At 50.7% G+C, this 121896-nt stretch overlaps 3 protein-coding genes across 5 annotated transcripts; 2 read left to right on the top strand and 1 right to left on the bottom strand.

Moving 5' to 3' along the window:
* Positions 1-4361: 4361 nt before the first annotated feature.
* SPATC1L (spermatogenesis and centriole associated 1 like) lies at positions 4362-18499 on the top strand. 2 transcript variants are annotated; one of them, XM_065943663.1, is made up of 4 exons: positions 4362-4563; positions 8752-9096; positions 17470-17621; positions 18173-18499. In XM_065943663.1, the coding sequence occupies exons 1-4, from the start codon at positions 4362-4364 to the stop codon at positions 18497-18499; spliced, it is 1026 nt and encodes a 341-aa protein (XP_065799735.1). The 2 variants fall into 2 exon arrangements, with proteins under 2 accessions (XP_065799735.1, XP_065799734.1); XM_065943662.1 differs by having other exon boundaries at positions 8746-9096.
* Positions 18500-20822: 2323 nt separating this feature from the next.
* On the top strand, positions 20823-35051 carry FTCD (formimidoyltransferase cyclodeaminase). The gene is made up of 14 exons (XM_065943722.1): positions 20823-20876; positions 21467-21650; positions 22392-22520; positions 23304-23392; positions 23470-23649; positions 24619-24756; positions 24848-24979; positions 30407-30468; positions 30799-30928; positions 31002-31163; positions 32585-32628; positions 32803-32941; positions 33862-33957; positions 34965-35051. Exons 1-14 carry the CDS (start codon positions 20823-20825, stop codon positions 35049-35051), a joined length of 1626 nt encoding a protein of 541 aa, XP_065799794.1.
* Positions 35052-46451: 11400 nt separating this feature from the next.
* COL6A2 (collagen type VI alpha 2 chain) lies at positions 46452-78421 on the bottom strand. 2 transcript variants are annotated; one of them, XM_065942147.1, is made up of 28 exons: positions 78313-78421; positions 64087-64223; positions 63279-63877; positions 63031-63051; positions 62246-62311; positions 60934-60987; positions 60804-60848; positions 60483-60509; positions 60240-60266; positions 60090-60134; positions 59477-59530; positions 59014-59076; positions 58210-58272; positions 57856-57945; positions 57191-57253; positions 56548-56614; positions 56286-56344; positions 55842-55904; positions 55517-55567; positions 55232-55267; positions 54947-55009; positions 54799-54861; positions 54620-54655; positions 54386-54431; positions 54041-54193; positions 53424-53876; positions 53207-53245; positions 46452-47570 (listed from the first exon to the last, which is right to left on the bottom strand). In XM_065942147.1, the coding sequence occupies exons 2-28, from the start codon at positions 64220-64222 to the stop codon at positions 46972-46974; spliced, it is 3081 nt and encodes a 1026-aa protein (XP_065798219.1). In that variant the 5' UTR covers position 64223; positions 78313-78421; the 3' UTR covers positions 46452-46971. The 2 variants fall into 2 exon arrangements, with proteins under 2 accessions (XP_065798219.1, XP_065798220.1); XM_065942148.1 differs by lacking the exon at positions 46452-47570 and adding an exon at positions 48666-49773.
* Between the last annotated feature and the right edge of the window lie 43475 nt (positions 78422-121896).

Genomic DNA, 121896 nt, shown 5'->3' with positions numbered 1-121896 from the left:
CCAGAGAATGAAAAGCACCAGGTGGTGTGTGGTGAGGATAGAAGACCTCCCCACTTTGTCTAAAAGAGTCTTTCTTTAAAATTAACTTTTAAAATAAAAAACAATAATGGTGTTTTTGACATAAGGAGAAGTAAAACATATGACAACAATAATAGGATGTTAAAGGTGGATGGAGGGTCCCACCTGTATATGAAGTGGTTTATTGCTTAAGGGTAGACTGTGGTGAGCAAAAGAAACCTGCTCTCAACCCTATAGTAAGTAGCCACTGAGAAAGAAAGAGGTACAGCTAGTAAACTAAGAAAGTAGGTAAAATGACCCAAAAGAAGATGAGAGAAAAAGAACAGATGGGACAAATAGAAAACAAGATAATAGACTTAAACCCAACTCTTATGTACTGAATTGCGGCCCTCTCTGTTCACATGATAGGCTTCTCAGGTAGCACTAGTGGCAAAGAATCTGCCTGCCAACATGGAAGATAAAAGACTCCAGTTTGATCCCTGGGTCGGGAATATCCCCTGGTGTGGAAAATGGCACACCCCTCCAGTATCCTTGCTTGTAAAATTGCATGGGCACAGAAGCCTGGTGGGTTACAGTGTATGGTTGCAGGAGTCAACACGACTAAGAGACTGAGCCCAGTAGCATTCATATGATGCTGCACCTGGAGATGGGGCCTTTAAGAAGGTAAGGTTAAATATGGTTGTAAGGGTGAGCCCCTGGTTCAGAAGGACTGGTGTCCTTGAGAGAGAGAGACACCAAGAGCACACGCTGAGGAAAGACCACATGAGGACCCAGGTAGGCAGTTGTCTGCAGGCAGTCGCCGTAGGAGGGTCCAGCACTGCTAATACCCTTGTCTTGGACCTCTAGCTTCCAGAACCCTGAGAAAATTAATTTCTGTTGTTTAAGTCACCCAGTCTGTGGTGTTTTGTTATGGAAGCCCCAAAACACTAGTAAGACATACATCACCAATTCAAATAATTGTACTAATGTAAAGGGCTAAGCATTCTGTTAAAAGGCAGGGATCGTCATGTTGGATGAAAAGCATGACACATCTATGTTGTCCATTAGAAATTTCTTTTTTTTTGGTAAGATTTATTTATTTGGCTTCATCGGGTCTTAGTTGTGGCATTCAGGATCTTCGTTGCTGCTGGCAGGCTCAATAGTTGCAGCACATGGGCTCTCTAGTTTGTAGTGTGTGGGCTTAGTTGCTCTGTGGCATGTGAGATCGTAGTTCCCTAACCGGGATTGAACCCATGTCCACTGCATTGCAAGGTGGATTCTTAACCACTGAACCACCAGGGAAGTCTCCATAAGAAATTTTTAGTATAAAGATACAGGATAAAGGTGAAAGTTCAGGAAAAATGTGTAATGAAATCACAAATAAGAAAAAGTGCTATATTAGTATCAGTAGATTTCAGGAAAAGGAACAGTATCAGAAATAGAGACATTTACTAATGATAAAAATGTCAACTCAACAAGAAGGCTTAGCAATCTTATATGCACCTAATAATAGAGCTTCAACATACATAAAGCAAAAACTGGTGGGACTACAGAGACAATTAGACAAATACACGATAAAACTGGAAGATTGCAGTACTTGTCTCAGCAACTGTAGACGAAACCACCAACCTGCTTGAGTAACTGCATTTATATAACATAGCATTCTTTCCAGTGCTAATTCACTAAGATAGGCCATGTACTGGGTCAGGAGACAAGTGTCAAGAAAATCAAAAGGATTGAAACTGTACAGAGTGTACTGTGACTGCTGTGGAGTTAAGTTAGAAATCAGTAATAAAAAGTCTTAGAAAATCCCAAATATATGGAAAGGAAACAATATACTTCTAAATCATCTACAGTCAGGCTTTCCTAGTGGTTCAGTGGTTAAGAATCCACCTTGTAATGCAGGGGACATGGGTTTGTTCCCTGGTCTGGGCAGATCCCATATGCTACTGGGCAGCTAAGCTCGAGTGCCACAACTGAAGCCTGTGCACCCAGAGCCGGCGCTCTAGAGAAGCCACCTCAGCGAGAAGCCCATACACTGCAGTCAAGAGAGTAGCCCCCAACTAGAGAGCTCTTGTGTAGCATCAAAGACCCAGCACAGCCAAAAATAAAGACATAAAAAATAAATCATCTGTAATAAAAAATAAAAGACAAGGGTAATTAGAAAGTATTTTCAAACTGAACAAAAATAAAAACATAACGTCAAAATTTGTGGGTTGTCACTAACGCAGTGTTTTGAGAAATATTTACAGGCTTATGTATTAGTGCTGAAAATTAGGCTTCCACCTTAAGAATCTTAAAACCAAAGTAAGTAGAAGGAAGGGAATACGGGACAGAAGAGTAAATATCCGATGCAAGAAGATCAATGAAACCAAGAGGTGATGCTTTGAGAAAAGTTAACAGGCCTCTAGTCTGACCAAGTTAAGAACCTGTATTGGGACTGCAAATGGTACATCAGTACAGATCCTGCGGAAGTCAGCCTGCGCCCTTCTCCCTGGCTCACGTTGGTCCCACCACTCTGCTTGCTCTACGTGCTCCTGCAAAACCCACTGGCACTGTTGCTGTACTTTTACATTTGGCTTTTCTGCCTCGGCTGTACCTATTTGTGCTCTGAGGTGTGAGGCTTCAGAGAGGGTAGCAAGGAAATATGAACTGTGTGATGCCTGTATTCCACCATGTAGTTGTGGAATACACTGTCCACAAATGATGTGGACAGATTCCTCAGACGCCACAACTGTTGTCTAGATGGGAATGAGAAGAAGTGGAAACATTAAGTGACTTTATTGATAGTTAAAAAATTATATCAGAAACTTTCCCAGAAGAAAAGTCTAGGCTCTCGTGGCTTTGCTGGTGAATTTATCAAACATTTAAGAGAGAAATAGCAATCTCACACAGCATACAGAAAAGAGAGGAGGGAACCCTTTGCAACTCATTGTATAAGATCAATACGACCTTGATAGTAAACAGGACATCACAAAAAGAGGAGATACAGATCAATTTCCCTCATGAATATAGAAAATACTTAAAATATTAGCAAGCTGAATGTGATGTGTTAGAAGGGAACTGCATCATGACCAGGAAACTGGCAGGATGTCCCCAGGTCCATGGCTGAGAGGGTTTTATTGGGGCAGGAAAGAAAATGGCATTTTAAATGTGAGGGGAGGGGCCGGCAGAGTGGAGCTACTCATGCCCCCCTGCCTAATTCTCGAGTCTGATAGGGCACTGCCTCCAGCCTTCCTCAGTGGGCGCCGTCCGTGTTTCCACTGTCCCATCTGCTCTGTCTCAGGATGTGAGAGGGACAGTTGGGATTTAGTATCATTTCTCTGCAAGCCCCACCCGGGGCTCTGTCTTCCTGTGGTGACCTTGCACTAAGTTATTAGTCTGGGGGGAGTTGAAGGTGTCTTCTGCTGGAGGGTCCTCCCACTGCACCCCAGCCCTCCCTGCCAGGGGGAGCTCTAGACGTCAGCAGGAGGGGAGAGAGGACTCGATGTTCCTGTTGGGGCTTATGTCCTCAGGAGGAGCAGGCCTGTCTGCTGCCCGTGGGGCCAGGAAACTACTGACTTGGTGTACTTCCCAGGTAGATAGTTGGGGGCGGGGCTCACAGATGTCACACTGCTTGAGGACTGGAACCTGGGCAGGACTCTGCGTGAGGTTGTCCAGACGGCCCTGTGCCCTGGCCGGGGGTTCTCAGGTCCGATACCGGCCAGTGTCCCAGATGCTCAGTGCTGGCATTCAGTGTGGGGATGCGGACGGGCTGCCAGGACCCTGAGGACCAGGGGAGTGCAGTCAGCAGGTGGCCTCTGACCGTCAGCCCCCGAGAGCCCGCCAGAGCTCCATGGGCTGTGGGGGCCGTTGACAGGCACTCCCAGGCCTGTCTCCCTTGTGCCCACGGCCTCCTCTTCCTCAGGCGTGCATTCTGGGGGTACGTCATCCACATCTGCAGGTCAGACAGCCCCAGCTCCAGGCCGGCCTGCCTGCCTCCAGGACCCTGCAGGTGACCTGCAGTTGAGGGGTAGGGGACAGGGGAAAGGGGGTCCTTGAGTCACTCAATGAAGGCAGAGCTCTCCTCCCCCAGGCCTGTGGATACTCCTGCAGCCCAGATTTCTGGCTGTTCCTGGAACCTGCTGGAACATTCCGGCCTTGGCCTCAGGCCTGTGCTGAAGCCCACCCCATGAGGCGCCCCATCCCCACCTCCTGTCCCCGCCTCTCTGCTCACTGTGGCCGAGACGCTGCCGCTTTAAGGGCGACATCACAAGGCTGCGGAAGGCCGGTGGAACTCCGGGCTCCTGGCGTTTCTGGAGCACCCGCGGGCTCTGATTTTCCATCTCCATGGGGCCGCGGGCCCACACGTGACAGGACTGGCCATGGCTGAGGGCAGCGAGCTGATGAACAGGCTCATGAGCGAGAACGCCGACCTCAAGAAGCAGGTGCGTCTCATGAAGGAGAACCAGATGCTGAAGCGGCTGCTGAGCGAGAGCTGCCAGGAGAGCTGTGGGCGCGGGGGCCGTGACTTCCTCTTCCCCAAGGCGCCTGCCTACCCCGAGGCCTGCTCCCCGGGGAGCACAGGTGAGCCGGCTGGGAGGTGGGTGGGCAGGTGGGTGACCCGCCTGGGCTAGTGGGGCTCTGTCCATGGTGGCCGCCGAGGTGCTGCCACAGAGGCTTAAAGCAGGTCCACTGAGGCCAGCCCAGGGGACGGTGGGGCCAGGCCGTGTGTGACTCTGCTCTCCTGGGGGCTGGCCAGCCGGGCATGCCCAGCCCTCGGCCAGGGCCGCTGTGCCCACATACTGGCCGACAGCTGTGCCCGGAGAGGGAAGGACCCTGCCTAGGAGAGAGACCTGTGGGTCACGGACAGGAAGTAAGCGTGGCGTGGTCACCCAGCTTGCCCCGTGGGAGCCCCTTCAGAGGCCGAGACACTTTCTATGAAGGTAGTTGGCTCTGCTTGAAAGTTTTTGTATGTGAGAAGTGTGACTCAGGGTGTAGTTGGCGCTGTCACCTTGGTCTGAGTGGCTGGGATGTGGACCATGGGCCCTGTGACCAGGTGAGCTCCGTGTTCCTGGAGGTGATGATCACTCACTGCCCAGCAGAGCGGGTGGAGTCTGCACCCCAGCCCTTGCCCTGGCATTGCCCATGCCCACCCCTGGCAATGCCTGTGCCCGCAGACCAGCTGTCTTCTCAGGATAAGTTGTTCACCTGCAGTGAGATGTTTTCCTCTGTTGAAGCTTCTTTCAGAGCTACTGCTGGTTCCCAGTGGGATGCTCGGCTGCTCTGGGACCCGCTCTGGATGTGGTCACCTCCTAAATGTTGGGTGTGGTCATCTCCTGCCCTGAGCAAGCAGACCCTGTGAGAAGCATGTCCTGGCGTGCGACGGTCCCTCATGGCATCTCCACACCTTCAGCCTCAGAGTGGGCCTTGAGGAGGGAGCTCAGACAAGCAGGGTCCTTATGGGGGGGCGGTATGGCAGGTAGAAGGGGGAGCAGCTGGAGGAGCCTGGGGCCCTGTCCTCAGCTCTGCCCGTGGCCAAGACACACAATGTCCCCAGGTGACCATGGGTAGAGGGGGCTCTGTCTCTCGGTGCTGTGTTCCTGACATGACGCCCTGCAGAGGGTCTGTGCCACCTCCTCAGCCTACGAGGAATGCCTGCTAGGCAGTGGCTGCCTGAGGCACTTGTCCCCAAGGCCTTGTCTGCGCTGTGACCACTGCCAACAATCATGTGCTTCGGTCTGCTCTGTGGCTCTTTGTCCTAAGAATTGAGCTTTGCTGAAGCGCAAGCTGGAATCAAGATTGCTGGGAGAAATATCAAAAACCTCAGATATGGAGATGACACCACCCTTATGGCAGAAAGTGAAGAAGAACTAAAGAGCCTCTTGATGAAAGTGAAACAGGAGAGTGAAAAAGTTGACTTAGAACTCAGCATTCAGAAAACTAAGATCATGGCATCTGGTCCCATCACTTCATGGCAAATAGGTGGGGAAACAGTGCAAAAGTGGCAGATTTTATTTTTTGGGGCTCCAAAATCACTGCAGATGGTGATTACAGCCATGAAAATAAAAGACGCTTACTTCTTGGAAGAAACCCATAACCAACCTAGATAGCATATTAAAAAGCAGAGACATTACTTTGCCACCAAAGGTCCATCTAGTCAAAGCTACGAGTTTTTCAGTAATCATGTATGGATGTGAGAGTTGGACTATAAAGAAAGCTGAGTACCAAAGAATTGATGCTTTTCAACTATGGTGTTGAAGAAGACCCTTGAGGGTCCCTTGGACTGCAAGGAGATCCAACCAGTCCATCCTAAAGGAAATCAGTCCTGAATATTCATTGGAAGGACTGATGCTAAAGCTGAAGCTCCAATACTTTGGCCACCTAATGTGAAGAACTGACTCATTTGAAAAGACCCTGATGCTGGGAAAGATTGAAGGCGGGAGAAGAAGGGGATGACAAAGGATGAGACAGTTGGATGGCATCACTGACTCAATGGACATGAGTTTGAGTAAACTCTGGGAGTTGGTGATGGACAGGGAGGCCTGGCGTGCTGCAGTCCATGGGGTCGCAAGGAGCTGGACAGGACTGAGCGACTGAACTGAACCCTCAGGGCACAGAGCTGTCTGTGTGATCGACGGACTGGCCAGGCTGGAAAGTGGGCTTCAGGTGAGGTGCTGGGGAAAAGCCTTCTAGTTCTTATTTTTAAAGAGCAACAACAACAACAAAATTGAAGAAGGGCTCATTTTGTTAAGATTTTATGACCTCACTTCTGTAGTGGCCGAAGCGCCTTCGGTTGCGTCCCCACTGGCCTGTGGGGTCTTGTTCGACTGTATTGTTGAGAGATTCCTGTTTCTGGGCCTGAATTGTTTGCTGTGGCATCTGTTTGGCTGGGGCTTCACTCAGGGTCTCTGGACTCTGTTTTCTCTGATTCCTATGTGAATCTGGGCTGAGGTTTTCTTTCTGTGGGTTGTCTTTTCAGGGATTTGATATCAGAGTTGTGACAATTTATAAGCTTAATAATCAAGCATCGTTTAATTTTTTTCAGTGTTCTAGCCTCATTCATATGATGCAGGGGTTGTGAATTGTTTGGGGACGTGAAAGAACTCATCCACCAACCACCCAGGCCTTCAGCTCTTTGCCCGTAATTCTAGAACTTCTAGGTTTTTCTTTTTTGCTTATTCATCTGTGCAGGTTTTCTACTTCTTATTGAGTCATTGAAAATAGCTTCCCAAATGATCTCTCCTTTATTAAAGTTTTCAATTAATATTCAATTGGATATAATCTTTTATAATTTAAACATTGTCTTCCTGGTCATTCTTATCTGGCTTTTCTCATTTTCAATTTTATTCTTTTGTTTTCTGTTTCTCTAAAGTAGCATTCCATAGTTTCACTATCTTATTGGACTTTTTGTAGAACTGTTTCAAGTTTATTTCTGCTGCCATTTTTATTATTCTCTAACTTTTGCTTTCTTCAAGAGTTCATTCCTATATGAATGTTTAATTTTTTGATGATGTTTTAGAAGTAATTAAAGGATTTAAGTTGCTAATTTCACTTTAGGTACAGTTTTAAATATATTGATGTCAATATACCTAGTGTTCTGATTTTCATTATTTCTCAATAATCATTTTTCCTATTTTTATTTTCTCCTTGATCTGATCATTACTGAAGATAATTTTTTTTTTCTAATATGTATATATTTTTTGGTCTTAGTTGTGGGGTGGACTAAGTTGTTCTGCAGTATGTGGGATCTTAGTTCGCTGACTAGGGATTGAACCCACAACCCTTGCATTGCAAGGTGAGTTCTTAACCACTGAACCACTGGGGAAGTCTTTTAACCACTGAGAATGCTTTTAATTTTGAGGAGATGGGGTTTTCTATTGACTTTGATTCATTTATAGTTTTATTATAATGTGGCTTGAAGGTTTTGACTGAGGGTTAAAAAAATTGTTTTATGTTTAGTACAACTTTATTAAGGCTTGGGAATAACAGAAGGGAATTTCAATTCACTAAATAGAAACTAAAAGTGAAGTGCAAACACTCCTGACCACACAACAATCCCTTTAAAATTAGGTCACAGATATGGCTCTTCCCCAAGCCCATGAGTAGAGTTTTCCTGGCCCCTGCCCATGGCTGGGATGTCCCACCTCCCCTGGGAATATGTGAGTCCTGAGCAAAGGGGACCAGGCTCCTGGGGCTGAGCTAGAGGAGGAACAAGCACCGGGGGCCCTTGCTGCCTCACCGCTGTGACTTCTTGACAGTTCCTGGACCACATGTCTGGCAGGGGACACACACGAGGGATGCTGATCACCGCTCTGCTTTTACAAGGAATACTGGCAACAGTGCCATGTGCATCAGGGCAGGTGGATGAAAAAAATCCATGTGTGTGTGTGCATGTATGTGCAGATGTGTGCCCATGTATGCACGTGTGCCAGGAGATGGTCAAGTGAAACATAGAGCTACCCAATGACACACTCATCATGGATAAATCTCAAAAAAAGAAGTTTCATAATAAAAGGTGCTAGATGATACCATTTATGTAAAATTTAAGACGCACATATAAGTCACTGTCACAGTGTGTGGACACATTGTGTTGGAGGCCACACGCGTGCTGTGCCTCTGGACCTGGAGCTGCTGGTGTCCTGGGATCCATCGCCTCCTCCAGAGGGGAAGTGGGGACAGGTGTCAGAGCTGGGAGCAGGGTCTCTGCAAGACGCGGGTGCTCCAGGAGCCTCCGCCTCACAGCTTCTTCCTCCCTCCCTGCCCCAGTTCCAGACTTTGGAAGGTTCGCCAGCGGCCCTGATGCACCCTCTCAGCTGCAGGGGTCCTCCCTGGAAGACCTGCTGTGCTCACACGCCCCCGTCTCCAGCGAGGATGATGCCTCCCCGGGCTGTGTGACGTCCTCACAGGTGCCCTTCAAGGCTTTCCTCAGCTCCCCGGAACTGCGTGTTGCCCGAGGCTCCGACCGAAAGCTGTCCCCACTTCTGAGCCCCTTGCAGGACCCGCTGGTGGAGAAGACCCTGCTGGAGACCCGGGATGTGGGCCGGCCCAAAAAGGTGTGCTTCTCAGAGAGCAGCCTGCCCTCTGGGGACCGAACCAGGAGGAGCTACTACCTGAATGGTGAGGAGGGTGAGGACCAGGCAGGAGTGGGGCGTTGGCCGCTGGGGAGGGTGGTCAGGGCCCAGCTTCTGCATCCAGCCAGCAGCAGGAGGAGAGTGTGCCCATGCTCCTGGGGTCTGGGGCCCTGTCTGTACACATCTTTTGACCACTTAAATAAGTGAGTAGCTTATCTTCTTATGATTGAGTTGTGTATTCTGAATACCAGACTTTTTTGGTACATGTTTTGCAGATATGATCCATGAAGGGGGAGGGGGTGTCCTTCCCTCCTCCAGTGGACTACATTCTGTCAGAACTTTTCACTATGACCCACCCATCCTGGGTGGCCCTGCAAGGCATGGCTTATAGCTTCATTAAGTTACGCAGGCCTCTTTGCCATGACAAGGCAGCAATTCTGCTTCATTGACTATACTAAAGCCTTTGACTATGTGGATCACAATAAACTGTGGAAAATTCTGGAAAGTAAACTGTGGAGATGGGAATACCAGACCACTTTACCTGTCTCCTGAGAAACCTGTATGCAGGACAAGAAGCAACAGTTAGAACTGGACGTGGAACAACTGACTGGTTCAAAATTGGGAAAGGACTATGTCAAAGCTGTGTATTGTCACCCTGCTTATTTAACTTATATGCAGAGTTCAGTTCAACTCAGTTGCTCAGTCATGTCCAACTCTTTGGGACCCATGGACTGCAGCACGCCAGGCCATTGCCAATTCCTGGAGCTTGCTTAAACTCATGTCAATTGAGTCAGTGATGCCATCCAACTATCTCATCCTCTGTCATCCCCTTCTCCTCCTGCCTTCAATCTTTCCCAGCATCAGGGTCTTTTCAAATGAGTCCGTTCTTCTCATCAAGTGGCCAAGTTCTTTCTCATTAAGTGGGGCTTCAGCTTCAGCGTCAGTTCTTCCAATGAATATTCAGGACTGATTTCCTCTAAGATTGAATGGTTTGATTTCTTTGCAGTCCAAGGGATGCTCAAGAATCTTCTCCAACACCACAGTTCAAAAGCATTAATTTTTCAGTGCTCAGCTTTCTTTATGGTCCAGCTCTCACATCTGTACATGACTATTGGAAAAACCATAGCTTTGACTAGACGGATCTTTGTCAGCAAAGTAATGTCTCTGCTTTTTAATATGCTGTCTCGGTTGGTCATAGCTTTTCTTCCAAGGAGCAAGTGTCTTTTAATTCCATGGCTGCAGTCACCATCTGCAGTGATTTTGGAGCCCAAGAAAACAAAGTCTCTCCATTTGTTTAGAAAACAAATCTCTCCATTGTTTCCACTGTGTCCCATCTATTTGCCGTGAAGTGATGGGACTGAATGCCATGATGTTCGTGTTTTGAATGTTGAATTTTAAGCCAGGTTTTTCACTCTCCTCTTTCACTTTCATCAAGAGGCTCTTCAGTTCCTCTTTGCTTTATGCCATAAAGGTGGTGTCATCTGCATATGTGAGGTTATTGATATTTCTCCCAGCAATCTTGATTCCAGCTTGTGCTTCATCCAGCCCAGCATTTCACATGATGTACTCTGCATATGAGTTAAATAAGCAGGGTGACAATATACAGCCTTAACGTACTCCTTTTCCTATTTGGAACCAGTCCGTTGTTCCATGTCTGGTTCTACATGCAGAGAACATCATATGAAATGCTGGGCAGGATAAATCACAAACTGGAATCAAGATTGCCGGGAGAAATATCTCCAGAAGTTTGCTCAAATTCTTGTCCACTGTGTTGGTGATGCTATCTAACCACCTCATACTGCCCCCTTTTCCTTTTGCCTTCAATCTTTCCCCGCATCAATGTCTTTTCCAATGAGTCAGCTCCGTGCATCAGGTTACCAGAGTTTTGGAGCTTCAGTGTCAACATCAGTCCTTCCAATGAATACTCCGGGTTGATTTCCTTTAGGATTGACTGGTTTTATCTCCTTGCCATCCAAGGGACTCTCAAGAGTCTTCTCCAGCACCACAGTTCAAAAGCATCAATTCTTGGGCTTTCAGCCTTCTTTATGGTCCAACTCTCACATCCATACATGAATACTGGAAAAACCATAACTTTGATGATATGGACCTTTGTTGACAAAGTGACATCTCTGCTTTTTAATGTGCTGTCTAGGTTTGTCATAGCTTTTCTTCCAAGGAGTAAACTTCTTTTTGTTTTTTGGCTGCAGTCAGTGTCTGCAGTGATTTCGGAGCCCAGGAAAAGAAAATCTGTCACTGCTTTCAATTTTTCCCTTCTATTTGCTATGCTCAAAATCCCTCAAGCTAGGCTTCAGCAGTATGTGAACCATGGACTTCTAGAGGTACAAGCTGGATTTAGAAAAGGCAGAGAAACCAGAGATCAAATTGCCAACATCTGTTGGATCATAGAAAAAGCAAGGGAATTCCAGAAAAACATCTACTTCTGCAAAATTATCATCTTTGTTGTGGTGATCTTTGTTCAGTGGTCTTTCATGTTACTATCGTAATTGCTTTGGGACACCAAGGACTACGCCCATGCAAGACAGAAAACTTAATGCGTAAGTGTTGTGGGTGTTCTGACTGTTCCACTGACCAGCCCTCCTCCACCCTTCTCCCTCTGCTGGGGCCTCCCTTGTCTCTGAAGCACAACAGTATTGAAATTAGGTCAGTTAATAACCCTCCAGTGGCCTCTAAGTGTTCAAGTGATAGGAAGAGTTACACATCTCTCACTTTAAATCAAAACGTAGAAATGATTAAGCTCAGTGAGGAAGGCATGTGGAAAGCCAAGGTGAGTTGAAAGCCGGGCCTGTTGTGCCAAACAGTCAAGCTGTGAACGCGAAGGAAAGTTCTTGAAGGAAATGAAAAGTGCTACAGTGAGCACACAAATGATAAGGAAGCACAACAGCTTCATTGCAGATATAAAGAAAGTTTTAGTGGTCTGGGTAGAAGATCAAACCAGCCATTCCATTCCCTTAAGGCAAAGCCTCCTCCAGAGGAAGACCCCAACCCTCTTCAGCTCTGTGAAGGCTGAGAGAGCTACAGAAACTGCATAAGAGAAGTTTGAAGCCAGCAGAGGTTGGTTCATGAGGTTTAAGGAGAGAAGCCATTTTATAACATCAAAATGCAAAGCGAAGTATCAAGGGCTGGTGTAGAAGCTGCAGCAAGTTGTCCAGAAGATCCAGCTCAGATAATTCATGAAGGTGGCTGCACTAAAGGACAGATTTTCAATGTAGAGGAAACAGCTTTCTGTTGGAAGAAGATTCTATCTAGAACTTTATAGCCAGAGAGTAGAAGTAAGGGCCTGGCTTCAAAACTTCAAAGGACAGGCTGATTCTCTTTTTAGGGGCTAATGCAGCTGGTGACTTGAAGTTGAAGCCAGTGCTCATTTATCATCTAAAAGAATTATGCTACATCTACTCTGCGTGTGTTCTGTAAATGGACAACAAAGCCTGGATGACAGCATATCTATTTGCAAAATGGTTCACTGAATATTTTAAGCCCACTATTGAGACCTACTGCTCAGGAAAAAGATACCTTTCAAAATATTCCTGCTCATCAATGATGCACCTAGTCACCCAAGGTCTCTGATGCAGATGGACAAGGAGATTAAAGTTGTTTACATGCTGCTAAGGCACATCCGTTCTGCCCATGTATCAAGGAGCAAATTTGACTTTCAAGTCTTATTACTGAAGAAATATACTTCATAGGGGCTTCCCTGGTGGCTCAGACGGTAAAGAATCTGCCTGCAATGTGGGATACCTGGGTTCCATCCCTGGGTTGGGAAGATGCCCTGGAGGGGGGCATGGCAACCCACTCCAGTATTCTTGCCTGGAGAATTCCATGACAGAGGAGCCTTGCAGGCAACAGTCCATGGGGTCACAAAGAGCGGGACACGACTAAGCCATTGACCACAGCACAGCACGGCACACACTTCATAAGGCCACAGCTGCCATAGATACGGTTCCTCTGGGGGCTCTGAAACTTTCTGGAAAAGATTCACCATTCTAGATGCCACTGAGATCATTCATGATTCACGGGAAGAGGTCAGAATATGGACATTAACAGGAGTCTGGAAGAAGTTGATTCCAGCCCTCATGGATGACTTGAAGGGATTCAAGACTGCACTGGAGGGTGTAGCTGCAGATGTGGCGGGAACAGCATGAGAACTGTCATTAGACGAGGAGCCGGAGATGTGACTGAACTGCTGCACTTGCAGATAAAGCCTTCACACAGGAGGAGTTGCTTCCTATGTGTGAGCTAAGAAAGTGGTTTCTTGAGGTGGAATCTACTCCTGTTGAAGATGCTGAAACGACAACAAAGATTTAGAACAGCACGCAAACTTAGTTGAGAAAGTAGTGGTAAGGTTTGAGAGGGTTAACTTTAATTTTGAAAGAAGTTCTATTGTAGGTAAAATGCTCTGAAATAGCATTTCATGCTACAGAGAAATTATTCCTGAAAAGAAGAGTCAATCAATATGGCAAACATCATTGTTACCTTTTTAAAGAAATTGCCACACGAACCCCAACTTTCATCAACCACTGTCTGACCAGTCAGAATCTGTCAACACTGAGGCAGGACCCTCCACCAGCAAAAAAGTTATGTCTCACTGAAAGCTTAGAGGATGGTTAACATTTTTTAGCAATAAAGTATTTAAAAGTTAAGGCATGTACATTTTTTTAGACATAATGTTATTGCACATTATAGACTACACTGCAGTGTAAACCTAACTTTCATGTGCACTGAGAAACTGAACAATTCACGTGACTTGCTATCTTTTTTTTTTTTTTTTTTTTTTGGTTATCCTTTTTTTTTTTTAAATCACACAACTTGCTCTCATGTGGTATTTGCTTTATTGTGGTGGTCGGGAACTGAGACCAGCAATATGTCCAAGGTATGCCTGTATATCTCTCCATTTTTTTAGTTCTTTAAAAATACCTTTCAGTAATATTTTGTAGCTTCTATGTGCAGATCTTGCACATTTTTGTTGAATTTACCCTTTAGTATTTCATGCTTTTGATGCTATAATGAATAGTACTTTTTATCAATATGCATTTCTGATTATTTCTTTCTAATATATAATACCACAATTGATTTTGCATATTTATCCCATGATGGTCAACTTGACTGGGCCATTAGGTGCCCAGATATTTGGTCAAACATTATTCAGGGTATGTCTATGAGAATGTTTTTAGATGAGTTTAATATTTAAGTCAATAGACTGAATAAAGTAGACGGGCCTCCTGAATGTGGGTAGGCCTCATACAATCAGTTGAAGGCCTGAGTAGGGTAAAAAGGCTGACTCTCTCCCAAGTAAGAGAAAATTCCTCCCGCCTGACTGCCTTTGGATTGCAACTGAAATCTCAGCTCTTCTTGGGTCTCAAGCCTCCAGTCCTTTAAACTGGAGCCACACCATAAGTTCCCTTGTTTCTCAGACCTTGAACTCAGACTGGGACTACATCATCAGCTCTTCTGAGCCTCCAGCTTGGTGACTCATCATTGCAGATCTTGGGATGTGTCAATTTTCATAATTGCGCGAGCCAATTCCTTTTAATAAACACACAGAGACACACAGAGACATAGACATACACATATGGTTCTATCTGTAAAATATATGGTGGTACCATCTTTCATTTCTGATAGTGGTAATTTTTATCTTCCTCTTTTTCTGTAATCTGGCTAGGGATTTATCAATCTTACTGACTTTTTTCTTTGAGGAATAGCTTTTCGGTCAGATCTTCAAGGACCCAGGTTGGACTAGAAATGCTTTCTAGATCCTCTCAGATCTAGAGATTGCTCGTTCCTTCCACCTAATTTATACTTTAGAGGAGGGGAGGCAGGGAGAGGGACCAACTCCTGATGAGATAAATGTATTAATACAGAAGGGGGAGATTGTTTTCTGCTCCTCCGGAGGCCCTGTTTTCCCTAACATGCTTCTGTGCAGTGTATCTGGTTCTCAGTTATAATTCCTGGGTAGCTTCTGCAGTGTTGCCAAGTGATTTTGGAAAGAATACACTGGAAACTAGGGCTTCCCAGGTGGCTCAGCGGTAAAGAACCTGCCTGCCAATGTAAAAGACATGGGTTTGATCCCTGTGTTGGGAAGATTCCCTGGAGAAGGAAATGGCAACCCACTCCAGTATTCTTGCCTGGGAAATCCCATGGACAGAGGAGCCCGGCGGGCTATGGTCTACGGAGTCACAAAGAGTTGGACATGACAGCAACTAAACAACAACACTGAAAACTACAAAACATTGAAAGAAATGAAAGAAGACCTAAATAAATGTAAAAAGTCTTCTGGTCATGGCTTGAAAGACCTAATCTTATCAAGATGGCAAACCTTCCCAAATCAATCTACAAATTCCAATGCAATCCCCATCTGAGTCCCACCTGACTTCTTGGTAGAAATTGACATACTGATCCTAAAATTTGTATGGAGATGCATGGGACTCAGAATAAGCAAAACAGTTTTGTAAAGGAGAATAAAGTTGGAGGACTCACACTTCCCAATTTCAAAATTTACTCTAAAGGTACAGTAATCAGCAGCGTGGTACTGGTGTAAGGACAGGCATACAAGTCCATGAAATAGAATCAAGAGTCAGAGATAAACCCATGCATTCCCAAGTCTGATGTCTGGCAAGTGTCCCAAGACAATTCAATGGAGAGAGAAGAGTCTTTTCAACAAATGGTGCCGGGAAAGTGGATCTCCACATGCAAACAGCTGAAGCTGGACTTCATATCACATAGGAAAATTAACTCAAAATGCATCAAAGATTTTTAAAAGAACTAAAAGAGCTAAAACCATAAAACTGTTAGAAGAAAACATAGACATAAACCTTATGACCTTGGATTTGGCCACAGAGTTTCAACTCTGACAGACCTGGACCGGGCTAAGTTAAACCTCATCTTCTCTACTCAGCACGTGCATTGGCGTGGCCGAGGGAGCAGGAGGACACGGGCCCCCTCGCCTATCCCAGTGCCCACAGAGGAGGAGGAGCTACCCACGCCTGGCCTTGATAAACATGTGTTGACTGCCATCCTGTTCCTGCCCAGAGTGACTAGCCAGGGCTCTGGGATGGGTGGCTATGTGGGCAGTCCCAGGGTGGGGCTGAGGGAGGGAGAGCAGCTGCCCTCGGTCACAGGCAGGGTTGGTCCTGCAGTCCAGTGCACACAGCTGCATAAAGCCCTTGTGGAGGTCTTGGAGCAGCCCAGTGACTCCCCGGGCCGCTGAGCCCTCCAGCAGGGTGGGGAGTCAGACCAACCTCTGGATGTGGTGGGGGTCCTGAGCCCTTGGCAGGCACAGGTATCTGTGGGTAACAGGACCTGGGGGCCAGGTCTCCATGGCAGAGCACCCAGCCCATCTATCCCCTACCTGCCTGTTGGACGGACCCTGTGGGGCTTCACCATCCAACACTCTTGGGAGGGATTTGGATCACTGTCGGGTTAGAAAGTTGCAGGGCTTTAGAAAAAGCTTTAGAAATGGGCCTGTTATTAAGTGTCTCCTGTGGGGAAGAGCAGAGTTCGGGAAGCATGGGAGCCTATGCTGAGTGCCTGCTCTCCCCACAGAGTGCATCCTGGTCACAGAGAGCACTCCAGGCGCCGTGAGGCGGGCCCTTCCTCACTCCAGGGTCCCTCAAAGTCAGGTGCGCCTGGTGGTAACAGTCGTCAGCAAGACCTTCAGAGAGCACAGTAGTTTTGAAGGGTGGGATCGTGGCTGTCGGGTAGAAGACATGCTGACATCAGAGGCTGCCATGGGGAGGGGCAATTTGGAAGCAGTTTTGGAGGGGACAGTGGTTGATGTGCTGGGGTGATATTGGGGAAATAATTAGAATCTCCCGCGAACCCAGCAACTCTCATCTTATTATGAAATAAGCATTAGACCAGCCTGCAATACACACAGGCTGCTGAGACAGAGCGTCTCACTGTTTCACATAGCTATGCAGACTGGACCCATACGTGCTACATATGTGTTCTTGAGCTGGACTCTACCCTCAGGTGGGGACATGCCTAGCCCACTCCGAGTTCACCTGGTCATGGGGCTGAGAGCTCCGAGAGGGGTCACCCCAGACCAGGTGCTGAGCAGACTTGCTGGTGACAAGGAGACCAGAAACCAACCCTGGGCTGTGAAACGTCCATCTCAGGGAACTGAGGCAGGGCCTGGGATCGGGGCTGCCAGGGAGCAGCGGTGAACAGGGAGAAGGGCGCCCCCTCAGGTCACTGGGCCTTGTAGGAAGGCCTTGTTGGGGTCCCCAGGCTTCACCTCAGACCCACAGTGGCAACATCTGGGTCAGCCCTCTCCCTGAGATGGACCCTGGAGCACAGGCAGGAGGAATGTGGGCAGCCCTGGACCCTCTGAACCCCTTGACCCTCCTACCCTCCCAGATACTAGCTGCCTGTCTCACCAGCCCCACCCAACCCTGCCCCCCAGAGATCCAGAGCTTCACTGGCACCGAGAAGGATGGTCGCATTGTCGGGGAGATTGCCTTCCAGCTCGACCGGCGCATCCTGGCCTATGTCTTCCCAGGGGTGACTCGGCTCTATGGCTTCACTGTGTCCAACATCCCTGAGAAGATCAAACAGGTACGCCTCCCTGGCTGGGGGCCTTCCCCTGGCCTGGTCCCGGACTTGCCCTGGGACCTCCTCCCAGCCCAGGGTCCCATCCTTGCCCGGGGCCCCTTGGTGCTCAGCTCCCCGCCCCCGCTTCCCCCAAGGTCCCCTGGCCACCAGTCCGCTGTAGTGTCCACACAGCTGTAGGCCTGGGCAAGGCTGAGTGGTGTCTGAGTGGGGAATCGATGAGCTGCTGCCCCACGAGCCCCTTGGCTCCCTCCCGTCTTTCCTAGTCTGGGACAGCCTCAGGAGTGGCTCGGGGCGGGGAGCACTGTGACCCTCCGCCCGGCTGGCAAGGCACCTTTTCTGGGCTCCGGGAGTGGAGCTCCCTGCTCTCCTGGCGGGCCCTGAGTGCGGGAGGGAAACCGGGAGCTGGCCCCGGGTGGGGGCTTGCCTCTGGGCCTCAGTGTCCCCACCGACACAGCTGTGTTGGGAGGGCGCGGGGATCTCAGCCCGGGCCTCCGCCTGGCCTCCCGTCCTCCTCGCCTCGCCGGCCCGCCGCCCACTCGCGCCTGTGCCCGCAGACCTCCATCAAGTCCCTGGACGGCTCGGTGGACGAGAAGAAGCTGCGGGAGCTCACGCACCGCTACCTGACGCTGACGGCGCGCCTGGAGAGGCTGGGCTACAACCGCGACGTGCACCCCGTGTTCAGCGAGTTCCTCATCAACACCTACGGCATTCTGAAGCAGCGGCCGGACCTGCGTGCCAACCCGCTGCACAGCAGCCCGGCCGCCCTGCGGAAGCTGGTCATCGACGTCGTGCCCCCCAAGTTTCTGGGCGACTCGCTGCTGCTGCTCAACTGCCTGTGCGAGCTCTCCAAGGAGGACAGCCGCCCACTCTTCGCCTGGTGAACCCGCGCCCCGCGCCTCCCTGCAATAAACGCGTGTTGCAACCTCGGGCGCCACGCTCCTCCTAGTCCGCTCCCCGGAGAGCGAGCCAACGGCGCCAGGGCCGGGTGGGCCGCTGCCCGCGCTGTCCCGCCCCCCGGCCGGCGCCCGCCCCGCCGCCCCACCTGCACGGTGAGCCCCAGTCTATTAAAGTCGTCTGTTTGCTGTTCCTCTTTACCGCTGCTCTTTGAGGGCCGGAGGCGCGTCCCCGTGGGGGTCTCCCTGGGGGGCAGGGCCTGGGGCCAGGGTTCAGCCGCGGACAGGGCAGCTGCAACGTGAAGACACAAGCCCTTGTTCAAAGCCAGGGACAGCAAGACAGCAGCGGAGCTTTAAAGCAGGTGCCCGCGTGCAGCCGGGTGGGCGTCCCTGTTAGTGAGGCCAGTCCAGGGCTGGCAGAGGATTCCCGGCAGCTGGAGCCCCTGGAGGAGAGCTGGTGTCCGCGAGTCTCCTCCTGCGGGTTCTGGACTCGCGATCCCTGGTCCGTTTGGCTGCGGGGTGGTCACAGAAACCAGCATCGGGGCACTGACTGGTGAGATCGCTTTCCCTGTGAATAGTGGCGCTTCCCAGGGTCCCCTCCTCAGGAGATATTTTTAGCACCTGCCAGCATTTTTAATGTCTCAAAACTGCTCCCCAGAGCTGGTCTTGGCATCACACTGGGTCCCCTCTGTGCATCTTGCACTTCCAGCTGTGGCCAAGCCCTGGGCCAGACCCATCTCCACAGGACACACAGCCCTCTGCCCCCCAACTTCCACACCACCCCCCATCTCCTGAGGCCTAGAGAGGGCAGGTGGCCCCCGGGGCCCTGCGACCGACCCCTCCCTGGCTCCTCCTCTGCCCTAGGTAGGAGGATGAAGGTGCCAGGATGCCTGTCCCTTGTTCCCCACAGCCTGGAGTGTCCCAGATGCCCTGGCTCCTCAGACCCCTGTCTCAGTCAGCTCGGGCGCTGTAACGAACACCGCCGCCAGGGTGGCTTGAACAATAGACATTTATCATCTCACAATTCTGGAGGCTGAAGTCCAAGATGGGGGTGCCACAGGACTGGTTCCTCCGGGCCTTCCTCCTTGGCATGCAGACAGCTGTCTCCGCCCAGTGTCCTCACGTGTCATCCTCTCCGCGCATCCCTAGTCTCATCTCCTTCTCATAAGGACACCAGTCCTACAGGATTAGGACCCGCCTTAGTGACCGCATTTTAACCTCATCACCTCTGTAAAGACCCTGGCTCCAGGCTGTGCTGGGGTGAGGGCCAGGTGGTGCTGGGGCCTGCATTGGGACCATGTGAGACGGCCGGTCACCCACATGCACCCACAGTCACCCGGGAGCTGCAGCTGCCCGGACGCGCCCACCCCCAGCCTTCAGGGTCTCTGGGCTCCCCCAGCCACCTCTCCCTCTTCCAGTTCTCAGGAGCAGCTGCTAGAGGGGTGGGCTTCCAACAGCCCAGACAGCTGGGGACCTGAAAGACCTGGGTATCTCCTCTCCTGGCCCCATGGTGACTGTGAGAGGGGTGAAGTGGCCTTGGACCCGATCACCCCAAAGTGGGGCACCCAATGCCGGGAGAACCATGGATGGTGCGGGCTGCTCTTGGGAAGGGCTTGCGGGGGTCCATGTGCTGCCAGGGTGACCATGTGATGGGTGGGCCTTTGCAGAAGGGAAACAGCTCCACCCCCAGTTCAAAAATCATGAAGGACTTCAAGATGGCATTGACCTGAGTGGGCCCTCTCAGCTTAGGGCACTGTGCTGCTGACCTGGGGTACGTGGCCCCTTGTGGGGGTCCTCTGGCCTCGGTGGGGTGGGGAGCTGGGCCTCATCTGCCTGCCCCTCCCCACTGCCATGGGCCTGCACTCCCCTCCTGCCAATACCCACCCTCCTGCCAGCCAGCTGTGCTGAGCTCTGCTGAAAGCCAGGCCCCACACACGGTCGCTCTTGTCCCTCTGTGGCCCTGAGGCTCAGCTGTTCCATGAAGAAACATATCCCAGGAGGGTCACCCAGAGGGTCACCAGGGGACCCTGGAGCCTGGGGTGGCCTGAGGCTGCAGCCTGCTGAGGACTTTCCCCCGGGAGTCCAGTACTTCTTTCAGGGGAGCCCACACTCACCTGGGCAGAGGTCTCGGTCCTCCCCTCCACCTCCTCCTCTGCTGGCCACCTCGCAGGGTCCTGGCTCTGCCCCTCCCCCATCTGCCCAGTTAATAAGAAGCCTGGTGCAGGGAGGGCCCTGATGGGGGAATAAAGGCCCCGCCAGCCTCCTTCCCACCTCTGCTGGCGAAAGGAGCGTCTGGGTCAGGGTCTGGACCATGTCCCGGCTGGTGGAATGTGTCCCCAACTTCTCAGAGGGGAACAACCAGGAGGTGAGAGCCTGGGGGCGGCCAGGGCAGTGCAGGGGGCTTCAGGCCAGGAGGGCATGGTTTGGGGTGGAGTCTGGGGACTGTCTTTTCTGGAAAGGGTGAGGAAGGAGCAGCGGGTGGACAACCAGTCAGGGGTCCTGGTCCAGGTCTGGGCAGGTCGTTTGGCCTCTTGGGTGAAGATGGAGCCCTGGAAGGCTGACCCACACAGCTGTTTGAGGGTCCTTGTTTGAGGGTTCACGGCCTCCCCTCCCCCACCTGTCCTTATCCCCAGGTTATCTGCAGGAAACTGAGTCACAGAGCACTGGGCAGGCCTTCCTACTGCCTCAGGGGCCTCTGGGCTGCCTGGGGGCTGGGGCCCCGACCCTCTGTGACCTTGGCCTGTAGTCACTTTCTCGGGGCCCAGGCAGCCCTTCCACCCAGTTCTGCTCCCTGCCTCGGTTTCTCCCCATGGGGCTGCCTGTCGCTGCTCCCAGATGCCCAGCGCCAGCTCCTGGCCCTGCGTCTGGGTGGGGGCAGGACAGACTGGGCCCCGGCAGCTCCCGCGCCCTCCTCCTCACGGGGAGACGGAGGTGCAGGCCCGGCTTCACCCCCAGGTGATTGACGCCATCTCTCGAGCGGTGGCACAGACCCCGGGCTGCGTGCTGCTGGACGTGGACGCTGGCCCCTCCACCAACCGCACCGTCTACACCTTCGTGGGGCGCCCTGAGGACGTGGTGGAGGGGGCCCTCAATGCCGCCCGCGCTGCCCACCGGCTCATCGACATGAGCCGGCACAGAGGTGAGGGCGGGGGAGGGCGGCCCAGCTCTCGTTCAGGACTTGCAGAGGGTGAGGGGCCCACGGGCTCACCGGATGCTCCTTGGACCCCGTTTATGTTTCATTGGCCCAAGAGTGGCTGGCAGCAAGGTGCTCGCGCTCTGCACGGGCCCTGGGTATGGGGGACAGAGCCCTATCTGTCAACAGCCCACAAACCAAACACATTCTTTGGGCGGCAGTGTCAAAGGCCAGTGGACACATGGGGAACTGTTCAAAAGGGCAAGGTCTCTGGCCTCTCACGGCTGGGGGGTTTCACGAGTGATTCCAACTGGTGAAGGACAACCGAGGCTTATCTCAGAGAAGCTGCCTGGGGGAGGGATGATGTGGGACAGCCATCTGGGGGGCCGCCTGGGGGAGGGGACATAGGGCTGCCATCTGGGGGGCTGCCTGGGGGAGGGATGATGTGGGGCTGCCATCTGGGGGGCTGCCTGGGGGAGGGGACGTGGGGCTGCCGTCCGGCCGTGGGCTGCTGGCCCACAGTGGGCTCGGCGTCTGAGAAGGACACCCTGTAGGGCAGTGGGGTGGAGGCACCCCTTCCCTGAGAGCACAGGTGGTTGCTGGGGGGAGGGGTGTACCACCGACGGGCCGTGGCGCTCAGTGTCTGCCTCTCTGGGGCCCCGTGGTCAATCTGCATGTGTGCAGAAGGGGCCGGGGGGGCGGGGCTCGGCACCTAGGCCCCCCTTCCTCAGCCCCATCTCTGTGCAGGGGAGCACCCCCGGATGGGCGCCCTGGATGTGTGCCCCTTCATCCCGATCAGGGGCGTCACCATGGACGAGTGTGTGCACTGTGCCCAGGCATTTGGCCAGCGGCTGGCAGAGGAGCTGGGTGTGCCAGGTGAGTGCCCGGGGCGGGCGGCCCCGCCTCACCTCGGCTCAACAGCGGCAGGCACCCTGTGAGGGTCTCCGCTCTAACATCCTTAGAAATGCAGATTTTAAGGGAAAAAACCCTACCACGCAGGTTTTTGACAGGCAGGAATATGTTCCCCTTCTCCTATGATGAGAACCTGTGAGGACAGGGTCCCAGCCATCAGGGAGCTGGCAGACTCTCAGGCTTGCTTGGCAGTGGGCTTGATTAGCGGCTCTGTGATGGACTTGAGCAAGACGGACAGACAGAAAGCCTTTAACAGCCTCTCTGGGGAATTAAACAAATCAAGGGGTAGCCCAGCGCATGTAACAGGTGGATGCCTGAGATACCAGGCGCGGGTCCAGCCCCTGCCTGTGGGCCGATGCGCCAACTTGGGGATGGGTCTCCTGCCTCGGGCAGGTGTCGGGAGCTGGTGGTGAGCTTTGTTTTCTCTCCTCATTCCGTGTTTTGTTCAGCAAAAATGCACTTTGGAGAGAAACATGAATATCCTTACAGCCCCGCGTGCCTGCTCCCAACACTTGTGGGCAGATGATGCCTTTTTCTGGGGCATCAGAGCCTGAGCAGTTGGAGTGGGGCCTGCCCTGCCCCTGGGTGGGCAGAGGAGGGGTCCTGCCTATACAGAGTGCCCATCAGCGACCACCCACACCCACCCGACGGGGCACAGAGATGGGGGCTGCCAGCAAGACGGAGCTGCAGGAACAGGGTCCTGCAATGCCGGCCACCGGGGGCCTGACTCGCCAGGTCCCTTTGCAGTGTACCTCTACGGAGAGGCAGCGCGGACGACCAGCCGCCAATCCCTGCCAGCTATCCGGGCCGGGGAGTACGAGGCCCTCCCTGAGAAGGTGCCGTGCCCCTCGTCAGGGTGCGGTCTGGGGTGGGCCCTCCTCCCCGCTTCCCTCACCCGCCCGTCTCCCCACAGCTCAAGCAGGCCGAGTGGGCACCCGACTTCGGGCCCAGCTCCTTCGTTCCCAGCTGGGGGGCCACCGCCACAGGGGCGCGGAAGTTCCTCCTCGCATTCAACATCAACCTGCTCAGCACCAAGGAGCAGGCGCACCGCATCGCCCTCAATCTCCGTGAGCAGGGTCGTGGGAAGGACCAGGTGGGCTCCTGGTGCCTGCAGTCCCATGAGGCCTGGCCCGTCCCTGTTGAATCTCGAGGGCCTCCCAGAGAGGGTCAAGGCTGGGCACCATGTGTAGACATGCTGACCACAGGTCCTGCCCACTTTGGTGTCCACACCATGCAGGACTGGCAGGGCCAGGGTTCCAGGGTTTGAGGTTGGGGAGCAGGTCTTTAAGGACATTTACCATGGATGCAGCAGGGCTAGAGCTGTGGTCAACATACTGCAGCATTTCCATGCTAATAGGAAAACAGGCGTTCCTGAGCCCCAGGTATCCCCAGGTACCCAGGTGCCCTGATCCACCAAGTCCGCCACAGGAAGTCCCACCTAGTTTGAGCACCAGCTCTGCAGACACTTTGCGTTGGACATAGGTAGACAAAGATGCACCTGGTGAAGGAGGCCCTGCTCCTCACCTGTCAGCCTCCACCCCCGGAGACCTGGGCCTGGCTTCTATCCCGAACACTCAGCCGCCGGCAAGCACAGCACAGAAGCACAGCAACTCCCCAGTCCTGCTCTGTGCTCTGCTGGGGTCAGAAGTGAGAGGTTCCCCCTGAGGGGGAGTGAGTGCCCCAAGGAGCAAGGGCTGCCAGCTGGCCTCTGGGGCAGGGGTGGGATGGGAGGAAGGAGCCAGCCGCCAGGACAAGGACGTGGGTGGAACGCTGGCCAGGCGGCAGGGCCTGCTCTGAGCCTGGAGTCTGTGTGGGGTGAGCCGCATTTGGGGGCTCTGCTTCCGGTGCTGGGCAGGCCCCTCCCAGGCTCAGATGAGAGACCGGGAGGCCAAGGCGAGGAGACCAGCCGCACTGCACAGTCTTCAGGCCACGGCCTGCCTTGTCCCCATGTCTGGGGCAGAAGGGAGACCCTGGGCCAGCTGAGGGGATGCAGGGGGAGGGGGCTGTCAGTGTGGGGTGCCAGGAGAGGCAGCCCGGGCTGGGTAAACCTTGTCCTCTGCAGCCAGGACGCCTGAGCAAGGTGCAGGGGATCGGCTGGTATCTGGATGAGAAGAACCTGGCTCAGGTGTCCATGAACCTCCTGGACTTTGAGGTCACAGGGCTGCACATGGTCTATGAGGAGACCTGCAGAGAAGCCCAGGTGAGCGGGGCAAGTCCTCCCCATATTCCCAAGCCCAGCTGCCTGGGCACTGATGCCTCAATCCCTGACCTCCGCCCTCCGCCCTCTGCAGGAACTGAGCCTTCCAGTGGTGGGCTCACAACTGGTGGGCCTGGTGCCTCTGAAGGCCCTGCTGGACGCGGCCGCCTTCTATTGCGAGCAGGAGAATCTGTTCCTCCTGGAGGAGGAGCAGCGGCTCAGGCTGGTGGGCAGGGCTGGTGAGGGTGGGGCTGGGGGGTTGGGGGTCCTGAGATAGAGCAGGGCGGCTGCTCCAGGCACCTGCTCCCCAGGCCTGGGTTCCTGTCCATGTGGCCTCCTACTTCTCCTTCTTTGTTTTTTTGTCTGTGCCTGCAAGTTGAGATCACATTTTTCACTTGGACACTGTTGGGGTTTTCTCTGTGACCTAAAATATATTCAGTCTTGTGAAACTTCTGTGAGAGGGGGTGCCTGGGCGCGGTCGGATGGAGGGACTTGCCCCTCCTCTGGTCCTGACTGGTCCAGATTTGGGGGTGTGAGACTAGCCTCTGCGGACTATTCACCACGTGGTTCCCGTGGTCCTGGGTCCCTCGAGCCAGCTCCAGTGGTAGCCGGCTTTTACTATCCTGTTGCTCTGACCTCAGGGTGGTACTGTTTTGAGGGTATTTCTTAAAACGAGCACATGACTGGATTTCTCTGAGAGTTTTTGTCTTTTGGTTGTTGAGTCTTTCCTTTTGTATTTACTAATCTAGCAGATATGCCTGGACTTGCTTTTGTCCTATTTTTAGGCAGAGGGGATGTGGTTTTCTTCCGGTTGTATGGAGGCAATATAATGTGTGTATGCAACTCTCTGTGTCCAACTCTGCGACCCCATGGACTGTAGCCCTCCAGGCTCCTTTGTCTATGGGCTTCTCCAGGCAAGAATACTGGTGCTGTGCTTAGTCGCTTGGTTGTGTTTGACTCTTTGTGACTCCATGGACTATAGCCAGCCAGGCTCCTCTGTCCTTGGGGATTCCCCAGGCAAGAATGCTGGAGTAGGTTGCCATGCCTTTCTCCAGGGGATCGTCCCAACCCAGGGATTGAACCCACATCTCCTGGGTCTTTTGCATTGCAGGTGGATTCTTTACTGCTGAGTCATCGGGGAAGCCCATAACTTAATCTATTTATCTCTATTTTTGATTTATTAAGTTAAAACCTATCTAAATGTATCAATTTGATTTGTCAGTTTTTATCAGTGCAGGCACCACAAAGATATTCGGTTCCAAGCCACTGCAAATAAATCGAATATCCCAATAAAGTCACTCACACGATTTTCTGGTTTCCTGGTGTATATCAAAGTTATGTTCCTACTAGACTATAGTCTGTTAAGTATGCTATATCATTGTGTCTAAAAAAACTGTGCACATACTTAAAAGTACTTTATTGCTTAAAAAAAAAAGCTAACCTTCATCTGAGCTTTCAGAGAGTTGTGATTTTAATGCTGGTGGAGGGTTTGAAATGTTGTGAGAATTACCAAAATGTGACACAGAGGCACAAAGTGAGCAAATGTTGTTGGAAAAAGGGCCCCCATAGACTAGTTTGAAGCAACATTGCTACAAAATTTGTCAAAAACTCACTGTGAAGCTTGAGGTCTGCGCTCTGCAGACTGCTTGCTGTGCATATGAGAAAGTAACTCTCGATGTTTACCCCCATCTTTTCTCCCTTCTCTAGTTCCCCATTTTTTAGAGCTGTGTCATTTTTTTTTTAGGGAGTTGGTTCTTTTAAATATTTTTTCAGCTTTTGAAATTATGGTAAAATACACATGACAGAAAATTTCCCATCTTAGCCATATTTAAGCGTGCTGGTCAGTGGTGTTAAGGACGTTTGTGAAGTTGTACGGCCATCACCGCCGTCCAGGATGGGGTTTCCTGTTTCTCTGAAAGGTACTGTCAGAAAGGCATTGCTCATACTGCCCCCGCCGGTCACTGGTTGGAGCTCCATGTCACGGCACCGTCTTCCCGCCCTGGACTTGGGCTGTGTCCCCGTCAGTGTCTGTAGCTCCTTTCAGCATGTTTTGTAGTTCTCATTGCAGTCTTTCACCTCCTTGGTGAGGTTAATTCCTAAGTATTTAATTTTTTTGTTTTGGATGCTACTGAAAATGGAATTGTTTTAGGTAATTTGTTCTTCAGTGTTCATTCATTGTCAGTGTTCAGAAATGCACTGATCTTTGTGGGTTGACTTTGCGTCCTGCTTCCTTGCTGAATTCACTTGTTAGTTCTCAGTGGTTAACTTTCTAAGTCTGTATAGTATACTTACTCCTTTAGCTCTTAATCAAGGTAAGAATGTCTCTTGACTCTTGGTGAAGAAAGACAAGAAAATTAGTGCACTGTGTGAGCTGTCATTGCTGGTCCAGATTTAAATTGCTTTGTTGTTATTTTTACATTGTCTGAAGTATACCATTTACCTTCTGTAACCATATCCACTTGAATTAAATATACATAGATATTTAAGCTTGGTTCTGGACTTAAGTGAGGTCACTGTGCATCTCTGTCCTTTTCCCTGTCTGTTGTCTAGATTTCACAGTCAAGCAGGTTTTTGAAGAAAGGCTCAAGGGTTTATTCTGTAGGTTCTATTATGTTTGGGAATGTCTTTGTGTGGCTTCATTCTTTCAAAACAGTAGGACAACCAAAGAGCTTCCCTGGTGGCTCAGTGGTAAATAACCCACGTGACAATGCAGGAGGCACAGAGACGCGAGTTTGATCTCCGAGTCAGGAAGATCCCCTGAAAAAGGGAATGGCAACCCACTCCAATATTCTTACCTGGAAAATCCCATAGACAGAGGAGCCTGGTGGTTCCTGGAGGTCCACGGGGTTGCAAAGAGTTAGACACAACTTAGTAACTAAACAACAACAACAATAAAGGAGAACCAAAACCTCCAGTCGCTTGTTTTTCTCCTGAGAATGTTGCAGGCACATCTTTGCCACCTTTGGAATAAATGTCACTGTGTGTATGCGGGGGAAGTCTAAGGCCGTCTGGTAACTTCCACATCCCTGCTGACTGGTTCTTTCTCCCTGATGCTTGAAGAACTGTCTTTATCCTTGAATTTCAGTAACTCTGCCATATATGTCTTGGTGTTGATTATTCTGCATCAGTTTTTCTTTAGATCAGGGTTCTGTGTTATTTACAGATTCATTCTTGTTCAGTTTCAGGAATATTTTCTTTAATATTTTTGATTCAGTGTTTGGTTCTTTCACTTTGCAGACACAGTCACACCATGGTAGCATTTTCTTCTTCCATATATTCTGTTTTTTCTGCACTTTCTCTCCATTTTTCCCCCTCTGTATTTGCTGTGGTTTTCTCAGGCCTCACTTCTTAATCACTTATCTACTTTATAGCTGGGTTTGTTCTCTTTCTGGCCATTACAAAATTCTGTGTCACTTTTTATTTTGATGTAATTCTTGCTCACAGAAGAGGTGCACATATAGTGTCAGGAGCTGCTTTATTCCCTCCAAATTCACCTATTGTATTTTGCACTGTTTTCTGTATCTCTCTTTCTCTACATTCACGCACAATCATATTTGTTTCTGGACCATTTCAGAGTAGACTGAAGACACTGTGCCCTTAATGCCTCATTTATTCAGAGTGTATTTGTCTAGATCAAGGACATTCTGTTACACAACCACAGTGCAATGATCAAAATCAGGAAATTCGGCACAGTACGATCTGCTCTAATCTGCAGACTAAACAAATCATGTCTGTGTCACCCTGTCCTGGCTCCACCCCAGACCGGGAGTGGGTCCACCTGCCTTGTCTTTTGTGGCCTTTAATCTGGACCAGGGGCCCAGTTCTCCCTGTCCTTCCTTGACCGTGATGGGCTGTGAGCAAGGCGCTGCTTGCTGGTTGCTGGTCTGACCTTTCTCAGGGCTGGGTGTACTTGTGCATTCCTGGCAAGAACAGCACAGAAGTGACGGGGTGTCCCCCTCAGGGCGTTACCTGGGTCCCCTTGTTGGATTGGTGTCCCCAACCCAGGATTATCAATGTGGTGTTCCTATTTTTCCTGTTGTTGTTAATAAGCACTCCCTGGGGAGACAGTTGAAGACATCTAAATACTTTGTGCCTCTTGAAATTCAGCCTCAAGAATCTCCTCCCTCCATCCTTTTTCCACTTTCACCTCTCCCACATCTATTTATCATTTATTAACATGTTTGATGCTCTCTATTGCTTCTTTAAACCATAGTATTTTATATTCTTTATCTGAAAGTTCTGAGATCTACAGTTTTTGAAGTTCTGGCTTTCCAAACTATCATGCCTGCCGACACACGTAGTGATGCTTCTTCAGGTGCTTTGGGAGTTCTGACTGCCTGCTGGGTTTCCTCTGTGGTGATTCTTTCTTGGTCATGCCTAGTTTCTCAGCCATGTCCGGCTCTGTGCGACCCCCTGGACTATAGTCCGCCAGGCTTCTCTGTCTGTGGGATTCTCCAGGCAAGAATATTGGAGTGGGTTGCCATTTCCTGCTCCAGGGAATCTTCCTGAATTCTTGGTCACTGGTTTAAACTTGTGTTGCCTCAGGCAGGTACTTGGGCCATGTAGATGAGCCTCTTGTTTGGGCTTTGGAGCCACACAGAAGAGAATTCTGTGTGATCCGTGGCCTTAATCCCTCTCCGATTACAATTCCCAGGAAAGATATTTTCTGGGGCTTCACCATCTGGGGGCTTCACCAAATGTAAGCCTCAGACTGGAAAGGACCTCGATTATTTCCTCTGAAGGGTGGCTCTCCCCAGATTCATCCTTGGAGATGTCGTCTTCCAGGGGTCTCCCGTCTGACCCCTGCTCCTGAGAGGTGGCTCAGGCGTCTCTGAGTGGACCCAGACCCAGGGCAGGGAGAGCTTTCTGGGCACTTCTGGGCACTCCTGGCTGTGGATGGTTTCCTTTACTTCCTGCCAGGCTTGTGGGTGCTAACGTCCATTCTGACAGTTCTGTTCCTCTTTCTGAGGTTCTCTGCAGTGGGCAGGCTGCTCTCGGGTGCCCTCTGCTACGTTCCCGCCTCGTTCCTGCGTCCTCCAGGAGACCTCGGGCCTTCCCTGGCTCTCAATTTGTCCTGTACTTGTCGCTTTCTGTTCTGCATGGAATGTGTCCCCATGTGACTCAGAGGGGCTGGGATTGTGTTGCCAGCATCAGCACCATGATGTGTCCTAAAAGCATCTTTAGGTGAAAGGAATTCCTCTCAGATATGGGGAATTCCTTTCACCGAAAGGACATTTCCAACTTTGTTTTGAAGTTGGGTAAACTTCACTGTCACACATCGAGGGTCATATCTGGACTGCTCATGAAGCTCTGGGCCTTTGAGAACCAGAGCCACTGACTCCCAGGAGCTGGAACCCCGTCCAGGAGGCAGTTGTCTCGGCTCCTTTCCAGCACAGGGGAAGGACGCATGTGGGGAGGACGGGTCACATTGGGCCTGGGTCTCCTTGGGGCAGCACAGTGGGTGGAATCAGGGCCCAGCAGGGTGCCTGCCTTGAAGGGCTTCTGTCTGCAGGGATGCTGGTGGGTGTGGGGGGTGGTGTGTGTGTGGCAGCTGTGTCCCTGCAAGCTCCACACCAGGGCCGGGAGCACCCCCACAGGTGGCAGGGGTGGGACCTGGGCTCGAGGGGACCCCAGTCACCGGGCCCTCTTCCAGGTGGTGAACCGGCTGGGCCTGGACTCTCTGTCCCCCTTCAACCCCAAGGAGCGGATCATCGAGTGAGCAGCCCCTGACCCCCACCCCTGTGCAGAGACCCCCTCGGTCGTCCAGAGCTCTGCTCCATCACTAAGTGTAGGGCTGGGGGCTTGTTGGGGGACCCAGTGAGGCTCCAACGGGTCTCATTTGGTCCTCACATAGCTCCTGACTGGTCACAGCCCCTCTTGGGGTGGCTGCTCTGCAAACAGGGCCCATATCCCCTCCCGTGCGCTGGTGCGAGCCAGAGACCCCCACAGTCCTACCTTCCTAGCTTAGAAGTAATGACCCAGGACCCTCCGACATAGACCCCAGCCCACCCGCACCCTGGCCCCCCTGACCGCCCCTGCCTGCAGGTACCTGGTCCCCCAGGACGGGCCCGAGCAAAGCCTGATGGACCAGCCCCTGCGTGCCTTCATTCGGGCTGTGGGCGCCCGCTCAGCAGCCCCAGGGGGCGGCTCTGTGGCCGCAGCCAGTGCAGCCATGGTGAGTGGGGTGGGCGGCAGGGGTGGGGGCGCCCGACCCGGGGCTGGTCCCTTGATCAGCATGCTCTCCCCAGGGCGCCGCCCTGGCCTCCATGGCCGGCCTGATGACCTATGGGCGGCGCCAGTTCGAGCACCTGGATGTGACCATGCGACGCCTGATCCCACCCTTCCATGCCGCCGTGGCTGAGCTGACTGCGATGGTGGACGCTGATGCCCGGGCCTTCGAGGCCTATCTGGTGCGTGTACAGGCGGGCCACAACCACTGGCCCTACGGAGCAGGACCTGAGGGACAGTGGGATCAGTGGACAGTGATGCGGGGTCTCCAGAGGAGAGAAAGGTGGGCCAGGGTCATGGGGGTGAGGGGGAGACTGCCACTAGTACAGACATCTGGGCCTGCAGCGAGGGGACAGTGGTCTGGCTGCTCTTGGGTTGAGCCCAGCAGGTTTGGTGCAGGTGTGACCCCAGGTTGGAGTCTCTGCAGGGCTGGGGGTCGGGGGAGAGGAGGACACCTGCCCTGAGGGTCAGCCAGGCTCAGCGTCCCCCTGCCCAGCTCCCTGTGTCCTGCTGATGGGCCGACACCCAGACCCGCAGATGCTGGAGGAAGACCCGGTCCTCAGGGAAGAGCTCTGGTCCCGAAAGGGTGGGAACGGAAATCTTTACATGGTAACACAGTCAGTCACAGTGTCAGCAATCAGAGAAGACAGTTCAGCGACAGACAGAAAGGGCCGCAGGAGCTGGGAGGCTAGATCCAGATGTCCCTTGTTCAGGAGGGCCTGGAGGAGGAGTGTCTGTCAGACCTGGGTGGAGGTCAGGGGACTCGCAAGAAGGTCAAGGTGTGAGTTCAAGGTCAAGAAGCCCCAGGTGTGTGTGAGAGCAGTCAGCAGGGGACGCAGGAGAGGAGGGAAGGGGGGTGCTTGGACCTCGCGGGGGAGGAGGGTCTGCTGGGGCAGGCGTGAGCTCCCGGCCGACACCACTGCCCAGAGCCACCTTGGGGCAAGACCTAGTGTGAGGGTGGACAGTGCTCTGGGCACGCCTGGGGTGGAGGTTGTGGGCCAGCCCTGCGGGGAGGTTTGGGCCGAGTCTAGTCTGCACCTGGGCCCCTGGGTGGACAGCTGGCCTCCGTCGCTGGGCCTCAGTGGATGGCTGTGTGACTGACTCGGGGAAGGCTTTCGCCACTGGGTGAGTGTGTTTCCTGCATGAAGGATGCCGCCCGGTGGCCCCTGCCGAGCTTGTGCAGGTGGTGCCTGGAGTGGTCCTCCCGAGGTCCCCTGACAATGCGGCCATCCGACCTGGAGGTCACATGTGTCTCTTGGTGCGTCTCACATGGGCGGGGCTGTGGGAGGAGCAGTTCCATACTTCCTGGAAGGAGGCTTGGGTTGAGTGTCACCCTCGGGGATGGGGGGACACGGCCTGAACCTTTATGCTGGTCTCTGGGGTCGCACAGTTGCCTCCCCTGGAGTGGGCGGGGAAGACTGGTACTGGAGCCCTCACTCCCCTCTGGCCCCCGCCCCAGTCCCTCAGAGGTGGCCCTGATCTGTGATCCACGGAAGCAAACTTGGAGGTGGTGGGTGCTGTGTTAGGCCCCTGCCCTCCCCAGGCTCCCAGTCCCCTTGTCACAGTCCCTCATCCCTCTGTGTTTCTGTGCTTGCTCTGGCAGAAAGCGACAAAACTGCCCAAGAACACACCTGAGGATAAGGACAGGTGAGAGCAGCAAACATCTCTGGTTCTGGTCAGTCCCCCCAGCTGTGCTGCGGCTGAACAACGATTTCCCTGTGGTCCCCAGCCTGGTTCTGTGAGCTCCTTGAGGAGCCATCGGGTAGGGACTGGGGGTGTCTGGGTGCCCTGGGCTCTGATCGCCAATGCCCTTGCTTCCAGACGTGCGGCTGCCCTGCAGGAGGGGCTGAGGCAGGCGGTGGCTGTGCCCTTGGCGCTGGCGGAGACGGTGGCCTCGCTGTGGCCGGCGTTGCGAGAGCTAGCTCTGTGCGTGAACCTGGCCTGCAGGTCAGACCTGCAGGTACGTGGCAGGGCCCTGCTGCAGACGTGCACGCACACCCTGTCTGTCACTTCTGCACAGATGCCGAGGACAAGGGCCATCACACCCAGTGCTGCTTGTCTACAGCCTGATCCGAGGCCCCTAGCCACATGGTCTTTACAGACAGACACCTTTTTCCAGTGTCTGGTCTTCAGGCCCTAAGGACTGTACCTGCCTTTCCTGGGAGGTGGGCAACCTGCGAGTTGTCAAGAAGGTTCTAGAAGCCGCCTGAGCACAGAGGCCATCGTTCCTGCATTCTGGGTCTTCCTGGCCCAGCATGTGCTGCCCATCTCTGTGACCCCTCGGGGCTTGTAAGTTGTTAAAGGCCCCCTGCAGCTAGCTCCGGGCTTCCCAGGTGGCCCAGTGGTAAAGAATCTGCCTGCCAATGCAGGAGCCACAGGTTCCATCCCTGGGTCAGGAAGAGCCCCTGGAGAAGGAAACGGCAACCCACTCCAGTATTCTTCCCTGGGATCATCCCACGGACAGAGGAGCCTGGCGGGCTACAGTCCACGGGGTCACAAAGAGTTGGACACGACTGAATAAGCATGCACCCGGCTGTCTCCAGCCTGGGCTGTGCCTGAGGCAGCACTGGGTCATGGGGTCAGAGTGCTGAGGTCAGCAGGGTGTGGACCGCTGAGTGCTCAGCTGAGGGTGGGCCTCTGAGCACTGGATGGCGCAGGGGCCCTGGGACCCACCTTGGAGAGGGCCAGGCTTCTGTCCAGTGACTCCGGGCTCCCAAGGGCTGTGTGGATGCTTTCCTGCTCAAGTGATCAGTCAGATTGCCGTCTTCACGGTTGAGGCGTGAGGTTCCCAGGCTGTGTTCTGGGCTGAGGAATGGGCAGGGGGAGGCCCCGCTGCTTGCCCCATCACGGCCGGCTGGTTCTGCCTCGTGGCCATTGCAGGTGGCAGCCAAGGCCCTGGAGACAGGTGTGTTTGGCGCATATTTCAATGTGCTCATCAACCTGAAGGATGTCACTGATGATGCGTTCAAGGAGCAGGTGAGTGGGGGCACAGGCCCGGCCTACTGAGGGGCCTGGAGGTTGCCTTGGTTCCTGCATGTGGGGCTCAGGGGCACCTGGCTAACATGTCCTTGAGGGAGGGATGTGTCTGTCTGATGAAACAGTCCTCCACCTGCTACGGGTGGACAAGACCTGTCTTGCGGAACGCAGGCCTCAGGGGACGGCTGGGGCCTTCTTTCAGGGTCTCTGTGGGGGCAGGTGGCCTGGGTACCTACTGGTACCATGTCACGCCCTCCTAGGTGCTCTGGTCAGGGCCTGTTCCCCTGGATGGGCTGGGCTGCAGTACCAGCAACACGTGGTCTCAGAGAGCAGTTGCTGGCCTGTGCGATTGTCCCGCTTCAGCGTTTGTGACAATTTCACTGTCACTCTTTTTGGAGGAGAATTCACAGAACGTGCAACTCACCATGTTAAACTATACAAGTCAGAGGCAGTTGGCACATTTACGGTTGTGAGACCACCACCTCTATCGAGTGCTGGAACATTCTCGCCAGTCCAGAGGAGGGCCTGTAGTGTCGCCCCCATTCCCAGCCCTGACCACCACCCTGTATTTCTGATTTTGTGATGATTGTTAAAAAGCGATTTCCTGAAGGGAAATGGGAGCACTAGGGCCAGCCGGTCCCTACCTGCCTCTCTAGCCAAGCTGAGCTCATCATCAGGGAAGGCCCTGTCCACCCCAGGGGATCCAGATAACACACTAGTCACTCGAGTGCTGCCCCTTTGGGCCTGGAGGACACAGCCCCGCCTTCAGCAGTGGTGGATAAAGTAGGGAGACCAGGAGGGTGGGGACTGGGCCTTGCTGGCCCCAAACATCAGGAAAGACAGAGGGACCCCCCCATCTCCACTGAGAGACCTGTGAGGATCTGGAGTTCCCCAGCTCAGAGGCTCAGGGCCACCCAGAGTGGACAGCCCAGGGAAGGGGCAGGGAGGCTGGGCCCGTGGGGTGGGTGGCAGGTGAGCAGTGATGACAGCACTCTGGTGTCTGTCAGGTCCGCCAGCGCATCTCCGGCCTTCTGCAAGATGCCCAGGCACAGGCAGCGCTGGTGCTGGACCGGCTGGAGGCCCGGCAGGAGTGACAGCCGAGCGTGGATTCGACGGACTCCACTCCCCCTTGCAGCCCCTCCAGACACGTCCTGGCCTGGGGGGCCCAGATGGGGGGATATGGGGGGCAAGGAGAGGGGGCTGTAAGGAGTGGGCATGGCTGGGGTTGGCAGAGCCATCTTCTGTGACCTGGGGGCTCCAGTAAAGTGATGACACATTGGTGCCTGTGGGGTCCATGTGGGGTGCACATGGGATACCAGCGAGGGGCTTGGGGGAGGTCTGAGCTGAGTGGCAGGAATGGAACCTCATAAGGTGCCAAACACGGGGAGACAAGTGGGAGGGCATGGGAGTGGGGCACGAGGTGACACAGGGTCACAGAGTACCTGGGGCCCTGGAGGCCAGAGCCCCCTTAGTAGGACCCTCAGATCTCATGGAGGGATGAGGGCCATGCTGCGTGATGGACAGGGGAATGGCGGGGGATCCACCAAGGTGAGGGGTGGCCGGGCCAGCTCCTCCCAGGGCAGGAGAAGATGAGAGCAGCAAGCGGCCGGGGACGTGAGAGTGATGTGTGGGCCAGGTCCCGTGTTCTGGGGTAAGAGAGCGCAGTGTCAGACCTGGGGTCCCAGAAGGGAGAGTCCCAGGCCCTGGGCGCTGACTTCTCTTGGTGGAAGCTCAGGGGCCCAGGCCCAGTGGTGGGGGTCCCAGGAGGGTCTCTGCAGGGCCTGGGTGGTAAAGGAGGGGTGGGAAGTGGTGGAAAGTGCAACCCTCGCCCCCTCCCCAAATCCCAGGGTTGGGGGCAACAGGACAAGACCCAGACCTGAAAGGTGGTTTCTGCGAGCTGTGTGTTACGCCGGGATTCGTGACCTCCGGAGGAGAGGATTTCCATTCAGGGTCAGAGATGAGGCTTGATGACTTGGAGCTTTTTGTGTAGCAGAGTATTTTTAAAGCATAATAGAGGTAGGGAAAGCTTTCTGACATAGACATCAGAAGGAGACAGGAAAAGAGTGCCCCCTTGCTAGTTTCTAGCAAGGTGTTGTATGTCTGTTAGAAAACTATAAATCAGATAAGAAAGACAACTCAAGGCTGAGGGACTTTCACCAGGCCCCGCTCCCACATTAGATAGGACGGACATGAAGTGTGTCAACCCCCAGCCATAAAACAATTGACAGGAATACTGGTTTGTTTGTTGAGCCATTATCAGCCCAAGGTTTGAAAAAAGAAAACAAGTTAATCTTAGGTGGAACCATTTTGAAGAAAGGCAAATTCTAAAGCAAATACATAGCTTCCTTAACATAGCTTAAGAAAAAATTTCCATAAGAAAAAGACACTGGTTAGCTCCAAGCAGGACATCGGCCACTTATTCTCCCGCCTCTTGCGGACCTCTGGCCTTCCTGCCTGTTACCCTCTCAGACCCACCTGGGCGAACTCTGGTCCATGAGCTGTGAGTTGATGAAGATGATGACGGCTCACTGGAGGGTGGGCCATGGGGTCCTGGGGGTGTTGGGAGCTGGAGTTGGAGGAGGGCAAGAGGTGTGACCTGGGGGCCCTGTGGGGGTACCCAAGGAGGGCAGCATTCACAAGGCTGGAGCTGTGGGTGGTGAAGGTCAGAGCTGTTGTAGGACTGGGCGCTGCCAGGGGTCTGCAGGCTGAGGTCTTTCAAAATAGGCAGTGTGTCAGGTCACCTGGTTCTAAACCCCGGGGCTGCTTAGAGATTCCGCAGAGAAGCCCCGCCCCCTCGTCCCCACCTGCCCCTTCCCATCCTTGTCAGGAAATTGCTGAATCCCCTCTTTGTGCCCATTTAGTGTTCATTTATGCAAACACAAACGCATGTGAATTTATGTTCTTCATTCCTTGACACTACTTAAACAGAGCAGATCAATGCTGATTTTTGTTTCTAGTTAATGTGTTAGCCCTGAGGCCTCTCACATCGGCGTTTAGAGAGACTCCTATGCTCAATTGCTCAGTCACGTCTGACTCTTTGCAACCCCATGGAATATAGCCCACCAGGGAGAATCCCGTCCTCCGTCCATGGGATTCTCCAGGCAAGAAGGCTTGAGTGGGTTAGAGAGACTCCTACGTAATGAATATTTTATTCACTTGTCCTTTCCCTGTATTTCCGTTACCATTTCATTGTGAGATATGAGACACATTCAAAAAGGTGCGTGTCCTGAGTGACCATCTCCCCACAGAATCCTCCTGACCCTGACCCCCACCCCCGTGGCTCGGCTCCATGGTGGCCACAGCCCTGCCCATGATTCCCACGCAGACGTCCAGTTTTCCCTGTGAGCTGATGTTCGGGTCAACGGGGTCATGTATGCCCTCAGCACCTGCTGCTTGTCTCAGCCCCGTTTGTGTCCTGCACCAGCCCACAGGGTGGGGGATCCCTGAGTCCTAGGGCATTGCCCTGTTGAGCCACAGCACCCCAGTTCCCTCGCAGCCCTGTGGCAGTTTGGAGGAGCCCCGGTTCTCACTGCTGACAGCAGTGTGTGTCTTCAGCTCTCTGATGCTGGGATGGGGAAGAGGAGGTGAGCATGGTAACAACCAGGTCAGAAGAGACTCTCACCTGTTGCCTGTCTTGGAACCATTTACCTCCACCTGAGAACAGGGTTCCCTGAGCAGCCACAGCCATGGCCCAAGCATCCCCACCGACCCACAGCCCCAGACATTAGCTGGCCTGAGGTAGCCCCTGGAGTCTTAGGCAGAGATACCGTGGCTGACTGTGGGTGATTCAGGAAGGAAATAAAGGCCAACTGTCCCACCACGAGACATTGTGGCTGGTTGTTATGTAGCAGGAACTGACAGATACACTTCCCAACACACCTCAAACTTCTGTTACATCTGAGGTTGACTGTCTCATCATATTAATGATGGATTTCCTTCTCTGTGGTCTGTTCACATGTGTAGCCTGTTTTTCTGTTGGGCGCTGGTCTGTCCAGTCCTAAATATCCATCAACCTCCAGCTCCTTCCCAGGGGTGGGGTCTCCCCACCTCAGCCGCTCGTACTATAGCAGCCTCTGACTTCCAGGACATTCCCATTAAAAGTAATTTCAAAACATCACCACACCCTGAAACTCTTTCCAGATGGGCTATGCACAAGGGAAAAACAAAAAGTATGTGTGCATTTGTTAGGTAACCATGCAGAATATTGAGAGAAAATGATGTAGAGGGTCTGTCCTCCTGGAGCAAGGCGGAGAACCCAATACTTTATAGGGAAATTAAAAACTTGTTTTGGCAAAAGACATGATAACCAGAGCAAATGTCAGGAACCTATTTGAGTTACTATCGACTAATAGAAAAGCTCCTACAAATCAAACCAGCAAGGGCAGTGTGCGAGCAGGATGCGCTGGGTGTGCTTGTGTGTGTGTGCAAGCGCATATGCGTGTTTGTGTGCAAATGCAAAGAAAGTTCTGGGAAGGTCCCCAAGGGGTGAACTCAGGAGAGAAAGTGAGCTGGGATGCAGTGTGGAGTGTGGGGACAGGAGAGGGGCCAGCGCTCAGCAGTCTCAGAGGCTCACCTGGGGCCTGCCTGTATGGGGCAGCGCAGTGGGTGGGGAGGGGTCCTGCAGGCTGTCTGGGGTGGGACTGGGTTCCTTTCTAGGGACATTCAGAAGAACTGCAAGTGGGTTTTTAAAGCCACTCGGCAACAGCACATCCGAGGGTCCCGTTCTCCCCAAGGCGGCGTGGCCCCTTCACAACTCCTTCATCTGCTCCTGTTTGCTTCTCTGAGGCAGCTATATTGATAGATGCTCACAATCATTACTTTTGCTAGCCCTCCTGGAGATGTGGGCGCTTTCATCTGCTGGTGCACCGGCCTCTGCCCCTAACTCGACCTCCCTCCCTTCCCCCTGCACTGGGTGATGTGCCCCACCCTGTACCCCCAGCCCACTGGTCCTGACTCTCTGCGCCTCCGTGCATCACTCCTCAGCTGTCTTTGCCATTTCCTCCCAGGCTGAGGGGCTGGGAGGTGAGGCGTGTGGGGTCTCTCCAGGTGGTGGGGGGTGTGAGGGTGAGGTCAGCTTAGAAACACAGGGTCTCCCCCTCCTTTCCCACAGCCTTGGCTCAGCTGGCCCCACTGCATGGTGGGCACCCAGCAGGGGCTCAAGCGGCACCTAAGCCTCAAGCCCAAGTGGCTGCCATCGAGCTGTGGGACTGAGGGGACAGCAGTGCGGAGGCTGAGGGGGCTAGTGAGCAGAGGTGGACATGGGGACGTCACGAAGGCCTGCTGTGAGGAAGCATCAGTGAGAGGACTAAGGTGTAGAGGCTGGTGAAGTTATGTTAATGAGGGGATGTTCCTGAGGGGACTTTGGAGAAGAAAGTGGCTGAGGGACATTAGTAAGGGGAACTGAGTGATGAGGTGTGGGGGCCTCTACTGAGGGGATGTTGGGGAGGTGATGTTGGGAAGAGAGGTTAGTGAGAATGTTAGTGTGGGGTGTCCCTGAGGGCACATGGTGAAGTGTGTGAGGGCTGTTAGTGTGGGGATCTGCTGAGGACGCCTTAGTGAGGGATACTGGTGATGGGTGGTTTGTGAGGCATGAATGTGAGAGGGGGTTACTGAGGAGATATTAGTGGGAGGCGTTTTTGTGGGGATGTTAGTGAAAGGATGTTGGCTTGCAGACTTTGGTGAAGCATGTGCCTGAGAGACAATGTGACGAGGTGTTGGTGGGGGGGCTTGGCTGAGGGGACATCAGTGTGTGGATGTGGGTGATGTGATAATGGTAGAGACAGAGCCGGATGTTAGCGTGGGGTCACTGGGGAGGAAATTGTTGAAGGAAAGTCTATGAGAGATGGAACTGGAAGTGTATGCAGTTCAGTTCAGTTCAGTTGCTCAGTTGTGACTGATTCTTTGTGACTGCAGCACGCCAAGCTTCCCTGTCCATCACCAACTCCCAGAGCTTGCTCAAACTCATGTCTATTGAGTTGGTGATGCCATCCAACCATCTCATCCTCTGTCCTCCCCTTCTCCTCCTGCCTTCGGTCTTTGCCAGCATCAGGGTCTTTTCTAATGAGTCAATTCTTGCATCAGGTAGCCAAAGTATTGGAGCTTCAGTTTCAGCATCAGTCCTTCCAATGTATATTCAGGACTAATTTCCTTTAGCATTGACTGGTTTGATCTCCTTGCAGTCCAGGGGACTCTCAAGAGTCTTCTCCAACATCGCAGTTCAAAAACATTAATTCTTTGGTACTCAGATTTCTTTATGGTCCAACTCTCACATTCATATATAACTACTGGAAAAACCATAGCTTTGACTAGATAGACCTTTGTCAGCAAAGTGATGTCTCTGCTTTTTAATATGCTGTCTAGGTTGGTTATAGCTTTTCTTCCAAGGAGCAAGTGTCTTTTAATTTCATGGCTGCAGTCACCATCTGCAGTGGTTTTGGAGCCCAAGAAAAGAAAGTCTCTCACTGTTTCCATTGTTTCCCCATCTATTTGCCATGAAGTTCTGGAATGTGAAGTTAAGTGGGCCTTAGGAAGCATCATTATGAACAAAGCTAGTGGAGGTGATGGATTCCAGTTGAGCTATTTCAAATCCTGAAAGATGATGCTGTGAAAGTGCTGTACTCATTATGCCAGCAAATTTGGAAAACTCAGCAGTGGCCACAGGACTGGAAAAGGTCAGTTTTCATTCCAATCCCAAAGAAAGGCAATGCCAAAGAATGCTCAAACTATCGCACAATTGCACTCATCTCACACACTAGTAAAGTGATGCTTAAAATTCTCCAAGCCAGCCTTTAGCAATATGTGAACCATGAACTTCCAGATGTTCCAACTGGTTTTAGAAAAGACAAAAGAACCAGAGATCAAATTGCCAACATCTGCTGGATCATCAAAAAAGCAAGAGAGTTCCAGAAAAACATATATTTCTGCTTTACTGACTATGCCAAAGCCTTTGACTGTGTGGTTCACAATAAACTGTGGAAAATTCTTCAAGAGTTGGGAATACCAGACCACCCGACCTGCCTCCTGAGAAATCTGTATGCAGGTCAAGAAGCAACAATTAGAACTGGACATGGAACAACAGACTGGTTCCAAACAGGAAAAGGAGTATGTCAAGGCTGTATATTGTCACCCTGCTTATTTAACTTATATACAGAGTACATCATGAGAAACGTTGGGCTGGAGGATGCACAAGCTGGAATCAAGATTGCTGGGAGAAGTATCAATAACCTCAGATATGCAGATGACACTACCTTTATGGTAGAAAGTGAAGAAGAACTAAAGAGCTTCTTGATGAAAGTGAAAGAGGAGAGTGAAAAAATTGGCTTAAAGCTCAACATTCAGAAAACTAAGATCATGGCATCCAGTCCCATCACTTCATGGCAAATAGATGGGGAAACAGTGGAAATAGTTACTGACTTAATTTTTCTGGGCTCCAAAATCACTACAGATGGTGATTGCAGCCATGAAATTAAAAGACACTTACTCCTTGGAGGGAAAGTTATGATGAACCTGGATAGCTTATTAAAAAGCAGAGACATTACTTTGCCAACAAAGGTCTGTCTAGTCAAGGCTATGGTTTTTCTAGTAGTCATACATGGATGTGAGAGTTGGACTGTGAAGAAAGCTTAGTGCCCAAGAATTGATGCTTTTTTTTTTTTTTTTTTTAATTTTTAATTTTTCAGTGGAATTGATGCTTTTGAACTGTGGTGTTGGAGAAGACTCTTGAGAGTCCCTTGGACTGTGAGGAGATCCAACCAGTCCATCCTAAAGGAGATCAGTCCTGGGTGTTCATTGTAAGGATTGATGCTGAAGCTGAAACTCCAATACTTTGGCCACTTGACGCGAAGAGCTGACTCACTGGAAAAGACCCTGATGCTGGGAAAGACTGAGGGCAGGAGGAGAAGGGGAGGACAGAGGATGGGATGGTTGGATGGCATCACCTACTCAATGGACATCGGTTTGGGTGGACTCTGGGAGTTGGTGATGGACACGGAGGCCTAGTGTGCTGCGGTTCATGGGGTCACAAAGAGTCGGACATGACTGAGAGACTGAACTAAACTGAACTAATGGGACCAGATGCCATGATCTTTGTTTTTTGAATGTTGAGTTTCAAGCCAGGTTTTTCACTCTCCTCTTTCACTTTCATCAAGAGGCTCTTCAGTTCCTCTTAGCTTTCTACTATAAGGGTGGTGCCATCTGCTTATCTGAGGTTACTGATATTTTCCCTGGCAATCTTCATTCCAGCTTGTGCTTCATCCAGTCTGGCATTTTGCATGATGTACTCTGCGTAGCAGTTAAATAAGCAGGGTGACAATATACAGCTTTGATGTACTCCTTTCCCAATTTGGAACCAGTTTGTTGTTCCACGTCTGGTTCTAACTGTTGCTTCTTGACCTGCATACAGATTTCTCAGGAGGCAGGTCAGGTGGTCTGGTATTCCCATCTCTTGAAGAATTTTCCACAGTTTGTTGTGATTCACACAAAGGTTTTGTGTAGTCACTAAAGCAGAAGGAGATGTTTTTATTTTTGAGAAATTCTCTTGCTTTTTCTGTGATCCAACAGATGTTGGCAATTTGATCTCTGGTTCCTCTGCCTTTCTAAATTCAGCTTGAACATCTGGAAGTTCTTGGTTCACATACTGTTGAAGCCTTGCTTGGAGAATTTTGAGCATTACTTTGCTAGTATGTGATATGAGTGCAATTGTGTGGTAGTTTGAACATTCTTTGGCCTTACCTTTCTTTGGGATTGGAATGAAACTGACCTTTTCCAGTCCTGTGGCCACTGCTGAGTTTTCCAAATTTGCTGGCATAATGAGTGCAGCACTTTCAGAGTATCATCTTTTAGGATTTGAAATAGCTCAGCTGGAATTCCATCACCTCCACTAGTTTTGTTTGTAGTGATGCTTCTTCCTAAGGCCCACTTGACTTCACATTCCAGGATGTCTGGCGCTAGGTGAGTGATCACACCATAGTGGTTATCTGGGTCATTAACATCTTTTTTGTATAGTTCTTCTGTGTATTCTTGGCACCTCTTCTTAATATCTTTTGCTTTTGTTCGGTCCACACTGTTTCTGTTCTTTATGTGGCCATCTTTGCATGAAATAGTCCCCTGGTATCTCTAATTTTCTTGACGAGATCTCTAGTCTTTCCAATTCTGTTGTTTTCCTTTTCATTCTATTGTTTTCAGTGTATTTCTTTGCACTGATCACTGAGGAAGGCTTTCTTATCTCTCCTTGCTTTTCTTTGGAACTCTGCATTCAGATGGATTTGTTTGTCCTTTTCTCCTTGCCTTTCTTTCCTCTTGTTTTCTCAGCTATTTGTAAGGCCTCCTCAGACAAGCATTTTGCCTTTTTGCTTTTTTTTCTCCCTTGGGGATGGTTTTGATCCCAGCCTCCTGTACAGTGTTCCAAACCTTCATCCATAGTTCTTCAGGCACTTGTCTATCAGATCTAATCCCTATTTGTCACTTCCACTGTATAATTATAAGGGATGTGATTTAGGGCATACCTTAATGGTCTAGTGGTTTTCCCTACTTTCTTCAATTTAAGTCTGAATTTTGCAATAAGGAGTTCATGATCTGAGCCACAGTCAGCTCCCAGTCTTGTTTCTGCTGACTGTATATAGTTTCCCCATCTTCAGCTGCAAAGAATATAGTCAATCTGATTTCGGTGTTGACCATCTGGTGAAGTCCATGTGTAGAGTCTTCTCTTGTGTTGTTGGAAGAGGGTATTTGCTATGACCAGTGCGTTCTTTTGGCAAAACTCTGTTAGCCTTTGCCCTGCTCATTTTGTACTCCAAGGCCAGATTTGCCTGTTACTCCAGGTGTCTCTTAAAGTGTATTAGTGAGATGACATTAGTGAGAAATGCTGGTGAGGGGACGTTACTGAGGGGACGTTTTTTGAGGGAACACTAGGAACTGTTAGTATGGGAAACTAGTGAGGAGACTAGTGAAGGGTGTTACTGAGGAGATGTTACTGAGGGGACATTAGTGAGGGGGCGTTACTGAGGGGACATTAGTGAGGGGGCGTTCCTGAGGGGACATTAGTGAGGAGGCGTTACTGAGGGGACGTTAGTGAGGGGTTGTTACTGAGGGACATTACTGAGGGGATGTTAGTGAGGGCATGCTGCTGAGGTGACATTTGTGTGGGCATTGCTGAGTGATGACAGGATGTTAGTGAGGGGACATTCATGTGGACATTGGTGTGGGGATATTAGAATGGTGACATTGGTGAGGGTCCTTGGTGAGGGGATGTTTGTGTAGAGCTGTTGCTGAGGGGTGCTGGTGAAGGGGCTTTATTGTGGGGTTATTCACGTGGGGTGTCTGTGTGGGGACACCAGTGAGGGGATGTGCCTTCTAGAGACAGGAGTGTGGCCGGTCAGGCCCCTTGTGGACACTTCAAGGGCCTAGACTCTCTGGGTTGACTCTGTCCGTCCTGTGGGGAGTGGAGTTGACAGGTGTGACATCCACTCAGGCTGAGGGTCCTTCTCAAACATTGTGTTTTGGTCCTGGAATAAGGATGCCATTCCTAGGTAGGTGGACCCATGGCCTTGTGCACATTTTTGTTGCCTAAGAGTCACTGGGCTCCCACGAGGACCTGGAGTCCCAGCTCATGGACAGTTCATGCTGGCGATGCCTGCTTGGAGGCTGGAGGGGTGGCTGGCAACTTTCACTGTCCTGTGGGTCCTGTGGCCACTCTGCTGGCTTCCTTTTGTGATCTTTGCCCCAAGTGAGCCCATTTGGGTTCATTTTTGCTGGGTTTCCTTCACTTGTGTCCACTGCTTTCAGGGGAGAGGATCCACATTGAGTGGGATTGGGTGGGGGTGAGAAGGCAGAGTGGGGGGGGGCAGCAAACCTGGCCTTGCTAGAGGTCTGAGGGTGTCCCATGTGTATGGAGCGAAGGGCCTTGTAGGAAACCATCATATCAGCACATGTATGTGGCAGGGAGTGAGTCTGGGGGTCCCCCAAGGGCTGAGACCTAGACAGGTAGGGCCTCAGAGAACAGCCCTCAGAGGGGGCTGTGCCCTTGCCCTCTGGGGAGGTTGGGGCCCTCAGGGGAGAACCTGGGGGATGCCAGTGTGGTGAGCATGCTGCAGCTCTCCAGGGTGGCCTGCGCCCTGGAAGGACCCTGCCCACCCACTCACCAGCATTACAGAGAGAGAGAGAGAGTGTGTGTGTGTGCCCTTCCCTCTGCAGAGGGGACCTGTGCAGGGCCCACTGGGCAGAACTCTGGAGACCCGGAGGGAGGGACCCCTGCCATCCCCTCCCCTCCACCCTGCCATGTCCCCTGGAAATTCACAGGCACCAGCACTGCGCTCTGAGACCTGGGCACTCTTCTCTGTCTGGTGCTGGCATTTTGTTGGGTTCTCTAGCAGGAGAGAGGAGCGGAGGAAGGGAAGGTACTTGGTGGGATATCCTGCCCTCCAGCTGCAGGCTACACAGGCAGACGAGGAGAGGCGGAGTGAGTCGGTCTCATGCCCCCTCCCCATGTTCTGGGCTGAACTGTGTCTCCCTTCCCCAAACTCCCACGTTCAAGTCCTAGCCCCCAGCTCAGAATTTAACCTTATTTGGAAGTAGAGTCATGGCATCTGTGATTAGCTGAGATGAGGTCATCCTGGGTGGAATGGGCCCTAATCCAACATGACTGTGTCCATGTGCTAAAGGGAAACATGGACACAGACGGGCCGGGAGAACATGCGTTGTAGGATGTTGTAGGATGTTGCAGGTTGAGGGGGCAACAGGAGCTGGAGGATCTGGAAGGATCCCTCCCAACAGCCTTAGGAGGATGATGGCCCAGCAGACACCCGGACACCTGGTCAACCGCTGGCCTCCAGACTGTGCTTAAGGCCCCTTGTTGAGGCCCTTTGCTAGGCCAGGCCCTGCAGATGATAAACAGCCCAGGTTTAAGAGGGCACTTCCCAGGGTGAACTTAAAAGATGTGGGTGTCTGAACACAAAATCACCGAGGCCGCCAGAAAAACACCGCCTCTGTCTCATTTCTCCTCTACCTACATCTATCATCTATCACTCTGTTAAGACCATCAATATACCCATCAATCAATCTACCTACCTATCATCTTTTTCTATCACTGATCTATCTACCCTCTATCTCTACCACCTCTCCATCATCTCTCTACCAGCTATCTCTATCCACAAATATCGTCATACAAACACCAACAAGTGTCCCTAAAGCACTCTGGCCCTGGTTCGGGGGCAGAGTGAGACTTCATCAACCAAGTACATTGTTTTCAGCCCAGAGTCAACTAGAGAGAGGTGCATTCCATGGTTGAGGCTGTCCTGTCCTTTGGGAGTGCCGGTGTCTGGAAGGACTTGAACGTTGGGAGTTCTAGGAAGAGACACAGTTCAGCCCAGAACACGGAAGGACAGGGGGCCAGGCCCAGCAAAATCTCGGTGCCCAGAACAGTGTGAGGGACCCAGCGATAGGATCAGTCCTGGGGGTTATGTGAATCCCTGTTGGTAGAGTCACTTGGAAGCTGGGGAGCAAGAGGGGTCAAAGCCTTTATTGGACTGGGGTGTGTGCACACAGGGAGTATGGGGCCTGCGTCACAGCTCAGTCTGATGGGAGAGGTGACCTCTAGAGACCTGGAAGCGGCAGGGGGGCTGTTGGGGCTGGCAGAGAGCCTTTGCGGGGGACGGGGGCGGGGGGGGGGCGGTGAAGGATGAGTCTGTGAATGAGGCTGGGCTGAGGGAGGTCTACTGAAGAATGCACCCCAGGAAGCCGCTGGGGTCCCGGGAGGGCATAGAAGGCAGGGCAGGGCAGATGATGAAGAGGGGAGGAGGGCTGGGGTGCCTAGAGCTATGGGATTCCCAGTAGGAGCTGGGTGGGCCGGTGTCCTTGGCGCCTGATTTTATACTCATAGGTGGAGACTCAGTCCTCAGTGGCTGGACCTCTCAGTGGGGTCGGAGTAGCACCATGGACAGGAGGACAGAGCCCGTAGGGCAGGAGGCACGGGGCTGCGGCCCGGGGCCTGGAGGGGGTGCGGGTGCTGGGAGGGGGACGCTAGCAGATCCAGCGGATGAACCTGTCGAAGAAGCCGGGCTGGGCCAGGCTGTCATAGTCCTTCTCGCGGAAGACGGCGGCCGGGTCGCCCAGGCTGATCTTGGAGAGCACGTCTGCGTCCACGTCGCTACCCACGGCCACCACGGTGGGCACCACGTTCTGCTTGCGCATGGAGTGTACCGCCTCGTCCAGGCTGTCGTTGCCTGTGACGCCGTCGGTGAGGAACACGAAGGACAGCTCCGCGTGGCGGCGCGCCCCAGCCCGAGCGCCTTGCACCACCTGGTTGATGGCCTGCACGATGCCCGCGCCCACGTGAGAGAAGGAGTTGAGGTAGCGCGCGCTCGCCAGGGCCTCCTGAATGACGGTCAGGTTGAAGGTCAGTGGGAAGGCCACTTGCTGCTCACGCGGGCCCCCGAACTGCAGCAGTGCCACGCGCGCGTTGAGTGGGTCGTCGTCCCGGCGCGCCAGGGTCAGCCGTCGGGACACCTCCTCCACGAAGCGCCGCGCCTTGTGGAAGTTCTGCTCGCCCAGCCGCTCAGAGCCGTCCAGCAAGAAGACGATGTCCACCGGCCGCTGTGTGCACTGGGCCACGTACAGCTCTAGGAGCGAGAAGGGGTGGTGCGCGGGCGACCCACGTGAGGCCCGGCGGCCGGGCCCCTGGAGCGCCCACCGGGCCACGCCCCGCGCTCGCCTCTTTCCGCTCACCCCGCCCACAGGAGCGCTAAGACCCCCGGAGCTTCCCCCGAGGTCGCTGCGGTTGGGAACTCCCTCACCTGACAGCGCCCAGGACGTTGGTGCAGACTCCCACCCTGTCTCCCTGAGACGACACCGTCTCTCTTGGTTGTGCTGCCACCAGGAAATGTCCCCAGTCCTGAGGCTGAGGGTCCCCTTTTTACTCTACCAGCACCATCTCTGCCCAGCAGCCTCCAGGCCCTCATGGGAGGGGTCCATAAAGCACCTTTTATTGACCCAAGAATTGGATACCCCCCAAAGGATCACAGTCCATGGGGAATGAGGGTGTGACTGTGTAAAAAGACCTCAAGAAGATCCTCAGACTCAAAGACCCACCTCTGGCCAGATCTCTCCAACCTTGGGAACGTTAGAGAGAGGGGCCCCTCAACTAGATGAGGCTTTGGTAGGACAGTGAGCACAGGTGTGGCCAGGACACCCTTGCCCTCATCTGGGTAGCCACCAGCCTGGACATGCTGGACAGTGTGCGGGCAAGATTGCTGCCAGGCTGAGGCTAGACCTATGGGGCATGCCATTACACTGGCGGAAAACCTGTTCCATACAGAAGAGGGACCACAGGCTTGGTCCCCGTCCACAGGCCAGGAATGTGCAGTCAAGCCCCTTCCCCAAGCCACTGCTGAGATCGCAACTCTAACCACCGTGGGGGCTCGGCATGGACCAGGCTGGTCCTTCCCACTTGGGTCTAGCTCCTCAGCCCTTGGTCACCCCTCCTGACCTGGGCAGGAAAGGGCTCTGGTCACAGCTCAGGTGTGCCGACCCAGGGCTGGGCACACAGGGGCCCCATCAAAAGGAGATCCTGACCCTTGGCAGTAACCATGAGGGGGGCAAGGTCCTGTTTGGGTCCTGCAGGCACCAGGTGACCCCCGCCCCCTTGTGCTGCATGGGTCACCCTCAAGGTCCGGCGAGCAACCAATTCACCCCAGCAAGCCGCTGACCACAGCACACACTCAGGTACCTTGCTTTTCAGCTTTTATAGAATGTCTGAGATGAGCTCACAGCACCTGAAGGACACGCTTGGGTGTGTCCTTGGAGTGCTGCTCCCGGCAGAGGAGCGAGGGTTTTGGTAGATTTTTTTTTCTTTTTTTTAAGGAGCTTATTAATGATGCAGCTTATCTTGGTGGTGGTGCAGATGAAGAGCAGCTTCGAGCTGGACTGAAACTGCCCAGCAAACTCCCCTTGTGTCCCTGGCAGGCAGAGTCTGAGATGTAGGAACTGGTGGTATGGGCAGGGGGAGTTTCCTCAATGTCTCAGCCAGGGGACAAGAGGACTGCACAGGCGCCCTGGGCAGAGGCCAGCGGGGAGCCGGAAGCTCGGTCGTCTGTGAGGCTCTCCTGGTATCTCTTTCTGGCCAGATAATGGCCCCCAAGAGGTCCTAATCCTGGATTCTGTGACTGTGACCTTATATGGCAAAAAGGACTTTGCAGCCAGAAATCAATGAACAATTCCCTTGAGATGGGGGGTGGGGTGGGGTGACTATCCTGGGTTATCTAGCTCTAAGTGTGACCACAAGAGTCCTTGTAGGAGGAGGCAGAGGGGAAGGGGAGAGGTCTCATGACCACAGAGGCAGAGAGGGGAGCTGGAGAGGCAGGAAGGACACTCTCTTAGAGGCCCAGGGGGTGTGTGGCCCAGGACACCTTGACTTTGGACTTCTGGCCTCCAGACTGAGAGAACAGCTTCTTGCTGTCTCAAGCCTGGCAGTGTAAGGCAGGCAGCCCCCGGGAGCTCACGCAGCCTGGTGGGGAGGCGCCCTGCGGCTTTAGCATAGCGCCAGCGCGGTCTCGGGGTCCCCCACGATGTCCCTGTGCACCAGTTTAAAGGTGTCAATGAACAGGTCCATCCAGTCCTGCCGCTCGTTTCCTGTGGCGAACTTGGCCCGCTCCGCGGTGTAGACCAGCACAGCCACCAGCTTGGAGTAGGCAGCTGGGTCCTGCGTGAGCTCCGTGGCGTTTAGCAACTGTTGGATCAGGGGGATGGTCCTGGGGAAGGAGACATCCGGGCCCTCTTCCGTGCGGAGGAAGGTGACCGGGGGCTCGCCGCCAGGCCACGGTCCATCTGCGGGGGATTCCAGAGAGGCCTTTCAGGGATGTAGTGGGTATGAGCACGCCTCCAGCCGCTTCTCTCCTCGGAGACGAGGAGGGGCCAAAGGCTCAGCCAGGGCTTAGATGAGGAGCCAGGGAGGTTGCAGCTCCCCCACTGTTGGCACCGAGGGCCAAGGCCAAGTAAGTGGGGCTTCAGGGAGCCCCGAGGAGATCAAGCAGGAGCTTGAGAACCGCGAGACTCTGAGCACGGATGGCTTCTGAAATGGACCCAGCCTGCTGGCGGCTGACAACTCAGGGCCCTGCCCTGGGACGGCCTCAGCACTGGAGGAGAATTTCCTGCCTGTTTCAGCCCTGCCTGGTGCTAGGCAGGTGGCCCCTGGAGCCCCTCTGGAGCAATTTCTTTAGACAAATCTGCCTTGCCCTTTAGACGTAAATCTCCGGGCCCAGAGCCATCTCTGAGGACCAAGGAATGATTGCTCGGTGAGCCTCTAGCTCTCTACCCACCCTGTCTCTGGGGAGGTCAGGGCCTACCCTCTGGCCCCAATGGGCCCAAGGCCTCCTGTCCTAGGGTGGCCTCAGTATGTCCAGTTAGCTCATCCAGGTGGCCCGGCCCATGGCCCCACCCCTGCCCTGCGCTCTTCCTTCGGGCCCCAGCCTTCCAGAGCTCTGGCCTTGGTGTGGGGAGCAGGGCTCAGGCCTCCTGGCTTTCCTCCCTCCGACAGCAGCTGTCGTGGAGGAAAACCTGCCTTTGCTGCCTTTGACTGATGTCCAGCGTTGTTTCTCTTTGACGGCGGCTTCATGGTTCCGCCCCAGCTGAGTTGCCACCCAGCTCAATCCAACCCCAGATGTGGCTGAGTCTCTGGGTGGACAGGGCCACTTGGCCCAGAAGATCCAGGCTGCACCAGAGCAAGCAGCATCCCCATGCACCTTGTCTGCTCAGCCCTCAGCATGCTGGATGGAGTCCACTCGTGTCAAGGAGCACATTCTGTAGTTAAATCTGCTCTCTTCCTCTCTGGGCACAGTGTCTAATTTACTTGGAAATTTCAAATCATTTTAAAGGAAATGAGGGACTTCCCTCGTGGTGGCTAAGGTGCCACAGTCCCAATGTAGGGGGCCCAGATTCAATCCCTGGTCAGGGAACTAGATCACACATGCACAATGAAGAGTTCAAATGCTGTAACAAAGACCTGGCATGCCAACAACTAAGACCCAATACAGCCAAATAAATATTAAAAAAAAAAAAAAAAAAAAAAAGAGGACAAGGTGGAAATTAAAAAAAAAAAAAGAATGAGGTTGTGAGTTTAGTAAAAGGAAGAGTTAGGAGAAGGGAGAAGGGGTCTCTCAGGGGTCTGTTCCCTTTCACTGTCAGGTCCTGGAGGCTCAGGAGAAGCAAGATCACCAAGCTGGGGACCACCATCACTCTAATATCAAAACCAAAGACATCACAAGAATGGTCACACAGCCCTGTTCCTCTCTCATGAACACAAATGCAAAGATCCTCAACAAAATACTAGCAACTGAATCCAATAGTCTATATCTATGAGTGTTCTGTTGTTCAGTCATGTCTGATTCTTTGCGACTCTGGATTATAGCCTGCCAGGCCCCTCTGTCCATGAGATATTTTTCAGGCAAGAATACTGGAGTGGGTTGCCATGCCCTCCTCCAGGGGATCTTCCTGACCCAGAGGTCGAACATGGGTCTCCTATATTGGAAGTGAATTCTTTACCCACTGAGCCTCCAGGGAAGCCCAACAGTGTGTTAATATATATATATACACACACATGTATATATATTACACACCATGACAAAGTGGGATCTAAGTCAGGTCTGTAAGGCTGGGTCGACATTCAAAATGCAAAGACTGTAGCCCATGACGTTGACAAGCTAAAGAAGAAACACCACCCAGTCATATCATAGGTGCAGAAAAAGCATCTGACAAAATCCCACACATGTTCATGCCAGACTCTCAGTATCTAGGAACAGAGGGACCAGCCTCAGCTTGTGAGAAGCAACTACAGAGACTCTCAGCTGACTGCCCGTGTGAGACTCGATACTTCCCCAGCAAGATGACTGCTGGGCCCTGGCGCCAGGGCTGGGGTCAGGTTTCTGCCCTCAAGAGGCCACCTGACCACAGGGGCTCCTACCCTGGGAGGACTCGGGAGTCCTGAGGGCAGCAGGGGCACAGACCATGGGTTGTCTGGGTCTCCGTGGGGATACCAGCCCCTTTAGCCCCAGAGGAGACAGGGATTGGCGCTACTGGGTCAACCTCTGGGGGTTGGGTGGTTCTGGGCACCACACACCACTGTCTCCAGCTGACTGGGGAACCTCAGGCCCAAGCTGTCTCTGGGATGCCCCCACTGCTTGCCATCGGCCATGGCGTGGTCACTGGTACAACCTCAGGAGCACTTCCTTGGAAGTTCTCTGTCAGAATAAGAGTAGGGACCCTTGTCCCCAAGTCAACACACTCCCTCTCCTCAGGCGGCCTTGGAGCCTCTGAACCTACCCAGGGGCCCATCTGACGCCTGGAAGGAGCCTGCCCCAGCGCCGACTTCATGGCAGACATGGATGTGGATGCAGGCCCTGAGTTCCCATCAGCGTTGGACCTGCCAGCAGCCCAGCCCAACCTGGCCCCTGCCTGCTGTGGCAGCCCTTACTTCCCAGAGTCAGCTCTGGAGGCCCCACTTCCAGGACAGGCCCAGCACCCACAACTCAGTGTAAGGATCCAGCGCTGGCTCTACGACCCGGCTGGCGAGGGCAGGGCGAGCCATGGGGGCTCAGCTCCTGGTGTCTCTGGGCACCTCCAGGGCCCAGTCACTGCAGCAGAGCCCTGCAGGCAGCAGCTCGATGCCCAGTGGAGCTGGATGATGCCATCCTGCCCCATCCCCTGCCTGAGGGACCCCTTGGAGCAGCCCCTGTGGGTCCCCAGCCTCCCACACTAGTGCAAACACATGAGGTGGTGGGGCGTGGCCCCCTAAACGTCTGCTTTCAGACGGAAGATCAGACAGGCGATGCCAGGCAGCAGTAGCATGGGGCTGTCAGGGCAGAGGCCCCTCTGCCTCGCGCAGCTGCCCCTGGGCTGTGGATGTGTTCACCTCCTGGAGGGTTTGAGACCAGCCATTTCATGTGTGGATCCAGGGCTTCAGCCCCAGGCAGCCCTGGGGTTTCTGTCCCTCTGGGCACCTGTGTGTTTGAGACCAGCAGCTGGAGAGCCCAGCCCAGTGCCCAGTGGGCAGCGCCCCTTCCCCACATGCATGAGGTGGGGGGTGGCTGAGCACCCCCAGCCCCGTCCTCGGAAGCGCTGGGATCTTGGAGGCTGGGCCACCGCAGGTCTGGAACCTGAGGCTTCTCCTGGCGGTGGCCGCACCAGCATTTCCTGAGGTCCCTGCACAGCCCTCCCTACCGCCCTGGCTGCTGACTTGTCTGGGGGTCAGCGGCGCCCACCTTACCTGTTTGGCAGGGAAGATCTGGGCACACGATCTGGGGATCTAGGAGATGGGAAAAGAGGCGGGGGTCCTGGGGACTCCTTCAGGTCCTGCGGGGCCAGGAGCCCCTCCTCTCTCTTCCCCTCCTCCCTCCTTCCCGCGCAGCCCCACCTCTCCCTGCCCCGCCCTGTCCCTCCCCTCTCCCCGCCCTCCCCTCTCCTCCCCCGCTCCCAGAACTCACCCGGGCACAGCACGTCCTCCATGTCGTCGATGAACTTCTCGGCCACCAGGTCGGAGAAGAGCGTCATGTTGCGCACCTGCTGCGGCTTGTCGCAGGCAATGGAGTACAGGTTCTCGCTCTCGTGCTTCTCGTGGAACATGTCCCCGATGCCGATGGCCGTCACCGTCACTTCGTGATTGCACAGCGCCCGCAGGTTGAGGTCGTCGTCCCGGGGGTCGTGGCGGCCGTCTGTGATGACCACCGCGAACACGCGGGTCTTCTGGCGCCGGCTCTCCTTGATGAGCTTGTTGTAGGCGAACTTGAGGGCCGAGGGCGTCCAGGTGCCGCCAGCGATCCACTCAAGGTTCTTGACGGCCTCCTTGAAGCTGGACAGCGAGTCGATGCGCTCGTCGTCCAGCTGGATGGCTTCGAAGGTGCCCTCGTGGCTGTACTGCACGACGCCCACGCGGGTCCCTGCAGCGGGCGCGGGCGTGAGGTCAGCCTTGGCGAAGCTACGACCCCTCGGAGACCCCTCCTGTCGGCTTCCGTCTGGATCCCAGCCGCCCTGCGCGCCGGCCCCTCTGCTCAAGACTGCGGCCTGGCGCTCCCCGAGCCCACCCCACTGCGGTGCAGCTGACCCGTCTCCGACTTGGGGTCCTTGGCGATGGCCCCCAGCCTGTTGACCACGTTGATGACGAAGTTCTTCTCCAGGGTGAAGTTGGTGTAGCCAATACTCTCGGAGCTGTCGATGACGAACACCACGTCCAAGGCGCCGCAGCGCTTCTCACAGTCTGCCGGGAGCCGGGAGAGCGGTGGGGTGGGCTCAGCGGGAAGGGGGCAGGAGGGCGGGGCGGGAGAACCGAGGGGCGGGCGAACCGACGGCGGGAGGGTTGCTGCGCTGACCCCTCGCCCGTGGAGACACCCTTAGACCCCAGGGGCGTGCACAAGTGCTCTGGTGTAGCCGTGTGGGGGCCCCGACTCACCACAGCACCCGCAGGTCTCCCGCACGTAGGTCATGACGTCGCATTCCTGGAACACAGCCGGGAGGGCCCGGCAGAGCGTGAAGCGTGGGGAGGGACCAGAGTGCTTCCTGGGAGCCTGCGGACCCTGTCCACCTTCTGCCCTGACCTCACCCCCTGACCTGTCCGTCCCTGGTGCCCTTTCTTCTGATTTTAAGAGGAAGGAGGACCCCGAGTCCAACCCCAACCGATACCTACCGTGAGGCCAGGGTCTCCTGGGGGGCCAGGCTCTCCCTGGAGGAGGAAGGGTGACAGTGAGAGGTGACACTCCTTATGGCTGAGGCTGGGAGGGCTGCAGACCACATGGTTTGGGTGCCTTTTCATCAGGCTGACCCAGGGGCTGGGCCTCAGGGCCAAAGGCATGGCCACTGACCTACCTCGGGTCCTGGGGCTCCCTTCTGCCCCCGTGGGCCAGGCTCACCAGGGGGACCAGGATCTGCCTGCGAAGGAAAAGGGCAGGTGGGCTCTGGCAGTGCCCCGGATGGTGCCCGCACATGGCTCTGCCCTGGGCGCGGAGGTACTCACGGGCTCTCCCTTCTGGCCTTTCCTCCCAGGTTCTCCTTTGAAGCCAAAGTCACCTCTGCCCCCCTGTAACACAGGACACCCTCGTTAATAGCATAGAGTTCTGTGGCCCAGCATTGCTGCCCTGCCCCAGCCTCAGCAGACCTGCCAGCTTTTTCAGGAGGAACCCGTACTCAGCAGTGCTGGCAGAGATGTAACCCCGCATGGATTCAGGGCATGGCCGGCTCCCACCCCCAGAGCTCAGCGGAGGCCAGATGCACAGATGGCCCCATGCACCACAGTACGTACCTCGGGGCCTGGGGGGCCCGGCTCACCCTTGTCTCCCTGGGAAGCAAGCAGAGGGGTCACTCAGCAAGGGCTGAGGGCTGGCAGGCCCTGCAGCCCCGTCCCAACCCTCACGGTGAGCCACGCAGGCTGTGGGAGAAGGTCTGAGGTTCCAGGAGACCTGCCTCTTCTCTTGCTGGCGCCCCGGGCCCTTCGCCACTCACCCTGGGCCCAGCAGGAACTAGCAAGAACCTTCCCTGGTCATGGCCCTCCCCCAGTACCTGTCCCACACCCGGTGCCAGGACTTACAGGTGCTCCTCGGGGTCCAGGATAGCTGAATCCAGGCCTGCCAGGGTCTCCCTGGGGGACACAGGAGGCCAGTCAGGGCAGGTCCAGTGGGAAAATGTGGAGACTGAGGCAGCTGGCCTGGACTGGGGGGAGGTGGGGAGGGGCCTCATGGGCAGGGTCTGCTTTGGGAGGATGTGCCACCCCCAAGGGTGAGAAAATGGGGGAGGTGGGGGGGTTGCTGCTTGGCCCCTGATGTCCTCCCACACCAAGGGGGCTGAGCGGGCAGATTCCTGGAAGACGTGGTCAGGCTCCCAGCCCCATCCTGGAGGGTAGGGAGGGGGCATACCTTGGGGCCAGGCTGTCCCGATTCTCCACGGGGACCAGCATCACCAGGGTCTCCCCGAGATCCCTGAGAGCAGAAAGGAGGCAGGGAGTCGGCACAGAGGGGGACTGACCTCATCCTGCTCTGACCCCCAGGTGACACTGCCGCCCCACGGGGATGGGCATCCTGAAGGTCTCTACTCTCCACGAGCCACGTCCAGCTCCCAAGTCCCACACCGCTTCCCCCTTGCCCACTCCACCTGGTAAATCTGGACCCTCTCAGGGCAGGATGAGGGTGTGAGACGCCCCCTGTCCCGCTGCCCAGGTTTGTGGGGACAGTGTTCTGCCTGCCCAAGGACAGGAGGACCCAAGTGGACTGCAGGGTGGGGAAGGGGGACGATGAGGTCAAAGGGCAGCGAGGGGTCTGGGTCCCAGAGCCACGGGCCCTCCTCGGCATTCTGCTACTGACTTGTTTCCCAGGCTCTCCGACAGTCCCCTGGGGACCTCTGGGTCCAGGCAAACCGCGATCTCCCTGGAAGGAAGAGGGACGAGTCGCTTCAGAGACTCACTGTGGATGTGAGCAAGGCAGGGCTGTGCTGCCCTCCGAGAGGCCCTCAGCCCTGACCACAGTGGCCCCCAGGCTGGGTCTGAAGGGTGGAGGGCAGGGGCTCCTGGTGCAGCCCCTCCAGCAGGAGGGCCCGTGGCTTCTGTGACCACCCAGCCATGACCACTTGCCTTGGCTCCTTTGTTGCCAACCTCTCCAGCCAGGCCCCGGGGCCCCTCAGGACCAGGGTCCCCCTGTGAGAAGAGAGGCCAGGTTAGTCTGCTTACATGCGAGGGAAGTAGGAGAGGGGATCATTAACTCCCTGGGGGAGGAGGCCGCACACTGTGGAGGGTGACCCTGGAAACAGCAGGCCTATCCACTCAGCCTCACGCAGCCCAGGCAGGGGCCACCACTCATGTTCAGAGGAGGAAGCCCTCCTTGGAGCCCTTCACTCACATTTCACAGGGAGCTGGCCGCCCGTGGCTTTCATCACAAGACCTCCTGTGCCAGCTATAGAAACACATGTGTGCGGGGTAGGGGAGGGGATGCTGGGGGCGGAGCAGTGTGCGGCCTGCACAACTGTGCATGGCGTGCCTGAAAGTGACCCTGCCCAGCCCCTCAGCAAGGAGTTCCTCCTGCTCTCCCAGACCCTGCAGGGAGCACCCCCTGACAGTCAGGCCCTGGGGGTCGCCTCCGTTCTGAGGTGGACTGTGTGTGGGGGTGTTGGTTGTCCCTTGTTACAGGGGCCCCGCTGGCTCCTCATCCCAGTGAGACCCCAGTGTAGACACAGACACGGCCGACAATGCCCCAGGCTCCCCTAACACACTCACCTTCTCACCCTTGGGGCCGTCGCCGCCTGGGCTGCCCTTGGTTCCAGGGTCTCCCCTGCGCCCCTGCAGAAAACAAGCTTGTGGGAGGGGGGGTCCTGATGGTGGGGGCCACACTGGAACCCTACTCTCTGTCCTCACCATAAGGACATTGGCGGTGGGGCCTGGGACCCCCTTCAGAGTGCTTCAGCTTAGACCGTGTCCTCTGCTGGGCCAGTTTGTCCCAGGAGAGGGTCTGGGAATGATGTGGGCTGGGGGTTCAGGTGACATGACTGACACCAGCTTGGACTAGCTCTCTGTGTTGTCACTCAGGTCCCTTCTGGATTAGGCCAGGCCTCAGGCCGCGGCCTCTCAGGGTCAGCCTGGAGATCGGCCCCGTGTGTCTGCGTCTAGGTTTAGCCCTCAGGGGTGTCCTGCTAGGGGGTGAGGTGGGGACACAGGGCCACTTCACAGGCACTAGGTGTCTGGCGGGGGTGTGGTTGGGCCCTGCAGGCCACTCTCTGGTGGCCCTGCTTGGTGTCTGCAGCACGGGGACAAGGGGCACATTTAGAGACGCCAGAGGACGCTGGGCTCAGAGACGCCCGGAGTAGGGAGTGTGAGGGGTGGCTCAGGAGGAGGGGGGCGGCCAGGGGGACGGGCACCCCGGGGCTGGGTGGGTGTGAACTCACAGGCTCGCCTTTGGGTCCTCGGGGCCCAGGCCCACCCTTGGCTCCTTTCAGGCCAGGACTTCCTGGGGCTCCGTTGTTGCCTTGATAGCCCTGTGGGGAGGAGATGGCTCACGGTGATGGCCTGGCCACACGTGGCCCAACCCCAAGTGGACTCATGCCCGCTGCCTCCAGAGGGACCACGTTTGCCTTGGGAGCAGTACACCCAGGTCACCAGGCAGCAGGGCCACAGAGGTGGGGTGTGGGGGGTGCTCAGGATCCAGGCTGGCCTGCACGACCACCTCCCTCCCTCCCTCACCACCCCTTCCCCCCATGGGGTAGCATGGGCCTCAGTGCAGGGCCCCCGGAAACACTTGCCTTGCTTCCTTTTGCCCCATTCTCCCCTGGGGGGCCTCTGCGTCCTGGGCGGCCAGGGTCCCCCTGGAAGTGTTTGGAGAAATCAAGAAATCAGCCTCTTGTTCCTCAGACCCGGGAGCAAGACAGGACCCCAGTGGGGCTGGGGGCTTGCAATTCTCCTCCTGTGTCCAAGGAGCAAGCCCCGCCCCTGTGTGGGCACCCCACAGCCCCCGTGTGTGACCACCCCACGTCCCCCATGTGTGGCTATACAACCCCCACGTGTGGGCACCCCACGACCCCCATGTGTGGCCACCCTACGTCCCCCATGTATGGCTATACGACCCCCATGTGTGGGCACCCCACGACCCCCATGTGTGGCCACCCCACGACCCCCATGTGTGGGCACCCCACGGCCCACATGTGTGGCTACCATACGACCCCCATGTGTGGCCACCCCACGGCCCCCATGTGTGGGCACCCCACGGCCCCCATGTGTGGCTATATGACCCCCATGTGTGGGCACCCCACGGCCCCCATGTGTGGCTATATGACCCCCATGTGTGGGCACCCCATGGCCCGCATGTGTGGCTACCATACGACCCCCATGTGTGGCCACCCCATGGCCCCCGTGTGTGGGCACCCCACGGCCCCCATGTGTGGCTATACGACCCCCATGTGTGGGCACCCCATGGCCCCCCGCCTGGTTTGCAGGGACAGCGCATCTTGCTGGGCGTCTAGGCCGGGTGCTGTGGGCAGGGAGAAGGCCCTGGGAGGGTGGTGGCCCAGTCTGCTCTGGCCTGCCTGCCCCGTGGCCAGGCCGTCTACCTTCGAGCCTTGGTCTCCTCGCTCCCCAGGGCTGCCGGCTTCCCCCACGTAGCCATCGGGGCCCTGAGAGAAGAGAGGGGGTTATGTTGGGCTCCTGCCCAGGGCTGTGCTTGAATTTTCCCTGTGAGCTCAGGGCCAGCTGACCAGGGGGAGGGTGACCAGCACCCCATCTCTGGACTGGATGCCAGGACCCCTTGGGCCTGGGTGGGCCGATCGGACAAGCTGCCAATCTGGGGGGGCGTGCCCTGGGACTCCAGAGCAGCTCCCCTCCATTTGACTCAGGAGCTCCAGGGTCACTTGTCATGTTGTGACCCCAACCCCAGCTGAACCCTGGAGGGGGTCCAGGACAGGTGGCTGGGGAGGAGCCCAGCTATGGGCCCTGCCACCTGCCTTCCCGCTACAGCTGGTGGACTGACCCCTGCCTGGTGCCCAGCATCTCCCGGAGCCACCAGGCTGCACTCACCCGATCCCCGGTGTCTCCCTTGCAGCCAGGAGGTCCGATGCGCCCCAGCTTGCCCTGAAGGAGAAGAGGGGAACAGAAGACGTGTCAGGGCTGGATTTGGGGACACAAGCCCTGATGACAGGGATCAGAGGTGCCAGGTCTGGGCACACTGGGCACCCCTTGTAGGACATCTGTGTGAATGGCTATCAGGGTGGCACTTCTGTGAAGGTGGGAGGGCATCCCTGGGGTGTGGCTGGGAGCGTGGGGGTCTGTGGTGTCTCCTCCACGTGTGTGCATGTGTGCGTGCATGTATGGTCTCCCGCAACACTTGTGTGTGTGCACCTGTGCAGGTCTGTGAACCCCCAGCCAGGCCAGACATGAGGTCCGCAGGCCAGGCTGAGAGACTCCTGCCTGGCCAGTACCTGCTTTTCTGCAGCAAATGTCCACGCCCCTTATGCAGGGTCCCCGTCAGTCCTGTGTCCACTGAGGAGGCATGACCAGGGGCTGCCCAAGTCACAGGTCTGGGCAGTGGGCGGATGGGCCCAGAGCCCACCCCCTGAAGGACCTGAGAGTCTTAAAGGGATCATGCTCATTCCATGGGCACTGCTGCCCCACCCAGGGACGGTGTACTCACCTTCTGCCCATCTGTCCCGTTCTTGCCCGCCAGGCCGGGGGCACCCTGGAGGAGAGGGGAGGAGGGACCCAGTTAGCTCCCTGGACTTCCTTCCTTCCTTCCGAGTAATGGGAAGGTGGGCACCCTGCCCTTGCCCGCCACTCTACTCACCTTCCGCCCATCGGCTCCAAACTCGCCCTGTGTAGGAGGAAAAAGGCCAGTTAGTGCTAATCTTCCGCATCACAGACACCACTGCCTCCAGGCCTCAGGCCAAACACGAGGCCAGAGAGGCCCCAGAGGTCACTACCGGCATGATGCGGGGTCTCGTGCCCCAGCAAGGACCCTGAGCTCGCTGAAGGATGCAGCTGAGGGGGTCAGGCTGGGTGAGGTCAGATGCCCAGAGTGGAATCTCACCTTCTCGCCTTTGAAACCAGGAACACCCTGAGGTCAGAAGGAAAGAAAAGAAGCATTACCACGGGCGGGCGGGTCGCTGGGACCCACCCACCAGGTGCAGGGAGGAGAAGCGGGTGGTGTCAGCAGGCTCTGGTGGAGAGGTGCCCCCAGGGATGATGCGACGCTGGAAATACCGAGGTGCTTCACTGCTGTGGGGCAGGGGCAGGGATGATGGGCTGTGCCAGGCACAGCCTGACCCCGTGGCTGGCCCCTCCTGGAGGCAGGAAGCCCTTGGCTTGTCCCCATGTCCCTGCCCCCCAAGCAGGGTCAGCAGCAACTTACCTTGGGTCCAGGGAATCCAATGGGGCCTTCGATGCCTGGATCTCCCTGTGGAAGAACAGAGGATGGTGGATGCACCCCCAGCTGCGGGGACAGGGGCCTCCGGACGGGTCGGGGTGGGGAGGGCACTCACCTGTCGCCCCTTCTGTCCAGGCTCTCCGGGCTCACCCATGTTGCCTTTGGCGCCCTGAAAGCAGATGACAGAGAAAGGAATAAGGGAGGCATTGGGCTGGGGGAGCTCCTGGGAAGTGGCAAGACTGTGATCCTGGGGTTGGGTGGCCGGGTGACAATTACAGTGCCACCTCAGGACCCCTAGAGTCCTGGTCCCTGTCAGAACAGCCCTATCTGACCTGTTCCCTTGGGCTCTGACTGTCAGCTCTCTGAGAAGCCGCCCTGTGGTGGGGTTGGAGCGGCCCTGGGGTGGGGTGCCCACACAGATCTACAGGACTCCAGTTCTGCACCTGGCTGCTCCTGCCCCATATCTCATGCCGCGATGTCCTCTAGATCCTGTGGGGGCAGCTAAATAACACCTCAAGACAGACTGGCTCCTCAGAATTCAAGGTTTAACTGTATAATGTGGGACTGTATTAAGTAAGTGGATCTACTTATTAAGATGCTTCCAGTTTCAGGGCAAAGATGGGCAGAAATGAGAGGTGGTCAGAAGAGGGAGGAGTAAGGAGCAGAAGGTCTTGGGGACCCAGAAAGTGGGAGACCAACAGACAGGAACCAGTGGGTGGGCAGAGGCTTCTGAACAGCTGTGCCCTGTTTTGGGGTTCCTTCTGCCCCCACACTAACCACAGTGATCCCTGCAGCAGCTTCCAGAGATGCCCCCTCCCCACCAAGGACCAGAGTCACAGCCCTGCCATGGGTGGCCAAAGCTGCCTCTGGTGGCAAATTTATCCCTGGCTCTAGGACTGGAGTAACCAGGGAGGCAGCAGGAACATGTGACCAGCAGCCTGGCAGACAAATACCTGGATACCTCACCCTTGAACTTGGAAAGAAGCCACTTTCTGACATGAATCACTGGCGTTTCTTATACTCTGGTAGTAACTTTGGAGGAATTTCATTTTATACACCTCTGCTGTTATGAAGATGCAGGGCCAACCTGACCTCTTAAAAACCACTTATTTAATAAATGACAAGCAGGGGTGCCCTGTATGAATTTTCATCATGTTACTAACAATAATGTAGCTCATGCTTCTTTATGTACATGGGCATGCTTGTTTACTTTAGAGGAGTATTTTATGGGCAAATCTTAATTTATAAGTATTCCTACTTCTCTGGAAATGCCATAGGAGAGGAAGTTGATAAAAACTGAATTTTAGATCCTCCAGGGTGAGAAGTGGTGAGTCCATCCAAGGTGCAGTGGCCCTAAGATATGGAGCTGAGGAGAGGTCAGGGGCTTTCCTGTGACATCGACCCCACTGGTGGTCTAGGCATCTTACCTTCTGTCCGCGGTAGCCCTTGGGGCCAGGGGGCCCAGGGATCTCCAGACAGCTGACCTTGTAGCACTGAAATGGGAAGCAAGGGGCAGTGCGTGAGGCCAGGGTCACAAGTGCCAGGAGGGAGGGAGGGGTGTAGCCTGGGCCCCCTGGATGCTGGGCCATCCTGAGAACGGGACTGTGTAATGGAACAGACTTGAGAGGTGTCTAGGAGGCCTCTGTGCCCACCAGGGGCATGTTCGGGGGTCCACATGAGTGGTCTATTCAAGTCTGGGAAACCAAGGCTGGGTTAAGCAATGACTGACAATAGGAAGGATTAAGTTGCTGCTGGCCAGTCTCCGCTGTTCTTGCGTGTTAAATCTCTGTGTTTTGAGCAGCTGTCCTGGGAAAGGGCAGGCTTGTAGGAGCCAGGGCTGTGAGATGGTGCAGGGGAAGCACAGGGACGAGGGTCCCACACTGGGCACACAGCTGGCCACCTGCCTTCTCCTCCTGGCCTGATTTAGGTGGACAGAGCCTGTCAGCCCGGGGGCAACCTTCAACCTTCAGCCTCATCCACAGGGATTGCAGGTGACCCTGATGCTGATCTCCTGGGCTTAGACAGCATGGTTTTGGCCACAGTCCCTCAATCAGACTCCAGTCTCAGGCTCCACAGGGAGCAGAGGGGTTGTGCTCCCTCAGCCCTTCTCATTGTCCTAGCTCCTGGGAGTGCGGTGTGGGAAGGGGGGTGGTCATCTCTTCTGAGTCAGAGGCCCAGGCAGCCTCCCGGGCTGGGATGGAGACACTCTCACCTCTCCATAGGCTTCATGTTTCTGCGGAAAAGACACAGAGAGAAACCCTGGTGAGTGGGGAACTGGAGGTGGCACCGGCTCCACATCTGGGCGGGGACCCAGGACATCAGAGCAGACATCAGATCCCTCCCCACATCAGACCCCTCCCCACCCCCACCCCACACCCTTCAGTCACCTCACTCACAGCGGGTAGACAGACCCGGAGCCCTGTACTGCCTCCTGCTGCCCTGCCCCAGCCTGCCACTCACCATGACCTTGATGATGCGGTTGATGGTGTCCTGGTCGATCTCAGTGGAGTCCGGCCGCATGGTCGCGTAGTTGTTCCGGTAGAGCTCGTGCGGTGTGTTGGCGATGTCCCGCAGGCCCTGCTCGTTCAGCTTCAGGTTGGGCGGCACCGCGAACAACCGGATGCCCTCCTCGCGGGCCCGCTCCGCCTGCAGCTTGATGCCCCCGCACGGGCTGCCGGTCACGTGACCGTCGGTGATGACCACCGCAAAGTTGACCACGCCCTTGCCCACGTGCCGCCGAACCTCCTGGGTCATGTTGGCCAGCATGCAGTCGGTGAAGGTGCCCCGGCGAAAGGAGCTGATGCTCTGTAGGCTCTTGGTGAAGGAGGCCCGGTCGCTGCCCGGCGGGCTGAACACCTCTACCAGATCGGAGAAGTGCAGGCCGCCGTAGCGCCAGCTCAGGGCCACCTGGTCCAGGTAGAGCTCATCCTGCAGTTGACTGATGAACTGCAGCACGAACTGCTGCATGTGGTAGAGCAGGCTGTCGGTGGGGGACTGCATGGTGATGCTCTCTGATGTGTCCAGCACGAAGTACACGTGGATCGGGCAGTCGGCCTTCTCTGGGGGTGCACAGGTGTCACCTCGGGGCCTGAGCCGGTGGTCCTGGGGTCTGCCTGCTGGGTCTCCCTGCAACCCGCCCCGCCCTCGGTCCGGCCCCACCCCCCTAGGCCACACCCACCCCTGTCCCACTCGGCCCTGCCCCCACCCTAGGCCCCGCCCCATCCTGGCCCCACTCAGCCCCGCCCCACCACGCCCACACCGGTTGTACCTGGGCAGCTATTCCTGTCCGAGGTGCCGGGGCTGATGACCTCCTGCTGAGCATGGACGGCCCCCAGGAGCCCCCAGAGCAGGAGGGCAGAGCAGGGGCTGCGAAGCATCTTGGCAGCACCCTTGCGCCTCGACATCCTGCAAAAGGGAAGAGTGGCGCTGCAGACCGTGCCCCACCCTCATATAACCGGCCCCTAGCCCCCCTCCCCAGATGATGCTGGGGGGACACACGCAGGTCAGGAAGCACCTCAGCTCCGGGTGCGCCTTGCTCCCTTGCCTGGGTGGGGGCCACAAACACTGAGCAGGAGCAGAGACTTCAGGCTTAGGGCTCCATTCTGAGTGGGACATTTACGGTTCCTCATCGCCCTGCACAGCCTGGCTGTAGAGATTAAAGCAAGCCCCATGGGAGCATCAGGAAATCCAGGAGGGCTTCCTGCAGGAGGTGATGGATGTGCCCAGAGAGAGAGAAGTGTCCAGAGGAAGGGAACTCCCCGCACAGAGGAATCTAGTTTACAGAGGACTGGGGGCAACACTTGATTGTGTTGACTGAGAAGGTGGGGTGAGGCGCAGGCCAAGGGCTCTGAAGAACCCTGAAGCCTCCAATCACTGCTGATGGCCACACACACTCCACACCACACACACCACATACATAGACATCTCTCACACACACATTATCCACATACCACACACATATTATACACATCACACACACACTCCACACCACACATACCACATACACTGGTACCACACACACACATCATATACTCACACATCGTACACACACCACACGTCATACACACATCATATCACACACCACACACATTATACCTTAGGGGTATAACCTTAGGGGGCCAGTGAGGGCTGAGCATGGGATGTAGGAAAAGCTTTGTCTTCCACTACCCCTCACGCTGAGGCCCACGGAGGAGAGACCCCAGAGAGGGCACCAGGAGGCCCACCATGTCCTGTGTGCTACAAGTGAAGGAGGGGACCGACAGGAGACTCACCCAGATCAGCCATGTTCTCCATGTGCATAGGCATCACACACCACACATCATACACACACCACCCACATTATACACGTCACACACACACTCCACACCACAGACACCACATACATAGACATCTCACACACACACATTATACACACATTATACACATACCACACACACATTATACACCCCCCATACACATACTCCACACTACACAACCACATACATAGACATCTCACACACACACATCATACATCACACACACATTATACATATCACACACACACCACACACATTCCACAAATACACACATCATCCACACACCACACACATACACTCCATACCACACACACACACATCACACACATACATCATACCACACACATCATACACACACCACAAACACATTATACATATCACAACACACTCCACACCACATAAACCACACACACCACACACACACACATCATACACCACACACACCATGCACTAACGCATGTAATTAAAAAGAGGCCCACATAATAAAGTGTACTGGAAGAAAATATTATTCTCAAATATAATGAAAACTTCTAAAAGTATCTACCCAGTGGAAAAACACAAAAGCAACAAATACAAAATACAGAAATACCCAAAGGGAAAAACCACTTTGGCCTATGGGAGGCAACCTCCAAGGTATCCCCCTTGGAGTCCTCTCAGCCCCGAATTATCACTGGCCACTGTGACCAACAGAATAACCTGGAGTGTGTTGTGTGACTTCCACGCGTGGGATATAAAAGGCATGGTGGCTTCTGCCCGGTCCTCTCTTGAACTACTTTCTAAGGAGGAGGCTGGCTGTCATGACACGAAGATGTGCCAACAGCCTTTGCAGCAGCTCATGAGGGGAGGCGATGAGGCCTCCAGCTGACAGCGGTGAGTGAGCTGTCTTGGAGGCAGGTCCTCCATCCCAGCCAAGACTTCAGATGACTGTGGCAGAGCCAATATCCTGCTTGCACCTTGCAAGGGACCCTGAGCTGGAACCACCCAGCAACGCCTCCCTTGAGTTCCTAACCTGAATAAATTATGAGACAGTAAATGCTCAGGCGGCGCAAGTGGTAAAGAACCTACCTGCCAAAGCAGGAGACATAAGAGATGCGTGTTAGATTCCTGGGTCGGAAAGATTCCCCTGGAGGAGGGCATGGCAACCCACTCCAGTATTCTTGCCTGGAGAAGCCCATGGACAGAGGAGCCTGGTGGACTACAGTCCATAGGGTTGCCAAGAATTAGACATGACTGAAATGACTTAGCACATTGTTTTAAATCACTGTTTTGAATACTTTATTATACAGCAATAAATCACTAATAGAGGAATCAGACTCTTCTTCTACAACATTGTAGACTGAAGATGAGACAATAATTCAGAATTTTGACAGGGAAATAGAATGACCCAAGAGATGTCTCTCCAGCCACCTTATCTTTCATATACAAGAATAAACATCTCAGAAAACTAAAAATAGGATTTCCATATGATCCAGCAATGCCAATTCTGGGCATATATCCAGACAAAACACTAATTCAAAAAGATGCATGCACCCATGTGTACATGGCAGCACTATTTACAATAGCCAGGACACGGAAACAACCCAAATGTCCACTGACAGATGAGTGGATAAAGATGCGGTACATATTTAACACACACAGTGGAATGCTACTCAGCCAAAAAAAGGACAACGTAATGTCATTGGCAGCAACATGAATGTAACTAGAGATAATCAAACTAAGTGAAGTAGGTCAGACAGAGAAAGACAAATACCATATGATATCACTTACTTGTGAAATCTAAAATATGGCATAAATGAACGTATCTACAAAACAGAAACAGACTCACAGACATAGAGAACAGACGTGTGGTTGCCAAGGGAGAGAGAGGATGGACTGGGAGTCTGAGGTAAGTATATGCAAACTATTACATTTAGAAAGGATAAAAAAACAAGGGCCTGCTATATAGCACAAGGAAGTATATATTCAATATCCTCATGAAAAAGAAAGTATATACATGTATAGCTGAATCACTTTGCAGTGCAGCAGAAATTAACACAATACTGTGAATCAACTATACTTCAATTAAAACAAATAGAGTAAAAAATGGATAAAGACCTCAGGTGTAAATGGAATGGGCTCAGATCTATGCCACCTACACACCATCCCTAAAAAATATTCTGCAAGGAGTTTCTGCACACGATAGAGAGGTATTGTGGATTTCGTTCCAGACCACTATAATAGAGCAAATATAATAAAGGGAGTTTAGGGATTTTTTTGGTTTTCTACTGCATAGAAAAGTTATGTTCACACTATAATGTAGTCTATTGTGTGAAATGGTGTATGTCTTAAAAAACAATATACATAGCTTAATTAAAAATATTTTATTGCTAAAAATGCTAATCATCACCTGAGCCTTCAGAGAGTTGTATTAATAATATCAAAGACTGCTGATCACAGATCATCATAACAAGGTAATAACAAAAAAGTCTGAAATATTTCAAGAACTCCCCAAATGTGACAGAGACACAAAGTGAGCAAATACAGTTGAAGAAATGGCTCTGATAAACTTGCTCAATGCAGGGTTGCCACAAGCTGCTGATTTGTAAAAACCAAAATATCTGCAAGGTGCAATAATGTGAAGTACATTAAAATAAGGTATGTAAGTCACTGCTCTATTAAAGCCACCAAACATCCATTTATGATTTAAAAAAATCAGACAAGGCAAACCTCATAAGAGATTTAGGAGTTGGATTAACACTATAAAGGATATAAATTTCAAATCAAGAAAAGTTATGACAAACCTAAACAATGTATTAAAAAGTAGAGACATCACTTTGCTGACAAAGGTCCATCTAGTCAAAGGTATGGTTTCTCTAGTAGTCAAGTACAGATGTGAGAGCTGGACCATAAAGAAGGCTGAATGCCAAAGAATTGATGCTTTTTTTTTTCAGGGCAGAATTTTAAAAATCATTTATTCATGAATCTGGAATGGATTCCCTCTCCCTCAGTGTCCCCACACACGATGACAAGAGGAAAAGGTGGCAAACAGTGGTGTCTGGTCTCATTATACAGTGATGATACAATTCTCAAATCAGTCTACTGATCACAACAAAGAGGGCGCTAACATCAATGAACTCAACACGATCACATTTAAGTTCATCACCAGCCCAGGTGGGATGCATGAGACAAGTGCTCGGGCCTGGTGCACTGGGAAGACCCAGAGGAATCGGGTGGAGAGGGAGGTGGGAGGGTGGATCGGGATGGGGAATACATGTAAATCCATGGCTGATTCATGTCAATGTATGACAAAAACCACTACAATATTGTAAAGTAATTAGCCTCCAACTAATAAAAATAAATGAAAAAAAAAAAAAAAGAAGTTCATCAAAATCGGGTCTTTCTTATGAAAGAGGATTTGGAGTACGACCTCAGACAAGAATAACAGCACAGTTCTCTCTTACAATGTCTATTTCACGGCACTCTGCCTCCACAGAGGAGCTAGCTAGTGAAGTTCAGAGTTCACTTAGGGGTTTGCCTTGCAAGTTTCAACCTCAGCCTCTCAGTCTCCTGGTCAGATTGGCTAATGTCCAGAAGTTGTGTGTGTGTGTGTGTGCGCGCGCGTGCGTGCACATATGCACGCATGCACTCAGTCAGTCCTGTCTGACTTTTTGTGACCCTCATGGACTGTAGCCCACCAGACTCCTTTGTCCATGGGATTTTCCAGGCAAGAATACTGGAGTGGGTTGCCATTTCTTTCTCCAGAATTGATGCTTTTGAATTGTGGTGCTGGAGAAAATTCTTGACAGTCCTAGGATTGCAAGGAGATCAAATCAGTCAATCCTAAAGGAAATCAACCCTGAATATTCACTGGAAGGACTGATGCAAGCTCCAATACTTTGGCCACCTGATGCAAAGAGATGACTCACTGGAAAAGACCCTGATGCTAGGAAAGACTGAAGGCAGGAGGAGAAGCAGGCAACACAGGATGAGATGGTTAAATGGCATCACTGACTCAATGGACATGAGTTTGAGCAAGCTCCAAGAGACAGTGAAGGACAGGGAAGCCTGGCGTGTCACATTCCAGTGGGTCACAAAGAGTCAGACACAAGTTAGCAACTGAACAACAGCAATCAAATTTTACACAAAACTAAAATAGATGTTTTTGTCTTCATAGATCACAGACTCCTTTAAGAATGTGGACAATTTTACCTGACACAAATACACAGATTACTCATACACAGAAATCATATTCCTTATTACTTCAGTGGACCCATATATGGAACTGACTCTGGATTTAAAACTCCTGCACTTGAAGAATGACCAGTAGAGTACAAAAATTAAAAAAGACAAAGAGTGTGGATCTCACTCTGTCACTCACTGTTGTGTCAGAAGTCAGTGCAATAACAGTAAAAAGAAACAAGTATAAATCTTGTAAAGGATGAGATGGGAACTCCTTATTAAAGATGGTACTATCTACCTGGAAAACTCAGTAAGATAAACTGAACAAAGTTTAGGGGAGAGAGAAAGGGGTTTCAGTGAGGCAGTTATAAGAAAAATATACAAAAATCTACAGGTTTTCTTCTATCAGGAATGACCAATTAGAAAAGGTAATGGAAAAAATACTATTTACACTAGCAAGAAAACCAAAATAAATCCAAGGAATAAACTTAATAAGAACCTAAGGATGTGCATGACTTATGGAAAAAACTTTAAAAATTTCCAAAGAACACAGTTGGAGAGAAAAACCTTGTTTTTAGATGACAGACACAATACTTAAGAATATCAGTTATTTCTAACCAAATCTATAATTGAATATAATTTTGACTAAAATTTCCAATAAATTTTCTTTTTTGCCATTATTTGTTGACAAAATAAATCCTAGGTTCATCTGAAGGAATAAATAAGAGTAGGTGAAAAAAATAAAAATGAAGGTTGATAAAATTTATGCTATCAAGTGCAATAATGGAATACAATCACAGTAATGAAGTATTTGTTGTTTTGGTGCTGGAAATGGCCAGAAGACCACACAGCAGTGGCATAAAACCATATGAGAACTGAAAAGATGAGATGGCTGTTTTTCAGAGCTGTGAAAGAAGGCTGGGAAAAGGGCTCACAATATGACTATAAGTAATCCTACCTCATGCAGGGCACCCAAATAAAATCCAGGAGGAGCAAATAACTGTGTGTAGAGCATGGACTAAAAAGTCTTTGAAGAAAATAGAAAAGATTAAGTGGCATGAAATATCTATGATTACTCTGCACCAGATGGTACACTGCAGATTTTCTTTTAACCTTCACAACAGCCCTTGGATATTAGTGCTAATATAACCTCCATTTCATAGATGAGGAAACTGAGACCAAGATAGGTAACTTGTCCAAGGTGCTCAGCTAGTAGCTGAACTCCAAATCCAGGCAGCATGGTTTTGAGTCCACAGTCTTGAAAACTGGGCTCTCACATACCACCTTTATTACAACTAAGCAACATGGGCAGAGTGGAAACAGACCAAGAGCCAGGCAACCATCTCCCCCAATGCATGATCAAGATTTAATATTTTTAAGGTTTAAAAATTTTGATGGCCTGTTATTGTGTATATGTTTACAACTATAATATGTTGTTTTCTGTTGTCTTAAACTTTTTATTAATACATAATGCCCTTCTTTGTCTCTTATAACTCTTTTTGATTTAAAGTTCACTTTACCTGGTGTTGGTATAGCTACCCCTGCTCTTCTTTGGTTCCTATTTGCATGGAATAGCATTTTCCATCCTTTCACTTTCAAACCTATTTGTGTCTTTGGATCTAAAGTGAATCTTTTGTAGACAGTATTTAGCTGGATGGTGTTTTTTAAAGTCCATTCAGCCAGTATCTGTCTTTTGCTTGGACGGTATAATCCATTTACAATTCAAGTAACTATTGATAAGGAGAGACTTCTGTAGTTTTGTTATTTGTTTTCTATGTACCTTATAGCTTTTTTGTTCCTCATTTTCTGCATTACTATCTTCCTTTCTGTGTAGCTGATTGTTGTAGTAAAACATTTACATTCCTTCCTCATTTCTTTTTGTGTTTTTAGGTACTTTATGGTTATCATGGGATTAACTTAACATTATAAAATTATAACAATATAATTGGAATTTATGCCAATTTATGCCCAGTCATGTCCGACTCTTTGTGACCCCATAAACTGGTAGACCCCCAGGTTGCTCCATCCATGGAATTTTCCAGGCAAGAATATTGGAGTGGGTTGCCATTTCCTACTCCAGGGGATCTTCCCCACCTAGGGATAGAACTTGTGTCTCTTGTGTCTCCTGCATCATCAGGCAGAATGTTTACCACTGTGCCACCTGGGAAGCCAGTTTAAGTTCAACAACATGCACACAAAAAACTGCTCCAAAAACACAAGCAAATATTATTTTTAATGCATTGGTCCCTTAAATTATGTAGAAAACAAAATGTGGAGTTACAAATTAAAGTTACAATAATACAAGCTTTAAGAAGAACAGAGGGGGAGGAATCATGTAGCCGATTTCAGACTATACCACAAAGCTACGGTAATCAAAACAGTATAGTACTGGCACAAAAACAGACACATAAATCAACAGGAAAGAACAGAGATCCCAGTGCACAAACCATGCACTTATGGTCATTAATCTATGACAAAGGAGGCAAGAATATACAATGAAGAAGAGACAGTCTCTTCAATAACTGGTGCTGGGAAAACTGGACAGCTAAATGTAAAAGAGGAAATTAGAACATTCTCTAACACTATATACAAAAATAAACTCAAAATGGATTGAAGATCTAAACGTAAGGCTGGATACCATAAAACTCCCAAAGGAAACACAGGACACTCTTTGACATAAATCACAGCAGTATTATTATTATTATTTTGCTCTGTCTCCAAAAACAAAGGAAATAAAACCAGAATTAAACAAATGAAATCTAATTACACTTAAAAGTTTTTTCACAGCAGAGGAAACCATTGACAAAATGAAAAGACAAACTGCTGAATGAGAAAAGATATTTGCAAATGATATGACCAATAATGGGTTGTGCATGTATGTTAGTCACTCAGTTGTGTCCAACTCTTTGTGACCGCATGAACTGTAGCCTGCCAGGATCCTCTGTCCATGGGATTTCCCAGGCAAGAATACTAGAGTGGGTTGCCATTTCCTTCTCCAAATAAGGCGTTACTATCCAACATATATAAACAGCTCATACAACTCAACATCAAAAACACAAACAACTCAATTAAAAAATGGGCAGGAAAACTGAATAGATATTTTTCCAAAGAGGAAAGGTAGATGGCCAACAGGTACAGGAAAAGATGCTCAATACTGCTAATCATCAGGGAATTGTTAATCAAAATCACAATAAGATATCACCTCACACATGTCAGAATGGTTATCATCAGAGAGAATACAAATAACAACTGTTGATGAGGATGTGAAGAAAAGGAAACCCTCATGCACTTTTGAAGGGAATTGGTGGATTCCACTGTAGAATCAGTTGGTGCATCCACTGTGAAAAACAGTATGGAGGCTTCTCAAAAAAACTAAAGATAGAGCTACCATATGACCCAGCAATCCCAATCCTGGGTATACATTAGATTAGTTACTGCTTTTTTAGAAAATGTATTAGTCCCTCAAATCATGTAGAAAATAAGTGAGTTATATGCCATTGTTATAACAATAGCTTTATAAAATTGCTCATGTATTTACCTTTACTGAGATCTTTATATCTTCATATGACTTCAAGTTATTGTCTATTGTCCTTTCATTTCACCTGCAGGACTCTCTTGAGCATTTCTTATAGGGCAGATCTAGTAATAAACTCCTTCAGGTTTTATCTGGGAAATTTTTTAAGTTTGCCTTCAACTTTGGGGGACAGTTTTGCTGGATATAGAAATTTTGGGTGACAGATTTTTTTCTTTTAGCATTTTGAATATATTAACCCACTGCTTCTGGTTTCCAGAGTTTCTGATGAGACATCTTCTGATAATGTTATTGAAGTTCCTTTGGATATCGCGAGCCACTTCTTTCTTGCTGATATAAAGTTTTTCTCTTTGTTTTTGTCTTTTGACAGTTTGATTATAATGTGTAATGTGTGAGTCTCTTTAAGTTCACCTTATTTGTCTTAGATGTTTATATTTATGTCATTCATCAAATTTGGGAAGTTTCTTCACATGTTTCATCTGTCCCTTTCTCTCTCTGTTCCTTCTGGGACTCCCAAAACTGTATGCAGGTCCTTTAGGTTCTGTTCACTTTTCTCTAATCTTTTTTTCTTTCTTCTCCTCAGACTCATAATTTCCATTGTCTTATCTTCAACTTCAATGATCCTTTCTTTGCTCAAATTGGCATTTGAAGCCCTCTAATAAAATCATTGTGCTCTTCAGCTTTATTAAATCTTTTTTGATTCTACCAGGTTTTCTATTTATTGATATTTCTATTTTATTAATACATTATTTTTTTTACTTTCTTCACAACTTCCTTTAGCTCCTTGAGCATCTTTAAGATAGTTGTGTTAAAGTCTTTGTCCAGTAGATCCACCATCAGGTCTTTCTCAGGGATGGTTTTGGTTGGTTTATATTTTTTTCATTGAATGGGCCATATTTTTCTGTTCATTTACTTGCCTTTTGATTCTTGTTAAAAACTGGACATTTGAATCTAATATGGTAACTCTGGAAATCAGATTCTTCTCCTTCCCTAGGGTTTGCTATTTTTTATTGTTTTTGTTTTATTTATGTTGTAGGCTGTCTCTGTGCCAAGGATCAGCCTGAACAGTAAAGGTGCGTGTGTACATGCTAAGTCACTTCAGTTGTGTCCGACTCTTTGTGACCCCATGGACTGTAGCTCGCCAGGCTACTCTGCCCATGGAACTCTCCAGGCAAGAATACTAGAGTGGGTTGCCATTTCCTTCTCCGGGGGATCTTCCTGACTCAGGGGTTGAACCTGTATCTCTTATGTTTCCTGCATTGGCAGGCAGGTTCTTGACCATTTGGGACTTGGGAAGCCCCAAGGAGTAAAGGTAAGGTCTTCTTATATCCTTCCTGAGCCTGTACTTTCCCCTAGATATGTGCAGTGCCTGTCTAATTTCCCCTGTATATACAATTGCTTTCCAATGTTATAGTCTTCAATGTCTGACTTCCAAAAAGAGAAAAAGAAAAGGGTCGGGGAGGTGCCAGTCTTTTAAATACCCTGGTAGTCAAGTCAACCAGAGAGGGTAAGGCTTGCAATGATAGGGAAAAGTATAACAATAATGGAAGCCTCAGTAGATTTAAAAAGAAAATATCATGAAAAGTATCTTCTCTGATCACAATGGGATGACTTTAGAAGTCAATAACAGAAGGAAAACTAGAAAATTCACAGAATTGTGGGAATTAAACAACGCACTCTTAAACAACCAAAAGATTAAAGAATAACCACAAGGAAAATTAGAAAATACTCAAAGACTGATAAAAACAAAAACAAAACATACTAAATACATGAAACACAGTAAAAGCAGTATGAAGGAGAGAATTTACAGCTATAAATGTTTACATAAAACAAGAAAGATCTCAAATCAATAACCTAACTTTACAATTTAAGGAACTAGAAAAAAAAAAAAAACAAACTAAACATACATCTAGCAGAAGGAGTGAAATAATAAACATTAGAGCAGAGATAAATGACATGGATAATAGAAAAACAATAGGAAAAAAATCAATGAAACCAAAAGTTGATTCTTCAAAAAGCTCAACAACACTGACAAACCTTTAGCTAGATGGACTAAGAAAAAAAGAGAGAATACTCAAATCACTAAAATCATAAATGAAAATGGGAAGTTACTACTTATTCTACAGAAATAAGAAGAATTTTAAGAGAGTATTATAATCAGTTGCACATCAACAAATTAGATAACCTAGATGAAATGGACAAACTCCTAGAAACACAAAACCTACAAAGAGAAAATCATGAAGAAAAATCTGAGTATTATTAGTAAGGAGTTTGAATCAGTAACTGAAAATTTGACAAAGAAAAGCCCTGGACCTGATGGCTTTATTGGTGCATCCTATGAAGCATTTAAAGTGGAACTAATATCAATATTTCTCAAACTTTTCCAAAAAAATTGAAGAAGAGGGAATACCTCAAACTCATTCTATGAAGTCAGCATTACAGACGGCATCATTGACTCATAGAATATGAATTTGAGCAAACTCTGGGAGACAGTGAAGGACAAGGAAGCCTGGTGTGCTGCAGTCCAAGGGGTTACAAAGAGTTGGACACGACTTAGCAACTGAACAATATTACCCCTGATACCAAAACCAGATAGACACTACAAGAAAAGAAAACTACAGCCTAAAATCCTCAGCAAAATATTAGGAAACAGAATTCAACAGGATAAAAAAAGGGTTAAACATCATGATCAAGTGGGATTTACTCCCCAAATGCAAAGATGGTTCAACATATGAAAATCAATTAATGTAATACACCACATTAACAGAATGAAGGAAAAACCCACATGATCATCTCAATTGATGCAGAAAAATCTTTTGATCAAATCCAATATCTTTTCATGATTCAAAAACTCAACAAAGTAGGACTAGATGGAAACTATCTCAGCATAATAAAAGTCATTTACGAAAATCCCACAGCAAATATTAAACTCATTCGTGAGAGACTAGAAGCTTTTCTAAGGTCAGAACAAAACAAGATGCTGTTTTTACCACTTCTAATCAACATAGTATTGGAAGTCCTAGCCAGAACAATTAGGCAAGGAAGAGAAATAAAAGGTAGAAGTAAAATTATCTCTGTTCATAGGTGATATGATCTTCCATGTACAAAATCCTGAAGAGTCCACAGAAAGAAACTGTTATATAAATGAATTAATCTAAGTAGCAGGATACAAAGTCAACACACAAAAATAATTTGCATTTCTATACACCAACAATGAACAGCACAAAAGGTAAATTAAGAAAACAATTCCATTTACATTAACTGCACTGTTCCTTTGTAATCTGGCCCAACCCCAACGCATGCGCTTGGTAGGGGCTGGCTTCCAGGTCCTGTTCAGTAAGCAGAATCCCATGAGCCCTGCTTCTCTGCAGATGTGCCCCACACCAGCTCTGCACAAATGTTTGAAAGGAGTCACAGGAGGGACCAAACCAGTGGAACGTGGGGTTTAAAATAAAAGAATCAAACTATTTGGGTTTTTCTTAAAATAATCATGAGAGCCAAGTTTTCCAGGTATCATAAAGCATTCATGGCAGCAAACACGGTCTCTCTCCCCTCTGTACTTGGAGACCCTGTCCTACAGATGAGAAAATGGTGATGGAGAGGTGGGCAGGCTCAGCCCACACCCTCTGCTGAGGCCTGGGAAGACCCCTGGGTCCTGCTCCTTCTCCCAGGTACTGGCCCATTCCAGGGAGCTCGACTGACCTGAGGGACCTCAGGCGGGTCCACTGCACAACAGAGCCACCTGTGCTGGCTGGCGATGCAGAGTCCACTGGGTGTGGATGTGCCCTGCCTGACCAGGTGAACCAGCGGCCGGAGCCTGGTCTCCTATATGTTGCCTTGCCTGTGGCTTCCACCTCGGACGGGCCCAACAACTGCCCCCAACCTGCTGCAGTCTTCACAACCCTGCCCCCAGGTCACTTTCATCAGCCCAGGGTGGCAGCTTTGCTATGGTCAGAGTATTTCAGAGGCCCACTGAGACCCACGTCTGGCCGAATGGACACATCTCTGCCCCTTGCATATAGCCCCTCCTGAGTCACCTATGCCCCAGGGGCGCAGGTCCTCTCCCCACCCCACCTCCTGCCGCCAAGCCACAGGAGGAGGCAGACCACTTCCCTCCCTCCTGGGAGCCCCAAATACCCATCAGGCTTCCTGGCCCTGGTGAGGCAAACAGAGGCAGGCAGGGAATAAACCCTGCTGTAACAGGGCCTCCAGGCTAGAGCTCCTTTACTGGAAACTAAACCCAGGGAAGTCATTGGAAAAGACCCTGATGCTGAGAGGGATCAAGGGCAGGAGGAGAAGGGGACGACAGAGGATGAGATGGTTGGATGGCATCACCGACTCGATGGGCATGAGTTTGAGTAAACTCCAGGAGTTGGTGATGGACAAGGAGGCCTGGCGTGCTGTGATTCATGGGGTTGCAGAGTCGGACACAACTGAGCGACTGAATTGAACTGAACTGAAACCCATGGAAATTTTGTGGACCTTAAGCCTCCTTCTTTTAGAGTGTCTGCAACTGAAGAGCCTTTCCTTGGGGACAGCTGGGTGGCCTAGGGGTGTGGAAGCTGTCAGCTTCCTCCCTAGGTGGAGGGGAGGATGGTTGGAGGCCCTGGGCAGGATGGCAGGCACACAGGGGTGGCATCCTGCTGTTTTTGATCGTCCTTACTGGTATCAGGAGGTATTCCCAGCAGCAGACTTCCCCCCCCACCACCCCAGCGGGTGCCGGGCCCTGTCCTGGGCTCTGCTGGGGAGGATCCTGAGCATCTGGGGCGGGTGTGGGGCCGGCCCATCAGGGGAGCCGCCCAGCAGAGTCACCACCACCCCTCCCCCCACGCTCCCCTCAGTCTCCCTTAGCAGACTCTCGGGTTGGGGGCAGATGCCCAGTGGACACCTCCAGCCTCAGAGGAACGGGGTAGGCTGGGCTCCTGCTGACGCCTGGGTAGGTGGGGTGTGACTGTGACTCCCCTCCCCCTGCTCTCCATCGGAATGTCAGGGACCCCACCTCCCCTGAGGCCCACTGCAGGGAAGCTGGTCCCTCGGAGCTCATTCTAGGGACGAGTCTTTCTGGGGAGTAGGGACAACCGCTCCCTCTCAGCTGAGCCCAGGAGGGGGGTCAGCACCCTGGACACCCCGTGCCCAGTTTCGTCTTGGGCGGGGTGTCATCCCATGGGAGTGAGTTGGGCTCCTCAAACTCTGGAGATGGCCCCAGGCACGAGACACAGGACCGAACCTCCCAGGAAGGGTCAGGGGTCTGGCTGCAGATGGGGGACCGGGAACGGATGGCAGGCGTCCGGAGCCCCAGCACGGCGTCCCGAACGGGGACCCGGCTCTGCCCAGGAGAGACGGGGGCAGCCGGACGGGTCCCCGCGCGAGGCGCCCCAGGAGCGGGCCCGGGAGCTTCAAGCGAGGCCGGCGGGGCAAGTGGGAGCACCGCGGCGGGAGCGGACACCCGGGCAAGACCCAACTCCCCGGGTCCCCGCGCCGCGCGGCACTGCGCTGTCGGGGGCCTTACCTGACCGCGCTTCGGGCGCCCTCGTCGGACTGGTCCCGAGCGAAAAGGCTCCGGGTCCTGACCGCGCGAGACGCCGCCGAGTGGGCAGAGGGAGGGGCGGCGGGAAGGGCCGCCGCCAGACCCCGCCCCCTCCCCGCCCCGCGCCCCGCCCCCCCGCCCCTCCGCGGCCGGACGGCGGCCACCGGGCGGCGCTGCGGCCACGCGGATGGCGGCAGGGCGGGGCCGGGAGGCGACCCGAGGGGACAGGGGTGCGGAAGAGAGGTCCCTCTGCGGTCCCTGCTAAGTCAGGACCCCTCCCTGTTCTTGGGATGCTGCTCCGACTGGACGGACACCTGCCCACCTCCCTGCTTGCTGCCCACTCCCCCATTTCCTGGCGACCTGGAGTGTCTACTACCGGGCTTGGGGCGCCTTACTCACCACTCACTCGGCCCTCGGAGGAATGTCCCTGGGAGGCTGCAGAGTCCTCCTGCCAGGCGTCCCCTTCCCAAGTCCCCCTTGCTCAGAACCGGCGGGCTGGGGTCTCGTTCCTCGCTCAGGGACATGCAGCTCTGTTGACCCATGGATCACAATGTGTGTCTTGCCCCGCCACCCAGAGGTGAAGGACCGGCCTGGAGGGGCAAGATTGGCCAGGCTAGCGGGAGCCTCAGGCTCTCTGGGTGGAGAGGAGGGCCTAGGGGACTGGCAGACCGTTACCCTATGAGAACCCCAGAACTGCTCTTGGGACTGGGTCCTGGGGCCTCTGTGATGTCCCTGCCTGAGCATAGTGAGAAGGGGTCCCTGGTAGGGCTGTGGTGGGGGTTTCCACTCCCCAGGACCAGTGCTCCTCCTGGAGGAGGGATGCAAATGGGACTGGGGGCGAGGTCCCTGGCTCGGGGACAGGGCGCCTCACCAGTGGAAGGTGTCTGCTTGGCTGTTGCTGGTCTGTGACTGTCAGGCCCTGGTCGAGTGATGCCGCGATGCTGAACCTGGATGGGGATGTGCAGGCCTGGTCAGAAGGAAAGAGGCCACGTGTCAGAGGACTGGTGAGGGAGCCTGTAAGTGCTGACTGTAGTCCTGGGCTGGATTTGCAGGTCCTTGACCCAGAAGGGCTTCCCAGGTGACACTAATGGTGAAAGAACTTGCCTGCTAATGCAGGAGATGCAAGAGACATGGGTCAATCCCTGGGTCGGGAGAAGGAAATGGCAACGCATTCCAGTATTCTTGCCTGGAGAATTCCTTGGACAGTGGAGCCTGGTGGGCCATAGTCCACAGAGTGGCAAAGAGTTGGACATGACTGAAGCAACTTAGCACACATACACTGTCCAGAAGCCAGGACAGAAGATTAGAGAAGCAGGAAAGCTGGACTCAGAGGTCCCGTCTTGGAACGCAGGATTTAATCTCCCAGCAGTCTTCAGGTCACAGGACAGACTCAATTCTGGGATGACTCACAGAGGCCTGGAGAAAGTGCTGGCCCCTGGTGAGCAGAAAGGAAGCGCTGAAGCCATCCTGGTAGAAGGTGGAGGGAGGAACAGACAGGCCCCAGGCTGTGCCAGGTGCAACACCCTTGTCATGGGTTAGTGAGGCCGTTGGCCAGTGATCACATTCTTTTCCATCCCAATTACCAAAGGAGGCTCAGAAACAGTTTGCAGTCCATGTGGGGGCACAACAGTGCTCATTTATGGTTTGGCCTCAGGGCGGTGCCAACTCTCTCCTCTGTCCTAATGCTGGACATCCCCCCAGGACAAGACAGGCCCCTCACACTGAGGTCATCTCACACTGGTCAGGATGGGCCAGGAGGCTAGTGGGCAGGGCCTTAAGACACCCTAGAGGTGCGAGAGGAGCCCTGTGAAATACAGGGAGCTGCTCTTCATGCCGGTTGTAGGGGCTGTTGGCCAGGGCATGCTCAGATGTCCCCAACGTGAAGGACAAGTTACTGTGCCTTGTGTCCCCTCCCGAGGCAGAAGCACAGGCCTGGCAGGCCTCTTGGGTTCTGGAGGCAGCACCTTCCATTCTTAGGCGTACCGCTCGACCCTGTGTGTTGGGTGACTCAGACAGAGGGAAGTTTTGAGGGCATCAGTTCAGTTCAGTCGCTCAGTCGTGTCTGACTCTTTGTGACCCCATGAACCGCAGCACACCAGACCTCCCTGTCCATCACCAACTCCCGGAGTCCACCCAAACCCATGTCTATAGAGTTGGTGATGCCATCCAACCATCTCATCCTCTGTCATTCCCTTCTCCCCCTGCCCTCAATCTTTCCCAGCATCAGGGTCTTTTCAAATGAGTCAGCTCTTCGCATCTAGTGGCCAAAGTATTGAAGTGTTAGCTTCAGCATCAGTCCTTCCAATGAACACCCAGGAGTGATCTCCTTTAGGATGGACTGGTTGGATCTCCTTGCAGTCCAAGGGACTCTCAAGAGTCTTCTCCAACACCACAGTTCAAAAGCATCAATTCATTGGCATTCAACCTTCTTTATAGTCCAACTCTCACATCCATACATGACTACTGGAAAAACCATAGCCTTGACTAGATGGACCTTTGTTGACAAAGTAATGTCTCTGCTTTATAATATGCTGTTTGGTTTGGTCATAATTTTCCTTCCAAGGAGTAAGCGTCTTTTAATTTCATGGCTGCAATCACCATCTGCAGTGATTTTGGAGCCCCAAAACATAGTCAGCCACTGTTTCCTCATCTATTTGCCATGAAGTGATGGGACCAGATGCCATGATCTTAGTTTTCTGAATGTTGAGCTTTAAGCCAACTTTTTCACTCTCCTCTTTCACTTTCATCAAGAGGCTCTTTAGTTCTTCTTCACTTTCTGCCATAAGGGTGGTGTCATCTGCCTATCTGAGGTTATTGATATTTCTCCCGGCAATCTTGATTCCAGCTTGTGCTTCATCCAGCCCAGCATTTCACATGATGTACTCTGTATATAAGTTAAATAAGCAGGTTGACAATATACAGCTTTGATGTACTTCTTTTCCTATTTGGAACCAGTCCATTGTTCCATGTCCAGTTCTAACTGTTGCTTCCTGACCTGCATACAGGTTTCTCAAGAGGCAGGTCAGGTGGTCTGGTATTCCCACATCTTGAAGAATTTTTCACAGTTTATTGTGATCCACACAGTCAAAGGCTTTGGCATAGTCAATAAAGTGGAAATTGAGGGCGTCAGGGAGCAGGAATGTCTGTGCAGCAGGCCTGGGCCGTTGGCCCTGCTCTTGGACCTGCGGTACTGGAGGTGTTAGTGGGCAGGTGCCCTCTGGGCTGTGGGCAGGCCCTGGGCTCTGGAGCGAGGTTGTGTGTCTGTGGACGATACTCACCTTTAGAGAAATGCTTCCTGACTCCCGAGCATGAGGAGCAGCCCGGCCTTGCAACTCTCTGCTCTGGGGCGTCCGTCGTCAGGGGTGCTGGGCACTTGCAGCCTCCTGGGACACTGCGTCCCCCGCTTCCTCCGTGGAGGGAGCCATCAGCTCAAGGCCGGCTGTGCTTACTGCTCTGCTTGCCTGTCCAGGCAGTCATGACATCGTCAGTCACTCGACGGCTTCCTATTTCTCGAGGGAGAGCTCCCCGCCAGGCACTACCTGTGTGCAGCTTCTGATATCTGCTGTCCATGCCTTCCTGCCCTCACTGCCAAGGAAACAGGTCTGAGAGTGGACATGACCTTCCTGGAGAGAGAACCTCAGCTTTGGCGGTGAGGGTGGTCTCCTGAGCCCTCTGCCTGCAGGGCTGTGCCCGGTTTCAGCATGGAGGACGGCTGCTGAATCAGTGAATCCCTGAACCTCAGAAGTGCAGGCATTGCAGGGCCTGGCGATTCCGTGGAGATTCACGGGACTGAGACCCTCAGGGTTGCTCGCGGCGTCCAGCCCACCTTGGCTGTGGGGGTGGGGAGTGGTCTGCGAGGTGTGGGACAGATCTCAGACCGCAACAGTGAAACCAGACACCCCATGTGTCCCTGGAAGGACCTCCTGCTGTGGCTTTATTCAGCCTCTATGATCCTTGAGCCCAAGGAGCCTCCCCTTGTCAGAGCCAGGACATGCGAGGGGGCCGTCCTGACGTCCTAGAATTGCAGCTGGGCAATGTCTGCTCCCCGCTCGTCAGTCCATTTGCAGGCTGACAGTGGGAGTGGAGCTCAGGTCATGCTGCCCCCTTGCTCCCACGTCACTGTTCCCTCAGGATTCTGAGGTACAGAAGGGTGTTAGGGCACTCAGGTCAGCCCTTGGCCTTGGGCAGCTATCTGCACTGCGATGGCCGCCTGGTCCGGGCCGCATCCATGAGGGGCCTGGCTCAGTCAGAGGCTGGGGGCTCTAGGCCCCAAGAGTTTCCAGGAGGAAGCCAGGTGCCAGGGCCGCTCTAATCTGTGGGGAGGGTTGTGGAGACAAGCTGAGTGAAGGGAGTGGACAGCCTAGTCCCAGGCCTCGGCAGCGCAGACGCGCCGAGGCCTGGGACCAGTGCCTCCAGGAGATGCGTGTGTGCTCCCAGTGTGGGAAGGAGCGGTGCTTGGCTGTGGGCCCTGCTGGCCATTTCCTCCTCTGCCCACACGTTCTCAGGCCCAGGGAGGCCTTAAGTGTTTCCGTATGGACAAGCCCTCTGTGGCTTTCTCATGTTCAGGGCCTATTGTGGGACCGTTCTGGGTGGCTGCTGGAACTCTCACAGCCCAGAAATGCATTCAGAAGATGAGTGAGGACTCACATTTTCCTTTGCTCACTCTCAGGGCTGACAGAGCTAACTCCCGCTCTCCAGGGAAACACGCAGAAACAAGACCTGCCATTAGCAGCGAGGCCGAGAGTCAGTGTGTCAGTTCGGATCCCATGCCAGTGGGAAAGCCTCAGCTTTCATGGTTTTAAGCCAAAGCCACTCACTGGTCTGGACCATCTTAGCGGGGTTGGGCAGTGGGGCGCTTGTATTCATGACAACCCCGGGGCTCAGCATGGGCCACCGTCCACCTTTCTGGTGGGAGCCAGAACAGCGGTGAGCCCTGGTGAGGGGCCCGAGAGGGGCCAGGGCACGGGGTGGCGGGAAGGTCAGGGGACTTGTGCTGGCGGGTGAGAGGAAAGGGGCTGTGAGTGCCCGGTGGACTTGACCCAGCCACGTGACGCTCCTGAGGGGTCTTTACTTCTCCTGCACGTCTGGTCACATCTTAGGAAGTGAAGCCAGGCTGACGATAGCATCCTGAGCGCTCCCTTCACACGTCTGACTAATGGATCCTGTGTTGTGAGAGCCTCGAAGTCAAGAGACTGGTGCTCACAGGGAGGGTAGGTAGGGGAAGAAAGTTCTAGGTCTTGAACGTCTAATCTCCCCAGCAGTGGTGGTTTTCTCCCTCTGCCACCTCTGGGTACTTGTAAACTACATGAAATTAGTTTACAAAATGCCTCAAAATATTTATGCCTCCTCCTGACCAGCTGTGCTGTCCTGAACAGAAAGGGCCCAGAACATCATGCAACTCAACTTCTGCTGGTTCGGGAGGGCCACTCTGGGATGCCAGGGCTGGCCTGGACAGTTGGGATGTGGGTTGGCCAGGCAACCACACCACAGGGCTTCTCACTGTGGGTCTGCCTCAGGGGCCAGGTCGCCAGACCCCCAAAGTCTGAGCAAAACTGGCCCATGAGCATCTTCCAGGAAAGAGGACCCACAAGTTTCATGGTATTCTCGAAAGAATAAGTAATTCCAAAGGCATCGCAGATTTTCAAAGAACTGGGACTGAAAAAAATCATACAAAAACTGTGTGAAACAAAGTTTAGTCTTTTTAAGATGACTTAGGAGGTCCAGAGGGGTCATACCACCACCGTGACCACCATCACCCCCCACCTGTCACCCCTGTCGTGACGACCACACCCCCACCTTCACCTCCACCCTCAGGACTACTACGACCCAAGAAAGGAGGTGTGGGAAGAGGTGTACAGGTTCTGTGACCGTGGTTAGTCTATGCTCCCACCACAGCTGAGGCCCTCTCCCATTGCTGCCTCCATCCCGTCAGGCTCTGTCATGCTCTCTCCCCAGGCAAGTGCTGACCATTTCAGGGGCTTATATCTTTAGAAAGTTACAGCCTCTGTTCTCAAAGGTCTTACCATGTGAGTGAAGATGAAAGACACTCATGATGGGTGTGCTCATGTTGGAGTGCTAACCACATGTTCCAGGTGCAGGAGTGTCCTTATCAGTTGTGTTTAATTTCCATGGCCTTTTAAATTTTGGTAATTAAAAAATTTTTACTAGTGTTTGACCCTGAATGTTTATCACATTATTTATTTATTTTGGAGCAGACAATGCGTGTTCATTGTGCAAAGGTGCAACAGGACATAGAATAGAAAAGAGACCTTCCTCTCAGCCCACCTTGCAAGGCCTGACTGGGGAGAATCACTGCCAAGTTCCACAGGGGACACTTCAGACACTGCCCATCATCATTCTCTTAATATTTAGTGTATGCCTGGTGGTAATACATTTTTTCAGTTTTCACTTGTCTCTACGTTTTGTTTAGCCTTCAGTTTTGAAGTCTGTTTTCTAGGCAGAATTCCGTCTCAGCTAAACGACAGAGAAGACAGGCATCGACTTCAGGCTTCCAGATTTGTGGGAAGTCTGTCTTTCTGTGGTTCCTTTGAAGATAATGTGCCTTTCTTCTCTGGTTGCTTCTACGATATTCTGTCTTTGGTTTATAGCTGTTTTCCTGTGACAAGCCTAGGAGTGCTATTCTTTGCATTTATCCTGGTTGGCATATGTAGATTCCTTGTCTGAACTGGTAGTATATGCCTTTTTATCAGTTTTAGAAAATTCTTGGCTGTTATCTCTTCACATACTGCCGCTGCCCTATTCTGTCTTTTTTCTCCATCTGGGCCTTAAGTTTCACATATATTAGATATTTTCATCATTTTCATTTATCTCTTATGCTCTTTTCTGTATTTTCCATTTCCCATTTATCCTTCAGTCTTGACCATTTCCTACTGATCATTTTCAACTTTCCAATGATTTTATCTTCTCTCCCGCTGTGTCTAATCATTGTTAATCCCATCCATTGAGTTCTTACTATTAGTCATTATTTTTTTAATTTTTGAAATTCCCATTTTATCTTCAATTTCTAGATTATAGTTCTCTTATTCAGTTGGCTAGCTCACCTTCCATTTTATGGGAAAAAATAATATCTCAATATTAATAATATGAGATATTAATCACATTTAAAGTTAACATATGATAACTCTGAAACCAGAGGCACTTGTGGATCTGTTTCCCCCCCACCCCCACCCCATATAGTCCTGTCTCTTGACTAACCTGGTGATTTTTTATTAAATGCTGGACATTATTTGTGAAAGATTATAGAAGTTCTTCTTAATATTATCTTCCTTTTTATAGGGTTTACTTTTATTTTAGTGGGAAGTTAGTTTAGGGACAGATAACCTTTTTCTAATCAGGAACTGATGTAATTCAAATCTAGATTTATGCCTTTGTGAAGAATGGTATATTATCACCACTTCTTCCTTACTTTTAAAACATAACTTTCTTAGTGACCCAGTTGAGAGTGTGGCATATTTACCAAGGCTTCTGTTCTTTTGAAGGTCCAGAATTCTAGGTGTTGAACTGAGATAATTGCAAAGACTATGCGTAGCTTAAACAAAAAACAGATTTATTGAGGTGTATTTTACATAACAAACTTCATCCTATTCAGGTGTGCAATTCAATGATTTTTCAATAAAGTTGCCAAGTGGTGTAATAATCAACACAAATCAGCTTTAGAACTTTTTCATCGTACCAGCAAGAGCCCTCAGGCTCATTTACAGTCAACCCTTTCCCACCTCAGCTCTAGGAAACCACTAGTCTACTCCTCTGTATGGATTTGCCTTTTCTGAGTGTCTCATATAAAAGGAATCATATAGGGATTTCCCTGGTGGTCCAGTGGTTAAGACCGTGCTCCCAATTCAGTGGGAACAGGTTCAATCCCTGGTCAGGGAACTAGATCCCATGTGCTTCGCAGTGCAAACAAACAAACAAACAAACAATGGAATCATATAACACGTGGACACTTGTGTCTGGCTTCTTTCATTTGGCATAATGTTTTTGAGGTTCATTCATGTCACAGCATGTTTCAGTAGTTTATTTTTACCAAAGTACAGTAGTTTTTCTTGAATAAATTCTTCAGATTGTTATAATCCTTTGGTTAACCTCCAGAGTTCAGAAAAAGTTAATTTAGATACTTTTGTCAGTTACTTCATTGCTTGTAAGAAGGAGTGAATTCACAGAAGTGCTCACTCCATCATTTCTGAAGTCCTGCCTTATAATTTACTTTTGTATATAGATCCTGTGCCTTGCTAAATTCACTCATTAGTTCTTGAAGCTTTTTTTTTTTTTTTTTGGTAGATTTCATAGAATTTTCTAAGTACATAGTCAATCTGTGAATAGACAGTCTCACTTTCCGATCTAGATTTCCTTTATTTCCCTTTCTCACCTTTGTGCACTAGTGAAACCTCCCGTCCAATGTCCCATCGCGGCAGTGAGAGGGGACACTGTTCCTGCATTCCCGAGTTTAGAGACAGCCTTCTGTTTTCATATTAAATATAATATTAGCTGTGGAGTAATTTTGGTTATTGTTGATGATGTTCTTTATTAGGTTGAGAAAAGTGAAAGTGTTAGTCACTCAGTCGTGTCTGACTCTTAGGGACACCCTGGACTGTAACCTGCCAGGCTCCTCTATCCATGGAATTCTCCAGGCAACCATACTGGAGTGGGTAGCCAGCCATACTGGAGTGGGTAGCCAGCCATTCCTTCTCCAGGGGATCTTCCTGACCTAGGGGTTGAACCGGGACTCCTGCATTGCAGGCGGATTCTTTACTGTTTGAGCCAAAGTTACCTTCAGTTCCCAGTTTTCTTAGAGTGTTTTCATAGACAAATATCATATTTTGCCAAATATATTTTCTGTGTTTATTGAAGAGATCAAATATGTGCATCACCATTATTCTGTTATATTGTCTGATTTTTAAAAATCTTAACTCAAAATTGCATTTTCGGGATAAATCCACTTGGTCATGGTTTTGGAAATTGGTAGGTTCAATTTCTAAGGTTCTACATTCTATATTCATCAGAGATGTTGCTCTGTGCTTTCCTTTTAATACCTTTGTCTGGTTCTGGTATCAGGGTAATCCTGGCCTCATAACATGAGTTGTGAAGTGTTCCCTTTCCTCTGTATTTTGTAAGAGTTTATATAGGATTGATGCTGCTTCTTTCTTAAATGGTTGATAGAATTCTTCAGTGAATCCCTCTCAGATAGATAATTCAATTTCCGTAATAAATACAGGACTATTTCTTCTTGAATTAGTTTAGAAAAATTTGTGTCTGTCAATGAATTTGTTTCATATAAGTTGTATAAATTAAATGGCATAATGATGGTCATTGTTATTTTTTTTCTTCTTTCTTCTTTTTGAAACTGAAGTAGAGAGAGAAGAACTCTCCACATTATTGCTTAAGAACCAGGGATAAAACAAATCTGAAACCTGTAAGCCCAGGTGTGATTCCAGCTTGGTGGAACTCTGCCAATGCTTCTTTAGTCTCTCATCATCACGTTCCTTTCTTGTTCCTTATTGTCTGTCTAGTGTCTTTTGGATTTCTAGTGGTGTCGTCTCTTTCATTTTGATGTTGATAATTTGTGATGTCCCTCTTTTTAAAAATCAGTATAGGTAGAGTTTTATCAAATGTATTGATCTTTTCAGGCAATCAGCTTTTTGTCTTGGTGATTTATCTTTCATTTGTCTGTTTTCCAGACAAATGATGATGTGTCTGAGCCTGACTTCCCTGTGTGGTTGGGCCCGTCTCTCTTCCTGAGATGATGAGCAGTCCTGTGCTGGCCCGTCCATATGGGAGATCAGTGCCTCTGGCTGGTCCATGATGACGGTGGTCAGGACGCTGGGGTCAAGGCACACAAGTGACCGGTTACAATGGGGATGATTGCAGAGTCCCAGCTGTGCCTTGTGATGCTGACCAGGCCTTGGGGTCACCTGAGCTGTGGCTTCTGCTCTGTCTCGGGGCTCTTCCTAGCACTCTTGGCAGGGAGCCCTCCCACACATGTAAGGGGCTCTGCAGGGTACCAGGGTCAGGACAGTGCTGGTCTGTGGCTTGGCCCCCCAGGTGTGTTCCCCAGGTCACTGGGTGGGTGTCCACACCACTGGGTGCACATTGTGTGCTGGTTGGCACAGTCCTGGGAGGACAGTCCAGCGGAACCCAGGAAACACATCTGAGTGTCCCATATGAAGAGGAGGAGAGAAACTAAGAGTGCTTCTAGCAACACCCAGCATCTGTCCTGACGAGCCCTGTTCTCACATTGTTAGAAATGGCACTCACACTGGCAGCGAGCCTGGGAGGGCTCCTCCCATGTGTTCCCCATTCTCCCGCTGGCATGGTGACTGCTTCCTGCCTAGGCTCACTCTGCTCCTCCCGCTGTTCCTCTGCTGCATCTGCTGTGGGGTCAGCACCTTACCTGGATGGCAGCCCCCTCCATGGTGCCCGCTCATTCCCCGCTCCTCCCGCCCCACTGTGTGCTGGTGCCCCTGGGCTGGAGGGAGTATGCAGAAGCAGATGCTGTGGGTAGAGGGGAGGGGACACCACAGGGCTTGGGAGGGGGCCTGGGTCCTCCCCAGAGCTGGAGTGTGAGGTCTGGGGCCACAGCTGACCTGGGGAGACTTAGACCCAGAGCCTGGACCCTGAGTCAGTCAGGCTGCTGCTGCTTAGATGTCTACTACCAACACAGGGAGGCTCAGGAGGCAGAAGGGCCCCCTGGGCACAGAGGGCAGCCTGAGAATCATAAGTGGAGCATCCCCTGCCTGGAAGGGATCTCAGGGTCCCTCTGGAGGGACACTCACTTCACAGCACCCCCAGCCCTCCCACCCCATGGAGTCAGGACTCAGGGACTCAAGCCCACCCCCACATGTGCTGCTGCTCTGAGAAATTAGGAAGGGTGGTGGTGTAACAGCACCAACCTGGGGCCCTGCGTGTTTCCTGGGGATGGGCGTCCTCCTGGTGCTTGTAGACCCCTCCCTTGGTGTGAGTCCACTCTGGAGGCCTTCTGGCCCCTCCCTTGTCCATGTCTGACTCTCAGGAGGAGACATCAGCCACAGAGAAGGGTCCCTGCCCTTTGATGGAACCCCTTTCTGGCAGGAAGAAAATTCTCAATTGTCTGACAAATCAAGCCCTAAACAGAACCAGCTTGTCTGAGGATTAACAGCCTTAAGACACAGAACGAAGGAGCCGAGTCGTGAATTCCTGCAGACCTACATTGCGGGTGGGCGGCTCTGTGGGCGGCGACTGGGACGGATTTGCAAGTTGGAAGGGACTTCAAGAGAGTCCTGGTTCCAGGGCTCAGGGTGATTGCAAGTGTGGGCTTTTCTGAAATGCCACACAAGTCCTATCGAGTTTCCCTCAGACCAGCGCCTCACGAGCCAGGAGGGGCTCAGGCTGCAGCTGCCACTGACCTCCCCTTGCAGGGCCCCAGGGGATGGTTAGTCCCATTGAGCAGGCCTTTCCTCGTTACATGGGTGAGGTTGAGAGAGACCAGCGCTGTGTCCCTACAACCCCTCCCTCCACTCACTTATTCCATATATTTAGTCCTCCACGCGTGCGTGGACACAGCCAAAGAGGTGGGAAGGGTGCTGGAGTCACTACTTCCATCTGGCAGGAGTGGACGACCCTCTCATAGAGGGCTGATCCTCACCCACCCGGGAACTTGGTGCAGAAGCAGCTGATCAGGCTTGGGCACCTTTCCAAACTTGGGGAGGTGGCTGAGTGTCTGAAGGGTCTGGCCGGGGTGCAGGCCCTGCCAGGGTGCTCCTCTGGCTATAGCCACCATATCCCACCTGGCCTACAGGGCCGCGTCTGTGCCTGGCCTGTGGTGAAGCCCCACCTTGGCCGGCTCTTCCTGGAGCCCACTCTCTATCAGCTCTGAGCCCCCTTATCTTGTTACCCCACCACCCTGCCCTGTCCCTGGGCCCTGCTAGTCTGCCTCTCTCTTGGACTGTTTGGTGACCTGGCTCTGCTATTCTAAGTGGTCTTCCTGGAGGAGGTGCTAACTCACTTGGTCCTGCCAGATCCCAGATCCTCCTGAGCCTTCTCTCCCTGCTGGTCTGAATGGCTGCCTGGGAGACATGGGAGCCCAAATAGCCCCCGCTGCCCACCCAGCTCTGCTCTCGAGGCCGGGCCCACAGGAAGGGTCTCGGGGAAGTTGTCTAGCCCAAGAACAAGGTCCTCTGGGTCAGCGGTCAGAAGGGAGGGTGGTGCTTTGGAGGGTCCAGGTGCCTGAGGGATGGCGGGTCCTGAGGGAGTGGTAGGGGCCTGGGTCACTCCCTCCAGAAGGACGGGCCACAGCCTGGCCTTGCCTTCTGGCTTGAGGACTGACCTTGGCCTCCTAGGGCCCCTGCCATGGTGGCCAAGCCATCAGCATAGTGGTTGAGCTGTGGCTGGTGCAAGCAAGTGGTTGCCAGGGTGGGGGTCAGGCTTGCCTATGTGGAAAGCTGTTTCTGACACGAAGCCCCTGGGGTCCCCACCTTCATGCCCTCCTGTCCCACCCACTCAGCCTGGCCCTGCAGGCTGCCCTCCTGGGCCTCAGACTCTGGGCACTTCATGGTGGGCAGACCTCTGCCCACACATGGCACTAACGGGGAGCCAGGATCCTGGAGCCCTGCTCGTCTGTTGTGTAGCCTGAGGCCAACTGCGAGGTGCCACATTGCCTCAGTCTCCCCGCCTGTGAAACGGGCAGACATGTCCTGCGAGGTGGTCAGTGAGACGGAGCAGGCACCCTGGCTGTCAGTTGAGGTTCTCCTGTCCCCACGTGAAGAACTCCACCTGAGAACAAGGAAATGGCCACGAAGGTGAAAGGACATCACTGGACCACGTATCACCAGTGAGAAATCCACCAACCTCAGCAGTCAGTCCTGGATGCTTTTCGGGTTAGATCCACCTGCCCCAGAGGTCAGGGTGCACCTACCCGCCCAGCCTTCCTGGGTGGGGCCACTGTGCACTCTCGACCCTGCTCCAGATGTGGTGCTGGTGGCCGGCAGTGGCCATCTCCATGGCTGTCCTGGATGTCAGGGCTCACACGTGCCTCTCGCCAGCTTGGGCATCCCGCCACCTGGGGCTGGAAGGCGCGTGTAGCTCTGAGCCAGCTGCCGTTGGCCCAGGTGCCCTGGGCAGGGAAAGTGCCAGAGACAGGGTGACTGGCCAGCCCACCGGCTCCCCCGCAGCAGAGACCCAGAGACAGGGCTCCCTCCCCTTACTCCCCGCTCTGTGCCCATATCTCAGTCCCTAGGATTGGGGGCCAGGGTCTCCTGTGGGGCTTGGATGGGGACATCACTCTGTTGGGGAGAGACACAGCCACAGCCCTTCCCTGGGCCAGCCAGCTTGGCCACAGCGGCTCTTGTAACGACGCACTTTCCAGAACAGCTAGCTTCATTAGTCACTCTAAGAAAATGTTCCGAAGGTGGTCGAATCCAGGTGAGTGTATCAAGCAAATTTATCTGGAAGGAATTTGGGCTGTTTGTGAGTAACTGTGGAAACGCCCACATTTTCTGAACAGGCCCCCTGTGTCTGGATGTGCTGAAGACAAAATCACTGGGCCTTTGCGTCTCCTCCCCCATCCCGCTGTCCCTGATATGGCTTTACGTGCCTGAGGTGTGGTGGCTGCATTGGCTCATTCCCACCCCTTTGACCCCACCCTCATTCCCCACCTCCGGGACCCTGACCTTGCTGCCCAGGAGACCTGCCCATCCTGGTGCTCAGCTCAGAGTCCAGCTCTGTCCCTTGGCACAGGATTCTGAGATGACCCCTGAGCCAGGTCTGAGCACCATGGCATGTTTGCAGCATAGCTGAGGTTGCCAGTCAGCTGACCTTAGGATGGGGAGACCATCCGGGTGGCCTGACCTGACCGGTGGTCCTCCTGGAGCTGAGTTTTCTCTGGATGGAGGCAGGCAAAGGAACCCTGGGAGGGAGCTCTCTGATGCAGAGACAAAGGGACCTGTGGCAGGAGCTCAGGGCGGCCCCAGCTGACAGCAGCCAGAAGACCTAGTCCTGCAGCCACAGGAAACTGGATATAGCCGAGGACCCGGATGAGCCTGGAAGGGGTCCTCAGAGCCCCACCCAATCGCACCCCAGCTCATCTGTCCTTGCCGCTGGCGTGTGAGGACCAGCAGGGCTCCTGCAGTTCTCACCCATGGATGGTGGGCTATGGGTGGGTGTGTTCAAGCCGCAGTTTGTAGAAAATGAGTACACTTCCTGGGGCCCCATCTGCCCAGTCCTTGCGAAGCTGCAGGCTCTTGGCATCTGCCCTGAATGTTTAGATGCTTTTTTGATCCCACTGGACTCAAGTGGCGGACCCCACTGGTCCACCTGGCGTCCACTGAATGTGCTCCCAGTGTCTAGGGAGAAGCTCATGTTCCTTCCAAAGAGGACACACAGACAGGCTCAGGTGCATGAAGGGTACTCAGCCCTGCTCATCATCGGGAAAATGCACGTCAAAACCACAGTGAGGTATCACCTCACACCCGTCAGAATGGCCATCATCAAAAAGACAAGTAACAAGAAGTGCTGGTGAGGATGGAGAGAGAAGGGACCCTTTCTACATTGTTGGTGGGAATGTAAATTGGTGCAGCCACTATGGAGAACGGTATGGTGATTCCTCAAATAACTAACATTACCACAAAAAGACACATGCACCCTATGTTCATTGCAACCTTATTCACAATAGCCAGAACCTAGAAGCAATCTAAGTGTCCATTGGTGGGTGAATAGAAATAAAGAAGACGTGATATATGCATAAAACAGAATGAAGATGATTGGTATTGCATGCAACAGAATATCACTCAGTCATAAAAAAAAGAATGAAATCTTGCCATTTGTGACAATACTGGTGGACCTAGAGGGCATTTTGCTGAGATAAGTTAGATGGAGAAAACCAAATGCTATATGATTTCACTTATATGTGTAATTTAAAAAAACCAAAACCAAACCAAAAATTCAGGCAAAAACCCTGAACTATGGATATAGAAAATAGGTTGGTGGTTGCCTCAGGTGGGTGGTAGGCAGTGGGCAAAATAAATGATGGGGTCAAAAGACACAAACTTCCAGTTATAAAATGAATACATCATGGGCATGTCATATACTTAATAAAAAGATGTTGCATATGTGAAAGTAGCTAAGACAGTGGATCTTGAAAAGTTCTCATCACAAGAAAAAAATCTGTGAGTGTGTGTAGTAATGGAGGTACACTGGGTTTACTGTGGTGATCATTCTGCAATGTATACAATTATTGAGTCATTACATTATACTCCTGAAACTATTACTAATTGTTAATTATGTCATTACACCTTAGTTAAAAAAAGAAGCTCATGGCTACTCCCCACTCACATAGTAGTGGGTTCTAGAGCTGGGAAGCCAGAGGTCAGGTGGGTGTGGCCAGGGCAGTTTATCTGGACCATCCTCCAGGGAACAAGAGCAGGTAACACAAGGAAAGGGTACAGAAGGAGTTCAGGCTGAGGGGCAGGTCTGGGAGCAGGTGGCATGTATCCTGGTAGTCCCCTTGGTGCATGTACCATGTGGTGCACACCTCCCCCATGTGCACACACCATCATGGTGCACATACACCCCCATGGTACACACATCCCATGGTACATACACACCCCCATGGCACACACATCCCCCATGTCCACACACACTCCACGCGGACACACCCTCACAGTGCATACATACCCAATGGACACACAACCCCATGGTTCACACACACTTATGGTGCACACACCCCCATGGTGTACACACACCCCATGTACCCACATACCCTATGGTACACACACCCTATGGTACATATTCTCCATGGTGCACACACCCCATGGTACACACACCCCCGATGTACCCACAAACCCCATGGTATACACAACCAATGTGCACACTTCCCTGTGGTGTACATACCCCATGGTGCACTAACTCCCCCATGATACACATGCCTCCCACGGTGCACACCCAAAGAGCGGGACTGATTTGCTGTGAGAATGAAGGCTGTTTTCCAGCAGGGTATGAGAGAGGATCATGGGCTGGTAGGAGGGACTGGATGTCCCTCTCATCCCATGGCAGATCTGTGTTTTTCCAAAGCAGAGCCCCTGGAGAGGCTGGGGCAGGGCCTTGGGAGTCCTGAGTGGTCACTTCGTGAGCTGGGATTCCATGTCCCTGCAGGGACCTCCATGTCCCTGTAGGTAGAATGTGCTGTGTATGTGTGTATGCAGGTATATTTGCCTGTCTGAGTTATATATGTATATGTAGTACACACATATAAGTGCACATGTATGTGTGTATCCATATTAAATGGGTATGTGTATGTTTGTGTGCATGTATATTTACATATGTGCCTGTGCATATCTATGTGCATATTTATGTATACATACACATGTGCATGTGTATACATCTCTGTGTAGGTGTATATGTATATGCCCCCATGTGCATGTATGTAAATGTGTCTGTGTGCATGCATGTAAGCACACATATATGTGCATCTGCATGCACACATGCAAGGAAATGCATATATATGTATGCATTTGTGTACATGCATGTAAGGGAATATATGTATATACATGCATATGTGTACACACATGTAAGGGAATGTGTGCATGCATGCATGTAAGGGCATATGTGTGTATACCTGTAAGTGTATGTGTATATGTGTTTGTATGTGCACATGTAAGAGAATGTGTGTGTAAGTATGTCTGTGTATATGTATATGTTTGTGTGCACACATGTAAAGGAAAGTATGCTCATGTATGTATGTGTACATATGTAACCAGGTGCTCCTGGGAGGGATCAGGAACTTGGTGACCTCTCTCCCAGAGTTGGAGTGGACATGCATGGGGGCAGAATCTACTGGAATATCCCTGCTGGGTGACATCAGCTGTGTGGCCTATATATGTCAGCCAGACAGAGGCGGGGGCTTAAAGGAAGTGAACCCTAGTTAAAAGGCCTGTGTGAGCTGGTGGGGGAGGGTGGCGCCAGCTCCGTCTGAGTCACACATGGATCTGTTTCTAATTATGGTCCTGCCGGCACAGAGCCTGCAATGTGTGGGGGCTGGTGTCTGGGAGCAGCTCCTCATAGCCTGCCAGACCCTCAGACCCACAGGGACTGGTTCTCCCATCCACCATGCGGCGGCGAGAGGGCCGGGCTCTGGGAGGCTGGTGACCTGACAGGGTCCCATTCTGCAGTGGCTGCGTTAGTGCTCCTGACCCACATCCGGGACTCCTGGCTGGGTCCTTGGTTTGGCCGATGAGCTGGCAGTGTGGTGGGCCAGGTTCCTCCTAAAAGCATGGGGCTGCGGCTCCAGGGGCTGCCTCCCCAGCTGGTCCCGCCCAGCTGTGTCCTAGTCCTCTGGGTGCCTGTGTGCTTTGCAGCTATGTGCAGTGGGGCCAGGAACGTGTGTTTCATTTCCTTACAGCTCAGCATAGCTCACCGTCCACCTGGCCTCTGTGTCCCTGGGCCCCTGGCTGTTACATCTCTGTCACTGAAAATCTTATGACCCTCTCCAGGGAACCCCAGGAGGCCCCTGGGGGCAGAGGCACGGGCAGCGGGCAGACAGCAGGGCCTATGGTGATAGGAGACAGGGATGTGCCCTGCCCAGCCCCCAGGTCCCAGTGGTCACCTCTTTTCCTCTGGTGGGGCCCCTTGGGACCCCAGATGCCTCTTCTGCTCTGACTCTGTGCTGGGTGGGGACCCAGGAGAATGCAGCTCAGGTGGCCTTGCTGCTGGGCCCGTACACCTGCCCAGCCAGGGGAGCGGGGTGGTTCTCGTCAATTCTCCTGCCAAAGTTACCTTTGCCAGGCTTGATCTGGGAGCAGGATCTTTCTAGAATCTTTTGCCTAACCTGAGGTCCTTCTAGCCTGCTCAGGGACTAAGATTTTGAAACATGAAAGAGGCCCATTTTCCCTCCTTCTCTGTTAGTTGGAGTTAGAAGGGCTGGAGGTGCATCCGATGGGGAGCCAGCAGAACAGAGAAGTCACCCGAGACTGTCAACTATGAACCCCTGTGGGCCGGGGGGGAGGTTTGTGGTGGCCGACAGGGCTGAACCACGGAAAGGGAGCTACAGGGTGCACAACCTGGTCCCAGAGGGTCTGGAAGGATGCCGAGGTCTCGGTCATCCCTGGCTCTGCATCTCCAGCTGTGGGACCCAGCAAGAGACTCAGTCAGTGTTCTCCAGAGAAACTATATATAGCCTTACATCTATAGGGTACACACAGATCTACAGCTGTAAAGGATATATGTGTGTCCTGTAGATACTTGTGTAAGGACCTATTTATATACAGATACACATGAGAAGGGGCTTCCCAGGTGGCTCTGGTGGTATAAACAATCTGTCTGCCAATGCAGGAGACTAAGAGACATGGGTCTGACCCTTGGGTTGGGAGGCTCCCCTGGAGGAGGACATGGCAACCCATTCCAATATTATTGCCTGGAGAATCCCATGGACAGAGGAGCCAGGTGTGCTACAGTCAATATAGGGTCACAAAGAGCCAGACACAACTGAAGCAACTTAGCACGCACACATATATAAGAAGGGATTTATTATAGGAGTTGAGTTGGCTCAAGTGATTATGGAGGCTGAGAAGCCCCACAAGCTGCCCTCTGCAAGTTAAAGGCCTGAGGACTGGGAGACTGATGCTGTAAGTCCTGGTCTAAAAGCCCCAGAACCAGGAGGTTCTAGGGTGGGAGAGGGTGGTTCTGAGGGGTGGGAAAAGGTGAAGGTCTACTCAACCAGAGAGGGTGAATTACACCTTGAGCATGGACCTGTTGCCACACTTTATTTGCTATGAATCGAGTTCCTTGATCAGAAGCGATGCTGTGTGGAGTATGTGATAGAAAGGCATTATGCAAGTCCACGATGGTTGTTTTGGCAGAAGCGTTATAGCAAATCTGAATCCATGGTGTCTATTGCTGTAAGGACAAAATGATGCCCCTTCTGTGATCAAGTGGCCCAATGTAATCAACCTGCTCCCAGGTGGCTGCCTGCTCACCCCAGAAGTGGTGCCACATTGGGTCTCTGTGTTGGTTTCCACTGCTGGCAGGCTGGACGCTCAGCAGTAACAGTGGTCAGGTCAGCCTGGATGAGGGTGGGGGGAAGTGCATCCCCCCATTCCTGTCACCACATTGCCTTGCTCAAGAGCCCATTGGGTGACGACAGGGCTGGCTGGGAAAGAGGCTGCATAGTACCCACAGGACAGGTCACCTTCCCATTTAATTATTAAAATCCCTCTCTACTGATGTCACCATTTGGGGAGCATTCTACAAGACGTAATGTCTTCACACTGTACCCCCATTTAGAGGGGTCTTTCCATTTTCCTCTTCCCAAATTTCTTTGTCACCAGTTTTCCAACCATGGTCTTTCCAAGTCCCTGACCATCCAGCCAACCCATGGGCTGCAGCCCTAAGTCGGTGGATAACCACACAGCCGGCTGCTTCTCCTTCTAACCAGGTGCACTGCCTGAAATCCTGACCCCTGGGGAGTTTCCCTTGATCAGGTCTTCCAGGGACATCCCAGGGAGGGGCTGGGGTCCTGGAGTCATCCACTGTGGGTGCTGCCTGCATCGCCTGCAGAACCATCTGTAAGCCAGACTCGAGTCTGTCTTCTGCCATTGATCCTGGAAGTTAAGTTCCACATGAGGCTGCAGGTGCATGCTGTGGGGAGGAGGCAGAGGAGCAGGAGTGGGGCCAGGGCTCTGGGCTGCTTTTCCTCGTGACTTCACTGCGCCCTCAGGCCTGCTCAGCCCCTCGCACGGGCTGAGCTTCCACAGGACCATGGAGTGCTGCTGTGCATCCCCAGCTTTGTGGCTGGTGGATCAGATGACACCTACTTCATGACAGGTGGCTCAGGTCTCACAGCAACTCAGTGACCCACAGCTACATTCATTTATGCTAAGGCCCTGTAATAGAACAAGAGCTGTTTCCCGGAAAGAGAATAGTTGTCTGCAGGGAATGATGGGTTCTTGCTCCCAAATCCTAGAGGCCTGCCCTGTGATTACCTGTACCATCGGCCAAAGCTCCTAATAGCTTTTCTGCTACCGACACTTCAGGTGTTGTTAGATCTGTTGGAACCATGGCCCACAGCAGAGCAGCATGCCTGCAGCCTGGACCTGCAAGGAATCTTCTCTTTTTCTGGCCCTGCTCAAAACCAGCAGTTGTTCAGGCCACTTGGTAGATGAGTTGGAGTAACAGCCCAATGACAGAAGAGCTTGGTAGGCTGCAGTCCATGAGGTCTCTAAGAGTCAGACACGACTGAGCAACTTCACTTTCACTTTTCACTTTCATGTGCTGGAGAAGGAAATGGCAATCCACTCCAGTGTTCTTGCCTGGAGAATCCCAGGGATGGGGGAGCCTGGTGGGCTGCCGTCTATGGGGTCGCACAGAGTCGGACACGACTGAAGTGACTTAGCAGCAGCAACAGCCCAATGAGAAATACTATGCCTCCAAAATGCTAAGGGGCCCATGGCATCGGGCTTCTTTCTGGATTCCAGAAGGGGCCAGGTACAGCAACTTACCCTTCACCTTAGAGGGTTACCTCAGCATGTCCCACCCCACTGTACCCTAGACATTTCACCAAGATGGAAGGCCCCTGAATTTTAGTTGGATTTATTTCTCACCCTCTGACACACAAACGTCTCACCAGTAAGTCTGGAGTAGTTGCTACTTCTTGCTCACTAGGTCTAATCAGCATAATAACATGAGTGTGATGGACCAATGTGATAGCTTGTGGAAGGTAAAATGCTCAAAACCCCTGTGAACTAAGTTATGATGTAGGGCTGGAGAGTGGATAAGCCTGAGGCAGATTGGGGAGGGTGTATTGCTGGCCTTGCCAGATGAAAGCAAACTGCTCCTGGTGGCCTTTATTGACAGGGATGGGGAAAAGGGCATTTTCCAGACTAATAACTGTATTTTAGGTCCCAGGGGAGTTAGTCTTGGGCCTTCTGGAATTAGCTTGCTAATCTGATTTGATTTAAAGATATTAAAGACTATTTTCAGTAGTCAAGAGAGCACTGATAGTCCACAGCATGAACAGTTTTATAGAGACACACAGAGTACTGCAATGGATACTCCCAGTCAACCATTTAGGAAAGGCAAAGAGCTTGGGTGACCCTGTATATGATCCTTTCAAACATTTGGAAAACTAAGGAATATAAACATATTGGTTGGTTACTCCTAATACCACTGGACAAAGTGAAGAAAGCAAAAGATGAGTTCAGGAATTCAAATTCCCAGCTCCAGCTGTGCGTGCTGATGGTAGAGCTTCTAGAATTTCTCTGAAGGATATAAGGGATGACATTGCTCAAAATCAAATGCATCCTTGTGATTGCCTGAATTACAGCCCAAGTTGAACTCTGCTCCTGGAGTCACAGAGTACCTACTGTTAATGTGAGGGAATTGACTGTGAAAGAAATGGGTCCTACAGGGTGCAATGGGGATGTATGGGAAGACCGGATGAAGTATGGATATTAAGTCCCTAAATTATAATGAATCCTCTTTATTAACCCCAGCAGAAATGGCCTCCTCCGTGGAGTCTTCATCCATGGTGGTGGTTAGCCTTCCCATCTCTTATGAGGGGTTGACCCTGCATTTTCTGGGTGAAAACTTAGTGGCTTTCCCGAGGCAGTTGCTCCACAAGGTAAAGTTGACTCTCCTCAGGACCCACCGCTCTCCTTTGCTTCTAGACCCATAACTCGACTCAACTCCTTAAAAGTGAGGAGCAAAGTGTGAACCAAGAGGAAGTGTGACCCAAGAGGAAGCGCGACTCCAAAAGAAGGACTTGAGTGTTCTGATTCATACAAGCAGAAATCCCAGAACTGGTGTGAGAATGGGTCCTAAGGGACTGAGATGATGATGGAAGGAGGATCAAATTGGATCAGATCAAATTTATGGATCTGGGTCCAAGAGGCAAAGATTCTTCATTGAATGTTACAGCCCCAGGAGTGAGGGAGGGCTGTGTGTCTGGTTGGTTGGTTGAAACATGGACCAAAAGATGGTCCACTGTCTGCAACTCAGAAATGTCCGAGTTTTTTCTTGGTTTCAAGTAGAGGAAATGACTCAGAGGCTTCATGGAACTGGAATGTGAGAGTGGATTTGCCACTAAGACCTACACATTCATCCTGGGAGGATCCAAAAGACATACTTTCCTTATTACAGTAAGAAATAAACTTGAGAGGGAAGCCTGGCATCCTTGAGGGGCTCCATGATAGTTCTCTCTAGCCCAGACCTTACAGTAGGAACGACAGCCACTTCACTGGAAACCCTGAATACAATGGGGTATATGGCTGCTGGGGTGTCAGGGGCCTACGATAGCACTCAGTTGCCAAAGGAAAGGTGGGGGGGGCATGGTCGCCATAACAAGCAGCAGAGTCAAAAGTGCTGTCAGAACGGTCTGACTCTCATAGACTGACGGCGCCAGCCTGTTAATTGTGATGTCCCTGGAAAGAAACACAGAAAATCTACTAAATTATTACTTGCCCTGTGTAAGCAGAAAAGTTCTAGGTCAATTGAACAGAAGTGTAACTCAGATCATAAAAAGAGTCATGGCCCCTCAGTTAGTTCCCAAATTTGAGCTAGTTTACAGACCTAGAACTCCTTGGATAAAGGGGAAGCCAAGTCCCATTAAAGAAGGAACCTGGCACACACACTGTTAGTCTTTCTCCCAGCCTTTCCTGAAAAGGACCTAAGCAGCCTTTAACCATGGGTAACTGTGCTTTGGAGAAGAGTAAATAATCAGACATTTTGAGGGCTGCTGGACAATAACTCTGAACTGACATTGGTTTCAATATTTTGGCCACCTGATGTGAAGAACTGACTCTTTGGAAAAGACCCTGATGCTGGGAAAGATTGAGGGCAGGAGGAGAAGGGGATGGCAGAGGATGAGAAGGTTGGATGGCATCATGACTCTATGGAGTCATGAGTTTGAGCAAGCTCTGGAAGTTGGTGATGCACAGGGAAGCCTGGTGTGCTGCAGTCCATGAGGTCACAAAGAGTTGGACATAACTGAGCAACTGAACTGACTGACACTGATTTCAGGAGAAGAAAACATTACTGTGGCCCCCTAATCAGAGGATGGGCTTATGGAGGTCAGGTGATCAATAGTTTTTAGCTCAGGTCTGTCTCATGGGGAGTCAATGGGTCCTTGTGGTTATTCCCCCAGTTCCAGAAAACATAATTGGAATAGACATACTTAGCAGCTGGCAGCATTCCCACACTGGTTTTCTGACCTGTAGAGTGAGGGCTACTATGTTGACAAAGGCCAACTAGAAGCCATCAAGAGTAACTCTACACAGGAAGATAGTAAATCTAAAGCAAGGCCATATCCCTGGGGAAATGCAGAGATTAGAGCCAGTCCCAAGGACTTGAAAGATGCAGGGATGACAATTCCCCCACATCCTCCTGCAGCTCTCCCAGCCAGCCTCTGAAGAAGACAGCTGGCCACTGGAGCATGACAGTGGACCTTCTGAGGAGGTGACCTCACCTGCAGCTTCCTGGTGTTGCTTCATTGCTTGAGCAAATGAGCACATCCCCTGGGACATGGTGTGCAGCTATTAACTGGAAAAAAAAAAAAAAGCCTTTTTCTCCCATCCCTGTCAATAAATACATGAAGGTGGCAAAAGAAAAGTCCGTGACTCCAATAAGTAAGTAAATAAATAAATAAGGAGTTCCCTGATTGCCTAGCAACTAGGATTCTGGGCTTTCGCTGCCATGGCCTGGGTTCAGTGGAACTCAGTCATGGAATTGAGTGTGGTGTGGTGAGTGTGAAGCAGTGTGGTGTGGCTAAAAAAAAAAAAAAGGAAAAGTCTATGACAAAATTTATTGAGATATAATTTATATCTTCCAATTAAACCAATTTTAAGCATAAGCTTTGCTGAGTTTTGACCAATGTGTATACTTTGGTAAACAGCACTGCAGTCAAGCTTTAGAACACTTCCATTGCCCCTTCTGTGTTTAATTCATTCCCCCACCCTCCGAAAAACATGACTGAAATTTCTGTTCCTGTAGATTGCATTTACCTTTCTCTTGAGTTTCACAGGGATAATATCATACTCCTTCTTCACTCAGCATAACCCTGCTGAGATTCACCCATGTTGTATCCACCAGTCAGTTTCTTTCTGCTGCAGCACCCATGCACTATTCATGGTGTGGATGTGCCAGGATTAGACTATCCAGTCTCCTGCTGGTGGACATTTTGGTTCAGGGTTTTAGCTACATATAAATAAAACTACCATAAATAAAATATATAAAAATATAAATCATATATAAATATTTGTGTCACTATACATTTTCATTGTTCTTTGGTACACATCAGTTCAGTTCAGTTCAGTCGCTCAGTCGTGTCTGACTCTTTGCGACTCCATGAATCGCAGCACGTCAAGCCTCCCTGTCCATCACAAACTCCCGGAGTTTACTCAAACTCATGCCCATCAAGTCGTTGATGCCATCCAGCTATCTCATCCTCTGTCATCCCCTTCTCCTCCTGCCCCCAATCCCTCCACATATAGGAGTGCATTAATAGGTCATAGGTAAGCATATGTTTCACTTGATAAAAAACTTTAATTTTTCCAAAATAGTTGCACCATTTTGTATTCCTACTAGTTATTTCACATTTTTGCCATTATGTAACATTGGCAGTCTTTCAAATTTTACTAACTCTAGTATGTGAGTTTACAGTGATATCTCATTGAGACTTAATTTGCATTTCCTTAAAAAATCACTATGAACAAAGTTAGTGGAGGTGGTGGAATTCCAGCTGAGCTATTTCAAATCCTAAAAAGATTATGCTGTGAAAGTGCTGCACTCAATATGCCAACAAATTTTGGCATAATTTGGAAATTTGGCAAATTTGGAAAATTCAGCAGTGGCCATAGGACTGGTAAAGGTCAGTTTTCATTCTAATCCCAAAGAAAGGCAAAGCCAAAGAATGTTCAAAGTATCACACAACTGCACTCATCTCACATGCTAGCAAAATCATACTGAAAATTCTTCAAGCTAGACTTCAACAGTACGTGAACTGAGAACTTACAGATGTTCATAGTGGATTTAAAAAAGGCAGAGGAACCAGAGATCAAATCCAACATCCACTGGATCATAGAAAAAGCAAAAGAATTCCAGAAAAACATCTACTTCTGCTTTATTTTTCTATTGATCATAGAAAAAGCAAAAGAATTCCAGAAAAACATCTACTTCTGCTCTATTTTCACTGCATGGATCACAACAAACGGTGGAAAATTCTTCAAGAGATGGCAATACCAGTCCACCTTACCTGCCTCCTGAGAAATCTGTGTACAGGTCAAGAAGCAACAGTTAGAACTGGACATGGACCAGTGGACTGGTTCCAAATTGGGAAAGGAGTACATCAAGGCTGTATATTTTCAGTTTGCTTATTTAACTTATATGCAGAGTACATCAAGAGAAATGCCAGGCTGGATGAAGCACAAGCTGGAATCAAGATTGCAGGGAGAAATATCAATAACCTCAGATATGCAGATGACCCTACGCTTATGGCAGAAAGTGAAGAGGAACTAAAGAGCTTCTTGATGAAAGTGAAAGGGGAGAGTGAAAAGTTGGCTTAAAACTCAGCATTGGAAAAACAATGATCATGGCATCCAGTTCTATCACTTTATGGCAAATCGATGGGGAAGCAATGGAAATAGTGGCAGACTTTCTTTTCTTGGACTGCAAAATCACTGCACATGGTGACTGGAAGCCATGAAATTAAAAGACGTTTGCTCCTTGGAAGGAACCTAGAAAGCAACCTAGGAACCAACCTAGGAACCATGTCTAGGAACCAACCTAGACAGCATATTAAAAAGCAGAGACATCACTTTGCCAACAAAGATCCGAACAGTCAAAGCTATGGTTTTTCCAGTAGTCATGTATTGGACCATAAAGAAAGCTGAATGCCAAAGAATCGATGCTTGTAAACTGTGGTGTTGGAGAAGACTCTTGAGAGTCCTTTAAACTGCAAGGAGACCCAACCAGTCCATCCTAAAGGAAATCAGTCCTGAATATTCATTGGAAAGACTGATGCTGAAGCTGAAGTTCCAATACCTGGGCCATCTGCTATGAAGAACTGACTCTTTAGAAAAGACCCTGATGCTGGGAAAGATTGAAGGTGGGAGGAGAAGAGGACGACAGAGGATGAGACGGTTGGATGGCATCACCAACTCAATGGATGTGAGTTTGAGTAAGCTCCGGGAGTTGGTGATGGACAGGGAAGCCTGATGTGCTGCAGTTCATGGGGTCACAAAAAATCACACAGGACTGAACTGAATTGAACCAAGATGACAGACAATAGATACTGAGCATCTTTTAATGTGCTGATAGATCATTTTTGTACATGTTTTTTTGAAGAAGTGTCTATTCAAATCCTTCATTCATTTTTTTAATTGAAATATTTGCTTCCTTATTATTGAGTTGTAAAAATTCCTTACATATTTGGGATTCATCTCTTTTATCAGATACATGCACTACAAATATCAATACTTGTTTCCAGACTGTGGTGTGTTTTTTAAATTTCTTTTAAAATATTTAATGGAGCTTTGGGAAGAGAAAAATATTTTTATTTTCATGAAGTCCAATTTAACACTTTTTATATTTTATGATTCATCTTTTTGTGTCTTGTTTAAGAAATTGTTGCCTAGCACAAGGCTGCAAATACTTTTTTCTATTTTCTCTTTTAGAAATTTTGTAGTTTTAACTTTTTATTTTGATTGGTGAAACTTTTGAGTTAACTTTTATGTATGGTGTGAGGTAAGTTTCAAGGTATATCTTTTTTTTCTAGCATGATAAAAAGTTGTTCCACCACCATTTGTTGAAAGATTATTCTTTCCTTATTGGATTATCCTGACATTTTGGTCAAAAACTATTTGGCCATATATGAGTAGGTCTATTTTTAGACTTTATAGTCTTTTCTATGTATGGAGCAATATATCAATACCATTCTCTCCTGATTATTTCAACTTTTCAATGAATTTTTAAATCAGGTAGGGTAAAGTCTTCCAACTTAGTTCTTTTTTATGATTGTTTTTACTATTCTAGGTCCTTTGCATTTCCATATAAATTTTAGAGAAATCTTGTTAATTTCTTCAAAAACATGCTTGGGACTTCCCTGGTGGTCCAGTGGTTAAGAATCCATCTGCTAGTGCAAGGAGCATGGGTTTGATCCCTGGGCCAGGAAGCTTCCACATGACTCAGGGCAACTAAGCCCATGCTCCATAGCTATTGAGATGGTGTGACCTAGAGCCTGTGCTCTGCAACAAGAGACGCCACCACAATGAGAAGCCCTCACACTGCAACTGGAGAGTAGCCTCTGCTTTCTGCAACAAGGGGAAGACCTCAAGCAGCAACAAAGATCCAGCACAACCAAAAATAAATAAATAAATAAACTTAAAGAGGAAAGTGAAAAGTCTGGCTTAAAACTCAGCATTCAAAACACTAAGATCATGTGTTCCATACCATCACTTTATCGCAAATATATGGGGAAAAAAGTGGAAACAGTGACAAATTTTATTTTCCTGGAAAAAAGACCAGGCTTAGGACAAGGCTAGACCTTTGAATACAACATTGAACAAGGATGGCGAGTCTACTTTGGCTGATGTTAACATAGCAAGTTCACTATTGCCTTATTAATTAAGAGGAGGGCATTCAGACTTTCACATTATATTGAAATTAGCTATGAGATTTTTGTGGTTATCTGTTATTAGGTTGAGGAAATTTCCTAGTATTCTTGATTTCTGAGAGTTTTTATTACAAATAATTGATAAATTTTGGCAAATGTTTCCCCTTGTCTATTGAAACGATCATAATATTCTTGAAAGAATTATTCTATTAATAACATAGTGAACTGCATTGGTTGGTTTTTGATTGTTAGATGAGTCTAACATTTATGGGAAATATGCCATTTGATCAAGATGCATTAAAATATATATTGCTGGATTTGACTTTGTTAAGGACTTTTTCATCTATCCTCATGAGGGATCCTGGTCTGTAGAAGGCTTTTTATTTTTTCCCCTTGATTCAGTTTGGTAATCTGTGCCTTTCAATAAATGTTTCCATTTTCCTAGGTTGTCAGTTTGGGGAGGAATAAAGGTCTTTATAATGGTCCCTCATCCTTTTACTGCCTGCACGATCTGCACTGCCGGACTGCTGTTTTGTTCCTGATACTGGCAATTTGTGTTTTATCTTTTGACCAGTTTATCTGAATGTTTATCAATTGTCTTGATATTTTCATTAAACCAACTTTGGTTTCATTGATCTTCCTCTAGTTTTTGGTATATTTTCTTTTAAAATTTATTTTTGGCTGTGCTAGGTCTTCACTACTGTGCATGGGCATTCTCTAGTTGTGATGAGAGGGGGCTGCTCTCTAGTTGTGGTGTGTGGGCTTCTCATGACAGTGGTTTCTCTAGAGTATGCAGACTTCAGTAGTTGTGGCACATGTGCTCAATAGTTGTGGTTCCAGGGCTCTATAGCACAGGCTTAATAATTGTGGTGCACACGCTGAGTTGCCACTTGGCATGTGGGATCTTCCCCGACCAGGGACTGAACCCATGTCTCCTGCCTTGGCAGGCAGACTCTTCACCACTGAGCCAACAGGGAAGCCCTGGTATGTTTTCAACTTCACTGATAGCTAACTTTTTCTTTTTAATTTTTTTCTTTCTAATTATTTTTTTATTTAATTTTTTCTTTTTGAATTTCTGCATAAGGAAATCTAGATCTTTGATTTTAGATTTTTTTTTTCTTTTCTAATACAAGCACACAAAAAACTGTGTACTTTTTTCTAAACATTACTTATCTCTATCACCTATTTTGATTTTTTGAATTGAAATTTTCACTCATTACTAAATATTTTAAAAAATTCTTTCTTTATCTTCTTTGGCTGAGGTACTATTTAGAAGAATACTGTTTAAATTTCAGAACTTTGGGGGATTTTCCAGACAGCTTTTATTACTGACATCTAGATTTATTCCATTTTGGTCAGAGAAAATATTGTATGATTTTTACTCCTTTTAAATTTGTTGAGACTCATTTTAATGGCCCAGCTGATTGTTTATTTTTTTCCCTATGTGTTCTATCAATTATCAGGAGGAGTGTTGAAATCTTCACTGTAATTGTGGGTTTGTCCATTTCTCTTTTCAATTCTGTCAGTTTTAAATTCATGTATTTTGAAGATTTTTTTATTAGATGAGTATCTATTTCAGATTATGTTTTATTTATTAAGCAACAGCCTTATGACTAAGTAACACTTCTTTATTCCTCATAATTACTTGTCCTGAGGGTACTTTGCTTGATTTAATATAGCAACTCCAGTTTTCTTATGATTAGTATTTGCATGGAATATCTTTTTTTATCCTTCTATTTGACCTATTTTTTGTCTTTAAATTTAAAATACATTTTTTAAAATATTGTTGTAGCTTTCATTTCTGTGGACTCCAATATCTCTGCCTTTTGGTAGGAGTGTTTAGACCATTTATATTTAATGTAATTATCAATATGTTTGAGGTTAAATCTACCAATTTGCTAATCATTTTTAATTTCTCCCTTTTATTCTTTCTTCTTTTTTCCCTTTTCTTTTGCTTATAGGGTCAAGTATTAATATTGATCAAGTATTAATATTCTACTTTACCTCCTCTATTTGTTTACTGGCTATACATTTTACTCCCTATGGTTGTGTTATGGATTGAAATATGCATCTTTTATTTTTTTCAATTATCTTGTGTCACAAGTATTATAATAAACTTGCAACCATGAATTTCTGTGTCTCTCTCCTATCCTTCAGGCTATTGCTGTTACACATTTTACATATACATATGTTATAAACCTCAAAGTATATTGTTAATATTTTTGCTTTAAAAAGTCAATTATAAAGCAAGATTAAATTAAAATAAGAGAAATTCTTTTATATTTGCTCATAGTACTCATTATTTTTTGTAGATTTGAGTTTCCATCTGGTATAATTTCCCTTCCTGCTAGAGAACTTCCTTTATCTTATAGCCACAATTTTTGCATAAGTGGATCCAACTGAGTCCATTTTGGACACTCACTTCCCAGGAAGATTCATCTAACTCTGAATGTCTGAACTGCCAGCTACAGAGAACAGCACTGCCCCATTATTCCTCAAAAAGATTAATTGAATACTTGGTGGCAAGTCAACCACACTGGTTACATCCATCCTGGAAGAACCTAATGGACAGATATTTCAGGTACAGTTCACCCTGCTAACAGGGCCTCAGCTCACACTCAGGCCATGGGACCCACTGGTCAGGTTGTGCACGGCACTGTCTAGGGTCAGGTGGCCTCCCTGCAGGCTGGAACAGCTCTCAAAGGGCAAGCCGAAGCATCAGTGCGGAGGTGATGAGTGCCCTCATTCAGGATGCAGTGTTGGCTAAATCAGCAATGCCCCGTGTCCCCAACAGGAAGGATGTATGGCCTCAGGAGCTGAAGGCTGTAAGCAGAAGTAGTCCCCGACCATCACTCTCATTGGCCCAATGGAGGGTCTGTGGGTTCCTGTCCCTGCAACTCAACTCTGGACTCTACAAGGCTGAAGGTCTAGTCCCCAAAGTGTCCCATCAGGCCAATGGGGCACACTGGGCACCTTACATCCAGGGCCCAGCAGATGAGATGAGGAGCCGCCAGCTTGCCAGGGTAACTGGCCCTCATCACCAGAAGGCAGGACCACTTTCCCACATGGAGGCTGGGAAGGACACCTGTGATTTTCTTGGGTGCCTCTGGGCAGCTCCTTTCCTCATCCTAGATGTGAATGGATGCAAGGACAAGGGCTCAGACTCATCCAGATGGAAGGTTGAGTCACAACCTTGGGAGTGCCATGGGGACCTGTGAGGCAAGGGCTGCCCAGCATGAGGATACTCAGAATAGTGGAGGAGGGAGAGGATGAGGGTCTGTCATGGCCCTGAGACCTGCTGCAGTGGTGGGGCTGTGGTTCGCTCTGCTGACCCCCTCCTCTAAGTGTCCCCTGGAAGCGAGGCCCTTGGGAAGCACAGAGGAGCTGCTGCCTGGGCCAGGGCAGGGCAGGGCAGGGCAGGCAGCCATGGAGGGTGCGCTGAGGGCACAGGGGTGACAGACAGCCCTCTGGTGCATTCTCAGACCCCAGAGTACCCCGGAATGCTCCAGTCCAACCACTTGGCTTGTGGGAACAAGTGGTTCCTGTGATGCACAGACTTAATGAAGGGGAGAGCTGGGCTGCAGAACCCTTGACTAGGCCTGAGCCTTTCACACCTGCTTGGCAGCCCCAGTTCACCTGCCCACACCCCACCCCCCCCAGCCCCCACCACCCTGGCCAGCCCTGGCCCCTCCATCTTTCACAGATGTTCCCCCAGATTCTTCTGCATATCTCCTTAGTACCTCCTTCTTGAAGGACACTAACAAGCACCTCTTCTTTTTCTCAAATGGTAGCATTTTTATTAAGTCCAGCAATTTTCTTTGTCCACTGTTTTTGCAGGAAATGTCTAAGCGGTTGATTGCTTTCAGTCATGTTAGAATTCAAATGGGCCCTGTTCGAGACTGAAATATGTTTCTGTCAGCATCCCTCCATAGTCAGATGAGAGGAGAAGGGTTTACCCTGTGTTTCCATGTGCAGTTTAAGAGCCAGCGTCCAGAGAGAAGAGCCATGGCTGCAGGAGCTGCAGACGGTTCTGGAAGGGCATGGAGTCTCAGGGCCACTGAGGGCAATAGTGCAGGGATGGTTCTGAAGTCTCCCAGATGCTGACCTGACCCAAACGCACCATCTCTCAGCAGAGACCTGTCACAAGTCTGCCCTCCTCGGCCCTGAGTCCTGAGCAGGGGTGGTCGGGGAGCAGGGGTGGGAGTGGGGAGGTTGTCCCTCACGAGAGGGGAGCCTCAGATGGCCTCAGTGAGTCCCCACCAGCTTATCATTTACACAGAGGCTGTGAGGCTTCTGGGTGGGAGCCAGTCTCTCCCCTGGCTTTTAGCCTCAACACATTTTTAGGTGGGGGTGGGGAATTTCTAGCCCAGATATTTTTAAAGGGCTTCTAGTTGGGAGAGTTAGATGTTGCTTTTTGAATGACTGTTTTGCTTGAAATTTTTTCCCAAACTTTGCTGTCAGCAGTAAAGTGCCATAAAATTACATTGCATTGATCTTTGTATACATTCTCATTGAATGTATGGTAGGTGCTCAATAATATCACATTTAGCAAACAAGAATAAGATTAATTGAGTCTCCTGCTTTATCCAAGCCTGCATAGGCCTGGACTGAGCGACTGCCAAAGGTGACCTGGTGAGAGTGGGCTAGGAAGGGTGCCCATATGAAGACCATCCAGACACTTGGAGTTTTTAGAACTAGTTTAATGGTACCTCATTGTGGTTTTGATTTGCATTTCTCTAATAATGAGTGATGTTGAGCATCTTTTCATGTGTTTGTTAGCCATCTGTATGTCTTCTTTGGAGAAATGTCTCTTTAGTTCTTTGGCCCATTTTTTGATTGGGTCGTTTATTTTTCTGGAATTGAGTTTCAGGAGTTGCTTGTATATTTTTGAGATTAATCCTTTGTCTGTTGCTTCATTTGCTATTATTTTCTCCCAATCTGAGGGCTGTCTTTTCACCTTACTTATAGTTTCCTTTGTATTGCAGAAGCTTTTAAGTTTCATTAGGTCCCATTTGTTTAGTTTTGCTTTTATTTCCAATATTCTGGGAGGTGGGTCATAGAGGATCTTGCTGAGATTTATGTCGGAGAGTGTTTTGCCTATGTTCTCCTCTAGGAGTTTTATAGTTTCTGGTCTTACATTTAGATCTTTAATCCATTTTGAGTTTATTTTTGTGTATGGTGTTAGAAAGTGTTCGAGTTTCATTCTTTTACAAGTGGTTGGCCAGTTTTCCAAGCACCACTTGTTAAAGAGGTTGTCTTTTTTCCATTGTATATCCTTGCCTCCTTTGTCAAAGACAAGGTGTCCATAGGTTCGTGGATTTATCTCTGGGCTTTCTATTCTGTTCCATTGATCTATATTTCTGTCTTTGTGCCAGTACCATACTGTCTTGATGACTGTGGCTTTGTAGTAGTCTGAAGTCAGGCAGGTTGATTCCTCCAATTCCATTCTTCTTTCTCAAGATTACTTTGGCTATTCGAGGTTTTTTGTATTTCCATACAAATTGTGAAATTATTTGTTCTAGTTCTGTGAAAAATACCGTTGGTAGCTTGATAGGGATTGCATTGAATCTATAGATTGCTTTGGGTAGAATAGCCATTTTGACAATATTGATTCTTCCAATCCATGAACACGGTATATTTCTCCATCTGTTTGTGTCCTCTTTGATTTCTTTCATCAGTGTTTTATAGTTTTCTATGTATAGGTCTTTTGTTTCTTTAGGTAGATATACTCCTAAGTATTTTATTCTTTTTGTTGCAATGGTGAATGGTATTGTTTCCTTAATTTCTCTTTCTGTTTTTTCATTGTTAGTATATAGGAATGCAAGGGATTTCTGTGTGTTAATTTTATATCCTGCAACTTTACTACATTCATTGATTAGCTCTAGTAATTTTCTGTAAGAGTCTTTAGGGTTTTCTATGTAGAGGATCATGTCATCTGCAAATAGCGAGAGTTTCACTTCTTCTTTTCCTATCTGGATTCCTTTTACTTCTTTTTCTGCTCTGATTGCTGTGGCCAAAACTTCCAACACTATGTTGAATAGTAGTGGTGAGAGTGGGCACCCTTGTCTTGTTCCTGATTTCAGGGGAAATGCTTTCAATTTTTCACCATTGAGGGTAATGCTTGCTGTGGGTTTGTCATATATAGCTTTTATTATGTTGAGGTATGTTCCCTCTACCTGCTTTCTGGAGAGTTTTAATCATAAATGAGTGCTGAATTTTGTCAAAGGCTTTCTCTGCATCTATTGAGATAATCATATGGTTTTTATCTTTCAATTTGTTAATGTGGTGTATTACATTGATTGATTTGCGGATATTAAAGAATCCTTGCATTCCTGGGATAAAGCCCACTTGGTCATGGTGTATGATTTTTTTAATATGTTGTTGGGTTCTGTTTGCTAGAATTTTGTTAAGGATTTTTGCATCTATGTTCATCAGTGATATTGGCCTGTAGTTTTCTTTTTTTGTGGCATCTTTGTCTGGTTTTGGAATTAGGGTGATGGTGGCCTCATAAAATGAGTTTGGAAGTTTACCTTCATCTGCAATTTTCTGGAAGAGTTTGAGTAAGATAGGTGTTAGCTCTTCTCTAAATTTTTGGTAGAATTCAGCTGTGAAGCCATCTGGTATTTCTTAAAAAGCTGCAAATAGAACTGCCATATGACCCAGCAATACCACTTCTGGGCATACACACCGAGGAAACCAGATCTGAAAGAGACACATGCACCCCAATGTTCATCGCAGCACTGTTTATAATAGCCAGGACATGGAAGCAACCTAGATGCCCATCAGCAGATGAATGGATAAGGAAGCTGTGGTACATATACACCATGGAATATTACTCAGCCGTTAAAAAGAATTCATTTGAATCAGTTCTAATGAGATGGATGAAACTGGAGCCCATTATACAGAGTGAAGTAAGCCAGAAAGATAAAGAACATTACAACATACTAACACATATATATGGAATTTAGAAAGATGGTAACGATAACCCTATATGCAAAACAGAAAAAGAGACACAGAAGTACAGAACAGACTTTTGAACTCTGTGGGAGAAGGTGAGGGTGGGATGTTTTGAAAGAACAGCATGTATATTATCTATGGTGAAACAGATCACTAGCCCAGGTGAGATGCATGAGACAAGTGCTCAGGCCTGGTGCACTGGGAAGACCCAGAGGAGTCGGGTGGAGAGGGAGGTGGGAGGGGGGATCGGGATGGGGAATACGTGTAACTCTATGGCTGATTCATGTCAATGTATGACAAAACCCACTGAAATGTTGTGAAGTAATTAGCCTCCAACTAATAAAATAAAATTAAAAAAAAATAGAACTAGTTTAAGATTTTTATTTCCCTTGAACATTAAGTGCTGGGGTCCTTTCATGGACCAGAACCTGGTGGTCTGGAGTTGATGATAAGAAAGTGAAAGAGAGAGCTGTAGGGAGGGGAAGAGAGAGAGAAAGAGGAAGAAAGAAAGAAAGAAAGACAGGGGTACCCAAGCTCTGATGGAGCAAAAGTGCTTTAATGATCTTTCTGTGAGTATATATAGGCTGTTGTACAAGAAATTTTTTTTGACAATGATATAGATCAGAAAGCCAAACTTACAGCAACCGTTACCAAGGGGACAAGGGATTAATAATGGTCACAAGATCAGGAGACAATCCATATCTCAAGAAAGAGGATCGCGACTAAGCAGTTCTGTCGTAAGGAGAATGTTTACTGAAGGAGATCCAACCCTGTCTCACCCAACGACCTCAGTCCTGGGAGCAGCTTGCTGTTTCACTGATAAGGAACAGAGGATTTATGAGGAACAGCATGTAGGAATCCTCCCGTTAAACATCCCCTGACAGTTAAGTATTAAATTATGTTGCTGAGAAGTCCAAGCAACAAATATTCTGACCTTGTAAACTACTGTGGCGGGGGAGCAAATTTCCACACCCTTGGAGCCAGTGTGGCCTGCATCAGTCAATCTGTCAGCCACCCTGCAGGAGGCTGGGAGCCCCTTGAACTCTTGAAAGAGGAGGCCTGGTCTCTTCCACCCTTGCATTCTCACCACACAAAGCCTTGCTCTTGTTATTATTTTTGGCCACACTATGCATGGCTTGCAGGATCTGAGCTTCCCGACCAGGGATTGAACCCAGGCCATGGCAATGAAAGCACCAAGTCCTAACCACTAGACCACCAGGGCATTCCCATGGGACTTTGTTCTGAGTAGGCATTGAACAGCCATTTGGTGAATTAATAAAGAGAAGGGGAAATTGGTTGGTATGCTAGTATGTGATAGGAAAGCTTCTGTATTATTAGAGTACATAGTTGAGATTCAAAATTGTGTAGAAATTCCTTATTTAGAACAAAAATAGAACAAGTCAGCAAAAACCAAGTTGGTGAAGCAGCTGGTTCCCAGATCCTGGGGGCGTTCAAGCTTTATACGCAGCAGGCTTCCTTGGTGGGGACCAGCCAGACGGTGGGAGGGGTACAGGAACGAGGTTTTCTCTTTCTGGCTTTGCCACTTATTCACTGTGTGGCCTTCTCTTTGCTCCTTAGCGGCTTCATTTTACAATGAAATAGTTGGAATAAAGGGACAAAAGTTTTCTAGCAAGCAAATTCTGTGATCTCTAGAGAAAAGGAATCCTCAGTTTCAGGACATAGAAAGCCTATTTGTGTGTATGCTCAGTCACTTCAGTCATGTCCAACTCTTAGCAACCCCATGGACTGTAGCTCACCAGGCTCCTCTGTCCATGGAATTCTCCTGGCAAGAATACTAGAGCGGATTGCCAGTTCTTTCTCCAGGGATCTTCCGTACCCAGGGATAGAACCCGAGTCTCCTGCATTGCAGGCAGATTCTTAGCCATCTGAGCCACTAGGGAAGCCCATAGAAAGCCTATTCCACCGTCAAAAGCTCTGGTTGTTAGAAGGAGAAAAGGCAAGGGCTGTGAGCTTTTTTTGCTTTTATATCATGAGCAGGGTTGGGAGGTCCAGGAGCAGAGTTCCCTGCCCACCCCAGCTTCTGCCCCCCACCCCACCCCAGCCTTCCCCGGTCTGGGGAGAAGGTTGCTCCAGGGCAGTAGAAATAGTAGCCATAGCCCTTTCTCCCTGGTGACCTGGAAGAAGACATTTGTCCAGCTGGCTCTTTGGTGCAGAGTGAAACGGAGGTGAAGGAGTTAAGTGAGAGTTCGTCTGGATTTCTGGAGTCCAAGTCTTGCTGAGTTTCCAACCCTAGGTGTCTGCTGGAAAAATGTAGCTGGGAGCCAGGTGACACAGCTGTGAGTTATTTGTTTTTGATGTTACCAGAGAAACAAGAGGGAAAAATACGAAAATAAAGTTTCCACTAAAACCCAAATTGACTTCAAAAAAGTCTGTGTGCGTGGAGCAAGGAGAACCAGGCAGCTCAGGCTCCTATAACAGTGCGCTCTGTCCTGCCGCGGCCGCCCCCGCCCCGCCCCACCCTGCACACTCATACACGGGAAGCGGGAGGGCAGGTTGGCTTTTCCACGCGGACACGGCTGCTCCTCTGCCTCAGTGCCAGGAGCGGTGCCACCACATGCAGTAACCCTCAGCCACGGTCAGGAGAGACACACTGCTCTGACTGTGAGCACTCGACTGCTGAGTGGATTAAAGAGAACCACCCAGTCAGAGAGAGACACTGGCTGCATTATTAAGTGGTTATAAATAGGAGGGGAAAGATTGTTATTAGCAATTAGACAGTAGGAGTCAGGAGATCAGAAAGGAGGAAACGATGAACTTAAAGAAAAGGCAGAGCGCCAAAGGAGACAGGCCAGCAGAGCTGTAAGTCACCCCACAGGACCTGACGCAGCCCCTCTGCAACTCAGGTCTTTCCAGAGTAGATGCAGTGCCGGGGGCTGCCACCGCCCTTCCCATGGTGTGGAGTGGGCGGGATAAGTGTCCTCTTCTAAACCAGCCCCAGAGGAAAGGGCCCTGCACACGTGGCATGCCAGGCAAGTGCCAATGGGCGAGTCTTCGCCCTGCTGCCAGCTGATCCCTTGGGAGAGTCACTGGGCTCTTGTCTATCTGTCAGGTGGCTCCTTGCCCCTCTCTCACCTCCCTCCCGGGGCCTCAGCATGCATTTCCATTGCTTTTGCACAACCCTCAGCACCATCACGGATGTCTTCCAAGGAAGCACTCATCAGACACAGTGCCTGACCTCAGGGAACTCACTTCAGAGACTTCAGGCTTAGCCTTACTTTCTTCCTTCCACATAAATTTGATTATTTTAACCATTTTAAAGTGGACAATTTAGTGGCACTTAGTACATAGTGTTTAAAAGTCAACAATTCTACCTAGCTCCAGAATATGCTCATTACCCTGAAAGGAAACCTTGTACCCTGTTAAGCAGTGCTCCTTTCCTCATCTCTCCCTCCCCCCAGGCCCTTGCTTCCCATCTCTACACTTTGCTCTGTTGGACAAGTCATAAACATTGAATCCTACAGTATGGGAGTTTTGGCATCTGGACTCATCCACTAAGCTTGTTTTCAAGGTTCTTCCATATCTATCAGTTATCAATACATTATTCCTTTTTGTGATGCAGTAACATCCCACTGTGTGAATATACTATTTCATTTATCCATTCAACCCAGTGACGGACACTTGTTCTCAGTAATGCAACAAAGGCCACCCTTTCTTTTGTAAGTCCTGGGTATTAGTGTCTTTTCTACCCATTTGCTCTGCGAGGGAAGCAGAGATGGGCAGGAGGAGCTATTTCATCCAGAATTGATTCTGGACAAGCTCCCAGGCAGGTCTGAAACTCTCAGCACCCACTGCAGTTTCCATCACCAGAGTGGGAGCCAAGGCTCTGGACCTACAAAGTCTCCCTCGGCTTCTGGGCTTGAGTCCACGCGTCTTCAGGCAGGGTTGGGATTGCCTTCCCAGGACTCTGCGATCCCCATGCAGATGGATCCTGTCTGACCAGGGCCCATATGACTGTCTGACTTCCTGCGGGGGCCTCCTTCTTTGGCGTCCCTGGTGAGGCTATTGGGGCTCCCTTCCGGGTGGAAGGCCTGCCTAATCCTGCCTCTTCCTGAGTGTATTTAGAGTCTGTCTCCCCCTGAGAGGTTGGCGGGATGGGCTGTTCCCCTCATCTCTGCACCCCTAATCTCAGGCCAGATACTTGGCCCACTTCTTGGTGGTCCTGGGGCCCACTGAGAATGAGGGCTGTTTTGGGCTTTGAGGCCCATAATTTAAAAATAGTGAGAAAGGATGTTAAAGTCACAGTGCCCTGTGCGAAACAGCAGGGAAAGAACCGGCAGAAGGTTGATGGTGGCATCTTCAGAGTCTAGGGTGTAGCCTTGAAGAGTCCGACCCCTTATCCAAAGACTTAAGATGATTCCTGGGTGCTTGGTTGTTCCAGCAAACCAATGAGGGATTCATGTCCTTAAGATGTTGGCTCTGCTTGGTTCCTCCTTTCTCCAAATCTGCATTTTCCTCTTTTGTCAACAGTGCTTGAAATGAGTGGGTGAAGAGGGGACTGAGGGAAGGCAAGAGATAGGATGTAACTCTAGCTCTTGTTGTTAGAACTTGCTACAATTTGACTACTTAAACTGTGTATGTGTGTGTTTGTATGTATTTGTGTGTATGTGTGTGTGTGTATGTGTGTGAGGGCGGTCATGTCTAAAGTGAAAGTGAAGTTGCTTAGTCGTGTCCAACTCTTTGTGACCCCATGGACTGTAGGCCACCAGGCTCCTCAGTTCATGGGATTTTCCAGGCAAGAGTACTGGAGGGGGTTGCCATTTCCTTCTCCAGGGGATCTTCTCACCCAGGGATCGAACCCCAGTCTCCCGCATTGTAGGCAGACGCTTTACTATCTGAGCTACCAGGGAAGTCTAAAGGACTATGCTTATTGACCAGAGCCCACTTGCATTTTTCAGTTGCTTGTGGAGCAATCTAATTTAACCCCTAGTGCTCCACACTTGAAACCCAGATCTCAGACAATGTACCTTTCTGGAAAGTCAGAACAAGAGTCCATATACAGAGAGGAGATCTTTACAGCTGAGAGGGAAATTCTTGTCTGGTTTGGAAAAAAATGTCTTATAGGAAGCAAAATAGGGATCATATAGAGGGCATAAGGAGGGATGGGAAAGGGAAGGCAAGTTGGAGATGAGAGGTCCTCATGGAGGCAAGACATCTCCTTGGATGGTTTAAGGGAGAGGGAAAGTCAGGCAAAACTCTGAGACTGAGCCTGGGGCCTCTGGGAACCAGGACAGAATTAGAGAGTCAGGAGGGAGGGAGACGTTGACATAACAGGGAGACTATGAGGGGATGCTGTTTGCCCAACAGCAGCCTGGGCCTGAGAGCTGGTGACTTGCTCTGTCAAAGCAGACAGTCTCTAGCCTCCAGGGAGGGGGCAGGCGGGCCTTATGTTCTTCCCAATGTTTGAAATGCCTTTCCCACGATGTCCGTTTATCCAAATCTCAACCACCTTTTGGGACCTAAAAACGATTCCTATGTGAAACATCTTCCTGCTCTCTCCAAATGTATGTGTCTTCCCCCTTTGAGATAATGCACAAGATTCAGCAAATGTAGGTCCAGGAAAGCCCAATAAATGTTTATTCCCAATTGAATAAAGTTGCACTGGTATTTGTAAATGTTCCCACTGGGACAGGTCATCCCAACTTTCTTGGGTCAGAAGGGAAGACTTTCCACTGGAAATTCCCAGTGGACACAGGCAGCCGGGGGCGGGTATGTGTGCTCTGTAACCCATCCAGAATGACTCACTGTGGTCACCCTGTGACCCATTTTCTACTCTGAGTTTTGGCTGAGTAGATTCTCATGGTAATTCTTTTTCACCATGGGCACCTCCTTACTGTAGAAACAACGCTAAGTGAAGCAGTGGTTGGAAACTCTGAGCTTTACAGCGACAGTTTGGAGGGTGGAAAAAGGGAATTAGAAAGGAAAAGGCGGGTCCCGCCTGGCGTTACCTGTTGCCTTTCTCCTCCAAAATAAAATAGCTTTCTCCATGTCTTCCTAGAACTGCAAGTCCTGTGACAAGTGGGAAAAGGAGCCTGAGTGGGTGGGGAGCGACTCACCCAGTGAGCAGTGAGTCCAGGGCTGGAAGGGAAGGGCTCTTACTTTCAAGCCATGAGGCTGCCTTGTCAGGGAAAGTTAGGTGTTTCCTCTCCCTTGGGATCATCTAAAAACGAATTTCTAGGTAAGACTTTTTACAAATGCCTCACCCACATGACTCCTTTGACCTTCAGAGAACCCCCGCATGAGGTGCTCCGGCTTTCTGTCTGCCGATTTGTGCCCTGGTGTGTTTCCCAGAGCGCTCTGAAGGCTGGAGTCAGGGTGTGCACAAAACTTTTAATTGATTGCCATCATGTACTCCCTTTAAAAATATGAAAGATTAGGTTAATATTTCAAAATTTAAAATATAATATATGCAACTCTGCAAAGCAAATGCTATGAACAACAACAATATTCCGATATGTTTGAAATGGCCACATATGAGAAAAAGAACAAAAATGAGAGATACATAAGTACACTGAAGGATGTGGGAGGTCAGGCAAGTGTTGATGATTTAACATTCTTACTTGTAGCCTTTGGTTACTTAAAACTTGGAAATAAAGCAAGAAGATGAGTGCTGTGTCTTCTTGGTGTCATCCTGGTGTATTGTCTAGCCAGCTCACTCCACGGTTATTCAAGTCTGTGTCCTTGTGCACGTGTACTTGACATCACAATTCACTAAAGTCTCGGGTTCTGTGATGTTTCATGTCGGCTCGTGGGTTTTTCCTTGGAAAGGTGCACATAATCTGTATTTGGTAGAAAGTGTTGAACAATAATTGATATATAAGATGCAAAGAAAAAAGAGCTTTGTTTGGGGCTCCTAAGAATTGCAATTCTGGAGACGCTTGTGCATGCTCAGTCGCTTGACTCTTTGTGACATATGGACTGTAACCCGCCAGGTTTTTCTGTCCATGGGACTCTCCAGGCAAGAATAGTTGAGTGGGTTGCCATTTCTTTCTCCAGGGGGATCTTCCCAACCCAGATATCCAACCCAAGTCTCTTGTGTCTCCTGCATTGGCAAGTAGTTCTTTACCACTAGTGCCACCTGAGAAGCCCAGATTTAGGTAAAACCAAAAGGGTGTTCTGGGGAAAAGCCAGAGTCAGGGGTTTATAAAGCACAAAGCCATGAGGTCATTAAAATTGCCCAGTGAGAACTGTGACTGACATAAGTCAGGAAGCATTTGTCCTGAAGGAATCATGAGGTATTTCTGGGTAAGGGAGCAGTGAGCACATGAGCTTCTGTCAGATGCCTTTGTTGGGATGGTAGGTGCTATCAACTGTCAGAAGGTCAGATTTTATTTAGGCCGAGACATGCATGAGCTGCCCTTCCGCAGTGGCTCCTGGCTCATTTAGAGCAACACTGACTCCATTTTGACTTTCCTTCCACATAAGGACAACCGTTTTGTGCCTCTTTCACTGTATCAGTCAGTGGGTAAACAATCCATTTTCAATGTATTAGACACAGGAGATGTGGGTTTGCTCCCTGGGTCGGGAAGATCTCCTGGAGGGGAATGTGACAACCATTTCAGTATTCTTGCCTGGAGAATCCCATGGACAGAGGAGCCTGGCAGACTGTAGTCCATGGAATCGCAAAGAGTTGGACATGACTGAAGTGACTGAGCACACATGCACACCGTATCAATAAACCGTGTTGTGGCTGGAGCTGTCCTTGTGTTTCTTATTATAATTGCAAGAAGTCCTTCAGCAGCAAGTACCAGGAAACTTGGGAAAAGTAAAGGCTTCTTACTTACAGGACCTGAAAATGACAGAGTTCACCTGGAGCTATGTATCAAGGGCTGTGAGTAGAGAGAACATGTGTGGGAAAGGGTTCTGCTTTCACTGGAGTCAAGGGTGGGGTCTAGGTTTCTTTGGGCTCACAATAGTGAGCCAATAGGCGAATTTAAAACCTGAGAATGGGAATTTGAAGAGCAGAAGGAGAAAGACCAAGAAGCCCAAATGATCAGTTAGTTATTGAAAACAAGCAAGACCTCTAAGACAAAGGACCCTTAGTCGGTGGTGGTGTCAGGGTGGTGGGGGAAGGTGACCCGGTTTTTTATATCTCATCCGTGGCTCACAATGCTTTTATTCGAGATAGAGGGCTTCGAACTGGACGCTTTGCCTCTGCAATCAAAGCTTAAGCTGGGCACTTGAATTACAAAAAAATTTTAAAAACTTGACTGTCAGGTTTCCACTGTAATAACTCTAAAGATTATGATTTGATTTCTTGGATGTAACTCAGCTCATTTCAGAGAGTCTGTCCTGATAGATGATCCATCCCTGCTCTTCCAAGGCCTGGCTGAACCAGCCCTACCCTCTCCCTGGTTCTCTCGGTTGAGCTGAAGAGAACCTTCACCGTGTCTTCATTCTCTGTTTGTGGGAGAGGCATGGCACTGTATTTTGACAATGAAGATGAGCAGGTCCCCACGGGGCCTTTGTAGCTGCAGATGTGGGCGGCAGGGCTACGTCACCTGCCTTTGGGGTCAAGGGACGCCTGCAGAAGTGAGCCCTACCTGCTTTCATCCGGATGTGTTCTGGGCACACAGACAACTATCCAGGCCGTGCTGACGGGTCAGACCTCTCACTGGTGAGCGAGGAAAGCTCAGCCAAAAATGGGAAAGCTGTGCTCTTTCTAGGAAAGGGTAATGGTTCTGTGCACAAGAGTCAGTGTCTTGCGGGGAGGCGTGGGATAAAGCTTGTGGACAGACAGTTCAGCCGTCCTGCCCTCCCCCGAGGACCCGGCCTGATGGGGAGGACGGCCCAGCGCTCACGGCAGGCTGGTGACAGTGACAGGACTAAGACACAAAGACTGAGTACTTTCCTCTTTAATCTTTAACATAACATAAAGGGAGAGACTATTACTTTGAAGCCTGGCTGCGCTTTAGCTTAGCAAAGATGTATCTGTGGTTGGGGTCCCCTCCTGGCCAGCCCACCCCCCGAATGCCCTCGCAGTCTGGGAGAAGAGTGATGGGGGC

This window comes from Muntiacus reevesi, chromosome 8 (assembly GCF_963930625.1).
Source record: "Muntiacus reevesi chromosome 8, mMunRee1.1, whole genome shotgun sequence".
NCBI classification, from domain to species: Eukaryota; Metazoa; Chordata; class Mammalia; order Artiodactyla; family Cervidae; genus Muntiacus; species Muntiacus reevesi.
The sequence above is the reverse complement of the archived record's forward strand: the minus strand, read 5'-3'. Positions and strand labels throughout refer to the sequence as shown.

What these genes read in the sequence shown, in the direction of transcription:
- COL6A2 (XM_065942147.1), bottom strand. Translation starts at nt 64,222, where the DNA reads ATGTCGAGGCGCAAGGGTGCTGCCAAGATGCTTCGCAGCCCCTGCTCT. An exon ending in TTGGAGCCGATGGGCGGAAG is followed by an intron (nt 60,135 to 60,239) that starts GTGAGTAGAGTG and finishes CCTCTCCTCCAG; the next exon opens with GGTGCCCCCGGCCTGGCGGG. An exon ending in AGGGAGACACCGGGGATCGG is followed by an intron (nt 59,077 to 59,476) that starts GTGAGTGCAGCC and finishes CTCTTCTCTCAG; the next exon opens with GGCCCCGATGGCTACGTGGG.
- FTCD (XM_065943722.1), top strand. Translation starts at nt 20,823, where the DNA reads ATGTCCCGGCTGGTGGAATGTGTCCCCAACTTCTCAGAGGGGAACAAC. An exon ending in CGACATGAGCCGGCACAGAG is followed by an intron (nt 21,651 to 22,391) that starts GTGAGGGCGGGG and finishes ATCTCTGTGCAG; the next exon opens with GGGAGCACCCCCGGATGGGC. An exon ending in CCCAAGGAGCGGATCATCGA is followed by an intron (nt 30,469 to 30,798) that starts GTGAGCAGCCCC and finishes CCCTGCCTGCAG; the next exon opens with GTACCTGGTCCCCCAGGACG.
- SPATC1L (XM_065943662.1), top strand. Translation starts at nt 4,362, where the DNA reads ATGGCTGAGGGCAGCGAGCTGATGAACAGGCTCATGAGCGAGAACGCC. An exon ending in GAGGAGCTACTACCTGAATG is followed by an intron (nt 9,097 to 17,469) that starts GTGAGGAGGGTG and finishes CCTGCCCCCCAG; the next exon opens with AGATCCAGAGCTTCACTGGC. An exon ending in TCCCTGAGAAGATCAAACAG is followed by an intron (nt 17,622 to 18,172) that starts GTACGCCTCCCT and finishes CTGTGCCCGCAG; the next exon opens with ACCTCCATCAAGTCCCTGGA.